This window comes from Aquarana catesbeiana, linkage group LG03 (assembly GCF_042186555.1).
Source record: "Aquarana catesbeiana isolate 2022-GZ linkage group LG03, ASM4218655v1, whole genome shotgun sequence".
NCBI classification, from domain to species: Eukaryota; Metazoa; Chordata; class Amphibia; order Anura; family Ranidae; genus Aquarana; species Aquarana catesbeiana.
In genome coordinates this window covers 604,674,364-604,818,542 of record NC_133326.1, presented here as the reverse complement: position 1 = coordinate 604,818,542, position 144,179 = coordinate 604,674,364, and the positions used below count along the sequence as shown (strand labels likewise).

The window sequence follows — 144,179 nt, the reverse complement described above, 5'->3', positions numbered from 1 at the left end:
AGATTGTGATCACCAAAGGTAGAAGAGTTGGAGCAGGAGAGTAGTTGCCATGGGTAATCAAAGACTGGTAGGAATGTATAGCTGCCAGTGTCAGGCTGTCCATAGAGGGGGCACAGGCACCGCCCCCCCATCCATGCATCCGGCCCCCTGATCTAAATATCAGGGGGCCGGGTGCATGGATTCCAATGGGAGGTGGATATTTGCAGCACGTGATTAGAGCCAGAGGCTCTAATAGGCTTCGAAAAATGGTGGGCTCGGGGCGCAGAGCACTGCATCCCGATCCCACCCTGTTATGTGAATATAGCGAATTCATTTTCACTATTTCCACACTAAAGTTCCTCTCCGCCAATCAGGAGCTAGGTCGTGAGAACTGTTTCCCGATTGGCCTAAGTGGCAGGCGATCCTGTTGGATGCCTGGCGCTTAGGTGGAAGAGGAACAGTATGCTGTAGGAGATGGAGGACCGGACAACGGAGCTGCCGCTCCCCATACCTTCGGGAGAAGGAGGAGAGGAGATCACAGCCCGGACCTACAGTACGCTGTGAGGAAGAGCAGACACCGGAGCCGCCGCTCTCTTTACCTCTGGGCCATTGCTCGCACCTATGGCCGCCGCTCCCTGCACCTCTGGGCTGCCGCTCCCTGCACCTCCGGGCTGCCGCTCCCCGCACCTCCGGGAGAAGGAGGAGAGGAGATCACAGACATGATCAGGTAAGGGACAGGGCCGCCGGGGGGTGCTGTCATTGCTGCTCTGCCGGCTGCCCCGGGTGGGGGGGTGCTGGCAGTTCTGCCCCCCAAATTAAACACCCACCAGCAGATAGTTAATAAAGCAGGGTACCTGGCGTTGGTGATCAGTCCTCCCATAGCAAGGAGGTCGGTGTTCTGGCTCCCTCCCTAGCAGTCAGTTCCCCAAAAACAATTGGGACCGAACCCACGATACAGAGACCCTCTTTACCTGGTCATATAGTATAGGAGAGTCTGCACTAGGAGCACAATGGGACCCCATTCTGTCACTAAGGCTCACCTCTCACGTGAATGCGGCCCTGCCTAATCTCGGCAGGGCCGGATTAACATAGGGCTATTGGAGCTGCAGCTCCAGGCCCCTTACATTAAGATAGGCCCATTTGCTCCCCAAAAATTAAATAAATAAATAAATAAAAATCACAAAAAAAAAAAAACATTGTCTTCGAGGGTCGTAGCTTGGTGACCAGGGGCTACAAAGACCCCAAATTTGGGGGGGTAGATAGCTGAAGACCTACCCCAACCACTGGTCAAAATGTGGCTCCTATCATCTATGGTCCCGGAGATATGGGGCTCCTTGTGCAGCCTGTCAGAAGCTACATACAGAGCGACCAGTTTAAATACAAGCTGACACACTCTGTTTGCAGCAGACTGAGAGTTTGAGCTCACTGTGCCTCTCCTCACTTCTTGTCAGAGGCACTGAGCTCAATGGACAGCTTGGAGCCTTAGACCACTGGTAAAGTACCATTGGCCCCAGCTGTCCAATAAAAATGCTGCAGTGGAGGCTGTCCTCTCACTGCAGTGTCATAGAAGGATCGTGTCTAAAAGACAAATGCTCCTTTCCAGCCCAGCCCTCTTAATTAGAAGGAAAAAAACATGTGTTTATGGGTATAAGATTTACCCACAATCTCATGTTTTTCTCACACAGTTAAGAGGGAGAAACAGAATCTTCTGCTGCTGAAAAAGGTACAAGCTAAATCAAATATTATTATGCTATATGTTATAACATAATGATTTATTATTTATCTATTTACTGTGAAATTACTGGTTTGAAGTTATAATATGTCCGCTAAGCTACCTGCTTGAGTACAGTTTTTGAAAATATAGCAAATTACCTTAAAAAAAATATATAATAATTATTTGTATATTACTTATTTATGGTAGTTAACCCCTGGCCACCCAGGCCAATTCTGACACTTCTCTCCTACATTGTAAAAATCAAAATTTTTTTGCTAGAAAATTACTCGGAACCCCATTGGTGGTCATTGCAACTTTTTATGTTACACGGCATTTGTGCAGCAATTTTTAAAACATGTTTTTTTTGGAAAGAAACTGTTTCATGAATAAAAAAAAAACAAAAAAAAAACAAAACACTAAAGTTAGCCCGATTTTTTTTTTGTATACTATGAAAGATGATGTTACGCCGAGTAAATAGATACCTAACATGTCACACTTTACAATTGTGCACACTTGTGGAATGGCGCCAAACTTGGGAACTTAAAAATCCCCATAGGCGACTTTTTACATTTTTTTACAGGTTACATAATACATAATTACGTATGTAACCTGTGTGTATCTGGCTTTGATACTAGCCAGTTCCTCACCAGCCACTGACCTCACCGCACGTCCCTGACCCAAATCTTAAAAATACATTTGGACAGGGTTGTATGAATGCCGTAGCTGTGATGCTTTACTTCACAGCTGCAACTTTTTTTTTTGTATTTTCTTTAGCTGCAGCATCTTTAACTCAGCCTGCAGAGTTTGACAGGCAACACCAACTGTAAAACTCGCCTATTGATTTCAATGGGGCCACTCTGCAACTGCAAGCCAAACTCGCTCACAGTAGCAGCATAGTCCAACAATGTAAAAATATAATTCAGCAATGTTAAAAAAAAACAAGGAAGCGACAATAGAACCTCATGAACACCTGTCAGCTGCTGCTATACCCCTCGTTGAAAAGGAATCCACCACAGATCACTTTTATTAGGGCAGTAAGCATTACCACAATTGTGAAGGAAACTTGAAACACATCATCCATTTCACACTCCCCACCAAACAGGTCACTCCCCAGCCACTTCCCATGTTAACCACGTCCCTTCAACTTATATCACAGGTGACCACTTCCCAACCTGCAGATGACAGACCCTACTCCAAAAGATATCGCTCCCAGTTACTCCCCCCACCCGCTGATTGATATTCCTCCATGACCACCTCACACCCCCCGCTGACAGACCTCTCTCCCCAGCCTGTCCCCACACACCCTCTCACTTGCTGACCTGGGGATGGGGAATCACTCCCGCAGTATTATTGTGTTCTGTCAGTGGGGGGCCTTCCCTACCCACAGAATACATTGATCAGTGTTGCTAACTATAGCTGGCAGCACTGATTGTTTTGGGAAAAACTTGACAGGCTGGTTGTACTCAACTCAATTAATAGATTGACTTGTGTACAACCAGCTAGCCCATACATAGATCAACTATGGCTTGGCTCTGCTTAATTGGCTTAATTTCAATCCATGTATGGCCTGCTTAACCACTACGCAGTACCTAAACATCCTTCCACAGACCTTTACATTTTTCCTTCCCAGATTCCTTCTTCCTCCTCACCTGTACCAACTGCCCTCGGTCATACCCTCCAAACTCCTCTCCTGTACATAGTGCCCGCTGTAATACCCTCCACACTCCTCTCCTGTACATACTGATTACTGTCATACCCTCCACACTCCTCTCCTCTACATAATGCCTACTGTCATACACTCCACACTTCTCTCCTATACATAGTGCCCACTGTCATACCCTCCACACTCCTCTCCTGTACATAGTCCCCACTGTCATACCCTCCACACTTCTCTCCTATACATAGATACATAGTGCCCCCTGTCATATCCCCCACAATCCTCTCCTGTACATGCTGCCAACTGTAATACCCCCCCACACTCCTCTCCTCTACATAGCGCCCACTGCCATACCCTCCACACTCCTCCCCTGTAGATAGTGCCCACTGTTATACCCTCCACATTCCTCTCCCTCACCTGCACATACTTCCCACTTTTATACCATCCATACTACTCCCCTATGCCTCTTACCCACAAAAACAGTTCTTTAAAATGATATTGAATATTCTCAATGTTACCAGCTCTAGAATGGGCACACCTTTGTTAGTTCAACTAAAGGAAATCTTCTCAGTCCTCACATTTGTTCTGCCCATTATTAGTACTCATTTAATTTTGTGATTACTATTTTTATTATACAGGTTTTATATAGCGCCAACAGTTTGCGCAGCACTTTACAACATGAGGGCAGACATTACAGTAACATTACAATTTGGCACAAGAGGAATCAGAGGGCCCTGCTCGTTAGAGCTTACAATCTAAAAAGGAAGGGTCAATTGATACAAAAGTTACTATTATGATGTATAGAGGAACATAGGGGATGTCAGCTACTCTAAATATACCACTGGTAAAAAAAAGTGTCTGAAAATATTTTTGAAATGTTGACAACTACGCACTTGGGCACCGCCCAAGGGCCACCAGGTCAGTAGGGGGCCCCAAGAGAGCATCCTGTGATATTAAAGCGATAGTAAACTTCACTAACATTACTACTTTTTAGAGGCCCTGAGGTAGGTTATGCCATAATGTACAAGTATGCACAGCATATTAGCACATTAGGGTACACTTACCTGTCAGACTGAGCCCTCCAGCACTGTGCTGTGATCAACCCGGCGGGTCTCGGGTACTTCCATCTTCACCTGGTCTTCCTTCCGGGTTCTGTGCCTTCGGTCACTTGCCTTGGCCGGGCTGTGTTGCTGTCACTCCCACGCATGCTCATGCGCATCTTCTCTCTCTCACCCCCCCTTTCTCTCATCCTCCCTCCCTTACCTCTCACCCCTCTCTCATCCCCTTTCTCTCATTCTCATCCTCCCTCTCGCTATTTAATTTAATTTGTTATAACAAAAAATTGTTTGCATTTTTATTTGTTTTGGAATTTTTTTTTTTTATAAAAAGCCCTACCAAAATCCTCAGCACCAGGCCCATGATGTTCTTAACCACTTAAGGACCGCCTAACGCCGATTTACGTCGGCAAAGCGGCACGGGCAGGCAAAATCACGTACATGTACGTGATTTGCCTTCCGCGGGTGGGGGGTCCGATCGGACCCCCCCCCGCCGCCCGAGGCGGTCCCGTTCTGTTCCCCGGCGATCCGAGATGAGGGGGAGGCCATCCGTTCGTGGCCCCCCCCTCGCGATCGCCGCCGGCCAATGGGAACATTCCTTTGCTGCTGTATGCTAAACAGCAGCAAAGGAAATGATGTCATCTCCCCTCAGCTCGGTATTCCGTTCCAGCGCCGAGGGGAGAAGACATCAATGTAAGTGCACAACACACTACACACACATTAGAACATGCCAGGCATACAAAACACCCCGATCCCCCCCCCCGATCGCCCCCCGATCCCCCCCCAATCACCCCCCCCCCCCCCCTGTCACAAACTGACACCAGCAGGTTTTTTTTTTTTTTTTTCTGATTACTGCATAGTGTCAGTTTGTGACAGTTACAGTGTTGGGACAGTTAGTATTACCCCCCTTTAGGTCTAGGATACCCCCCTAACCCCCCCTAATAAAGTTTTAACCCCTTGATCACCCCCTGTCACCAGTGTTGCTAAGCGATCATTTTTCTGATCGCTGTATTAGTGTCACTGGTGACGCTAGTTAGGGACGTAAATATTTAGGTTCGCCGTCAGCGTTTTATAGTGTCAGGGACCCCCATATACTATCTAATAAATGTTTTAACCCCTTGATTGCCCCCTAGTTAACCCTTTCACCACTGATCACCGTATAAACGTTACGGTTGACGCTGGTTAGTTCGTTTATTTTTTATAGTGTCAGGGCCCCCGCCGTTTATTACCGAATAAAGGTTTAGCCCCCTGATCGCCCGGCGGTGATATGCGTCGCCCCAGGCAGCGTCAGATTAGCGCCAGTACCGCTAACACCCACGCACGCAGCATACGCCTCCCTTAGTGGTATAGTATCTGATCGGATCAATATCTGATCCGATCAGATCTATACTAGCGTCCCCAGCAGTTTAGGGTTCCCAAAAACGCAGTGTTAGCGGGATCAGCCCAGATACCCGCTAGCACCTGCGTTTTGCCCCTCCGCCCGGCCCACCCAAGTGCAGTATCGATCGATCGCTGTCACTTACAAAACACTAAACGCATAACTGCAGCGTTCGCAGAGTCAGGCCTGATCCCTGTGATCGCTAACAGTTTTTTTGGTAGCATTTTGGTGAACTGGCAAGCAAGCACCAGGCAGCGTCAGGTTAGCGCCAGTAGCGCTAACACCCACGCACGCACCGTACACCTCCCTTAGTGGTATAGTATCTGATCGGATCAATATCTGATCCGATCAGATCTATACTAGCGTCCCCAGCAGTTTAGGGTTCCCAAAAACGCAGTGTTAGCGGGATCAGCCCAGATACCTGCTAGCACCTGCGTTTTGCCCCTCCGCCCGGCCCGGCCCGGCCCGGCCCACCCAAGTGCAGTATCGATCGATCACTGTCCCTTACAAAACACTAAACGCATAACTGCAGCGTTCGCAGAGTCAGGCCTTGATCCCTGCGATCGCTAACAGTTTTTTTGGTAGCGTTTTGGTGAACTGGCAAGCACCAGCCCCAGGCAGCGTCAGGTTAGCGCCAGTACCGCTAACACCCACGCACGCACCGTACACCTCCCTTAGTGGTATAGTATCTGAACGGATCAATATCTGATCCGATCAGATCTATACTAGCGTCCCCAGCAGTTTAGGGTTCCCAAAAACGCAGTGTTAGCGGGATCAGCCCAGATACCTGCTAGCACCTGTGTTTTGCCCCTCCGCCCGGCCCAGCCCAGCCCACCCAAGTGCAGTATCGATCGATCACTGACACTTACAAAACACTAAACACATAACTGCAGCGTTCGCAGAGTCAGGCCTTGATCCCTGCGATCGCTAACAGTTTTTTTGGTAGCGTTTTGGTGAACTGGCAAGCACCAGCGGCCTAGTACACCCCGGTCGTAGTCAAACCAGCACTGCAGTAACACTTGGTGACGTGGCGAGTCCCATAAATGCAGTTCAAGCTGGTGAGGTGGCAAGCACAAGTAGTGTCCCGCTGCCACCAAGAAGACAAACACAGGCCCGTCGTGCCCATAGTGCCCTTCCTGCTGCATTCGCCAATCCTAATTGGGAACCCACCACTTCTGCAGCGCCCGTACTTCCCCCATTCACATCCCCAACCAAATGCAGTCGGCTGCATGAGAGGCATTTTCTTTATGTCCTCCCGAGTACCCCTACCCAGCGAACCCCCCCAAAAAAGATGTCGTGTCTGCAGCAAGCGCGGATATAGGCGTGACACCCGCTATTATTGTCCCTCCTGTCCTGACAATCCTGGTCTTTGCATTGGTGAATGTTTTGAACGCTACCATTTACTAGTTGAGTATTAGCGTAGGGTACAGCATTGCACAGACTAGGACACACTTTCACAGGGTCTCCCAAGATGCCATCGCATTTTGAGAGACCCGAACCTGGAACCGGTTACAGTTACAAAAGTTAGTTACAAAAAAAGTGTCAAAAAAAAAAAATATATATAAAATAAAAAAAAATAGTTGTCGTTTTATTGTTCTCTCTCTCTCTATTCTCTCTCTATTGTTCTGCTCTTTTTTACTGTATTCTATTCTGCAATGTTTTATTGTTATTATGTTTTATCATGTTTGCTTTTTCAGGTATGCAATTTTTTATACTTTACCGTTTACTGTGCTTTATTGTTAACCATTTTTTTGTCTTCAGGTACGCCATTCACGACTTTGAGTGGTTATACCAGAATGATGCCTGCAGGTTTAGGTATCATCTTGGTATCATTCTTTTCAGCCAGCGGTCGGCTTTCATGTAAAAGCAATCCTAGCGGCTAATTAGCCTCTAGACTGCTTTTACAAGCCGTGGGAGGGAATGCCCCCCCCCCCCCCACCGTCTTCCGTGTTTTTCTCTGGCTCTCCTGTCTCAACAGGGAACCTGAGAATGCAGCCGGTGATTCAGCCAGCTGACCATAGAGCTGATCAGAGACCAGAGTGGCTCCAAACATCTCTATGGCCTAAGAAACCGGAAGCTACGAGCATTTTATGACTTAGATTTCGCCGGATGTAAATAGCGCCATTGGGAAATTGGGGAAGCATTTTATCACACTGATCTTGGTGTGGTCAGATGCTTTGAGGGCAGAGGAGAGATCTAGGGTCTAATAGACCCCAATTTTTTCAAAAAAGAGTACCTGTCACTACCTATTGCTATCATAGGGGATATTTACATTCCCCGAGATAACAATAAAAATGATTAAAAAAAAAAAATATGAAAGGAACAGTTTAAAAATAAGATAAAAAAAGCAGAAAAATAATAAAGAAAAAAAAAAAAAAAAAAAAGCACCCCTGTCGCCCCCTGCTCTCGCGCTAAGGCGAACGCAATCGGCGGTCTGTCGTCAAACGTAAACAGCAATTGCACCATGCATGTGAGGTATCACCGCGAAGGTCAGATCGAGGGCAGTAATTTTTGCAGTAGACCTCCTCTGTAGATCTAAAGTGGTAACCTGTAAAGGCTTTTAAAGGCTTTTAAAAATGTATTTATTTTGTTGCCACTGCACGTTTGTGCGCAATTTTAAAGCATGTCATGTTTGGTATCCATGTACTCGGCCTAAGATCATCTTTTTTATTTCATCAAACATTTGGGCAATATAGTGTGTTTTAGTGCATTAAAATTTAAAAAAGTGTGTTTTTTCCCCAAAAAATGCGTTTGAAAAATCGCTGCGCAAATACTGTGTGAAAAAAAAAAATGAAACACCCACCATTTTAATCTGTAGGGCATTTGCTTTAAAAAAATATATAATGTTTGGGGGGTTCAAAGTAATTTTTTTGCAAAAAAAAAATAACTTTTTCATGTAAACAATAAGTGTCAGAAAGGGCTTTGTCTTCAAGTGGTTAGAAGAGTGGGTGATGTGTGACATAAGCTTCTAAATGTTGTGCATAAAATGCCAGGACAGTTCAAAACCCCCCCAAATGACCCCATTTTGGAAAGTAGACACCCCAAGCTATTTGCTGAGAGGCATGTCGAGTCCATGGAATATTTTATATTGCGACACAAGTTGCGGGAAAGAGACACATTTTTTTTTTTTTTTTTTTTTTTTGCACAAAGTTGTCACTAAATGTTATATTGCTCAAACATGCCATGGGAATATGTGAAATTACACCCCAAAATACATTCTGCTGCTTCTCCTGAGTACGGGGATACCACATGTGTGAGACTTTTTGGGAGCCTAGCCACGTACGGGACCCCGAAAACCAAGCACCGCCTTCAGGCTTTCTAAGGGCGTGAATTTTTGATTTCACTCTTCACTGCCTATCACAGTTTCGGAGGCCATGGAAAGCCCAGGTGGCACAAACCCCCCCCCAAATGACCCCATTTTGGAAAGTAGACACCCCAAGCTATTTGCTGAGAGGTATAGTGAGTATTTTGCAGACCTCACTTTTTGTCACAAAGTTTTGAAAATTGAAAAAAGAAAAAAAAAAATGTTTTTTCTTGTCTTTCTTCATTTTCAAAAACAAATGAGAGCTGCAAAATACTCACCATGCCTCTCAGCAAATAGCTTGGGGTGTCTACTTTCCAAAATGGGGTCATTTGGGGGGGTTTTGTGCCACCTGGGCTTTCCATGGCCTCCGAAACTGTGATAGGCAGTGAAGAGTGAAATCAAAAATTTTCACCCTTAGAAATCCTGAAGGCGGTGATTGGTTTTCGGGGTCCCGTACGCGGCTAGGCTCCCAAAAAGTCCCACACATGTGGTATCCCCATACTCAGGAGAAGCAGCTAAATGTATTTTGGGGTGCAATTCCACATATGCCCATGGCCTGTGTGAGCAATATATCATTTAGTGACAACTTTATGCAAAAAAAAAAAAAAAAAAAAAAAAAAATTGTCACTTTCCCACAACTTGTGTCAAAATATAAAATATTCCATGGACTCAATATGCCTCTCAGCAAATAGCTTGGGGTGTCTACTTTCCAAAATGGGGTCATTTTGGGGGGTTTTGTGCCACCTGGGCATTCCATGGCCTCCGAAACTGTGATAGGTAGTGAGGAGTAAAATCAAAAATTTACACCCTTAGAAATCCTGAAGGTGGTGATTGGTTTTCGGGGCCCCGTACGCGGCTAGGCTCCCAAAAAGTCCCACACATGTGGTATCCCCATACTCAGGAGAAGCAGCTGAATGTATTTTGGGGTGCAATTCCACATAGGCCCATGGCCTGTGTGAGCAATATATCATTTAGTGACAACTTTTTGTAAATATTTTTTTTTTTTTTTGTCATTATTCAATCACTTGGGACAAAAAAAATAAATATTCAATGGGTTCAACATGCCTCTCAGCAATTTCCTTGGGGTGTCTACTTTCCAAAATGGGGTCACTTGGGGGGGTTTTGTACTGCCCTGCCATTTTAGCACCTCAAGAAATGACATAGGCAGTCATAAACTAAAAGCTGTGTAAATTACAGAAAATGTACCCTAGTTTGTAGACGCTATAACTTTTGCGTAAACCAATAAATATACGCTTATTGACATTTTTTTTACCAAAGACATGTGGCCGAATACATTTTGGCCTAAATGTATGACTAAAATTTAGTTTATTGGATTTTTTTTATAACAAAAAGTAGAAAATATCATTTTTTTTCAAAATTTTCGGTCTTTTTCCGTTTATAGCGCAAAAAATAAAAACCGCAGAGGTGATCAAATACCATCAAAAGAAAGCTCTATTTGTGGGAAGAAAAGGACGCAAATTTCGTTTGGGTACAGCATTGCATGACCGCGCAATTAGCAGTTAAAGCGACGCAGTGCCAAATTGGAAAAAGACCTCTGGTCCTTAGGCAGCATAATGGTCCGGGGCTCAAGTGGTTAATCTGGCCTTGGGTCTCAGGCATTGATGAGCACGTACACAAGAGGGGAGGTACCTCCACATGTGCACTGGCGATTGGGCCCCGTCTACAACTATCTACCAGAAGAGAGGAACAATAACGGTTTTGGAATAGCCTTTATCATATATTACTGAAAATCTGTGAGCCAACAAGCTGGTGCTGGGCAATCTAAAAATGTTTCTAAATTAGAAGTGTTTGTCAAGGAACAGTGGGAAGAAAATACCTAAAGAAAGAGCAGATAGACAGCTGGCTAAAAGAAAATTTGGAAGCTACAAAAGGATATGTTACTAAGTAAAGGGTAATGAAGTGACCAAACTTTCACACATGCCAGAGATACTTCTCCCTAGTTGTTAGTTTCAAGGACCATGAACCACATTCTGCTAATATCATCTGAAAGCAATGCCACTGGCAGTCACTGCTATTGTCACGGGTAGAAAGAAAGTGTTTCTGTCCTATGGAGTGGGCTTTTATTTGGGGGCTGTCATACCCATTCAAGAAATATCTTTAAAGCAAATTAGGGAGGGGGCTCTCTTTAGGCAGAAAGGGGAAAAACAAACCAGGTTGTAGCATTGCAATATGCTATTTAGAGAACAGTTATCTTATACTCAACCTATTAGGGTAAATACTAATTATTGGAAAGGCCAGTGGGGAAGCTGAAATAAAGCATGAGTGGAATGTTTCAGACACAGCAGGATGAACATTAGTGTCAATGCAGGGACAGAGTGCACAGCGCAGTCAGGGGGAAGCTGGATCTATTCAGACCTAGCAGGAACAGAGTTAAAGGTCTTTCAAGGTCAGATAAGCAAGCTCACATGGACAGGACTAGGGAAACCCACGTGAAAAACACAAAAATGCTGTCGGTAGATAATGAGTAAGCATAGAATGAGATTACAGATCAAGTTTATCAATGTTTGAAACAAGAACTGTCTCTGCTGGCTGAGAGCAACAAATCAGATTCATACCAATATAATGGGAATAAATAGTTGAAATATGAATGTTTGATAAATGTTTAGCACACAGTCCTGCATTTATGTATTTAAAAGACTAACAGCACAGGTAAAGTAGAGTAACAGATAAGCACTGAGTACATAAAACAGAAAACTAGAGACATAGCAGCTAATCACATGTTTTCTCCTTAGAAAATGGCAATTGTTATCTGATTAGCATGAGCACCACAAATCCTTTCTTTCCTCCAAATACATATTTAGCACCCTGTAGTTTAGGCAGGGTTGCTCCTCACAAATGTACTTGCCAGGAGTAGTTATCCTGGTTGATTGCTAGAGATCTATTGATTTCTCCCTAAGTTTGGCCTTGTTGCACTTTTCTCTTCTACCACTAGGTGGCCAGGTACTTGGTAGTACTAGATACGAGAAGGGCAACGCAAGGTCAGGTTATGGGTATATGGGGTATCTCAGCCAATGGGCAGGGGTTTTCTTGAATTGCCTTGGCCTGCTGGGAGAGCCTATATATTCGGGTGAGGTCAGGTGATCTGTGTTCTGTGCCAGCTGGATGGCTGTCTGGGTGGATGTGTGTTGTATTGCCCAGGTTGCTAGGCCAGAGATGGGGCCTATCCCGGGCACATCTGTCTGCTAGGCTGTTTGAGGGCCTATCCAGAAGCATGAGAGCAGCGCAGGGTTGGGAATGCGGCTTGCAGTCCAACCAAAAGTGATGGTTCGGTCGTCCGGAGGGCCTGTTGTGGCCGGAGGTACAGGGGAAGCTGTCGCCAGTAGGTGACTATCTGCCTTGTTGCCAGGGACCACAGTGAGTAACTGAAGCAAGTACCGGAGCAGTATTCTCACCAACCGGGGACGATGAAGAATCAGGAAACTTCAATGGGAATCAAGCCAGGGACCCAGCCAGTGGAGGTGACGCTTGCAGGGCAGCCTTGTGTGTCAAGCCAGGGACCGAGCAGGCCAGCGGGGGTGAAGCTTGAGGGGTATCTTGAGTGCCAAGCTAGGGACCCAGCAGAGAGACGGGGTGACGCTTAAGGAAGATACCACCGTGAAGATTGGAGGAGCTCAAGGGATTCAGTGGCGGTGAATCAGTGGGTCTAGTGAGAGACCGGGAGCTCAGTGGGCTGAAGAACTACAAAGAGTGATTGTAGTGAAAGTGAGGGAACTGTTAAGCCTTGTGTTTGGAACTGTTAAAGACTGTTGCCTTAGGAGACAGCATTCCTGCACATGCTGATGTCTTGCTGGATGCCTTTCCCTGTATGGATGTCCTCCTATTGAAGTCTTGGAGTCTGCCAATTAATCTAACTACCTAAGGGTGTCCTGGTCCTAACCCACTCTCCACCCCAAAAAAAGGTTTGTTAAGAGAAATAAACTTTCTTTTGCATCCAAGAAGTGTCTGGCACCCAATAAGTTTAACAACTATACACCCACCATGCCTCATACAAATGTATTTATTTATTTCAGGTACTTATATAGCTCAGTCAATTTAAGCAGCACTTTACACATATATATTGTACGTTTACATCAGTCCCTGCCCTTAAGAAGCTTACAATCCAAGGTCCCTAACTCACATTATACATACACATACTAGGGACAATTTAGACAGGAGCCAATTAACCTACCAGCGTGTCTTTGGATGAAATAAAATTGTTTTTAACTATATTAAATTAGGAAATGGTCAGGCTTCATAGCTGGGACCTTAGTGAGCATAGGTAGAATTTAAGCTGGGCTGCCTAGAAGGGCAGCAGCTGTTCAGGCTGGGACCTTTTTCTGCTGGACCTCTTGGGGGCTCCTGTCTATTTATGCACTCTCTCTCAGGGATTGGCTGAGACAACATAAATATCCAGGTGGTTGATTTGCCTCTTTTAGCCCACTGCATTGCAGAATCCTCCAGAAAGCCGCGGGAAACAGTCAAACCTGCAGCCAGTGAAACCCAGAACAGCCCAAAGCAATCACAACCTGCTCCACTTATTCCAGGGGGACCAAAAAGATTTACCTAGCTTATCCAGTAACCTACCTAGGAGAGTGCTACGCCCATTATAGGGATGGGTCAGTAGTACAGCACAGGAGGCAGTAGGAGGAAGGCCGGAGTTGGCTGCTATTTAATATTTGACAAGACATTTAAGACAATCCAGAGCCAGCCAGTGAGCACAGTAGCTGGTCTTTATTTGCATTTTAGGGCGCACTATAAATTATTGCGAATCAGAAATAAGGTATAGGCACATCTAGGTATCTACTGGGGAAAACAAGTGGCCATTTCATATGGTTCTGATATCCACAGGTACAATTTAAGGTTGCCAAATTTTCTTAATGAAATCCGGGGGGAATCCCCATGCTTTACCCACCAGCGCTTTACCCACCGTTATAATGCGTCCTAGCGCATTATAACGGACAAGGTGAGACATGCATTGCACAGTGCAAATTTCTATCAAGCGTGGAGTGATAAACCTTTTTTACTGAGACATTGTAAATACATTATAGAAATAGGATTTTAAAAGCCTTTTCATCTTTGCAAAGGTGATGGTTGGTGACCAAAGAATTATTTTATGATGCCATACATATCACATAGCTCAAAACTGCAAGACTTAACGGTGACCTGTGCGCAGACTGGCAAAAATCAATGCTACAATTACAGGTCAATGACCGTCACATAAAACTCTCTATCTATAATAACATTTACACATGCTCAATAAAAGGCGTCATAGTTCAACAATGCAATGTTACAGCTTAACACCGAGGTATTAAATGCAGGGAAAACTCTCCAATCTAGGCACAAACAGCTATAAAAACACCCTTACTTAGATGAATGGAGAAGGGTTAGAACCTTGACAAAGATCCTCTCCCTGTATGTTTTCCAATTGGGGATATTTACTTTCACTTCCTTTTTCACTGATACTCTATGTCAGGGGATGATAGGGTATCACTGGGAAATTCTAACCAGAGATGACATACTGTATATGCTGTAAGAGTCTGAAAGGTGTTCCAACCCTTTCCCTCTCTACTAGAAATTTTAAAAAATGGTTAGAGGGCTTTAACGAGATCACTGAAATCACTAAAATCACTGAAAAACGAATAACTACTTACTTGCAGTGTGTCCCGTTCCATAAATGTTTTTATTTATTTGCAATCTGCTTTGAATACACTATATTACCAAAAGTATTGGGACACCTGCCTTTATACGCACATGAACTTTAATGGCATCCCAGTCTTATGCAGGCCATACGGTAGACGAAAAATCGTGCCAAAAAAACGAACGGCAAGTTTGAAAAACTTCTGCCGAACGAACGATAAACTGCAAGGTTAATGCGTTATTCGTCTGTGAAAAAACAAATGGTTGCTACTGCGCATGGGTGAAAAACATTTACCCCGGAAGGTAAATATTCATGCCAAAGAACGTTCATGTCAAAATGTCATGACAAATCGTCCACACCAACAACTATATAACGTTCCGGCACACAGAACGTTGTCACGTATGTACACAGAACGTTGTCTCGTTCGATGCCACTGACCAGACGAACGATTACACTGACCAATACACAGAAGTTTCATAACAACTGAAGGTAAGCAGACCAGTACAATAGTTCTAGGGTATTAATTGTTAGGTGTAGTTTGGCAGCTGAACAATGATGCATTTTTTCTTATTACAGGAGCAACGGTGGACAAATTTACCTCACCACATTTCCTGCCACAATTCCTTGAAATGTACCGAGACCTTCCATGTCTATGGAAAGTACACTCCAAAGACTACTCAGACCGTCAAAAATGTAATGAAGCGTATACTAAATTAGCAGGACTATGCACTGTTGTGTATGCCAAAGCAGATATATCCTATGTGACCAAAAAAAATGCAAATCTGCATACTATCTTCAAAAAAGAATTGAATAAAATTAATGAATCCAAAAGATCTGGTGCAGGCGCAGACCAAGTATATGTGCCACGCCTGTGGTATTTTGAGAGTCTACGTTTTCTCACTGACCAGGAGGAAGCACTACCCTCTGTGTCAAGTTTAGACAGTATCAGTGGAAATATTTCAGGAGATGAAGAAGATTTGAGGAAATGGCAGACAGTCAGGTAAAGTCATCATATTATTTTTTATTATACACTTTTATATGTACAGATAAGAAAATCAAAATTGAAGATAATACATACAAAATTCCAACACACATCAAAACTTAAAGCACATGTACCTTTGTACATCTTTTTTTAAAGAAAATATAACATGACACCTGTGTTTAGTATTGAAATAAGAGATAAATGCAGCCACTCAAATTTACATATATCATTTAGAGATTGTTTTGCCAATCTCCCAGAAAATATTGCATATAATCCAGGTGATTCTAACAAGCGAGTTGACTTGAGAGACGTAGTGGGGCACGGCCTAGGTTTAATAACCTTCTGTATCATTACACCACTCACCAGGCATGACATCCCCAGACAGAGTATCTTCCCGGTCCACCAGGGATTGTGGCATGTAGGTGGAGCTAGTACGCCTTAAGAAATTATGCAACACACAGCAACAATGAACTATAGTGTCAATTTTTGGGGGGGGCTACATGTACTGCTGTATGGAAGATACGAAAGCGGTTGGCCATAATACCAAAAGCATTTTGTACAACTCGTCTAGCACGAGATAACCTGTAGTTAAAAATTTTTTGATCAGGTGTAAGGTTTTTAAAGGCAAATGGTTTCAACACATGGTCAGATAATGCAAACGCGTCATCTGCAGCAAATATGAAGTTTAGTCCTTCCACTGTGTTCTCTTGGGATGGTAGATTTAGAAGTCCATTTTTTAAACTATGAAAAAAGTGTTTTTCTCAATTATTCCGCCCATCTGAATTTTGTCCACAAAGATAAACTCATACTTTGCATTCACAATTGCCATTAGGGCTAAAGTAGCCTTTGTAATTATAATAGAAGGAGCCAGATTTTGCTGGGGGTGTTATGCGAACATGCTTCCCGTCTATGGCACCACCACAGTTGGGGAAATTCCAATAGTCGTTAAATTGTTTAGCTGTTGCTTTCCATTCCTCCACAGATTCTGGTAGTTGTGCAAAGGTAAAAATATATGTTAAAAAAATATTTAAGGCTTAATTCTCGATAATTGTTTTTATTTTGCTTTATTATACAGGATCTGTTTGGCAATGAAACACAAACATCACCACCAGTAAGCAGGAACAAAAAGAGAAAGACAAGGCAAGATTCTACAAGCAACTTTCCACTACAAGCATCTGCAGCGTTAAATCAGAAGAGAGATGAATGTGATGGCCTGGGTGCATTTGCTGCCAAGAAAATACGCAGGATGTCAGAAGACCAAAAACAATTACTGGAACCATTACTCATTCAGCTTCTTAATAAAGGGTTAAGGGGGGAGCTGACCACAAATACGCACTTAGCTGAGCACAAAACCACACACCCAATCATCGCAACTACTTCAAAAAATGCACTAGTGGCACGTACCATTCACACAGCAGGATCGTCCACAAAGCAACGGGGGACATGATTATTAGTACACATCTTTGTGAATCACATACATTTGGTTTAAAAGATGTTATCTTTGTCAGTTTGACATGTTATGAACTAGTTTGAGTTTACTGATATGTTTAGAGCTTCTAAATTCAAAGTTTAACAAAGCAAGCTGTACAGTGTTTGAGAGTTAATAATAAAAGCACTGTGTCATTACCTTTAAATATTTGTCTTGCATGATTCTTATGATGGCTTGGCAGGTCTCAGGTATGATGCGGCCAAGCGACTGGGCAGAGATTCCAGTGGTGAATTTGAGGTCTTCAAAACTTCGTCCAGTTGCCAGAAAACGAAGTGTTGCTACCAGTCGCTGCTCTGCTGTGATGCTAGGTCTTAAGACTGTGTCCTTTTTTATTATGAGGGGTGACACTTGACTCAGTATCAGCTGAAAGGACTCATCAGGCATCCTCAGGTAGTTACGATAATCATCAGGATTGTTTTCCTTCAGCTCTCGAACCAATCTCATATGAGAGAAGTCATCACGGTTCTTCAGCCACTCTTTACTCCATAACCTTCGCCTTTTGCTTCTGGGCTCCTCTGCTTGCTGTATAGCCATCATTCCAAGCATGACTATGGCAATGGTCCTCTCATCCACATCCATATTGAAGGTGGTGCAGTAGATCTCTACTACGCACAGGGTTCGTTCTGAGGAACGTACGTTGCTCCTCTGGGCGTATACATGAACCACAGGAAGCCACAGTGCAGAGGTCAAACACATTTTGACACTTCCTTTTTATATGCAAAAAACGCACGAAAAAACGATACATTGATGTTCATAAACGATTTATCATTTTAAAATCTTTACTTACCTGATGGCGTGATTTGTGCTCACGGCCGAACGTTTGTTTTTTCGTATAGTGTATGACCAGCATTAGCCGTAGGGTTCAATATTGAGTTGGCCCACCCTTTTCAGCTATAACAGCTTCAACTCATCTGGGAAGGCCATCCACAAGGTTTAGGAGTGATGGGAATGTTTGACCGTTCTTCCACAAGTGCATTTGTGCGGTCAGGCACTGATGTGGATGAGAAGGCCTGGCTTGCAGTCTCCACTCTAATTCATTCCAAAGATGTTCCAAATCACTTGGTGGAAGGGGGATTATGGTGTGGGTTTTTTTTTTTCAGGGGTTTGGCTTGGCCCCTTAGTTCCAGTGAATTCCAAGACATTTTGGACAATTTCATACATTAGAACATTTCCCCCTATTGTTTTTCCTATTACATTTTTGGGGACAACCCAGAAATTTGGGATTTTCTTTTACTTTCACTTTCAATGATAATGGTAAACAGGACAAATTGAGAATCTCCCTAACAGAAACACAGACAGCAATAAAAACCTAATAGGTGTTCTCATTGACCTCCAATCTATCCTAACCTGAAAAAAAAAGTTTTGCCTATAGTTAGTGGAACTTTACTCTCCCAACCAACATTGATTATTTTTAACCCTCATGCTGTTAGCATTAATAAATGTTTACTTGTTTTAAACGTATTTTTATTTTTTTACATTTCTTTGGTTACTTCTTGGTTTCATGGCTAGGCAAATGATGTCATACATCCCAGGAGTCTTCAGGAGAGGAGGAAGGGTTTTCTCAGCTAAGCACACTCTCCTGCACTCATGCTTGAGCTAAGGGCAGATGGATTCTAGGAAGTAATTGCTACATGAATCATTTGCCCTGACTCAAGATGACCATGGCCAGAAATACTAGGGGGAGTTTTTCAAAGTGATTTCTCAATAGAATAAAGCATAAAGACATAGACGGATGGGGGAGTTTGCTTTGAATAATAAAAATTAATAAAAATTGTGTTTTTGGTTTGTGGTGATCAGATGCAATGAAGATCTGCTTTAAGTACTGTTATTTACAGTATGATATTCTAAATATATGTTTGTGGTTTACTTGCTCACTCTTTTTCTGTATTGCTTGCTAGATTAGTGTGTTATGCAAGAACTGTACTCATTCTTTATTTTGAAATTGTGGTGGGGGAATTGTTTTACTAGTCCTCTGCTCTGTACACATGTACTTCTTATGTAATATAACCAATCATCATAAGTATAGCACTTGGTATTTCTGAGCTACAACTATATCTCAAAGGCACTATTATCCAGATAGGGGCTAATTGAATGCTGGCTGTTGTAAAAAGCAAAATAAGGGAAATTTATTACAGTTAAAGTGGTATTAAACCCAGTGGCTACATTAGTTTTTTTCTTTTAGGCTTTTTTCCCTCTATTTCACCTTGTGATCTCCCCAGTAACACACCTCCTGTATTACAATGCCCCCACTCTGGATACAGGCGCAACAAAAACACCTTTTCAGCAGTGCAAGGCCCCTTCTATGCTCCCTTGAAGTCCACCTGCCCAGCAGGGAATCTGTCTGCTGAGCAGCTGGTCCATGTCTGCTCCGCCTATGCAGAGTGGACACAGACAGTCTGCTCTCCTCTATGGGCAGTCAGGTGTAAACGGCCCACCTGTCAACTGCATATGCCTACACTCCCCCCTTTTTAATAGGAGCTGTCCTCGGCATCACAATACAGTAAAAGCAACAACAGCAATCAAAGTGCAACAAGGACAAGTTTAATGCAGAACAATAAAAGCAATCTTAAACAACATAGTACGAATATCTTGCAGGAAGTTGCCCACGGTTATGGCTTTCTTTCGTGCTCACTTGACTAAGGTCCATCTTCAGGTAGTGACTCAGGAGCTTCAGGTGGTGTCTACTCTTTTTTTTCACGTGGTATTCTACTCTTTCTCCACCTGAACCCATGGGGGAATCCTCGGACAAATCAGTACAGTCAGGGGTCCTGCAAGCTCCAATCTTTGCACACAGAAATTGTATTCCATGACAGTGGCCTCTGACCCAGTGTCAATCAAACACTGGACCTCTTTCCCTTGACTAGGGTGATTATCACTGGGCTCAGAGCAACCATGCCTTCAGACTTGTTAAGAGTCTGGGTTATTTGTCCCAGGGGTTGTTCCTCGGCCCCAGGAGTTAGTGGTTTAACGATGACCTGTATGGGTTCCTGGAATTAGGACCGCCGCACAGTTCTTGGATATGTGTCCATAGCGACCATACCACCAGCATTTTCTGTCTTTTTTCAGGGTCCCTACTCAATGGGTTCTCGCCCCTAGGGGGTTGAGGTGAGTACTTTTTAAAGGAGGCTACTTCCTGTTTCAAGGTGGCCACATCTTGAGCCAGCTTTGTCAGTACTGTTTGCATGGCTGACAGAGGTGAAGGTGCTAGGGCCTCCTCCTTGAGGTATGCAGGCTCAAACTTCTTGGTGACTGCCACGGTTGCATCTGCCTCTTTTTGATTTTGTGCAACGACATCCACCTCCGCATTGTCGAAGGAAGCGGTGGGTTGCGCCTTAACTTTCTCCTGCAGGGCTCTCCAAACTGAGCTTGCCTTCAAAACAGTAATGAATTGGTCTCTCAGTATATGTTCTGAATCAGTGATGTCGGCACAGCCGACATCCCTCTTTTCCAGGTACCTCCAGAGATTCTGTATGGCCACCTCATAGTGGGTAAGGCTCTTGTCCTCCTGTTGCTTACTTAGAAAGAATCTGTGCACAGCTCAGGCAGTGGTAGCTTCTCTTCAAACAGACCTTCCAAGCCTAATAGCCAGCTCTGCCACTAGGCAGGCCAAAACCTGGTACAGATGCGCAGCACTCTACCTTGCAATCTAACCAGGAAGCAAGGCCCTAAAATAGGCTCTGACTCAAGATGGCTGCCAGAATCGCACGGGGCGGCAGCATCCAATAGGATAGCTTCCCCAGTGACCCAGGATGCCATAGGGCAGTGATGGCGAACCTTGGCACCCCAGATGTTTTGGAACTACATTTCCCATGATGCTCAGCTACACTGCAGAGTGCATGAGCATCATGGGAAATGTAGTTCCAAAACATCTAGGGGGCCAAGCTTCGCCATCACTGCCATAGGGGAACCCAGTTCCTCTTGACTTCCTCTCCAACCACAGTTTCCATGCAGAAGAGTGCCACCTGCAGTGGAGAAAGTAGACTGCACCTGTCTGCAAGCTTGTGGTTTTGAAAAACAACAGGCTTGCTGGCTGGATCACCAGATGAAAATAGAAGAAAGAAAGCCTAAAAAAGGAAACAAATACAGCCATCACATCTAAAAATTGATACGCTGCAATATAATAAATGTTTGCTTTTGGGTTTATTACTGATTTAAGTTAATTATAGAAGCAAAGGAATGCGCATTCTAGGAAATCTTGACTATACACTGAAAACTTTTGCAAATGATTGCTAGAGAAAGAAGTTTGATTTTCTAAAGACATTAAGCTTCCATATGGTTTGTATAGTATTTACCATTATTATGTCATATTCAATGAAACTGGCTTTATACTTTGACTCCATGTGCTTTTATTGAAATTGAAACATGTATCTGCAATGTAGGAAACATGACCCTACCTGGCTGTGCGTTGTTTCATTTACCCCTCTGTGAGTTCTAATCAAAAGTTATAAACTCACCTGTACAATTAATTTTGAATTGCATTGCTTCTTCACAACCTGGAGGTGTCACTCTTGAAGCTTATGTATGTGGAGATTTCACAGTGCTGACCAATTACTACCTATTCTCATTTTAGTGATGTCATTTCATGAGTAACCAAAGGCACTCAAATAACAAAAAACTTTCAGGAATATAATGGATTGTGTGGATGGTTTACTTAAAGTGGAACTAAAGTAAAAAAAATAGGTAGCAGGTAAAATTTTTTTGGCAGAAAAAAATTAGCATACCTCCTCTGCCAAAGAAAATCCTTTCTCCTAGCATTTATTTTGTGTGTGTACACTGCCTGCGGTGCATGACCAATGCCGTATACAGTCCTGGCCCACTCCTGGCATGTATAAGATGCCAAAAAGGGAGCTCCATGCCAGGACAATGGAACTGCATCTTGCATGTGCAGGAGTTGCATCATCAGTGGCTGCCAAATGAATGGAGAAGAGAGATGCCGCACTCGAGGAAGCAAAGGAGAAGGTGGTGACGGGCAGTGTGGTAAACAAATCCGTAAGAACTGGAGGCAGGGTAAATTTGGGGGTAAGTATGCCATCTGACAGATGGAAAAAATAAAACAAAAATATACAGGTTGCCACTTGCTAGCCTTACCTTCTTAAAATACTTATTTCTTAGAGTAAGTACAAAGATAAGGATTTCATTTGTTGAAAGTTTGTTCCAAGTCTGTCATGTGTGGTTTGTTTTGTTCTGAATCGAGATACAATAGTAGCGAATTTAAACAAATTCAAAATAACTAAACTAAATTTGGTCAGAATTCAAATTCATTGAATTTGAATCAAATTTTAAAACCAACTAAAAAAAGAATTTGAAAATAAAATAACATTCAAAATCGAATTTGAAAACAAGACTAGAATAAAATAGAAAATAAAATAAAGGAAACTAATATAAAAACAATAGAATGGAATAGAGTAAAACAGAACAGAATAGAATATAAAATAATAGAATCAACTATAATAGAAAATAAAGGAATAGAATATAAAATAAAAGAATAGAATAGAGTAAAACAGAACAGAATAGAAAAGAAAAGAATAGAATGGAAAAGAAAATAATAGAATAGAAATGAATAGAGTAAAACAGAACAAAATAGAATATACATTAAAGGAATGGAAAAGAAAAAGATTAGAATAGAATAGAAAAAAAAAGAATAAAACAAAATAGAAAGAATATAACCATCTTCCAAAATTCAAATAGAATTTTATTTGAATTCAAATAGAACAGTTTAGAATAGAAAAGAACATAATAGCATAGAATAGAAAAAAAAACAATAACATAAAAAGAATATAACTGTCTCCTGAAATTCTATTTTCAAATAGAATAAATTTGAATTTAAATAGATTAGAATTGAATAGAAAAGAATAGAATTGAATCGAAAATAATTGAATAGAAAAAAGAATAGAATAAAACAAAATAGAAAAAATATAACTGAAATTCAAATAGAATTTTATTTGAATTCAAATAGAACAGTTTAGAATAGAAAAGAAAATAATAGAATAGAATAAAAAAAAAAAACAATAGAATAAAAAGAATATAACTGTCTCCTGAAATTCTAATTTCAAAAAGAATAAATTTGAATAGAATAGAATAGATTAGAATTGAATAGAAAAGAATAGAATCGAAAACAATTGAATGGAAAAGAGAATAGAATAAAATAGAAAGTATATAACTATTTTCCAAAATTTGAATTTCCAATCTGAATGCCAATTTGAATTAGAATAGAATAGAATAGAAAACAATAGAATAGAATAGAAAAAAGACAATAGAATTCAATAGAATAGAATAAAAAGAATATACCCATCTTCCCTAATTCAAATTAGAATAGAATAGATTTGAATATAATAGAAAAAGCATTGGACTAGAATAGAATAGAATAGAAAAAAACAGAATGGAAACAAATAGAATATAACCGCTTTTGAAAATCGAATCGAATAAATTTGAACAGAATAGTTTAGAATATAATAAAAAAATGCCCAATTGGTTGAAGAGACTTGTCTACATGGTGACGGTGGGGGTGAGAACTGCATATGTCAGATTAATGTTGCATTGTTTTTGGCTCCAAATGTTAGAGCTGGCTCCTAGATTTCAAGAATAATTTAAATATACCTTCTTCAGGGAATTGTTGATGCTGTAAGTGATTCCAAACACGTCTCTGCCTTTTCCAGCACCAGAAAAATTGCTTGGCTATGAGAAAATTATTTTTCACAGCCATTGTGAACACTGAATAAAAATCCCACGGTCAGCACCTTAATAGGGACTTCACCATATAGTCTATGACAGTGCTTGCATAAAAACAAAATGTTTCAGTAGAAGAAATTTCACAAATAACATAGAATATACAGACAAAAAATGATCTGCAAATGCATGTAAGACGCAACACAACATTTTGAAAATGCTTGTCAATTCCTGAAAGCACTCATGCATTAATGCCCATTATTATAATGCCCCAGGCATTTTAAGTGCTGTTAGTTGATAAAGCCCTAAGGGTTTTTTTTTCAATTATGAACATGGGGAAAAAGTGAAGGGGCCACATTGGGGCCCAACCCAGGGAGGTTTTCTTCCAGCATGTATTTAGTGGCAACATATTGCAAAGCCTTGTAATATTACAAAGTCTTGTAAGCTATGTAGGGTGAAAGACAACAAAAAAAGAAAAAAAGGGCGCACCGACCAGCGCATTACCTCCATAAAAAGCAACAATGGATTTATTCACAAATAGATTTACTCACAAACACATATTGTAGTGATTAACTACCCTGGCTCTGAGGAAGAGGGTTCGCCCTCGAAACGCGTCAGCCATCACAGACACCACCTGGTCTTTCCACAGTACCGACTACAGCAGACCTGAAGGCGACTGGTCCCACTTGCTATGACATGCGTTTAGACAATATGTGTTTGTGAGTATATCTATTTTTTTACTTTTTGAATACATTTTATGGAGGTAATGCGCTAGATGGGTGCACATTTTTTTTTTTTTTTTTGTTGTCTTTCAGTCTATAAGGATACCTATTGTCCCAAGGGGGCAACAAGACCTGTAGTGTAGAGAAAGAATCTTTCCACTGTGTACCTCTTGGTTAACCATTGTGAGCACAGGAGAATGGCTTTTGAATACAAGCCTTGTAGGGTGCGTGGATTCTTTCATGTCAGTCCCTGTCCTTCTTCACAGGAGCTCTGCAGACAGATATGGCCATTGACTTTGCATTCAGTTCTAGATTTTGGAATGCAGGATTTTCCTTGATATTCTTCCAACAATTGTTCAGTAAGAATACATAAGAACATAAAAATTTAGAAATTATGTCAATAAGTTTACATTTAGGCCTCATTCACAGGGGTATGGGATGCACAGCCTGCACAAATCCCAACGTGCATCTCGGATTGTATATCCGTGCGCATTTGTTACACAAATCAGGGCACAGTCTGTCCTTGGGGATGTGCTAGGAGTTCCATGCAGGTCTATGCAGCTGGTTGCCTGTCATTCATTTGAATAGGCTGCCTGCACGGGGCTGCATGGAACACCTGTGCTACTAACCACGTAGCTAAAGATGGCCCTTGGCGGGGTGTACAGATCAGATTGGTATGCCCTGTGTGAATGAGAACTGTACATGCCATAGAAAGAGATTCATGTTTCTGTCTTTATCCAGTCACTTTACAGTTGTCACTTTTTTTAATGCAGTTTTGAAAATGTAAGCATGCATTTGATTTGAGATGGATAGTTCTACAATTTTTGTAGTGTCTACATTTTCTCCCTGAAATGATAGACAGAGGTAGACTTGATAGTCTGGAACTTTAATTCAGGATATTTAACAAAACTCCCAGTGACTTACACTTCTTGGCTGGTGCATAGTTGCCAACATTCCCGTTTTTCCGGGGAAATTCATGGAATTCAGACCCATTTCTTGGTCTGATTGTGTTCCGGAAAGAATCAATGAAAATTGGCTTTGTCCCGGTACGGCCGCAGCTTCCACCTGTAAAAACATGGCTGCGGACCGACTGTCGAACTGCACATGCGCTGCTCGGGCTAGGGCAAGCTCGGCCTAGCTTGGCCTTTTGGCCAAGTTTCCTTGTACTGTGTATCCTCCTCCCCACTCCCCCTCCCTCCTCCAGTCCGGGCTCTCCCTGTCACCCCTCCGGATCACTCTGCTCAGTATTGGGGTGGCAGTGAAAGATCGGGGGATCTCGGTGCTAGATCAGGAGGTGGGAGCTCCGTGATCTGCTGATCAGTATGCAGTGTATCCGCAGACAGCTGTCCCAGAGAAAGTCCCAGGAGCAGATCCTGCTGGAGACCAGCCGCATAGTCAGCCACATCAACAGCAGCTGGCTGGGTAGGAAATGCACCGACCGGGGGACTTCTGAGAGTTCTTTATTATCGCTGTGTGTGTGTGATAATCGGGCGTGCTGTCTGTCTGAACTTCTCCTGAGTGTCAGATGTGCCCCCCCTCCTCATCCATGGGGTGTCTCTACACTTCTCCCTGACCCCCTCCCTCCATCCCTCTTTCTCCCTTTCTTTCTCTCTCTTTCTCTCTCTGTCTCCTTCCATTCCTCTCTTCCTACTCCCTCCATCGCCCTTTCATCTCAGACTCTATTTAAGCACACCCCCTTTAAGCCACGCCCAAAGTTTAGCATAGTTTAAACAACACCCATTTTTCACATGCAGCGCTCCGCATTTTACGCTTTAAATAGACCATATCCACAAATGAATGCTCCACCCCTATTTAAAATAATACTCTACCTACAGTCAAAGTATCTCTAAAAATTTTTTGAGAATGTTGGCAACTATGCTGGTGTGGGGGAGGCCTGGTATGGCATAAAGGAATCTGTTTGTTGGCAGGTTCCTTCGTGCCATACCAGAGCACTGTGACAACTAGCTATTCTAGCACTCCACTATGAACTCCAGACAGCTATAAAAGACACATATAAATGTATTAATTAAAACATCATTAAATGTATTTATTAAGTCACTAAAAATGGCCGTCAGGTCACCGTGTGAAACAAGTCGGATCTGCCCCATTTCCTCTCTCATCTTGATTACTTATGATGGACATCCCGGGTTGGCGCACACCCTCAGAGACTCCAACACCGGCTCGTCCAGCGACATGGCAGACAGCACGTCGCAGGTGCCGCAACAAGCCCGCCGTGGTTCCGCACCTTCTGCTGAATGAGGACCTTCTTCCTCAGCTGTACCCTGATGGACTGTCCCGGACCCTGCTGACTTCAATATTTTTCCTCCCTTCTTTTTCCTTTTTTCTTAGGATTACTGCTGCTGCTGCAGATCTTTGGTTCATACCTTTGCACTTTGTCACCTCAGCACTCAATGTTTTTTGGGTCGGTCTACCACAGGTCTCTCTCCGAAATCCTCTGATCCTTGGTGGTACACTGCCTATTGCACAGCTATGGCTTCCCTGAACATTGTCTCGTATAACATCCATGACTTAAGCTCTCTGTCTAAACACAGTAAGTTGTGGCTTGAAACAAAGAGACTGGGGGCACACATTTTACTCTTGCAGGAGATGCACTTTCCAACTGACTCGGTCCCCCGCCTTCCTACCCACCTATATGACCAGTGGTATCTCAGCAATTCACCCCGACCAAAATCTGGCAGAGTGGCAGTTGCGATCCATAAACATTGCCCTTTCGTCCCCCTTGACCATTACACAGACCTGGAGGGTAGATTTGTCTTCCTGAAAGGCACCCTGTTTAGACGTAAACTCACCCTCATGGCCGTATATGCACCAAACACACGGCAGTTGACGTTCTTAGATGGGGTCTTGGACTCTCTCTCCACGTTCCAGGAGGGACAATTGGTCATGGGGGGAGACTTTAATATTAGCCCTGACCTGCAGACTCTTTTGCGTTTCTCAAGCATTTTTGGAAATCCCTGCATGCACACCATCTGGTCGACTGCTGGAGAGTGCTTCACCCCACCACAAAGGATTTTAGTTACTATTCATAATGTGTTCACGCGAATAGACCTCCTGTTGGTGGATCAATACTATCTTGAGTCACTCTCAGGTGCGTCCATTGGATCACTCACCATTTCTGACCATGCGCCTATCTCCATCTCCCTCGTCCCCCATATCCCCAAAAGCACGGCAATGGACTTGGCAATTAAATAAAAACCTGATAGATGATGCTGGGGGTCTGAAGCAGGTCTCAGACACAATTTCCTTTTATTTCAAGAAAAACTTACCGGGAGAGACAGGGGTGGCGTCTATATGGGAGAGACACGAGGCCGTGATCCAATGGGGAGTTTATTACCCAGGGCTCTAGACTAAAAAAGGCATGCAACGGGGAACTACAGTCCCTATTAGTTAAGTTGCGGGCAGCAGAGCTTAAACACAAATGCCACATGACCCCGACACTACATGCAGAACTTTTGTCCCTAAGGGAGGAATTATCCACCTTATTGGAGACTCGCATGCGGGATAAATTGCGACACGTTTCACACAAGTTTTACAAGTTTGGTAATAAATGTGGGAGACTCTTAGCCAGGGCCCTTCGACACCAGCGCACCTCCAGTCATGTCCAAAAGATTCAAACGACATCGGGAGCCCAGACTGCGTTGCCCTCTAAGATTGCAGGAGCTTTTTGGGAATATTATGCCCAACTTTACCAACTTCCTGACACGCTCGCTGGACAAACACCTCAGCAAAAAACAGAATGCCTTTCCCACTATCTCTAGCTCCCAAACTGACGACACCAATTAGCGAACACCTTTATAAGCCTATCTCCACGTCGGAGATTGGATCTGTAATTAAAGACTTTCCCCAAGGTAAGAGCCCAGGCCCTTATGGGTTCACCAATGCCTACTATCAGAAATTTTCTCCCCTCCTCTCTACCCCTATGGTTACATACTTCAATGCTCTGGCCTTGGGCACCCTTCTCCTGAAGAAAGCATTGCTAGCCCATATCACAGCCCAAATAAGGAAAAGACCCTTCTACCCCGAGTAGTTACAGACCGATCTCATTGTTTAATACTGATATTAAGATTTTGGCGAAGATCTTAGCGAATCGGTTAAAACCCATCATGCCTAGAGTAATTCACTCAGACCAAACAGGCTTCATAGTGGGGAGGGAGGCAAGAGATAGTTACAATCGCGTCCTAGAACTAATCCATTGGGCAAATTTACAACAGACTGGTTCGCCCTGCCTTCTGCTGTCTACTGACGCTGAGAAGGCCTTTGACAGGGTGGATTGGACTTATCTCCAGGCAGTGTTGTCTAGATTAGGCCTTGGCAAGAACATGCTTAGCTGGATAGGCTCATTATACAGTTCGCCGGAAGCTCGGATGAGGGTAAATAGAACGCTCTCAGACCCCTTCCCTATACAGAATGGGATGAGACAGGGCTGCCCCCTGTCTCCGCTCATATTTGCCCTTACCCTGGAACTGCTGTTAAATATGATCCGCCTAAACCCTAACATCAACGGGTTTACGATGGGTACGACGGAACATAAACTATCAGCATACGCCGACGATGTACTCTTTTATGTCACTGACCCGCTGATTTCCCTTCCAAAATTATGGCTGAATTGCGGAGATTTCACTCCCTATCTAACGTTTAAAATTAACTATAACAAGTCGGTAATTCTTCCTCTCGATATTCCCCCTGCCATGTGCTCCCAACTGCAGGCATCTTTCTCATTTAAATGGTGTAGTTCTTCCTTGAAATACTTAGGTGTCTTACTCCTGGCCATATTTACACAATTATATACCTGCAACTATGCCCCTTTGCTCTCCACAATTAAAGTCTACTTGAGATGGGACCGTAATAACTTTTCTTGGATGGGCCGAGTCAGTATCCTAAAGATGAATATCCTGCCAAGAGTTGTCTTGTCTTCTATCTTCAGATAGTGTCTATTTCTCTACCCTCAACAGCCTGTTTTTAAAGTTCATCTGGAATGGTCGGAGCCCCTGTCTCACCTTACGCACTCTGCAGTGCCCCAAGCGATTGGGAGGCCCTGGGGTCCCTTCCATGCGGAGATAATATGAGGTGATTGCTTTGCCTGGTCTTTCTGTACTAGCTTCGCTCATACCATTCGGCCCCTGTCCTCTCTGACTCCATTTGGGAAATTATGCATGGCTGCGGAACCTGTTCCCTATTCTATCTCAGTAGTTTATGGGATGCTGCAATTGGCTGAGTCTCAGAGTAGGCCAGTTTATATAAGGGAGTGGGAGAGAGACCTGCGGCATACGTTCACGGTGCTTCAACTGGAACACCTGTATAGTCTTACCCACAAGAGCTCTGGACTCGAAGATGCAAGAAAATAGCTTTAAGTTGTTGACCAGGTAGTACAGAGTTCCGGCCGCGTTGGCTAGAATTTACCTGGCAGTTTCTGTTGCCTATTGGAGGGGCTGTGGGCTACCTACATATATGCTGGGAGTGCCCACGGCTTAGGCCCTTTTGGCAGGATATCAGAGCTCAGGTGAAGGTTATACTGGACAAAGATATGAATAACTCCCCATTGGAGTTTCTACTTCATGTGCCATCCATGCCTCTTAGCGTATACTGTAAATCAGTTTTGCCACATCTTCTACATGCTGCCAGGCACTTGACTACAGTACATTGGAAGTCGCCTCATGTTTCCGGGAAGATCTGACTGGATTTGACTGGTTAGCAATATCATGGTAGCGGAGGAATGGATGGCAAAGTGCAAGGATAGATATGCAAAATGTTATAGTATATGGGCCACTTGGATACATTACAATTCTAATATGTCTTCAGTGCCATAGCCAACTATCTCTAGATTCTTTATGCCCTGGTCAGTAGTACCGGAGCTCTAAACGGTAGCATTCTCATGTAATTCAGTTAGGGGTAGAGGCCTGCATGTTACGGACCCCCAAAATATTTGTTTTAGCACTATTCATAAATCTAGATAGAGTGCTAGAGGTTTCTTCCCCTGTTTTCAGTGTTTATAGGACCCTTGCCCTTTACTCCCTGTTTTTTCTCACCTCTATTCCCTTTTCTTGCCTTCTTCTTACATCTTCTATATCCCATCTCCCCCTTTACTTCTTTCCCCATGTCATAGCCGGCACACGAGATATAGAGTCCCTCATGGGTACGTAACCCTGATATGGTACTCTGGTTCTATTACACCCCCCCCCCCCCCCCATGTTATATGGCTTACAAAAATTGGGATCATCTGCTGCTTATGTCTGTATGTACCAAAGGCTTTTCTGAATCTAATATTACAGACCGGTGATTCATGGTTCACTACCCTTCATTATATGTCTCCCCCTTTTATCTATTGTATGTCAAACCTTTCTTTTTGAAAACTGAAATAAAATTATATTTAAAAAAAAATGTATTTATTAAATAAAAGCAGTGTAAGTACCAGAATCTGACCCGGTATCCGCCTTTTGCAGCCCCTGTACAGCAGGACTGGAGTCTGAGAGGAAGAAGCAGCACAGGAAGACATGATGGAAAGTCAGTGATGGAAAGATGAACTCATCACTGGACTACTTCTCCTTTTATTGTCCAGTCACAGGATGGGGCAGGCCCTGGACAACATGGGAGAAGAAGTGCATTGAATGATGCTGGCTATCAGACTGACTGCATCTAGCAGCAGAAAAAAGTACTGCAGGGGGAAAACTCTGAACTGAAGGTAAATATTGCAGCAAAGCTGTGTGCAATTGGGAAAATCTGGACAGCCGCACTCCAGGAGATTATAATCCAAACTTCTTTATTGTAAAATCAGGAACATGTCATACAGTACATCATAGACAGAGTGTACAGGCAATCAGCTTACGCGTTTCGCACTTATGCCAAGTGCTTACTCATAGCTCAAAGCTGGTTTTGGTATTTTTTAGTTTTGGAGTAGGGAAGGGTCCCAATTTTTTTATTGCTGTATGTGTCTATGCTGGGAGGATTCATGCCTCTGTTTGTCCTGTTACAGAATATGAGGAGGAATTCATCATTTTTGAGTTTTCAAATCAATAGGTAAAATCCTTCATTTGGAGCACCTGCTCCCACGGCAACTAGGACAAGAAATTAGGGGAATTCTCCCCAATTGGGTACAGGTGGCAAACCATAACTTTATATGGATTTTATCCATTCTCTACCATATCATTAAAAAAGGTATGGCTTTTATTAATACACTTTAAAGGGACATCTATCTGTAAGTTTGGACAGGCACTACTGCTAAGTACAAGAGGATTTCAGTAGTAGGGTAGGCAAAATTAAAGAGGTGGATATCTACCTGAACAACATGGGAGAAGTCAAAGATCCCCAGGCACAGTGTTGCCCAGTGTTGCCTCCTCACACCTGATTTAAACCTCTAATCACCATACTACCATGTCGCAATCACGTGCATTGCACAGCAATCATGGATTTAAATCAGGTGGTGAGGACGCAACAAATCACCTCAACACACATTCGTATCACTTTTCAGAGGAGCAGCAGTGCCTGCTGCACTTGTGAATGAGCCCTTAGTTGCATTTGGCAGTGGCATCCTTAGGGCTCGTTCACACTTAAAGTCGGGGGGTGGTAAAACAGCAGGATATAACAGAACTCTATGGCTAAGTGCAGCAAACCTGCAGGTACACACCACTGCACCCGCGGTGTGGGTAAACCGCAGCCCATCAGTGTGAAAGCAGCCCCATACTATTATGCCCAGTGTATTGCTTCACACTGACCTGAAGATCTCTTCTTTCCTGCTGCTGGCACCACTCTGGAGACCGCTAGTCGGGTTAAGAGGTGGAGTGCCGTTGGTATCACTCCGCATGGGACAGGAGCCAGCACTTCAGAGCTTCAGAGGAGGCATCAGCTTATGCGGCTCTTGCTTCCTACTACAGCTCCAACTTTACAAGTAGTCCCTCTGCATTGCACTCTGTCTGATGCTCTGGAATGGTGGGTCAGCAAGCCCAGACCGCGATCTACCAGTCACCTGTCTGCTTTCTACTGGTAGATCGCGTTCTACAGGTTGCTGACCCCCAGACTTCATGTACATACCCCTTTCAAACATGACCTACCTAAATAGATTAAATGCTACTACTACCATTTTATATCAGCTAGTCACAAGGAAGAAAAAGATCACCCTCATTCGCCTTACAATAAAGAATCTGTCAAGGGAACCACTACAATTATAGGAGATCATGCAATTGCTATTGATCCCAAGAGCATGGGGATTCAATCTATAGGGCTCCATAATCCATGTAGCATTCAGTAAATAATTTTGAATAGAATGAACAGATAAACGATTTGGGTAATTATTGTCTAATTGCTGTGAAAAGAACAAGTAGGCTTCAGTTATCTATTTGTTTTCAGAATAGCATAGTTATTTATAGTGGGATATTATTTGTAGAATATTATATATATTTTATATGTTTTATATTTTATATAATATTATTTCTTTTTTTTCATAGCTATTTATAGTACCTCTAAAACTGAACTCTAGTCAGTAGTAAAGTATTGGTAGTATGAACCCCCTCTCCCCCCAAGAGAAAGGTTTATGTACTAAGGCTCCATTCACACTAGCGCGTTTTTTGATGCATTTTGCATTTTGCAGAAATGCACGGGAATTTTTTAACATGGGTTCCTATGGAACATGTTCACATCAATGCCTTTTTGTTTCTCTGCATTTTTGGAAAGGGTCGGGGACTTTTTTTCATGCAAAAAGCAGCGTTTTGCATGTAATGGATTTCAATGGACAAGCATCAAAAACGCAAGTGCACCGTTTTTGCAGCGTTTTTGCAGCGTTTTTGATGCCTTTTTTTTTTTTATTTTTTTTTTTTATTTTTTTAAAATTTTTTTTTTTTTAGACTGTAAAAAAAAAACTGTAAAAAAAAACTGTAAAAAAAAAAAACGCAAAACGCAAATCGCGGCAAAAACGCGGCAAAAACGCCGCAAAAACGCTGCTCAAAAACGTGGCAAGCATGAAAAAAAAAACCTCCAAAAACGCTCAAAAGCAACATGCATAGGTGTGAATCCAGCCTAAGGCTGGATTCACACCTATGCATTTTTTGTGCTTTTTGCATTTTGCAGATTTGCACTACAGAATGTGTTCCATAGGAAGCCACGTTAAATGGACTGTAGTGCAAATCTGCAAAATGCAAAAAGCACTAAAACTGCATAGGTGTGAATCAGGCCTAAATTAGAGTATTAGGCTGGATTCACATCTATGCATTTTTAGTGCTTTTTTGCATTTTGCAGATTTGCACTACTGAACTAGCATAGGAAACCATGTTAAATGGACTGTAGTGCAAATCTGCATAGATGTGAATCCAGCCTTGGGTGAAACTTTGCCTCTGTGCACAAGCTTCCTGTAATAAAGACCAGTCACTGCTGCTTTCTTTACTTGTGCAGGGTGACTGGTCTTGTCTCTGCCCCCTCCTGTAGTTTTCTGCAGGTGGCCTGTAGTGGTTTGACTTTTTGGGATACTCCCACAGCTCTGTTCTCTGCACATTCTATGTACAGCACAGTGATAATGTCACCTATAATTTTACAATGTAATATCTAGTTTTGCAAACGTATTTGGTGCACACAAAGTCGATCTATACAGTATCTTTTGCGGCTATTACAGGATAAGTTTATTTGAATGTATTAGTGTTCAGATTTGAATTGCTTTTCAGAAGGTGGTACAGGAGTAGCTAACAGGTATTCAGGAGGATACTGACACTTCCTTAATGCCAGCTTTTTTCTTTTTGACAACCAACTGGGGTTTTTGAGTGGGAATGAACAACCATGCGCCTAGTGTTTAACTTGCAGTAGCAAAACAGTCCCATTCACTTGAATTGGTCATATTTGATGACAGTACTACCTGCCGAATGCAACAGGAGGTGTATACTTTGCTTTGGCTACAGCGCAAGGCATCATAGAACTCCGTTGGCCGGTGTGCTAGGTTAAGGGGGTAGTAAAACTGCTGCTCAGCCTTCCTTTTTTATTGGCCCCGACCACAAGCGTAAACGAGCACCTAATAGGAACATCTTTGGCGTCAATATTTTGCATTTTCTAGGAGGAAAGATAACTGCATGATAATTGTAAGTGGAAAACAGAGCAGGTGCTTGTATCTAAGAGGGAAATCAACAACCACCTACACTTCTTACGGTTGATTGAAGTAAATTGATTTCACTCGACATAAACATGTATACATACAATTTTAATGATCTAGATTGGAAACTTTTACATATATTTTCTGTGTGTGATATATAGTGTAATTTCCTTATTCATCAGCAGAAGAAAGTGAGCTGATTATTGCTACTCTAAAAAGGCAGAGAAGAGTGGAATGGTCTTACAGATATACAGTTAGTTATATTGTATACATTTCAAATTAGATAGGATGTAATCAAATTACCATCTTGTTTCTGAAGATGTATGAAAATGAATCGCTGACATCTGGTAAAAAAAAAAAAGTTCTCAAGATAAAACTTTAAATTGATAACCTCACACTACTATAGTTTATAGTGCTGCAAGCTGTTTTTATTGTGTACATACGATTGTGATTAATAGTCACATTTTATGCCCTGTCTTCGTGATTATATTGAAATGTCATTAATTTGCATATTGTAATTACTTCTTCTGACCTGAAGATGTCACTGTGACAATTCTAGCTAGGAAATGCTGCTTGTTCTGTAATGTCATTTACTGGGATAGTGACACCTATTGGTACACTCATTAAAGTGGACCTTCACTCCCCCCAGAGCATCTATGGCTCCCTAGACTCCTTAGTCCCTCCTCAGTACAAGTTGTTCTGTTTTATTTTTATCCTTGCTTGTTCCCTTTTTATACACTTTTTGACTGGCCACGCCCCCCCCCCCCACTTCTCCCCAAACAATGACATGTCTCTGCACTCTCAACCTCCCGAGACCACCATGTCAATATCCCAGGACACTGCTTCAGTAGGAAGGCATAGTGGACAGTGGGTGGAGCTGGCGCAAGTCATTGAAGGCTGGCTACCTGAACCCCCGAAGAGGCAGTTGACTTTAAAGCACTGTGAAGGGCCATTATGCAATATGCACTCTCTATTCTTCTCTGGCACAATCCCTCTGTTTTTGTTATGTAATAATAAAACCATCAATAAAGAATGCAAAAAAAATCACTGAGGAGGTCCAAGATGGTGGTGCAGGACACGGGCTGCTGCACCTGATCTATGGATCATAGTCCATCAAGTCCAACCTATGTGTGTGATTATGTGTCAGTATTACATTGTATATCCCTGTATGTTGCGGTCATTCAGGTGATTATCTAAAAGTTTCTTGAAGCTATCAATGCTCCCTGCTGAGACCACCACCTGTGGAAGGGAATTCCACATCCTTGCCGCTCTTACAGTAAAGAACCCTCTACGTAGTTTAGGTTAAACCTCTTTTCTTCTAATTGTAATGAGTGGCCACAAGTCTTATTAAACTCTCTTCTGCGAAAAAGTTTTATCCCTATTGTGGGGTCACCAGTACAGTATTTGTATATTGAAATCATATCCCCTCTCAAGCGTCTCTTCTTCAGAGAGAATAAGTTCAGTGCTTGCAACCTTTCCTCATAACTAAGACCCTCCAGACCCTTTATTAGCTTTGTTGCCCTTCTTTGTACTAGCTCCATTTCCAGTACATCCTTCCTGAGGACTGGTGCCCAGAACTGGACAGCATACTCCAGGTGCGGCCGGACCAGAGTCTTGTAGAGTGGGAGAATTATCTTTTTATCTCTGGAGTTGATCCCCCTTTTAATGCATGCCAATATTCTGTTTGCTTTATTAGCAGCAGCTTGGCATTGCATGCCATTGCTGAGCCTATCATCTACTAGGACCCCCAGGTCATTTTCCATCCTAGATTCCCCCAGAGGTTCTCCCCCCAGTGTATAGATTGCATTCAGATTTTTGCCACCCAAATGCATTATTTTACATTTTTCTACATTGAACCTCATTTGCCATGTAGTCGCCCACCCCATTAATTTGTTCAGGTCTTTTTGCAAGGTTTCCACATCCTGCGGATCACCGCAGGACAATGCTGTATCTGCTGGGCAGAGGAGTATCTAAATCAAGGACAAGGCTTTATAACAGGCAAGTGGGGATAAAAAAAAAAAAATCATAAGAACAAGTCAAGTTCCACTTTAAGAGCTCATGTCGATGTACGTTGTTTTCGACTGGGTTCATACTAGCTGTGGCAGGTCACAGCAGGGGGTCTGGTGCGTCTCTGTTCTCCATTTCAGGTGCAAATCAGGTCTGAATTTCTACCTGAATTCGGACCTGAAATGAACCAGAAGACGCACAGGACCCTTTCCCGATGCGTTTCGCAGCTGCCCCGAAGGTGTGTGAACCGGCTCCATTGAGCAAACGTCTCAGATTTAGATCAGTTGACCTGTAGGCCATAAAGCCAGTTTGATCAATATCTACAACAGATGGTAATAATGGCTGTAGTCTGGTAGTTTAGTCAAGAGTTTAAAATCTGTATTGAGTAAGGCAATTGGCCTGTAGGAGGCACACAAGGTGGGATCTTTTGGAAGGGCACCATCGGTCAAACATTGAGAATAAAGTTGTGCTAGCCTAGGGGCTAATAACTTCCCATGGGTCCTATAAAAGTCTATGGGGAGGCCATCTGTACCTGGAGACTTCCCCATCGGAAAGGATCTAATCACCTTCAGTACCTCCTCAGGTGTAATTGGCCCAACCAAAGATTCTCTTTATCTGAAAGCCAGCCAAAAGCCAATGGGTCCAGCCAGGATGCCAAATCCTTGGCCTGAAAATCAGAGGACAACACAGAAGTGTAGAGGGAACTATAATATTGACGGAAAACCTCTAATATATCTGGTAAGGCAGACACCACACTGGAAATCACTGTTGGAGGATGATCAGACTGTGCTAACATCGCCAGAAGACGGCCATTTCGGTCTCCCTGTTCAAAGAACTTTTGTTTATTCCGATGTAGATCTAGTCTAGTAATTTCTGTAAGATGAAGATGTCGGTGATCAGCGACTTATAGCAGGACTGCAATACTGCAGGGGACAGTCGGACACTAACTGACAGTTTTGACACTTTTTGGGGACCAGTGACACTAATATAGTGATCAGTGCTAAAAATATGCACTGTCACTGTACTAATGACACTGGCTGAGATGGGGTAAACATCAGGGGCGATCAAAGAGTTAACTGTGTTTCTAGGCAGTGTTTTAGTGCACTGTGGGAGGAACTAGGGAAAGATATGGATCCTAGTCCCAGTTTTGCAGAGACACAGGATCAATGCCTTCCCTCCCATCAGAACGGCAATGCCTTGTTTACATAGGCAGACTGCCATTCTGCCTCTATGCTGGATGGTCGGTGGGTGCCAGCTGACATTGCGGTAGCCGCAGATCAGCTCCCACTGTGTATAATCACAGCAGGAGCAGGCCGCCGCCGACACGCCATGTGCGCCCCATACCTGGAAGTGTCGGATCACGTACTAGGTACATGATCCAGCGCAGCAGTGCCACCTTGCTGCCATATATGGAAATTATACGGTCAGCAAGCGGTTAATTAATCATTTTTTAAAAATAACTCTTCTATAATAGGTGTTCCTTGTTCCTATCTCAAAAAGGTGGGAGGTATGCTGTCTGCAGCAACCAATCCGCATCCTGCTGTCATTTTTAAAAGTCTGTTATAGTGCCATCCAACCAAAGAAATAAATAACTGTGTGCCCATTTAGAACTAGTTACTTATCATGAATTATAAACTTGAAATCTGGTAACAGTCACAAACACCAGAAAAGATAGCATTTAGGCCTCATTCCCATGGACATACTGATCCATACACCCAAGTGAACGTGCCTTTTCACCCACATGGAATGCACAGATTTTCATGCGCAGCCCTGTGCAGACATCCTGTCCACATCAATGACAGGTGGCTAGGTGCATAGACCTGCACATATCTCCAAGCACATCCTGGGGTAAACATCAGTACGGGTCCAAAGCACTGATCAGAATGGAGACAGAGTGATTTGGACAGGCTGCCTAAACAGGACTGCATAGGACCCCTGTGCGGGTGAAATTGGCCCTCCACACGGGTGTACAGCTCAGTATACCTGTGTGAAAAAGCTCTAATAATAAATGTTCAAAATGGACATACAAATAAAATACTTCTGGACCCCAATGATATATTGAAAATGATAGAAATCACTAATCAATGGCCTTATTACAAGCCTCAACCTTCAAGCAGGGCTACATTGTTTTGTGCAACACCCATACTTTACTTATTACTTAATAATACTAGTACTATTATATGAACTACAGGACTTTGTTGCGCAATTATAGGAAGTTTGCAGACATTTGTGCATGTAATATGGTGAACTGATTTGTTATGTTAAAGAACCTACACCTTTTTAAGAATATGGCTTTGATTGATGGACTATTTTAGTACAACAAGATCTTATTGTTCTTGGTATAGTAGACTCTTTTTTATGCCTTATGTGGGATCCAATGACAGAAAAAAGTGCAAAGAGAGGAGTTTTTTATTTTTATATTGTTATTAGTGTTTTCTATCATTTCTAATATTTTGTCAATTTATTGCTGTTTCCCCAGAGTAGTTTCTTTATATTTTTAAATATTTTTAAAACATTTATTATTAAAGGCTATATTTTATTATATTTGTGACTGTGTTCCCAGATCTTTTGTTGATAGTATCTGATAAGTCCCTGGGCAGGGAAATTATGCGCGTTGTTGCACTGCCTGTGTTCCATGTGGCTGAATAAAGACATCTAGAGGAGCTGATGTCATTGGAGTGCAGCTTAGGTTCTGTTGCTTCCCAAGGATTGTGAACTTGGACGAGCTCTTTTGCTGGTACCAGGAGTCCGCGGTGGAGGAAAGGCTTTGGTCTGGAGCAGTGCTATTTAGTTTGGATGGCATCTCCTTTATTACTTTTATAGAAAGGGTCCCAACTCATTAAAATTACAATGCCCCCCCCCCCCCCCCCCGGTCAGTGTTTGGTGCCAGCTATACCTGCCAATCAGTATGAGAATGACCTGGAAACTGAAACATAATTTTCTCTTCAGCAGATGTTTACCATTCATATTATGGGATGTGTTTGTGTGTGAGGTAGACTGAGATGGCTGACCCTTCATCCTTCTCTAGCCCTTTGCTATTATGGCTCACCACAGAGGTCATACAAGTGAGAGAAGAACAGTTGAGAACAGTCCACATTAAGTGCCTTTGCACCTTTGCGTTATACCATCTCTGTAACTTGGTTAAAAAAGAATAAGCTTTATACTTACCTGTCCCTCTGCCAGTTCCTGAAATTTCTGTTCTCTAATTATTGCCGTTTGTCTAATCTTGCCAAGGAATCAACCCTGTAGTAAATGAATGTGCCTTTAATAAACAATATGCATAAATATACACATGCACATACTACCCATCCTTTCCCAGCAAATGGACCAGTTTGTATTTATTAGGGATACACGCTAAAATTTACTTAGCTTCTGTTATAGTTGGTCCACAATTTCCATAGCAAACAGGACTCCAGGCATTTTATGCAATTGCAGGAAAATGGGTTCTTGGTCTTGGCAGTCCCTGTCCCTCTAGCAGTGTGGCTTCTAGTGTTGTGCCCAGGCAGAGCCATCCTTTCAACTTGGGCTGCTGTCCTTTTATCTTGGGAAGCTTGGTAGCCATTTCCACATGGGCGTAGCCCTTTGAAATTGGGTAGCTACATCAGTTGCTATGAGGAACACATTTCTGTCTAAGGACTCTCAATGGCAGCGTATTGCCAAAATGCCATAGATCAAATATGTAAAAATGTCAGGCTATTGTTGGTTCTTATTCACAGAACTACAGCTAAGCTTGGGTCCAGTGTTTGACAAGAGCTCCTCTAAAACAAGGGGGAACAGCTAAAATGTGTACTTTCTCGGCCAGTTTTTAATGCTCACATATACCACAATAAGATATACTTTCCTATTGTATTAAAGGACAGCAAAATGAGTCTTGTACAAACATTCAAACATTGTTTGATCTACAATAACATGTGTTTGAAAGATGTTTGCACAAGAAAATGTATGTTTGTTAAGAAAACTGAAAATCACTCTCTCAATAAATCAGGGATATGCAATTAGCGGACCTCCAGCTGTTGCAAAACTACAGGTCCCATCATGCCTCTGCCTCTGGGTGTCATGCTTGTGGCTGTCAGAGTCTTGCTATGCATCATGGGACTTGTAGTTCTGCAACAGCTGGAGGTCCGCTAATTGCATATCCCTGCAATAAATAAATAAATATATATATATACACACAGTATGTATATACTGACGCAAAACAATCTGATGCCTGGTTTGTCACTGTACTCTGTGGTTCATTACACTGGACCCTACTTCACTACAGGACACAGTGAACACAGTAGTAAATAGAAATCAATGAAAAAAACCACAGGCAGCCATACCTTTTGAATGATGCGAAGATCGGAGGACCAAGATAGGTCAGCATAAAGCCTCTTCTTTTGCAGGTCCATCTTTGTTACATCCTTCTAACCAAGTGCATTTACTGTGTTATTAAGGGAAAACAATAAGTGTCCATTCACACGCACACACACACACACACACACACACACACACACACACACACGTGTGTGCATTACAACATGTCCTGCAACATGTGTGCATAGGAGTAAATAGGTCCTTAAAGCGTTTCTAAACCCAAGAACACAAATTGCCTTGCACATTACAAGTTCTGATGCCCTGTACACACGACCGGTTTTGCCATCGGAATAAACTCCTAAGGTTTCTCCGACGGAACTCCGACGGAATTCCATTCAAGCGGTCTTGGCTACACACAGTCAAACCAAAGTCCGACTGTCCAGAACGCGGTGACGTACAACACGTACGACGGGACTAGAAAAAGGAAGTTCAATAGCCAGTAGCCAATAGCTTCCGTCTCGTACTTGCTTCAGAGCATGCATCGTTTTTGGTCCGTCGGAACAGCATACAGACGATTGGTTTTCCCGATAGGAATTGGTTCTGTAATATTTAGAACATGTTCCATTTCTAGGTCCGTCAGAATTTTCGAAAAAGGCCTACACACGATCGGAATAGACGATGAAAAGCTTCCGTCTGACTTTTTCTGTCGGACATTCCGCTCGTGTGTACAGGGCTTTAGATGTAAGGCTGCTTAGCTTTCTTTTTTTCAGGCTTTAAGTCCCTTATTTTCACCTGGTGATCCTGCCAGTAACACACTTCCTTTCTTGTATCTTGTATCTACGGAGGACCAACATTCTAGGACATAACTAGAGAACACCTACTCTTAACCTCTTCTCCAAGGTATGGCATCTGGTGTTTTGTACTTCACTGAGATAACGAAACAATGTAAGGCCCCTTTCACATGGGCACCTCTGTCTTGCAGATTCGGCTTGCTCGGTAAGGGATCGTTCTGATGATTCCCGCTGAGCAGGCAGATGATAAGTCCTGTCTGCTCCACTATGCAGAGCAGACACAGTAACGCTCCCCTCTATAGGGAAATCGGGTGGAAACGGGCCGTCTCTCCGTTTTCATCTGATCCTATCCGGCAGATGGATGGAAAATAGGACCACGACCACCATACGTCTGGATTTTGTGAACAGGATCGGATCGGATGATGGCGGGTGTCAGCGGACATGTGTCCGCTGACATCCGCCACTTAATAGAGGAGACTGCAAGGTCCGATCGCATCCACCTGAAAAACTGACGGGTGGACCTGATCGGAAAGCCGGTGTGAAAGGACCATTTCTGATGAATGGAGTGCAGGCAGGGGGCATAGCTCACCGGATTTCTGGCAGGATCAACTTTTTTTTTTTTACTTAATGAACAGATATAGTAATACACATAATGCATTCAAATTTAACAGACCAAAATAGACAAAAAAAAACAGAAGTCCAATGTTAGGGTTTACATACACTTTAAAGATTTACTCCTGCAGTCTTTAGTATAGGTAATCTATGGATCAAGCAATAATATATAGATAAGAACATTGATTTTTGTATTTGATATATAAAATGTCTTAATTTGTCACTGAAATTCTTATCTGCTTACAAAGTTAATATTACACCACCATCATGGTCAAGTAGTTAAGTCAGGACATGACACTCCATCTGGACTACACCCTTTTCTGACATGCATGCCAAGTGGCCGAGTGTGTCAGGGAGATATATACTGTACATGGACAGGAGACACAGCAAGCACTATCTGAGGTCTGGGGCATTCTTTGACAATAATCCTTATTATTCAACAAAACAAATTCTTTGAATTTTCATTCTTAAACAATGCTAATCTTTTTCTCTACTGACAAATATTTTATAGCTAGCACCATTTTAAAGATTTTTTTATACAGCCATTTTCACGAATGTTTCAGGAATCATTATTCAGTACAGCAGCTGTGTAGACATGTGTTAGGCATTAATGTTTAATGAAAGTTCTGTTTCCAGGTCAGAGTGAGTGCGGGGAGTGCCTATTTCATGGAATGAAAGTCTTTTTATGTAACAATATTTTTCGTCATTTAAAGTGATTCAATACATCTTATTTACTTGCAAAGTTAGCAGAATTCAAAAAAAAAAAAAAATGACAACATATTTGGAACAAAGACACAATACTACCTAACATTGTTTTTCATTTCCAGGGACATACCTGACATTGCATGAAATCTGCACAGTTATCTGCAAATATACAAGTTGTGTGGTGAGAGAGAAAGGAGGAATCTTTTCACTGCCTCTCCGTAGCCTGTCAGAGTTCATTTGGACTGTTGCATTGTGTATTGCGTGTATAAATATGCATTACTGCAATAGACGGTTCAGCATGCAGTGCTTTGCGGTGCCATTCATTGTGAATGGCACTCTAATACACCGTACAGTTGCCAATACTATGCCAATACTATGCAGTTGCCAATGCACAACACACAGCAGTGAACCACAATGCACACACCGATAATTGTAGTCAGGGCTGGGACAAGGGGTGGGCAGGAGGGACAGCTGCCCTGGGTACTATGGTATCATGTGAGGTGGTTGTGCCACAAGGAGATTGGGGGCAGGAGATTTGTTTTGGCGGGCAGTATTGGGTAAGTATTGTTCTAGAAGGGAAAGTTTGGGCGGGTGCTAAGAGTGGTGATTTAGGGGGATATGTGTTGGGAGGGGGTTGGAGGGAACAAGATTTGTGCATGGAGTGGGGATTGGGCGTGGGGGGGTTTGAAGTGGAGGGGAAAAGACGTGCACTAGGAGAAGTGTATTTTTTGGGGGGGGGGGGGCATTTGAACTGGGGAGATTTGGGGGATGGGGGAGCAAATATTTGTGCTGGGAGGAGGGGGAATTTCTGCTTCGGGGGTAAGCATATAGAGTAATGCTCAGTGTTTTTGTGGGGGGGTTTTTGCTGACATATAATGCTCATACATTTTGGGGGGGGGGGGTGCAGTTTTGCATGTTCGCCCTGGGTTCTAGATGACCTTGTCCAAGCACTGATTGTAGTGCATTGGGAAAAAGTTGCATAAGTATTCATTGGTCCATTGAGATGTGTTGACAGCATAATAAATGGGCTGCCAAGTCTGTCCCCCTGCCCCCCCCCCCGGATTTCTACCCAGCCAACATTGACTATGGCCTAGGGTGGCAGGGCTGTCAGGAGCGGCTTACAGTCACCCATATGTTATGTTGTTGACTGGGAGGTGACAGTTAGCCTTATGCCATGTACACACGACTGGACTTTCGACAGACTGAAGTACGAAGGGCTTTTCGATGGACTTTCGATGGAGTTCCGCTGAAACGGACTTGCCTACACACGATCACACCAAAGTCCGACTGATTCGAACGTGATGATGTACGGCCGGACTAGAATAAGGAAGTTCATCGCCAGTAGCCAATAGCTGCACGTTGTTTGACCATCGGACTAGCATACCGACGAATGGATTTTTCGACCGGACTTGAGTCCATCGGAAAGATTTGAAACATGTTCTATTTCTAAAGTCCGTCTAATTTTTCAACAAAAGTCCGGTCGTGTGTACACGGCATTGTTTTCCTAGGGAAGGGTGGCAAAGACAGTTAGCCTCAGGGACAGGAAACATAAATCCAGCCTTGCCTGCCAGGGTCCAGAGTACAATGGCTGCAGGGCTAGGAGTCATCATGCTATTAGGCCTAATTTTCACTGGCAATGGCATAAATGCCTTTTATAGGACATTTGTAAATGTATAAAAATGCACGTTACAATTTTAAATGGTAAAAGGGTACATGCACACATGCGCAAGTGGATTGTAGAGCGTACATTTGGGCGTAATTCTCTGCCCAGAAGTCACAGGTGCAGTGTGCAGCCCACTGCCAGCAGCCCAAAAAATCAATGACAGTCTGAAATACCCAGAAGCTGTATGCTGATACAGGGTATATGCACATCCAAGTCGTTATGCACTGACCCAGATACAGTCTGTCTGTATTTGGGGCCGGGTATATGTTCCCATAGGCAAGTACCACTCAGATGTGTGTATATTTGTATACAGCTGCTCATTGATTTTGACAGGCTGCCAGCATATGGTTGTCAGCTGCACCAATGACTCCCAGGAAGGGAATTCTGGCCAAAAATATGCATAGCTCCCAACTGTTCCTGATTTTGAAGGACTGTCCCTATTTTGGAGCAATGTCCCTCTTTCCTCCTCATTTGTCCCTCATTTCGGTCTGCTCTATATACTGTAGTTGTATATAAAATGCAAGTTTTATCTTTCAAAAAGAGGCTCCCAGCGCTAAACCTTTCATCCAATTTCTAAATTGCTGTATTTGTAAATTTCAAAAGCCAATATAAAGGAATAGTAGTGGATAAAAAAAAAAGCACTTTTGGGTTTAACCACTTGAAGACCAGGTATTTTCTGGCAATTTTGCTTACATGTGAAAATATATATATATTTTTTTTTCTTGCTAGAAAATTACTTAGCAGAGGCCCTAGAGAATAAATTGGTGGATTTTGCAGGTTTTTTGTCACACGGTATTTCAGCAATGGTTTTTCAAACGCAATTTTTGGGAAAAAATACACTTTTTACCAAACATGTCACGCTTTAAAATTGCGCACGCCCGCGTTCAACTTTGTGCGCTAGTACAGGGGACGGGGGAAGTTTCTGTTTTTTTTCCCAATTATTAATTTATTTTATTTTTACACCGTTGCTTTAATTTTTATATTTTTCACTTTTATTGCTGTCACAAGGAATGTAATACATCCTTGTGACAGCAATAGGCATGTGACAGGTCTTTATTGAGGGATCGGGGTCTATAAGATCCCAAATCCCTCCTTTGCACTCTAAAGCATTCAAAACGCCAATTGCGTTTTTGAATGATTTTAATGTTTAAAAAATGGTGCTGTTGACATCCAGGTAAACCAGAAGTGATGTCATCGCTTCCAGGTTACCATAGCTGAGACTCAATCAAAGCTGATTCTTGCTTTGTATGGGTTTCCTTCTAGCCGGTGGATGTGCCGGCTAGTAGCTTGGAACTCCTGGTGGGACATGAGAGCCCGAGAGGGCTGCGGAAGGCGGCGGGAGGGGGGATCCTCTCCCGCTGCCTGTAATAGCTAGTTAACCGCTCTGATTGCAATTACAACAGAGTCGACCAGGGGCATCAACCCGTTACAACTACTTGAAGTCAAATGATGTACCAAGTACGTGATTTGGCAGCAAGGGGTTAACTAATAATTCTTTTTGTATAATTTTCCTTTAAGGGGGCGTGGCAGGGGGTGTGTCCTATGCCCTACAATACTTTTGCTAATAGGTGTCCCTCGTTCCCATCAAAAAGTTAGGAGGTATGCGTATGCTGTATGGCCCTCTTGAGGCAGTGTGCATGAAGCCCAATGCATGTGTACCTGCGTTCAGATGTGTTTAGTTTAGCTGCGTTTAGAAAAAATTAAATTCTGCGTGTCCAGGAGCAGATTAATACACTGAGCATGTCTAAATGCATGTAAACACACATAAACACGCATGTAAAAATATGTACATAAACATGTAAACGCAAGTACATTTAAACACAGCAGAATTTGATACAGGAAACAAAGTTTATACTTTCCACATCATTTCTCCTGCGTTTAAATAAACCAAATGCAGGAGGCTTGTGTGAATGTAGGAGGCCATAGGAGGCAGGATAGATATAAGGGACACTGCAAGCTAAGTGTAGCTGTACTTACCTCTTGCTGGGAAAAGTGACATCTGAATATTAATGCAGATACCTAGAGGTGGTGGCACATATCCATCTCAGTTATCTTCTAGGGCGCCCTGGGTACAAAAACAAGGTGTGGACCACTCCTTTGCCAGTTCACTGTGGGAAAGGGAGCTAATATGTTTTCAATTCAAATTATTATAAAATAGCCAAGGGGTCAGGCAGTGCTTGCACTGTGCAGCTGCATTTTACTTGGCATGCAACCAGTCCTATAGTTTACCTCTCAGAACTCACCACCTATTTATACATTCATAGTCCTTATACTTTAACCACTTCAGCCCCGGAAGGATTTACTCCCTTAATGACCAGGTTATTTTTTGCGATACGGCACTGCATCGCTTGAACTGACAATTGCGCGGTCATGCAATGCTGTTCCCAAACAAAATTGATGTCCTTTTTTCCCCACAAATGGAGCTTTCTTTTGGTGGTATTTGATCACCTCTGCGGTTTTTATTTTTTGCGCTATAAACAAAAAAAGACTGACAATTTTGAAAAAGAAAAAAAATATTTCTTACTTTCTGCTACAAAACATATCCAATAAAAAAATGAAAAAAGAAAAAAAAAATTCTTCTTCAATTTAGGCCAATATGTATTCTGCTACATATTTTTGGTAAAAAAATCCCAATAAGCGTATATTGATTGGTTTGCGCAAAAGTAATAGCGTTTACAAACTATGGGATAGATCTATGGACTTTTAATTTTTTTTTACCAGTAATGGCAGCGATCAGCGATTTTTAGCGGGACTGCAACATTGCGGCAGACAAATCTGACACTAAGTGACACTTTTTGGGGACCAGTGACAACAATACAGTGATCAGTGCTAAAGAAAAATGCACTCTACTAATGACACTGGCAGGAAAAGGGGTAACATCAGGTGCGATCAAAGGGTTAAATGTGCTCCTAGGGAGTGCTTTGACTGGGTGAAGTCAGGGTTCTGTGTTCCTGCTTAGCAAGAACATAAGATCTCCATCTTCCCCTTTGACAGAACAGCGATCTGCCTTGTTTACATAGACAGACCACCGTTCTGTCTGCCTCGGGAACGATCGGCGAGTTCAATCACAGTGGGAGACCCTAAGACAGAAATCACGTACAGGTGCATGATTTTGCTCTTATGGGCCGCCCCGGTCGCAGTATATGTACGTGGGGCGGTCCTTAAGTGGTTAACCCAATATTAAACCTGGAAACAAAAATGTATTATATTGCAGCTTACCAATTCTTAGACATGATGGCTGCATTCGTTTTCTTTTTCAGGCTTTTTACCTTTATTTTCACCTGGCTATTCGGCCAGTAACTCTGTTATGATTCAACTTCCTTTAACAGACCAAGCTGTCCAGCAAAAGTGGCAGATAGAGGGTTGAAACAATTTAACACTGACAGTGGTGCTTCGAATGGTCAGCTTTTATACATGTAGAATCTTTATCCCAAAAAAGAAGAAATAAACTGTCGCTGTAACTGCTTAAATCGTGTGAGCTGGAGTTTGGTTTTAATTTGTTAGTTAAAGCAACACAAAAGGCACTACACTTGTCTTTAATGATCTGAAATCTGGGAAGTGACCCTCACTGACACCAGCAGCTTCTCCCCGGGTGCCAGTCTTTGGGCATATTCATTGGCTGGCACAGGATGACATAATTCCTGTGCATGCACAGGAGTCAGTCATCCTGACACACTGTGCTGGCAATGTGATCAGTGCAGCTCAGTTTACCTGCTGTAGAAGACTGCGAGCAGGTAAGTAGTTGTATTTTATTGCACAAAAGACTTAGGGGTTGATTTGCTAAAGGCAAATCCACTTTGCACTACAAGTGCACTAGGAAATGCAGTCGCTGTAGATCTGAGGGGAAGATCTGAAATGAGGGGAAGCTCTGCTGGTCTTATCATCCAGTCATGTGCAAGCTAAAATGCTGTTTTTTATTTCCCTTGCATGTCCCCCTCGGATCTACAGCGACTGCACTTCCAAGCGCACTTGCACTGCAAAGTGGATTTGCCTTTAGTAAATAAACCCCAGTGAATGTCTCTTCTGCAATAAATAGTCTGCCTGCTTACAATTTGTTGTAAAATGCCTTCAGTTTTCTGTTAAGTCCATCTAAATCTATTTAGTGTAACACTACCCTCCGCCCAGGTTGACAATGCTGCTGTCCATGGGTAGCTCTGTTGCTCCGTCATCCAGAGTGGATACACATTAAGACCCCTTTCACACTGAGGCGGTTTTCAGGCTTTTTAGCACTAGAAATATCCTCTAAATAGTGTCTGAAAACCGTCTCCCATTCAGTTCAGTGTGTCTTTTCACACTGGAGCGGTGCACTTGCGGGACGTTAGGAAAAGTCCTGCAAGCATCTTTGGAGCGGTTTGGGAGCGCTGTATTTAGCGCTCCCTAAACACCCTGCCCATTGAAATGAATGGCCGGCGTTTCCTAAGCTCCTGAAAAGCGTTTCGGAAGCGCCGCAACACCGGCATTCTTAACCCCTTCTTTGGGGTTGAAAGCGCCCTTCTAGTGGCTTAAAAGTGCCGCATAAACAGCACTAATGCGCCCCCAGTGTGAAAGGGATCTAATACTGGAAGTGGTTGGAACACCAGCTGAAATAAAGAAAAAGGGCCTAAAAAAGAAAACACATGCAGCCACCACATGCATTACCAAGTGAGTGAGGAACTGCACTTCTGCCTCCATGTTGTATTGGGGCAGTGTCTATGAGTCGCAGTGTCTATTCTGATGTTGTGCCTCTACCCCTCTGCTTTGCCCTTCACAAAGAACAGTGATGATGTTTGTGATGTGCTTAGTAAATGGCCAAACAGGGTGAAGGGACAGAGGAACAAAACAGGGACCGGTGTTGAACATAGCTGTCGTTCCACTGCAATGGAGCTTACAGAGCTCCCAAAGTAGTGGAAAAAACCGAAGGATTCAAGTGTTGTCCTGTTTATGCTGAGCTCACATGTATATGCAATGTCACGGAAGTGGGCCTTCTTGTGAGGTGCTACATATATGTGTTCAGTGTTTGTTCTGGAAGCCTGCTCTATAGCATGCTCCGAGCATGGAGACTGAGGTGTCATCAACTCCACCAATTTTCCTACTAATGATTATGAGTCAGATGGAACGACTCTCAATCACATGACCACTGTGATAGCCTGAGATTTCAACCTGTCCTAAACAGGCTCTATTATTGAAATTTCGTTGGTTTTTTTTTTGGGTGGTATGCAGCCCAGCTGATTTATAGTCTATTTGTTCACTTGGTTTTCCCCTAAATTCAGTAGCACTATGTTTTTTCTCTACTGCCAGTAGGTGTCACTAATACCTCTAGCAAAAGCATGAGAAGCTGAGTTATGAAAATTTATGTTTCCCCTAGCCAACCAGTAGGAGGTGTTTGGCACTGGTGCATGTTGGGGGAGAGTATAAATATTTGGAGAAGGCCATGTGATCTCTCTCTTCTTCCCCCAGCTGCAGTCTGGGGAGGATGTGTGAGGAGCAGCTGAGCTGGGGCCTATACGTGTGGTTGGAGCAGGAGCCTGGGAGCAGAAGTCCAGAGCGAGGGTCTTCAAACTATGGCCCTCCAGTTGTTCAAGAACTACAATTCCCATCATGCCTACCCATGTCTGTGAATGTCAGAGTTTTACAATGCCTCATGGGATATGTAGTTTCGCAACAGCTGGAGGGCTGTAGTTTGAGGATCCCTGGTCCAGAGTGTCCTGTTTCTTGAGGCCCTGAGCTTTAGGAGACGCGGTGCAGAGGGCAGTTGAGGAAGAAAGAATGTCTGACATGACGTACCAGTGGTAACTCTGCCACTTGAGGTCCTATGGAGGAGGAGCTCAAGGAAAGGCTGGAAAAGCATCAAGATGGGATCATCTCGGTTGCTGCTACTAATGAAGATCTGGTTGCTACTGGGAACGGCTTGTACATCTAAGAAAGTACAGGTTGCTGGATTCAGCTTAAACACCCTTTCCTGTACTGGTGTCTATTGTTATTTTATTTAGTCTACAGGTCGGTAATGGGTATTCTGAATTCCCTAACCCTCTCTCCTTGGAATTTGCATGTAGGCTAATAAACTCCTTTATCTCTGCATCTAAATGAGACTGGTGCCCATTTGTTCACCTTTTCCACTTCTGCCTGAGAGCTAAACCCTATGGGTGAAGTGTCATCCCACCCTGTCTCTGGGTGGGATGCCTTTAAAGTACAAGTAAAGAACAATCAATTCAGTTTAAAATAGAAATGAAGGCAAAATGTTTGTGTATATGTAAAAAAGAAATCTAAATACTTTTTTTTTTCTTAAGAAGTGATCACATGATTTCTGTTCTCACCTTCATATGGAGCTTAGAGAATAGGGGTGGAGACTGCAGGGGGTGTTTCAGCATGTGGACGTGGCTTACTGAGTCGGTGGGTAGGAGCGGGACCGGCGTGAGCTCTCGCTACTGACCCCTGAGGCGGGCTGAGGCGGACTTTCACACTGATACAGAAATTAAAAGCAAGGCTTCCCTGTGAGAACACAGTTGACTCTTTATAATCCGTGGCTAACTTTAGTAACACGACACAGTGGCGGCAGGAAGGGGTTAAATATAGTAGGTGAGAAAGCCTTTTAAGCCTCGTACAGATTGTTGGCTAACAGAGCGTCAGACTTTTGTCAAAAGGGCGTGTGCCAGGATCTTGTCTTGCATACCATACCATAACAGCACACAATTGTCGGCCAACAAACATGAACGTAGTGACGTACTACGTGAAATTTCAGCTCTTGAGCACCACCCTTTGGGCACCTTCTGCTAATGTCGTGTTTGGTAAGCATTGATTCCAAGCATGCGTGTTTGTACTTTGGACTTTTGTGTGATGGACTTGTGTACAGGTGATACGAAAATCTGACAACAGACCGTCGTCCGCCGAAAATGTACTAGCCTGCCATCCAACATTTGTTGGCCGAAAGTTGGACAATAATTGTCTGAAGGAGCGTACTAACGGTCAGATTTTAGGTCTGTCTGTCATCACACAATTCCCTGCCAACAATCGGATCGTGTGTATGAGGCTTTAGTCCATTAGTCCATTTTCAGAAGCATAAGTCCATACCCTTGGAACCCCGACTTGGCTCCTACAAGGAGTGACTAAGCAGAAAAATGGCAATTACCTAGCTCAGCTTCAGTTTCCATCCAATCCAGAGAGCAACCAACGAAAACAAACAATGAACACTGGTTTTGTCCAGCAAAGGGGAGTACCTTCCAAAAACCCTGGAAAAAGCTGGCCAGGAGAGTTAGCCCGGGTTCACACTTGTGCGAACACAGATATTGCATGTGATCCGCACCCGCACTGCGGTGCTGATCCCATGCAATGTCTGTGCAATGTGAGTTCAGCCATACAGTTGTATGGCTGAACTCACATTGGATTCGCAGGAAAATAGTGCAGGGACTGCACTGCAATCTGTGAACTGATCTGGGGGTGTCATTAACATTAACATTGTATTGGCTCCCGCAGTGGTTTGCAGAGGGCAGTGTGAACTGCCTGTGGGAGAGATGCGATGCGGGAACTGGTGATGGAATCATGCTGGTTCCCGCATCGCTACAGTGTGAACCTAGGCTTAAAGCGGATGTAAACGCTCACATATACCCAGTGAAGTGAACAGCCTCAGATGATACACAGATATGAAACAAATCTCCCTACATAAGTTTTACATGTATATCTTCTGTCTTGTAGTGTTGGATTACACTGGCAGACAGCTGATTGGAGAAAAGGCACCCCCCCCCCCCCCCATTCCACATAGGCAGAGACTTTTAGAGCTGTCCTGTGAGTAGAGCAGCTTTCTGCTAATCACCCACCCTGACACAAAATTCAAGCTGGTTTTATCATATGTGTCGGAGAACTTGTCAGAAGTTACCATGCTGATAACAGAAGAACAAGCAGGAGAAAGCCATGGGAGTGATTTGAAGAGAGATAAGAGAACACTACAGATATATGTGCCCAGCTCAAATTTCATGAATCGGGTTTACGTTCACTTTAACCTTTACCTCTCAGGCAGCACCACTTCTGCTGAGCAACATTAATGAACCCCTTAGCGACCGCGCAATAGCCGAATGACGGCTACATCGCTGCTGCACTTTGCCAAGAGGCCGTCATATTACGACCTTCCATGCTCGTGACATGTATCGGCAGTGATCTGTGATCGATGCATCCTTCGGATCGCCTGTGTCCAATGACAGCTGATCACAGATATAAACAGGATTTGCCGGTTATCGGCAATGCTCCCCCCCACTCTGACAGCACGTGAGGAGAGGCGAGCCGAAAACCAGCAAATCCACACAGGGGATATCTACACTGACAATCAAGGCACTGATCATCAGTGTCCTGATGATCAGTGCAGCCCCAACAGTGCCCACCAGTGCTGCCAATCTGTGCCCACCAGTGCTGCCAATCAGTGCCACCTATCATTGCCACCTATCAGTGACGCCCATCAGTGCCGCCTCATCAGTGGCCATCAGTTCAGCCTATCAGTGTAGCATATCAGTGCAGCCTCATCCACATCTAGTGTGGTCAGTTTGAAATAGGAAAGTGGAAGGACTGGCAGGCTCACCGAGTATTTCACTCAACGGAAGCAATACAAAGAGAACAAGATATTTTTTGTACAAGTACATGGCAAGATGAACAAATATCAGGAATATGAAATTGTGGGGTAACATACACTTTGAGGTAGAGCTAAACCCAAACTTGTTTTGTTTTCATAAAAGGCTGTTTCACTTTTTTCATCCTGTTTTGAATCCCAGTGCTGCCAATATCCTGTAGCCACTTCCTGTCTAGATGCACTCGCTCATATTGTTGCTCACAGGGTGACTTCCTATAGTAACAACAGTGTTATCACTGCACAATGTGTGTTGGCATTAGGCAGGAGCTCAGAGGTGTTCACAACCTAGTCTGAACTCACCTGAACTGCCACGGTCGTATACGCACCTCTTGTATACATGTGGCTGTGGAACGGGGAATGTCGGAGGCCAATCATAATTGGCAGTCTGCAGTGACAGCTTCCTGGCCTGATAGCACTGGTGGGCACAATAGTCACAGTTGATCATCCCTAGTTGGCATGGCAATATATAGTCTCAACCAGGGGCATGTGTGACAAAGTAACAGTGCAGAAGGACAAGTGATAGACAGTTATACCCATATACAGTGCCTTGAAAAAGTATTCATACCCCTTGAAATTTTCCACCTTTTGTCATGTTACAACCAAAATGTAAATGTATTTTATTGGGATTTTGTGTGATAGACCAACACAAAGTGGCACATAATTGTGAAGTGGAAGGAAAATGATAAAGGGTTTTCAATTTTTTTTTTACAGATAAATATGTGAAAAGTGTGGCGTACATTTGTATTCAGCCCCCCTGAGTCAATACTTTATAGAACCACCTTTCACTGCAATTACAGGTGTAAGTCTTTTTGCTGATGTCTCTACCAGCTTTGCACATCTAGAGAGTGACATTTTTGCCTATTCAAAATAGCTCAAGCTCTGTCAGATTGGATGGAGAGCGTCTGGGAACAGCAATTTTCAAGTCTTGCCACAGATTCTCAGTTGGATTTAGGTCTGGACTTTGACTGGGGCCATTCTAACACATGAATATGCTTTGATCTAAACCATTTCATTGTAGTTCTGGCTGTATGTTTAGGGTCTTTGTCCTGCTGGAAGGTGAACCTCCGCCCCATTCTCAAGTCTTTTGCAGGCTCTAACAGGTTTTCTTCTTAGGCCGTGTACATACGAGCGGACTTTTCGGCAACAAAAGTCTGACGGCCATTAAGGAGAACTTTCGTCTGACTTTTGACGGACTTCCGACAGACTTTTGAATGAACGGACTTGCCTACATACGATCACACCAAAGTCCAACGGATTCGTAGGTGATGATGTACGACCGGACTAAAGGAAGTTGATAGCCAGTAGCCAATAGCTGCCCTAGCGTTGGTTTTCATCCGCTGGACTAGCATACAGATAAGCGGATTTTTTTCGACCGGACTCGAGTCCATCGAAAAGATTTGAAGCATGTTTCAAATCTAAAGTTCGTCAGATTTTCGACTGGAAAAGTCTGCTGAAGGTCCCATGAAGCCCACACACGATCGAATTGTCCGGTCCGTCGGACCAGTACGGTTGAAAAGTCCGCTCGTGTGTACGCTGCATAAGATTGCCCTGTATTTGATTCTTCCCATCAACTATGACCAACTTCCCTGTGCCTGCTGAAGAAAAGCATCCCCACAACATGATGTTTCCACCACCATGTTTCACGATGGGGATGGTGTGTCAGGATGATTTGCAGTGTTTGTTTTCCACCACACATAGTGTTTTTTTCTTTTAGGCCAAAAAGTTCAATGAAAAACACTAAGGGGGTTATTGACTAAAGGAAAATCCACTTTGCACTGCAAGTGCACTTGGAATTAAAGTCGCTGTAGATCCGAGGGGGGCATGCGAGGAAAATAAAAAACAGCATTTTAGCTTGCATGTGATTGGATGATAAAATCAGCAGAGCTTTCACTCCTTTCAGATCTACCCCAAATGCTGCGTACACACGACCGTTTTTTCCGTCAGAATAAACTCTGACGGTTTTTCCGACGGAGTTCGGCTGAAAACGACTTGCCTACACACGATCACACCAAAGTCCGATCATTTAGAACGCGATGATGTATGATGGGACTAGAAAAGGGAAGTTCAATAGCCAGTAGCCAATAGCTGCCCTTGCGTCATTTTTGGTCCGTCGGAATAGCATACAGACGAACGGTTTTCCCGATAGGAATTGATTTCGTTTGAAAGATTTAAAACATGTTCTATTTCTAGGTCCATCAGAATTTTCGAAAGAAAAAGTCAGATGAAGCCCAAACAGGATCGGAATATCCGATGGAATGATTCCGTCGGACCAATTCTGCCGGAAAGTCCGGTCGTGTGTATGCGGCATTAGATTTAGAGCAACTGTACTTTCAAGTGCACTTGCAGTGCAAAGTGGATTTGCCTTTCGTAAATAACCCCCTAAGTGTCATTGTTGTCTGCTGCTTCATTCCTCTGCTATCAGCTTGAATCACTTCTGACAAGTTTTCCTGACACCAAGAGAAAAAGGGTGACAGGGGAGGGATCTCCAGCTGATTGACAGCCTCAGCTCTATTTATGTGTGCTGTGTGAATGGGGATGTGTGCCTTCCCTCCAATCAACTCTCAGGGCTCTCCTCACTGAACTCTGCCGAGTGTAACTTCAGCTCTCCACCCCCTTTTTCTGAACTTCCAGACAAGCTTTGAACGGATGTAGAGATGAGAAGACTGCAGAAAAACAGGTTTACCAATTATACCCCTCCCTTTATAGTAGGTCACGTGAATATGACGCAATTCTTGAGCCTTTGACGGCTGCCGTGCTAAGCTAGCTGCTATTTTGAGAGTTTTCAAATTTATGGTGTGTGACGGATTTTAAACTGCAGTGTTGCCCCCTGGAGGATCTTAGAAGGACATTATTGATACCTGCATCTTCATCCACACAAGCTCTGTTGCTGCACAATCAACTGGCAACGTATATGGCAGTGAGAGCGCATTACGTGGGTGACACAGTGGTGTAGAGGGTAGCACTCTCGCCTAGCAGTAAAAAAAAGGGTCGCTGGTTCAAATCTCAACCACGGTACTACCTGCCTGAAGTTTGCATGTTCTCCCTGTAGCTGTGTGGGTTTCCTCCAGGTACTCCGGTTTCCTCCCACACGCCAAAGACATGCTGGTAGGTTAATTGGCTTCTGTCTAAATCGGCCCTAGTATATGAATGTGAGTTAGGGACCTTAGATTGTAAGCTCCTTGAGCGTAGGGACTGATGTGAATGTACAATGTATATGTAAAGCGCTGTGTAAATTGATGGCGCTATATAAGTACCTCAAATAATAATAATTACATGTGGGTGGAGGCTGGTGGTCACGTTTTTTTTAAGCTTTTCACTTAGGAGTGGCATTGTACACACCAGTGTGGTATTCATTGCAGATTTGTAGCAAAAACACACTATATGGTCTTCCTTCTTTCCTGCTACATCTGGAGTTCCAGTTATCCAGAGAAGATCTGAATCAATTAAAGGAGTTGCGTTTTACATGCGTTGTTGCTGCACTTAATTGAGCAGCCCAGACTTCCGGTGAGTGGGTCATCCAGCTATTGGAAAAGGTTGAAGATTTGGCACAGTTTATGAATTATGAACTCTAATTTGTGAACTTTACACATTGATATCTTATATACTTTTTATAGTGCTGCAATTTTAAATTTATTTTGTTCACAAAAGTTTTCAGTATATTACCTTTATTGCCAGCAGCTATTGCATGGGTGCATAGCGCTGACTTTTTCTGTTTTTTTCACAGAAAAACAGGTACAACTTATGTAGATAGTCCCTTCAATAGGTATATGTAATGCCCTGTACACACGACCGGTTTTCCCGTCTGAATAAACTCTGAAGGTTTTTCTGACGGAGTTCCGACGGAATTCCGCTCAAGCTGTCTTGCCTACACACGGTCACACCAAATTCTGATCGTCCAGAACGCGGTGACGTACAACACGTACGACGGGACTAGAAAACGGAAGTTCAATAGCCAGTAGCCAATAGCTTCCGTCTCGTACTTGCTTCAGAGCATGCGTCATTTTTGGTACGTCAGAACAGCATACAGACGAGCGGTTTTCCCAATAGGAATTGGTTCGGCTGGAAAAATTTAGAACATGTTCTCTTTCTAGGTCTGTCAGAATTTTCGACATAAAAAGTCCGATGGGGCATACACAGGATCGGAATATACGATGAAAAGCTCCCGTCTGAGTTTTTCTGTCAGACATTCCGCTCGTGTGTACGCGGCATAAGGGTTTACAACCACTTTGTCCACACAAGGATACACAGGTGCTCTGTATGTAGCCCCATTGTTCTAGACAGAGGCTACTATGTCAATTTAGTTTTTGGCTGGCCTGTAGTCAGTTTAGAAATTGAATAGTTTTTCACCTGGTTTTTCCCTAAACTTAATGTGGAGCAGGGGCGGACTGACCATTGAGCCACTCGGGCACTGCCCGAGGGCCCTGGGCCTCTAGGGGGCCCCATCAGGGTTGCCAGCCTCAGTAAAACCAGGGACAGTATGTATAAATCTGTGTTTTTTTTACATCTGTCTGTGTATACTGTGTGTACATGTATGTGTATACTGTGTGATTGTATACTGTGTGTGTGTATACTGTGTGATTGTATACTGTGTGTGTGTATACTGTGTGGCCCCATAATCTCTGATTGCCTGGGGGCCCCATAATCTCCTATTGCCCGGGGGCCCCATGAGTTATCAGTCCGCCCCTGATGTGGAGTTCCACTTGTTTTTCAGTTTATTAAAAGTCAACAGCTACAAAAAGTGTAGCTGCTGACTTTTAATAAACACACACTCACCTGTCCCATGGTCCAGCGATGCAGCCGCCTGAAGCCCCGGATCTCTCCCTCTCCTCTCTTCTGTGCAGGCATCACTATTGTGGGCACCCAGCTGTGACAGCTTGCAGCTTCACAGCTGGGTACGCACTGCGCATGCGCTGTCCTGAATGGCCGAGCAATCTTCTTGGGCCTGTGACGTGCAACCAGAAGATTGCAGGGAGAAGAGGTGTCCCCTAGCGGTGTGGGCGGAAGTGGTAGCTGTCAAAACTAGGTACCCACTCTCCCCCCAAAAAATGGCATCCCAAATGTGGCATGTCAGGGGATTAAGACTCCTTAAAGCGGAAGTTCCACTTTTGGGTGGAACTCCGCTTTAAGTTGGCTTGTGATTTCTCACTATCAACAGTAGATGTCACTTGTATGAGATTTCACAGATTTCTTCAGCCAATCCAATAGGAGGTCTAGACCCCTTTGCTTTTGCTTTGAGGTCACTTCCTTCTTCTTTGTGCTTTTATGTTCTGTGCAATGTGTCACAATCATAAGTGTACACCCAAAAGCTCAAACACACATGCGTTTCTATGCAGTCTGAGCTGCATGGTACAGTGAATGAATGGGAAGTGATCTGTACTGAGCGGCTTTCTGTTCATTCACAAACTGAAGTATTTTGTTATTATACAGGATTTATATAGCGCCGACAGTTTACGCAGCTTTACAACTTGAGGGTAGACAGTACAAATACAATACACTTTAATACAGTAGGAATCAAAGGGCCCTGCTCATTAGAGCATACAATCTAAGAGGAAGGGTCAAGAGATACAAGAGGTTATAACTATGGAGGATGTGCTGATAGAGAAGATAAATGTACAGTTGTTAGGTGGGGGGCCAGATAGGCTTCTCTGAAGAGATAAGTTTTCAGGGATCGTCTGAAAGTGGACAAAGTATAGGAGAAAGTCGGACAGATTGGGGTAGAGCATTCCATAGGATGGGAAAAGCTCGAAAGAAGTCCTGGAGGCGAGCATGGGATGAGGTGACGAGGGAGTTGGAGAGCAGGAGGTCTTGGGAGGAGCGAAGAGTACAATTTGATTGGTATTTTGGGACCAGGTTGTGGATGGCTTTGTAAGTTACTGTTAGTATCTTAAATTTGTTTCGTTGGGCGAGTGGCAGCCAATGGAGGGATTGGCAGAGAGGGGTAGCAGACGCTGAGCGGTTTGTGTGGTGGATGAGTCTGGCAGCAACATTCATGATGGACTGAAGGGGGGATAGTCTATTTAGAGGTAAGCCAATGAGGAGGGAGTTGCAGTAGTCGAGGCGGGAGATGACCAGGGAGTGGATTAGAAGCTTTGTGGTGACATTGGTTAGGAAGGGGCATATCTTGGAGATGTTGCGAAGGTTGAGGCGGCAAGCTTTGGACAGCAATTGGATGTGGGGCCGAAAGGAGAGTTCAGGGTGCAGGATTACACCTAGGACCTTGGCATGGGGGGACGGATTGATAGTTGAGCTGTTGATTTTGACAGAGAAATCAGTGGAAGTGGTACGTGGGGGAGAAAATATCAGGAGCTCAGTTTTGGATAGGTTGAGTTTGTGGAAGTCATATGACATCCACACACCTCCTAACTTTCTGAAATGGGAATGAGGGACACCTATTACCAAAAGTATGTAGGCATAGGACACATCCCCTTCCACGCGCTCTTAAAGGAGAATTATACAAAAAAAATGATTGGTTAAACGCACAAGTGCTTTTTTTACCACTAGTATTCCTTTATATTGGCTTTTGGCATTTGCACATGCAGCAATTTAGAAATTGGATGAAAGGTTTAGCACTGGGAAACACTTTTTGAAAGATAAAAAGTGCATTTTATATAGAACTATATGGATAAGACCAAAATGAGGGACAAATGAGGGGAACAAGGGACAGAGGGACATTGCTCCAAATCAGGGACAGTCCCTCGAAATCAGGGACAGTTGGGAAGTATGCATCCAAGCTGATATATCTGTTAGTAAGTTGGTGATGTGTGAGGAGACAGATGGGTTGAGTTGGGGGATAGTAAACAGTTTACTATGCTTCAGTTATGAATGAACACAATGAGTGAGTGTGTTCATTTAGAAAAAGAAGGGGCCGGTAAATGACATATTGACTAGCCCCTTCCTCCGCTCTCCATCCTGAAACATCCCTTGCAGCAGCTGGGAAGCCATCAGCACTGCGGGCCGGTGAGGGGGCAACACAGGGGGAAGCCTGGGCAGTAGGGGGAATCTGCCCTGCACATAGTTATTAGGGTGTGCCTAGGCACACCCCCTGCGCATGCCTGTGGTCATAATTATGTGTGTTTACTCACATTTCCACATGTTTTTGTTGCGAAAAAAACGCAGCTTACTTTTTTTTTTTACGCTGCACTGGTGTGAACTATGCCCATTAAATAACATGGATTTCTAAACTGTATATGCAGCGGGATTGTGTTCAAAAACACGTCCCACTACGCTTGGTGTGATAGGCTGACCTCCCCATTAGAAATGTGGGGAAAGAAGTCCTGCCTGGCCATTTGGCAAAATTGCGCCACACCCAAAACATGCTCGGTTTCTGATGTGTGTGGGGGGTTACCATTAAAAACCTGGGGGTGCACACGTCGTGGGGAGAGCTGCCCTATCTGTGTGAAACACGGAGAACAAATCCTCGACCCCTTTTTGTAAATTGCACCGCCTGGTGCTGCAGTATGATGCAGTTTTGCATGTGTGAAAACGCGGCACGGACGCCGTTTTGTGGGGGGAGGGGTGACATAAGAATTAAAGTGCAGCGCGTTTCTCTGCAGGCTGGGGACACATACTTTAAAATTTTGTGCGCATTTCCCAACCATGGCGATAGGAAGCGAGTCTAATGGCAGCCCGGTGCGTCTGCTGAAGTGCGGCGTGTTTCTCTGCGTGCGTGATTTTGCGTGCGTTTTTTGCGATGTGAACCTAGCCTACCTTGTATTCATGCTGCGTTTAGAGACGCATTTGTCCGCATCTAATGTAAACGAACCCTCAATGTCCTCGCCGACCACCAGAGAGCCTGCAAACAAGCAACTATTCTCCAGGGTTTCCTAAACAATAATATTTTCTATTAATAAGAATATTTCCTATATTAATAATGACAATAATATTTGACATATTTAACAGGAAACATGACAAGGTCAGCCCCTGGCTCCACTCCTGCAGCAGGCTGCTCTCCCTTTCTTCTGCTTATATAAATGTCTGGCAGTGAAGGGGTTAGCAGCCCTGCGTCTACTGATACATTGTCTTACCCATCCCCCCCTCCTCCTCACATTTCCAGCTCGGCGCTCCTCTGCTTCTGCCTAGCCATGTCTTGGGGCGGGGTCAGAAGGGAGGAGGCGTGGCCAGAAAGCCTAGGAGAAGAAGGAAGCTTCTGAATATTAATGAGCGGGCATTGTGCAATTGGCGATCAGGCTTCGGGTTCGGAGAGAGAAGATAGGAGGTGGACTCTGCGCCGCCGTGCCCCGGCCTGGATCTGACGGTGACTGGATTGCTGGATGTGTGTAGCCCCTCCCTCCGCCCCTCCCCCCGCCTCCTCTTCCCAGCGCTGCACCCTCTCACTGCATGCACTGCACCGTCCCCTGAGCCAGAGCCTGCGCTGTATGTCCGCCTTCCCTCTCCGGGCACCATGATCGGACAGCCATAGCCGAATCCCGCTTCCTGGGCCAGGTAAGAACGAGCAGCCCGTCCTCCATGGGGCGGCTACACGGCTCATTGTTATATATATAGATATATATATATATCTATATATAGAGGGCAGGTGGGCAGTGTGCTCGGCAGACACGGCTCTGTGTGTGATCGGAGGACCGGGGGGAGGATCGGGGGGGGGGGGGGTACATGTGTGCGGTGGGATCTGGTCGGATCCAGTCACTCCTTGGGTCTGTAGGGTAGAGTAGGACCCAGCTGTCCCTGAAGATTGGCATCATATCATCGGATCTGGGGTAGGAAGGTCTGGCAACCACATCCTAGGATCTGATCACCCCCCCCCCCCCCCCGGGGTCTGGTATTGTGGGATCTGATCACCAGCCCCCCCCCCCCCCCCCCCCCGGGTCTGGTATTGTGGGATCTGATCACCCCCCCCCCCCCCCCCGGGTCTGGTATTGTGGGATCTGATCACCCCCCCCCCCGGGTCTGTGATTCGGTTTGTTGGGATCTGATCACCCCCCCCCCCCCCCGGGGTCTGGTATTGTGGGATCTGATCACCCCCCCCCCCCCGGGGTCTGGTATTGTGGGATCTGATCACCCCCCCCCCCCGGGGTCTGGTATTGTGGGATCTGATCACCCCCCCCCCCCCCCCCGGGTCTGGTATTGTGGGATCTGATCACCCCCCCCCGGGTCTGGTATTGTGGGATCTGATCACCCCCCCCCCGGGGTCTGGTATTGTGGGATCTGATCACCCCCCCCCCCCCCCGGGGTCTGGTATTGTGGGATCTGATCACCCCCCCCCGGGGTCTGGTATTGTGGGATCTGATCACCCCCCCCCCCCCCCCGGGGTCTGGTATTGTGGGATCTGATCACCCCCCCCCCCCCGGGGTCTGGTATTGTGGATCTGATCACCCCCCCCCCCCCGGGGTCTGGTATTGTGGGATCTGATCACCCCCCCCCCCCCCCCGGGGTCTGGTATTGTGGGATCTGATCACCCCCCCCCCCCCCCCCCCGGGGTCTGGTATTGTGGGATCTGATCACCCCCCCCCCCCCCCGGGGTCTGGTATTGTGGGATCTGATCACCCCCCCCCCCCCGGGGTCTGGTATTGTGGGATCTGATCACCCCCCCCCCCCCCGGGGTCTGGTATTGTGGGATCTGATCACCCCCCCCCCCCCCCGGGGTCTGGTATTGTGGGATCTGATCACCCCCCCCCCCCCCCGGGGTCTGGTATTGTCGGGATCTGATCACCCCCCCCCCCCCCGGGGTCTGGTATTGTGGGATCTGATCACCCCCCCCCCCTCCGGGGTCTGGTATTGTGGGATCTGATCACCCCCCCCCCCCGGGGTCTGGTATTGTGGGATCTGATCACCCCCCCCCCCGGGTCTGGTATTGTGGGATCTGATCACCCCCCCCCCCCCGGGGGTCTGGTATTGTGGGATCTGATCACCCCCCCCCCCCGGGGTCTGGTATTGTGGGATCTGATCACCCCCCCCCCCCGGGGTCTGGTATTGTGGGATCTGATCACCCCCCCCCCCCCGGGGTCTGGTATTGTGATCTGATCACCCCCCCCCCCCCCCCCGGGGTCTGGTATTGTGGGATCTGATCACCCCCCCCCCCCGGGGTCTGGTATTGTGGGATCTGATCACCCCCAGCCCCCCCCGGGGTCTGGTATTGTGGGATCTGATCACCCCCCCCCCGGGGTCTGGTATTGTGGGATCTGATCACCCTCCGGGCTGGCAGGACATGGTGGGATTCGGGCTACTCCTGGGTTCTGGCAGTATGGGGATGTATCTGGTCCCCCCCCCCCCGGGGTTTTACCAGCGTTTTGGACAGAATAAGGCCAACCCTTAGATCTGTGGAGTAGGTTACTTTGGCCCCTGGGGTCTGGCAGTGTATGGTGGGGTTTGACTACTCCTGGGCTCTGGTAGCCGGGGGGGGGGGGTGGTTGTTAGGATCCGGTCCCTCCCCCTCGGGCTCTGGCAGCGGGGGGGGGGGGGGGTAGGATCCGGTCCCCTCCCCTCGGGCTCTGGCAGCGGGGGGGTAGGATCCGGTCCCCTCCCCCTCGGGCTCTGGCAGCGGGGGGGGGGGTAGGATCCGGTCCCCTCCCCCTCGGGCTCTGGCAGCGGGGGGGCGGGGGGGTAGGATCCGGTCCCCTCCCCCTCGGGCTCTGGCAGCGGGGGGTAGGATCCGGTCCCCTCCCCCTCGGGCTCTGGCAGCGGGGGGGTAGGATCCGGTCCCCTCCCCCTCGGGCTCTGGCAGCGGGGGGGTAGGATCCGGTCCCCTCCCCCTCGGGCTCTGGCAGCGGGGGGGTAGGATCCGGTCCCCTCCCCCTCGGGCTCTGCAGCGGGTGGGTGGGGGGGTGGTAGGATCCGGTCCCCTCCCCCTCGGGCTCTGGCAGGGTATGGTAGGATCTGGTTCTCCCTGGAACCATGTTGCATTGCTGCATTTTTTTTTATTCTATTTTTTTGGGGCCTGTTACCAGACTTTGACTATTGACCAGTAAATAAGTTTCCTGTACGATGAACTTGATTTGTAGAACACCTCAGTAGACCTGACAGCCCGTGGTGGGTGACATAGAAAGCTGTTTAGTTATAACTTGGACTTTTGCTTGGTGTCTGAAGCTGTAGTGAATGGAGAAGTGAGACAATGTGTCCTGGAGTTTCCAATCTTCTGTAGATGTTCCTGTATAGAATACCCAGAGTGACCAGTTAGTTTTGGTTGTGTTTTTGTCTCCAGTGTTCTGGAATTCAAACCATGGATCCCACTCACTCCACCTGCCATACGTTGAGATATACCGCTTTCCGTTTGATCAGGTGGGTTTAGCTGAACTTGTATCTTGTGTTTTCATCCCATGATCAGCTCAAGTCATCTCATTGTGTTTGGTGGATGGAAACGTCCTCAGTATACTTTGGTTACCTATGTGTGGTCAAATGGAATCTAGTTTTTTTTTTTTTTTTTTTTTTTTTCCCACTTCTGTATGTTGAGCTTAGTATTATATGGTTGGTGCCAAGGCCGATTTTATATCCCTTTTTTTAAAGTGTGTGTGTGTGTGGTTTTTTTTTTTTTTTTTTTTTTTGTAGTACATGAGGATTTTCTAAACGTGGTGTTTCGCTAATGTTTTATGATACTAGTTTGTTTTTTTTGAAGCTGTAGTATTTGTCTATTACATCTCTACAGAGGCAGGGCTGGCTTGTGTGGATAAGTGTATGCCAGGGCAAAATAACAATAAAAAAAAAAGAGCTATGTGTATTGTTCTGCCATAAATCCAGTGTGCTCCTAACGTCCTGTCTGGGCTGCTCTAATAACTGTTTTCTCCTCTCCAGCTGTCTTGACTTCCAAGATCCCGATCACACATTGTGTGCAGGAAAGGGCTCTTGGGAGATGCAGTTCTGGGGGCTTGCCTACATAAGTAGGATCTAAGCTTCCAGCTGAGGTCCCTGCCAGGTTTTTACAAACCTGGCGATTTTTATATCACAAGGAGCCATAAATGCTGTTGTTCATTTCAGGAACAAGGAAACAAAACCAATAATAGTTCAGTAACATACACTTTTACAGCTAGAAACACACCATGCCCAAACATTAATCAATTGAAAAATCAAAGGAGCCAGGTGGAAAAATGTTGGCTGAATAACGGCTGCATCCAGTCATATTTTGACAATTGGCAGCCCCCCCCCCCCCCATCACCAGTCAGTGTTGATGGGTAAATCCCTCTTGTGGTGCTATTGTCTTCTCCTAGCGGGGGGGGGGGGGGGGGGGGAAGCCATCCTAGCCAGGAGAACACAGCGATTCCTGCTAGCAGCTGCAGCCACTGGCGATAATCACATGAAAATTCCAGCAGGCTGCTTGTACAATCAATCGGCCTGCCCATACATGGTTTCAGTCTTGGCCAGTCCTTGCTAAACTGACCAAGATTTGAACCTTCTATGGCAAGCTTAATAAGGCTGGCCATCGATGACTTGCATTTTGGACGATTCCTGCTAAATCGGCTGAAGTTCGAGCCGTGCGTGGCCTGCAAGCACCATCTGACGTGAGGAAAGTCGGTATAAAAATTGAACACTGTGGCTGCTGACTACAATAGTCGTCGGTGGAGATTCCTCTGTCTATGGTGTTTAGTGTGGAAATTTTATTAAAAAAAAAAATTGGGGGGGGGGATGGGGGTTTCTTGCTCAGCCTGTGGACTAAATGGGGTACAAATTTGAATTATTATTATTATGCAGTTGCAAGAGTACCACACTGCTCAATAATTCCCATCCACTTTGGGTGAACCAGAGTGCCGACCACAAGGGTCTATCCCTGCGCTATTTTCGATCCATGCAACAGAAAAAGGCACACGCTGATGTCACTCAGTCCAGAGATGCATCTCTATCAGGGTGGATTTGATTTAAACTCAGTCGACTTTTTTTTTTTTTTTTTAATATAGTATAATGTGAAAGATGTTAGCCTGAGTAAATGGATACCTACCATGTCACGCTGTAAAATTGCACACGCTCGTGGAATGATGCCAAACTTTGTTACTTAAAAATCTCCATAGGCGACCCTTTAAAAAATTTTTGCAGATTACCTGTTTAGAGTTAGAGGGGGATATATAAATTTTTTTTTTTTTTTAATCACTTTTTTTTATTCCTATTACAAGGCATGTAAATATACCTTGTAAGGGGATTAGTGCGTGGCAGGTCCTCTTTATGGAGATCAAAATAAACTGTCTCAGGCTTTCCAGCCGAGTCCCTGGCATTGTTTACATCCGCCGGCCCAGACGTGACGTCATAATGTTGCGCCCAGGCCTCCGAGGGTCATAGAGATGACTGGGGACCATCCGGTCAATGGCATTCTATATGGCTAACTTCTGTCGGCAAGTGATTCATTCTCTGTCTTGTCAATCGCATGGGCGAGACTGGAGAGGGGGCGGGGGGCCGTCCCCCTCTTGACACCTGTAAGAACAATCAAGCAGCTTAACTGCCTCTATGATTGGTCTTGCGGTGCACAGAATCGCGGGCGGATAAAAATATCAGGGTGATGCCTGTAGCTGCAGGCATCATTCAGTTATCCCCACTGAAAGTCCATGACATCATATGACGTACTGCTGGCGTGAAGTGGTTAATATTCTACTGATCTGTATATGTGGAAGTAAAGTTAAAAATTACTTTTCATCCAAACAATATAGCAATAGCTTGTTATATGTATTACTATAAATACATCTACAATGACTTCCTTTTTGGTTATGGTACATGTTTAGCAGAGGAATGGGACTTTTCAGTCTCTTGGAAGCTGGTTGTGGAGAGGAGCGGGGGGGGGCCCCTGGCGCAGGAGGGAAGCGGCAGAGGAGCGGGGGGGGGCCCCTGGCGCAGGAGGGAAGCGGCAGAGGAGCGGGGGGGGGGCCCTGGCGCAGGAGGGAAGCGGCAGAGGAGCGGGGGGGGCCCCTGGCGCAGGAGGGAAGCGGCAGAGGAGCGGGGGGGGGCCCCTGGCGCAGGAGGGAAGCGGCAGAGGAGCGGGGGGGGGGGCCCCTGGCGCAGGAGGGAAGCGGCAGAGGAGCGGGGGGGGGGTCCCTGGCGCAGGAGGGAAGCGGCAGAGGAGCGGGGGAGGGGTCCCTGGCGCAGGAGGGAAGCGGCAGAGGAGCGGGGGGGGCCCTGGCGCAGGAGGGAAGAGGCAGAGGAGCGGGGGGGGCCCCTGGCGCAGGAGGGAAGTGGCAGAGGAGCGGGGGGGGGGTCCCTGGCGCAGGAGGGAAGCGGCAGAGGAGCGGGGGGGGTCCCTGGCGCAGGAGGGAAGCGGCAGAGGAGCGGGGGGGGGTCCCTGGCGCAGGAGGGAAGCGGCAGAGGAGGGTAGGCCCTGGCGCAGGAGGGAAGCGGCAGAGGAGCGGTATTATGGCTTCATTTAGGGGTGGGGTTTAGTAAGGGTTATGCTTTAGAAGTTGCTTACATCTGAACTCATTACTGTTGAAATACATTTTATAGGAATGGTTTATCTAAAGGGAATGTATCGTTCTGTGCTGCCAGTATTCTGTTCAGGCACTCTGCCAGACTACATAGCCAGGTTCTACATAGCACAGCTTCTCAAGAACTAAAAAAAGGAAAAGTTAGGGTGATATTAAGAGCTGTTTAACACTACATGTAGTCATTTTTTAAATCATACGAAAGTACACAAATGTAGTGTTTGTCTGGATTTGAGCTCTTATGGGCTTATTTTATGAGTTTGCACTATCTGTATTGATGGGGGAACCGAGGTGAATTTCTTTCCTGCAACTCAACAGATACAGATGTGCTCTGGAAAATGCCAGCTGAAGAAAATTTTTTTTTTTTTAGGGTGTGTGTGTGTGTGTGTGTGTGTGGGGTTTTTTTTTTTTGCCCAACTACAGACTGCATTTACATTTTACAAGCCCCCGAAACACACCCCCCCCCCCCCCCCCCCCCCCGCATTGGTTAAATGCTGATTTTGGGGGAGGGGAAGGAATAAGTACAAATACTCTTCATGCAGCCGGAGTCCTGAAGCAGCCTCACTTCTCTGCCTGCCAGGTCTCATCTATCCAATCACATCACATACAATGCAGTCCTGCATTGTACATAAGAACAGCGAGGGCCGGTCTGCAGCAGAGGAAAGCTGTGGGTACTGGAACGTTTAAATTTTAGGTTTTGAAACCAAAGTTGATAATGTAATTACTTTTTGTGTAAATTTGTATCAAAAGAAATTCCATAATTGACCTATTTTTTTTTTTTTTTTTTCCCAGAGTGTAGTTCCCGTTCAAGGCTTGGTTCACAGCTATGTGTTTTTTTTTTTTTTTGTTTTTTTTTTAGTGCGTTTTCAGTTTTGCAGTCCATATAACATGGTTTCCTCTGGATCACATTCACATCTGTGCATTTAATGGAAAGGGCCAGGGACCAGCGGGTTGTGTTTTTTGGTTCCATAGACTTCAATGGATCAAAAAACGTGTACTGCAAAATGCACCTGGAATATGCATCAACTGCAACCTCCATAGGTGTGAACCAGGCGGAACTGAACGTTTGGAACGTGCCCATAGTATCAGCCTAGTTTTGATATTTCTACAAAAACAAACGGGCAGTTTTTTTAAAGTGTAACCTCCTCCCAGACTTGTAGTCGCCTGTCATTGATCCAGTGAGATATCGCATTGGTCGCATAGCACAGCTTCTTGCTGAAATCCTCTGTTCGGGGTCTATGCTTGTGGTCTTTATCTACTCAGACTGAAGAAGCCTCCAGTTTTTGGGAGTTGGAGGTGAGAGGTCACTTAAAATGTGACACTTACACTACCAACTGCCTGACCTCTTCTCAAGTGTGCATAACGGCTTCCTATACCAGAGCCCTGTGGTTAAAGTGCATCTAAAACCCAACAACAAAAACGGGATCTATTGCCGCTTACCAGTTCCTAGATGTGGTAACTGCATTGTGTGTTGTTTTTTTTTTTTTTTTTTTTTTTTTTTTTTTCTCCTGGTGATCCTGCTGGTAAACATGCTTTCTACTCCTGGGGTGACATTGTTTACATACTTTACCAATAGAGGTCTAGTTGTTGCCCTAGAACAGGGATGCAATTAGCGGACCTCCAGCTGTTGCAGAACTACAAGTCCCATGATGCATAGCGCCTGGACTCCTGACTTCACTTCCCTTGGCGCAGGAAGGAAGATTGCCTCTTCCCCCTCCCTCTTGTCAATAATCCGGGACACGTAACCAGTCCCAGATGATTGTGCGGCCAGTGACTGCTCGCGCATGCACAGTGAAGCCACAGCCGGGCGCCCACAGTTAAAATGCTTCCCCTGGCATCGCTGGACCCTGGGACAGGTAAATGTTCGATTTATTAAGTCAGCACCTGCAGTATTTGTAGCTGCTGACTTTTTTAATATATTTTTTTTTTTTTTTAAGTGGGAACCCCGCTTTAAGGAAGGTGAGCAACTACAAGACTCGGGTTGATGCCTTACATAGGAGCTGGGCGAGGGCTTGTGTTGTCAGCGTGAGTTGAGGAATTTTTTTAAAAACTCAAACTCCCAACAGAACTCGGGGGGGCTTTTCACCATTCACACTGCTCCAAAAGTTATCCTTCCACTGGGCAGCAAAGGGGCATTAATTCAGGAGGCCGATCCCACTACCCACCTACAAAATAACATGGCAGCTGCTCAGGTCTGCACACATTTTCTAAATGCTTTTTGGTGTGGCAAATGTAACTTGTCATGTTAACCACTTCCCATCCGTGCAAATCTGGCACTTCGCTCCTACATGTAAAAATCATCACTTTTTTTTTTTTTTTTTTTTTTTTTTTTTTTCCTAGAAAATTCCTCGAAACAAAAATTTCATGAATTAAAAAAACAAAACTGTAAAGTTAGCCTTATTTTGTTTTGTTTTATTTTTTTGTATGATGTGAAAGATTGTTACGCCGAGTAAATAGATACCTAACATGTCACACTTTTTAAAATTGCGCACACTTGTGGAATGGCGCCAAACTTTGGTACTTAATCTCCATAGGCGATGATTTAATTTTTTTTTTTTTTTTTTGCAGGTTAATGGTTTAGAGTTAGAGGAGGTCTTGAGCTAGAATTATTGCACTCGCTCTAACGCACATGGCGATACCTCACATGTGTGATTCGACCATTGTTTATGTATGTGTTCGCTTCTGTGCGCGAGCATGCTGGACAGGGGGCGCCTTAAAATTACATTTTTATTTATTTATTTTTTTTTTATACACTTTCTCTTTAAAAAAAAAAATACATTTTTGATCATCCCTTGTAATAAGAATAGTGCGTGACAGGTCCTCTTTATGGAGAGATGTGGGGTCTTATAGACCCCACATCTGTCCTTCAGGCTGGAAAATAAACAAAAAACAAAAAAAAACCTCTCTGCCTTTCCAGCCATGTCCCCAGCATTGTTTACTTCTGCTAGCCGGGACGTGATGTCAGAGGGTCATAGAGATGACTGGGGACCTTCTGGTCACTGGAAACCTCTATGCTCAACTTCCAGTGGCGACCGATTCGTTCTCCGACTCAGCACCAGAGGGACGCCCCCTCCCAACGCCTGTAAGAATGATCAAGCGGCTGAACTGCCGCTATGATTGTTAGTGCACAGAATCGCTGGCTGAAAAAAGATGATTTCTGGATGATGCCCATAGGCATCATTCAGATATCCCCACTCAAAGTCCAGGACGTTATATGACGGCCTACGGGTGGGAAGTGGTTAAAGTCAGTTGGACTGTACTATATTTGCATGACAGCCACTTAGCACATGGTTGCAAAATATCGCCAGAAACAACTCATTTAGGAGGAAGCAGTATTGCCCCTGAAAATCACAGATCAACTGCCTCTAACAATCAATTGACCATAGATAAACTTGCTACCAGCGTGAATGAGGCCTTAGAGGAAATAACGTAAGTTAGAGTGAAATACACTTTTTTTTTTTTTTTTTTTTTTTACAGTCTTGTAATATTTTTATGCAAAGGCCCAATCAGTTGATTTTAAAACTGCATCTTATTACCGGCTTTCCGAAAATTGTGTAATTTGGTCAATGTGATCACTGTACTGAGGGAAATAACATGGCTACCATTTTTTTTTTTTGCCCCCTTTTTATAAATTCTGTTTGTCATGCTGATCCAATACTTCTTGAATAATTGGCCTGCTATAATGTATTCCTATGTCCATCCTCACACTTTAATAGGGAACATTGGGGGTCATATGTCACATAATACACATATCTGAGAATGGTGTACAGGGCTCTGTTTTGCCATGGAAGGGTTGTCCTTGTATGTTATGAGGATAATAATACTTCCCGTTATTTACTGGTAAGCTGAGCTCTTGCATTTGTATCTTTTTATATGATCTTTGTGATTTTGGCATTGTTGTTCTCTGCTTTTATTTAGTACCTGTTAGGCCCAATATGGATCATTATCAAATCTCAAATTGATCATTCATGGATCAATTTCTCAAATGTGTGGATGGAGTAATTGGATCATCCCCCTCCCTTTTTTTTTTTTTTTTTTTCCCCCCAATATGGCAGTTACCATCCAAGAACAAGTCCATTTTATATCCTTGTATGATTTGCTGTTAGGTCTGTACTCTGCAATGCATTTTGTTATCTCTTTGAACTCAAAGGAAAAAAAAAAGCAAGCTGTTTTTTGAATTTGCACATTCTGGGTGTGTCATCTTTATCTTTGCGCCCTGCCGGAAGCGTCCGGACTTCTGATATGCCACTGACTTGTTGGGTAGTGAAGGAAGATAATGGCTCTGTAATGCGTACTATGAAACACATGCTAGAAATGGGCTCTTCCTTATATCTGATTTTTTTTTTTTTTTTTTTTTTTTTTTTTTTTTGGTCAGGGAATTGATGCGGCTGTCGATGACCATGTGTCAAAATGTTGGTTTACTGGCTGTCATGGTATTTGTTTCGATCACTTTGCGTTGCTGATCTAGAGCAAGTATTCATATCTGAGGGTTCTGATTTTTGCTTGTTGCATAATTGTTCCAGGTAGTGATTAAGAAAAAGTACAGGTTTAGTTCTAGGTCAATGCCATGCCTGCTGGCTTCTGTAGGAACAACAGTGGTGTGTCTGTACTTCATTTTTCACCTGCTTCCTTTTTATTTCAGGTATTTATATATCCAAGGGTTTATGCAGCGCTTTACATATACTTTTTATTGTACATTCACATCAGTCCCTGTCCTCGGTGGTCCTACAGTCGAAGGGCTAGCGTACATGGGCCTAATATTGGCCAGTTCAACATATTGTCTGTCATTCAGCCAGTGAATACAACAGCCTATCTGACAGAAGCTGGCCTAACATCTGGAAGACCAGCAGCCATTTGCCATCTGCTCAATGCTTGCAGCCAATGGCTGTGATCACTGACCGGTGTGTTCTGGTGGGGGGGGTTCCTTCTGTCAGAACACAATAGCTCAGCGGGGAGATCCCTGTACTAACATTGCATAGTTAGTACAGTGAGTTCCTAGTGAGCATAAGGTTCCCAACTTGCATGCATGCATTCATTCACATACCATAGGGCCAATTTTAGAGGAGCCATTTGTCTCTGGAGTGTGGGAGGAAACCGTAGTACCCCAAGGAAACCCACACAGGGAGACCATGCAAACTCCAGGTAGGAAGGGCCGTGGTTGGGATGCAATGCAGTGAGCCTTGGACCCCATTCACACTTGCATCTCCAAGACTGTCACCATCCTAAATCCAATCTATTTCAGTTGTAGCTGTTCACATATGAGAACACAGACGCTTGTCTCTTGACACCTAACTGGAGGAAAATTTGGTTGTTTTTGGCCCCACAGACTTCAGTAAAAATGCTGTGTTATTATTATTTTTGTGTATACAGGCATACCCCAATTTTAAGTACACAATGGACTTTTTTACTAAAGCTGGAAAGTGCAATATCAGGCTCACTTCTGCATAGAAACCAATGAGTTTCCAGGTTTTATTACCGAAGCTTAATTGAACAAGCTGGGGTTAGAAGCTCATTGGTTTCTCTGCAAAAGTGAGCCTGATTTTTGCACTTTCCAGCTTTAGTAATCAAACCCATTGTGTACTTAAAAGTGGGGTATGCCTGTACTTACAAATTCTATGGGCACTCATGTGATCTCCCCAAAGGCTTGCTTCAGGGGAGAGGAGAGAGCAGCAACAATGGTTCTACTTTAATATAAATTTTTTTTTTTTTGTTTGTTTTGTTCCGGCCATGCAGGATCGCAGAGCTGTTTGTAAGTTTACTTTCCACTGGGGGCTGTCATGCTAGTGGCAGGGGCCTCTCAGGTACATCCTGCCCTTAGGCTCCATTCACACTTGTACGACTCCAAAGTTGTGCCAACTTTGGATGGTTGCAACTTTGATATGGCTTTGACCAGTGATCGTGGACAACTGTTGCACACAAGTTGCATTGTATAACATTCAGGTACCACTTTCATGCAACTTCTGATGGTTAACATTGAAGTCTATGGCCCTTAAGTTGCATGGAATTCGGACCAAAATGGTGCATGAACTACTTTTGAAGTTGCTGCAACTTTAAGTCCTGCATATATGAATAGGTATCATTGGAAAACATGGAACGACTTGTCATGCAACTTTGATGTCCAGAGTTGCATGACAAGTCGCACAAGTGGGAATGGAGCCTAAAAGCAGTAGTAAACCAAAAAAAAAAAACTTTTTTTTTTTTTTTTTTTTTTTTTTTTTTTTCTCTGCTTATTGCCATAATGTGCTGGTGATGAAGGTGCCTTGCTGATGTCTTTGGGGTGCAACAGAATGACAATCTTTCCAGCATTGACAGACTTTTTGATCCATAAAACAGGTAGACATGTAAAAGGCTTGTAATCGGCTTCTAAAATGCTCATGCACTTGCACAAAACCTTCAATTTAAAAAATGTCTGAATCGCTCTGCTCAGGTGTGAATGCATTCTGCACACAGGCATAGGATTTTATGCTTCACATATGCTGGATTTATTTCAGGCCAGAATTTTGCAGACAAAATGCCTCTAATGTCGTGTACAGTGGGGAGGGGGGGAGGGAATCCCCTGCTGATTTTGTACGTTTGCCCACTGGCAAAGAAATGATCGGTCTATAATTTTAATGGTAGGTTTATTTTAACAGTGAGAGACAGAATGACAACAAAAAAATCCAGAAAAACGCATACGCATTTCGAAAAAGTTATAAATTGGTTTGCATTTTAATGAGTAAAAAAAGTATTTGACCCCTTCGCAAAACATGACTTAGTACTTAGTGACAAAACCCTTGTTGGCAATCAGAGGTCAGACGTTTCTTGTAGTTGGCCACCAGGTTTGCACACATCTCAGGAGGGATTTTGTCCCTCTCCTCTTTTGCAGATCCTCTTCAAGTCATTAAGGTTTTGAGGCGAACCTTCCGCTCCCTCCACATATTTCTATGGGATTAAGGTCTGGAGACTGGCTAGGCCACTCTAGGACATTAAAGGATAACTAAACCTTTGTTTACCTTCGTGTCATACTTGCCTCCTCTGTGCAGTTGGGTTTTGCACAGAATGGCCCCCTGATCCCCTCTTCTGGGGTCCCTCAGTGGCGCTCTTGGCTCCTCCCTTTTCTCAAGTGCCCCGTTGGAGAAGTGCTCTCCCTCAGGGCACTCATGCGGACGTGCTCCCGTGTCCTGCTGCTGCGTCTGTTGACTCCAGCGTCATTGGATTTGCTTAACAGCAGTGGGAGCCAATGTCTGTGCTTCTATCAGTCTATCCAATCAGGACCCGAGACACTGGCTGGAGCTGGTGTGCTCATTCTCGGTGATGGAAAGACCGTGCTCAGGTGAGTAATTATGGGGGGGGGGGTCTGGGGGGGTGCTGCACTACAGATGGTTTTTCACCTTCATGCATAGAATGCATGAAGGTGAAAAACCACGAGGGTTTACAACCCCTTTTAATGTGCTTCTTCTTGAGACACTCCTTTGTTGCTTTGTGTGTTTTTGACATGCTAGAATACCCATCCACGACCCATTTTCAATGCCCTGGCCGAGGGAAGGAGGTTCTCTTCCCAAGATTTGACAGTACATGGCCCCGTCCATTGTCCTTTTGATGCGGTGAAGTTGTCCTGTCCCCTTAGCAGAAAAACGCCCCCAAAGCATGACGTTTCCACCTTAATGTTTGACAGTGGGGATGGTGTCCTTGTGGTCTTTATTATATAGTATTCATATGGTGCCAACAGTTTGCGCAGCGCTTAACAAAATTAAGGCAAACATTCCAGTTAAATTTGGTACAAGAGGAGTCATAGGCAGCATTCCTCTTCCTCCTCCAAACACGGTGAGTTGAGTTGATGCCAAAGAGCTCGATTTTGATCTCATCTGACCACAACACTTTCACCCAGTTCTCCTCTGAATCATTCAGACAGGCCTGTACATGTGCTTTCTTGAGCAGGGGGACCTTGCGGGCACTGCAGGATTTCAGTCCTTCACTGCGTAGTGTGTTACCTTGGAGACTCTGGTCCCAGCTCCCTTGAGATCATTGACAGGATTCTCCTATGTAGTTCTGGGCCAATTCCTCATCTTGCATTGAGCCCCCAGACCGAGGGAGATTGACAGTTATTTTGTGTTTCTTACATTTGCAAATAATCGCTTCAACTGTTGTCATTCACTCGCCAAGCTGCTTGGCGATGGTCTTGTAGGCCATTCCAGCCTTGTGTAAGTCTACAATCTTGTCCCTGACATCCTTGGACAGCTCTTTGGTCTTGGCCATGGTGGAGAAATTGGAATCTTATTGCTTCTGTGAACAGGTGTCTTTTTATACAGGTAACAAACTGAGATTAGGAGTACTCCCTTTAAAAGTGCTCATAATCTCAGCTTGTTACTTGTAGACAGTTGGGAACCAGAAATCTTGCTGATAGGTGATCATATACTTATTTCACTCATTAACCACTTTAGCCCCAGAAGGATTTATTGCGCAGTTGTCCAATGTTATGCTCAAACAAAATTTTATGTCATTTATTTATTTATTTATTTTTTTTGTGGTATTTGATCACCTCCTGCGCTTTATTTTTTGCGCTATAAACAAAAAAGTGACTGTTTTGAAAAAAAAACTATTTTTTGCTATAATATCCCAAAAAAAGTAAAAAAAATTCTTCATCAGTTTAGGCCAATATGTATTCTTCTACATATTGTTGGTAGAAAAAAAAAATCACAATAAACGTATGTTGATTGGTTTGCGCGAAAGTTATAGCGTCTACAAAATAGGGGATATTATTTATTTTGTGGGACTGCGACGGACAGATCTGGCACTTTTGACAGCCGATGTACACCTACGGCGGTTTGCGCAACCATGCCAACCTGCTGCCGTATAACGATGGCGGCTGGTTGGCAAGAGGTTAAAATGCAAATCAATTTATAACTTTTTTTATTTTTCTGGATATTTTTTTGTTCTTTCTCTCACTGTTAAAATAAACCCACCATCAAAATGTAGACTGATGATTTCTTTGTCAGTGAGCAAAAGTACAAAATCAGGAGGGGGTCAAATACTTTTTACCTCACTGTAATGTATGCACATTTATGCATGTGTATATGTGCTTGCTTATACACCTATTGCGTTGAGTGTGCACATGTTCTACTGGCCACAATGTTACTTTATTCTGGCCATTGGAATAAATGTATGCTCATATGTGTGTGTGTATGGCCGTAAATTGTGTTGATCTGTGCTCTGAACGCAACCTTGGGGCCTATTTTTTTTGTACTCCTGTGTACACTGCTCTAAAATATGCCTGTAAACAACACAATGTGCATATGCGGGTTAGATAACCTAGCGCTACTTTCAGTCATAAAAAAAAAAAAAAGATGCCTCCAACAGTGGAGGTATGTGTGATGAGTGTGAGCTGGAATCCATTAGGTTACTGTAGGTAACGTTTATTGCATAAGCCTGCAAATGCATGTTTGTTGCAACCCTGTAGTGGAGGATGGTCAATACTGGAGTAATACGTTGTCAGTTAGTATGTTTGTTCTATAACTGTTAAGGAATGCTACGCCATTGGTAAATTCCTGAGGAACACTGGTTCTGCTATATGTGAGGTGTGTGTATACTGGTTGTCTGGTAACGGCAATCCATGACATGCATCAGCCTCTGTTGTTGTACAGATGCCTGTTCTGGTTGTGTTTAATCAAAGGCCTGATTCTGTCAGTTGAAAAAGCCCCACCCATACATCATAGTCTGCTGTAATGCCTTCAAGAGACCCTGTCACTAAATCTGAATACTCACTCAAATGGTTTTGAATTGTGCAGCCTTATTATAAAGGTTTTCTCTTGGATGTAGCTTTTAATTACCTTGCTCATGACGCCTAAGCTGGAGTGTTGGGGGGGCTGCTGCCTGACCTCACACAATGTGTGTGTGTGTATATGTATATATGTATATATATATATATATATATATATATATATATATATATATATATATATATATATATATATATATATATATATTTATTTATTCCCCGCCTTCACCTGGTGATCCGGTGAACACTAGGGTAACAATGCTCTCTCCATGTACAGTATCTATAAAGAAGCAGTGTTTGGCCAAGACTTAAAGTGTAAGTAAACTATTGTTTTTAGCCAAGGAAGCTGCCATCTTTGCCTCTGTTTAATCTACAACTGCCATGATGCTGCACATGGGATCAGTTAGGGACACCAGCCATTGGATGGTTTGATTGAGAGCACAACCAATGGGAGTGTTACATTTCCAGCACGTGCCGGAAATTAAACTGTTTTATGGATGCGTTTTACTTCCGCTTAAGACCCCTTTCACGCTAAAAAAAGCGCCTGAAAATCTCACAAAAACCTATTTTCATTAAAATCAATGAATGCTCTCACACTGGGTCAGTGCAGTGCGCTGGCAGGGTGGTGAAAAAACGCCCCTCTCCATTGAAATGAATAGAAAGTGCCTAAAAAGCTCTTCAAAAGTCAGTGTTTTACTAGCAGTTTACAAGCGCCTCAAAGGGGCCTTAAAGTAGAACTAAAGGACAGGGCCCTTTGATTCCTCCTGCATTGTGTTGTAACTGTACTGTCTGCCCTAGTGTGTTGTAAAGCGCTGCACAAACCATTGGTGATATATAAATCCTGTATAATAATGTTAATAAAAACATTGATGTGCTTTCCAATCCCCTTATACTGGGAATGCATAGGAATTTGCAAGCACCGCCGGCAGGCAAGGTTAAAAGGGAGCCGTTCAAAGTAACCGGGCCGGAAGGCCGGGCTGTACAGCTGTGACAGCGATGTCCCCTGCTCTCTGATGATCTGGCCGCCAATCCTCTTCCTCCCCTCTCTTCGCCTGCACGGGTGATGCTGCATTGTTGGGCACGGGTGAGGCAGCTGCATTGTTGGGCACAGATAAAGTTGTTTAATATTTTTATCACTTGGTTCTGCATAAAACCTTTTTAAGTGTCATTTCATGAGATAATTTATGAGGGCATAATTAGGGGCAGGGTAGGGGTTGGGTGGGGCAACTGGTTGCGAGTAACCCTTAAGGTCTGGCTAGTAGCTCAGGACGTGAAATTTTGAGCCCTGATATATGGAGCGTGATGAATGAAGGCACAAATGGATGGAGACATAGATATATCGATATCACACTCACCGGCCACTTTTATTAGGTACACCTTGCTAGCACTGGGTTGGACCCCCTTTTGCCTCCAGAACTGCCTTAATTTTCTTTATGGCATAGATTCAACAAGGGAAGGGTTGGAAGTTCTGAAAACATTTTAGTGATGTCTGTGTCCCCAGTAGGGAGATTCCCCTGACTTTCTGCCTTGGTGAACAGGGAGAGAAAGAAAAATTTCCAGTGGGAACAAATCTGACAGAAAAGTCTGCTCTCCTTGACCTTGCCAAAGGTTCCAACTTTTACCAAGAGTTACAAACATTTTTGGTAGTTGGTCCGAGTGTACCACCCGCCAATAAACTCTCCCAGAGTGCAGTTGTAACACAGCTTATTAGCACTTGCTAATACTATGGCCCGTCTTGGCTAGATGTCTTTCTGGGGTGCGCTAATTTCCACAATTCACTGGATCGTACCATGGCTCGGCCTATTACTTGTTTGTGGCATCTCTGGCCTTGAGCCTGGCATAGCTGTGAGTGAGGCCTACTTCTTCAGGTGGAAATGTGGACGAGTATAAATAATGTAACCGATATCCCAAGTCTCCCACATTTGGCTTCGGGCTCCCGGACACGCACAAGTGCAGGGCGATCTCCTGATTGGGCCTGTCACACTGCCACAGAGCAGCCCTACCGGCTGGACCTTTGGCCCTAGAAGCCAGACCCCAGGCTCCAGCAGCTGTGTGATCAGGCTGCATTTAATTGGCACTGGTAAGGCTGCATTTTATTGGGAGGGGGGCGGTGCGAAGCGTCACCTCCCTGAAATTAGTTTTTGCAGGTTGGGATGTATGATGTAAGCCCCAGACATGAAATAGAGGGCCAATTGCTTTTAATAGATAGGGGAATCGCCCAACTGTGGGATGATTGGTTTTTATAGATAGGTCTTATCACTGGAATGTGTGTGTTTATGCACTGTGCAGACCTTCCCAGCACTAGTCTTATCTTGGGAGAACACTAGTGATTGGCTGTGGAAATCTGACGGCTCACTGACTGTTCTCTGATCGGTGGGCTCTGTTTAAAAGTACTTGCAGACCACAGGGAAAGCTATGTATTGTGTATTTTGGAGATCTTTATAATATTTACCTGAAAGTACTTTATGTGATTTATACGCTTTTACAGTTTGGTATTCCATATACAGGCTTTGTAGTTTTTCCCTTCTAGGACATTACAGTAGAACTACTGAAGGATATCCGTTGGTGACCTAGGGATTGTGTTTGCAATTGGTCCAAGCAGGCTTCTTGAATTTCACCGAATAGAATGATTCGGCACATCAGTTATGACTTGTGCAGTGCTAAACAATCGTAATTTAAAGTGCACAAATAGAACTAACCACTGTGTGGTGTTTATTATTATTATATAATATGTTTTTTTTGTTAGAGTATGGGAGGGCTATAACCTCTGTCACTTTTTAGCCTTCTGAGTCTTATTGGGGGGGATTCCCTTCACTTCCTGTCCCATAGCCAAAACAGGTAGTGATGGGAAATCCCTCTATAATGAGAAGTTGTTACCAAGGTCACCAGAACTCTTGTCCCAATGGGAGGATTTCCCCTGTAAGTCTGTTCTGGCGACTATGCAAAATTTAGGATGTGCTTTCATTATTTATCACCAAGAGTGACAAGTGGAGAGTGTGGATCTCTTTTTAATCCAATTTTCCAATTTTTGTATCCAATTATTTTTTTTTTTTTTTTTTTTAACAAATAAAGTGAGTTTTCGGAGACCACCCCCAGGTATTGCAAACACCTCCACTTGCAGTGCCCCCCCACCCCCTATCCCATGGAAAGAGGCTCAAGTCCTTTTTCAAGCTACGGGTTGCAAGCAACACCAGGTGTGAATGGGCTCCCTGGAAAAAAAGGGGATTCTATATCTTGAACATTGTAGCGTTTTGGGAACTGAAAGACAAGCCTGATGTGAATGGGGGGGGGGGGAAAGAGGAGGAATCTGGTCTGACCAGGGGGAAGGGCACTTCCAATAAAACACCAGGTCATACTGACATTTGCGGAAGACACTTTCCCTAGGAAGCTGGTATCAGAGATCTGAGCAGGAATGATGTCTTCTTGAGTGAACACTGCAGGAACCACGGGGTGGCCATGTACAGAATGTTCCCCAGTATGACAGGAAAGGATAAGGCTTGTACCCTGGCCAGCTAAAATACGTCCACTGATATCCCCCAAGTATAGTAGGATAGGACAGAACTTTAACCCTGGGTAGCTAAAGTACCTCCACCAATGTCCGCAGGTATGGCAGAAGAAGACTGGCTTTGTACCCTGGGTAGGTAGAGTACCTCCGCTATTTTTCTTCAAGTATGGCAGGAGGAGACCAGGCTGGTACCTTGCCTAGGTAGAGCACCTCCACTACCATGTTTCGGGGCCCCAGAAGTTAGTGGAGGTACTCTATCTATCCAGGGTACAAGTCCAGTCCTTTCCTGTCTTCCCTTGGGAGTCATTTTTGTACATGATCACCCTTTTGTTTACTGAATTGTTCACTTCAGAAGATACCATTCCTGCTCACATCTCTCCTGATGCCAGCTCCCTAGACATGGTTTCTTCAACATCTGTTGTTATGACCTGTTTTATTAAAGTGTGTTTTTTTTTTTTTTTTTTTTTTTTTGTTGTTTTTTTTTCCCCCTGGTGATCTGCTGTGATCAAGGCACTTGATCAGGTGTAACTGCATATTTACCCTTCTGATTCTTTAAACCTGCTTTTAAGATTAGACTCTGTTTTTTGTGTTGGTTCTGGATATATACAGAGCTTGCAAGGACCAGCAGATTGCTCTTGGTACCGGGGAAGCACAGTGCATTTGAAGATTTTCCTGTATACTTGGAGGTTATAAATGGCTCTATGATTAGAAGCTTTACAAATCTTTTGTTTAGAAAATAGTTCTTGTAAATGTGCTTTGTGTCCTACCCTCAGTTCTTTTTAAGAGTGCATTGTGTCTACCCCCTGCAGAGCTGGAACAGCTTGGCATTCGAATTGGATTTCTCCGCCCTCCCATACCTTCATGGGGGAAGGGCTCAGAGTGGAGGATTCAAGAATGGCTCGTTCTTCCCATACAACTACCTACCTACCTGAGAAGGTAATGCCTGTTCTGCTACTGATGACTTCCAGGGAACTGAGCTAATGCTGGGGCAGACGTGTCACCATTTTGCTCTGTTCCAGAATCAGTACAGTTCCTGAGTGTAATGCAGCATGGGATTGGATCCTCAGGTCTCTCCTTTTAGGGCCCTTTCACACTGATTCACCCCCCCCCCCCCCCTTTTTTTTTTTCTTCTGAAAAACTTGTTAAAAACTGGGAAGCGAAATGCATCTCTTTTAAATCCTATGGGACTCTCCACACCATAAATGCACCTCTCCATTCAAATGACTAGAAACCATGGCAAAAACGCATTAAAAATGTAACGCAACTGTGGGAAGTTCCTAGTCCAGTCACATGTCCAGGGGAAAAAAACGCAAATGCAGCAAAAATGCTATGCACTTTTGCCAGCGAAGCAGTGTGAAAGCAGCCTTGGGGTGGCCATACACGGTTCGAATCTCAGCCGGTTCAGCAAGAACTGGCTGAGATTCAAAACATTATTGGGCAGGCTGAATGTACCAAGTTGATCGATTGATCAACTTGGGTACAACCAGCCTGCCAAATATGTTTGATTATCGCAAGTGTCTGCTATAGCTGCTAGCGATGGTCGCTGTCTTCTCCTAGCGGGGATGACTTTCCCTGCGGGGGGGAAGATCATTGCTGTTTCTCCTGTCAGCACTGCCTATGTTGATAGGGGATTGTGCAGATTTCTTTGCAGAGTATGGTTTCCCCTTTTTAAAAGCATTGTCTAGACGCTTGTCTGACATTGCCCTTAAAGGCAACCAAAAAACGATTTCAGACAGTAATGTACAACTTTCCCCACAGCCATTCACTGATCATGGGTTACTGCACATAACTGCCCTTTGCAGCATTACAGTAAACAAGTGCATGACATTGTACTTTATGTAGCTTTTTGTTCTCGTGGTTTTACACTTTCCACTATGCATGTTGTCGATGTGGTTGCAGCACAGAATTGCCCCCAGACAGACATTTCAGAACTTGCACTGACTGAGAAGATCAGGAGCGATGTGTATTTGCTCATGCAGCTGGTATTGCCACATCTCTGCTTCAATAGGGACACAAATAAAAGCACATTCTTCGGGCCTTAAAAGGGAAACAAGTAGGAATAAAAATAACCTAGAGTCTCGTCCATATCGCAGACAGCGCTCAGTGCTGGGATTCTTGTTGTCTTCAGGGACGGGACGTGACGTGGGTGGGGGGTCGGGGACTATACTGCGATTGGAATCTAGGGTGAAATTTGTCATTCCGTACATTTTGGGCCACGTTAACTCCTTGGGTCAGCCATACATGGGTCTAGATTTCCTTAAACACCAGGAAAACTGTGAAAATATGCCTGCCTTGTTACAGGGCTACATGAGAGAACTTACTTCGTGATGGACTTTTTTTCCTGAAGTCCCTGACAGAGATAATTTTGTTGCTCATGAATCCTTATTTATCGTGTGTACCTGTTGTTATTAAAGGGGTTGTAAAGTCAGGTGGTTTTTCTTTATCTTAAGGCATTCTGTGCATTAAGATTCAAAGCCTTCTCTGTGCAGCAGCCCCCCTGATTCTTACCTGTGCCCCCTTTTTGGCCAGCAATGTCCACAAATGTCTCGGCCGTCTGAGACTCTCCTTCCTGATTGGCTGAGACGCAGCAGCGCCATTGGCTCCTGCTGCTGTCAAAAGTCGGCTAGCCAATCGGAGAGGGAGCCGGTCCAGGGCTCCGTGTCTGAATGGACACGGGGAGCTGTGACCTGGCTCGGGTGCCCCCATAGCAAGCTGCTTGCTGTTGGGGCACTGAACAGGAGGGAGGAGCCAGGAGCACAGAAGAGGGACCCGAGAAGAGAAGGATCTGTGCAAAGCCACTGCAAAAGAGCAGGCAAGTATAACATGTTTGTAAAGTCTTTTCTTTCCTACAAAATTAACAATCGCTTTAAAGTTTGGACAGATGCAAGGTAGCCAGTGTGTCTGAAATGCAGCTAATTGCAGTTACTGCTCTGTTCACTAAAGTGTTCTTGCTGTTCATGTTACAAGGGCCTGTGTTGGCGGGCTTTTGTTCATGTCAGACGGATATTGCATTGCTATACAAGTTTTATGGGAATGCAAACCCATTTGTAGCAAGTCCCATTGCAGGTCATATGCACCTGTCAATGGATTCCGAATGATCTCAGATTCAAAAACTGATGTCAAACTGATGCCATGGACACAAGCATCTATTTAATTCACTGGTTTTGAAAATGCAGATATTAAAGGCAAGCTCCACTTGTCTGAAACACCCCCCCCCCCCCCCCCCCCCCCATATATGTTATATTGGTGTCCGAAGAACATGAATCGGCTACCTCCGGTCCATCATATTTGGGTCCGGAAAAACATTGTCGTCGTCCCCCCCCCCCCCCCCCCCCCCAAAACCTGCATGAGCTGGAGGTAGACAGATGCAATTAAATTGTCCTGCCCATAAACTTGCATGAAGCTTTTAATTGGGTACACCCAAAAAGCCTGATCGGAAAACCCATTTGAAAGGACCTTAATGCATTTTAGGTCTTTTTATATGTATTGAATGACTGTTAGGTTGGGCATAGATGGGCGTTTCAGCAGGAACTTCAGCCATTTATGGAGTTTTTTTAGTGATTAGGCCTACAGTGGGTGTAGAGACCCACTGCAGATAACTCCTAATGCCAGGTTATCAGGGGGAAAACCAATAGCGAAGGAGCAAATTTTTGCAACCCTCCTTCACACAGATGAGCCTCAACCAGTATCTGCAGGTGCCCCATTGCCATTTATTTATTTTTGGCCGCAAGGGAGACTCATGTATTTTGTTGGTCTGCCATCACGTGAGTCAGATCACCAGATCTCCCAGAAGTGTCGGTTTCTGAAAGCTCAGCCAGGGATTTCACACCACAAACGTTCCAGGTGCGTTTTTTGTTTTATGAAATGCCTTCCGGTGCATTTTTTTATGTGGTTTGCTGCATTCCAGTGCAGTTCCTTGCAGAAAAAAAAATGTAGCATGTTCTACTTCTGTTGACTGTACTGGAATGCACTGTAATGAGGTGAACTTTGCCATTGAAATTCATGTAACCTGCTGTCTATTGTGTTTTTTGATGCAGGAAAAAAAAATGCACTGGACTGCGTGTAGTATAAACCAGCCCTTATGTTTTACTTTTGGTGGCAGGAGAACATTTTGCCCTCTTTACATGAACATTTTCTATTTGGACTTTCAGTTTAAAGCGGAACCACACTGCATCTGAGCACCACAAACCAAAAACGCTATTTACTGTATATACTCGAGTATAAGTCGAATTTTTCAGCCCTTTTTTTTTTTTTTTTTTTTTTTTTTTTTTTTTTTTGGGCTGAAAGTATCCCCTTCGACTTATACTCAAGTCACCGCCATCTGTCTGCATGATCAGCGTGTCATGCAGGCAGACGGCAGCCGACATGTGATGATAGTGTTTGGCGGCTATTCCAGCATTCAAAAGCCGCGCCTCCTGCTCGTCTGTGATAGGCTGAACAGCTGTCAGTGTACAGCCTATCACGGACATTCTCTCATCCTCGTCCGTGGTATGAGAATGAGAGAATGTCCGTGATAGGCTGACTGCCTATCACAGACGAGGAGGAGGCGTGGCTTTTGAACTGTGGAATGGCCGCCGAACACTATCATCACACGCCGGCCGCCGTTTGAGGCTGGAGATCTGCACAGGGACACACATGCACACAGGGAGGCATGCAGCTGCAGATGGGCATTGTTGACCCTCTGCATTTCTCACCCTCGTCCTATACTCGGGTCAATAAATTTTTCCCTTTTTTTTTTTTTTTTTTGTGGTAAATTAGGGGCCTCGACTTCTACTCGGAACGACTTATACTCGAGTATATACGGTAATTCATTTTTTATATTCAAAGCAATCTTCCCCCATCCATCCACGTCTCCCTGCTTTATTTGGCTGAGAAATCAGTTTGAAAAAACACTTCTGGCATTTCTGGCCTTGGCCCTCTTGAGTAATGGCAGATGATTCATCTAGCATTTACTTCCTGGAATCCATCTGCCCTTAGCTCACCATGCAGGCAGGATGGTTTGCTTAGCTGAGAATACCCCTCCTAAAGACTCCTGGGATGTATTACATCATTTGCCTAGGCATGGGAACCAGGAAGTAACTGAAGAAATTTTAAAATAAAGGCTTAAAACAAGTAAATATGATATAGATTCCTATCTATTTACTAATGCTAGCAGCATAAGGAGTAAAAAATATTCAATGTTGATTGAGAAAGTGAAGTTTCACTTTAAGGAAAGAGCAACATTACCAACTATTGAGATCAGTTATCGGCCACTAAGGATGAGCTCCGTGTGTTCGCACACTCCACGCGCAGAGCCCGCAAGGAAGTTGGCACGGCGCTGTGCTAATCACAAGCAGTGAGACATTTACCCGATGTGTGGCTGCAGAGATCGAGAAATGTTTGCTGCCTGTTATTAGTGCAGCGACGTGCTGACTTCCTGGCGGGCTCTGCTCGTGGAGTGTGTGAACACGCCGGAGCTCCTCCTTATCGGCACACACAAAATTTTCGTTGACTTGCCTTGTGAGAAGGATGGAAACCATTGGCGCTTATTTACTAAAACTGGAGAGTACAAAATCTAGTGCAAAGCAACCAATCAGCTTCCAGGTTTTACTGTCGAAGTTTAATTGAACAAACTGAAATTGGAAGTTGATTGGCTGCCATGCACAGCTGTACCAGATTCTGAGTATTCCAGTTTTAGTAAATCTCCCCCATTGTGTAGTACTCTACAGCGTAAAGCATCGCCTGAATATGTAATGAGCAAATATGGCTTCCTTATCTACAGCATTACATTCCTACAGACTTTCTTTTTTAAACATTGACACACATTGATGTAATGTAAGATAGAAAAGACACATTCCCTTTAAGGCGACACTCCTCTTCATGCTTGTGTCTGCATGTGGAAGGAGTTCATGTTGTGTCGTTGGTTCCTATAGGGGGGTTGTCACATGACTCACAAGAGGAAAAGGAAACCGCATTCTCTTCAGAGAACAAGTGTAGGAGGCACAGCTGTAGTTCTGTACTCTCCTTCACAAACGGCTCAGATAGTTTCTAATTAAAGAGAATCTGAGGAAACCAATTAAAGGTACATTTGAAAACATTCACAGGCCGAAGACCTGCAACACTGCTAGTTCATACACTAGGAAGTGGCGTGTAATTGTGTGCTACAAATTTAGACATACAGTGCGGTATTGAGTATGTGTGTAAAAATGTTCATTCAAAAATCATTAACTGGGTCTTTTTTTAAAACCGAAGTAAACCGCCAAACAAAAACTACGGCTCAACCGTATAGGTTTTTAATGTTCACCCAACTCCAAAGTCTAAATGAGCCCTAAAATGTGATTTAATAGATGGAGCAACTCCTTTTCATTTTCACACATGCTATAGAAATGGTCAGAAAATGGTGACATTACAGGCAGATACTTTGTTTACAAATGGCAGTTGCACACACAAAAAAACACACTTTCCCCTTTTTTCTCTTGGTCTGCAATTGCTGCATATTTTTTTAAATGATTATAGTTTTGTGACCAGTACATTTTAAGATTTGTTCTTGAGGTATGTTTTCATTAGTTGTCGTCAAAGGGTAATGCATAATCTTTCTACAGCAGTTCTAAGCAGGAAACGGAGGCTGCATGAATAACCATATGTACCATGTGCCATTTTATTTACAAACCTTTTATATAGAGGTGTGTGGGGACCCCCCACCCCATTTATTATTTGCACACATTGACACAGATTTGCATTAACTGGATCACATTCACATGTACATTAAAAAAATAAAAAACAACAAAGTGCTCTTCAAACTGTTACAAATGCACTTTCAGACTGCTGTCATAATTGCTCCTGTTGCCCACTTCTCAGGTTGCAGCGACGTGAGGCACAACGTCTGTGTCACTGACTTTTTTTTTTTTATTGTGCACTGACTTGACAGGATACGTTCTTATGACTGTCCTCTTAACAACGGGCGGTGAGAGATCCACCCATCCTCTCTAAACTTGTGCTGAATTTATCTGTTACTACAGTACATCCGAAATGTTCATAGGTCTCCTTGTTGTACAATGGGTTGTAACGATATGGAGGTCTGATAAACCCCGACATGTTTGGCAATAAGGGAGTGCTGCTGAACACCATACCACCCCTCATTTAAATTTGGTAACAAAACAGCCAGATTGAAATTTTGCTTTCTTGTGTTAAGCAGCCAAGGAAAAGGGCAGAAAAAAACAAACCAAAGCAGTCCATTTAGGCAAAATGCAGGGCATCATAAACTATAACAGGCCCAAGGTCTTCAAAGGACTTCTGGTGAGGCCCTGTCGTAAAGTGGTTCTTTAAATGGTCACATCTTAAAGCGGGGTTCCACTAAAATTTTTAACTTTTTATCTTACCCCCTTCAGTTGCATAGATGTTCAAATGCCGCACGAAAAAAAAATTTTTATCGCTGTAATTACCTTTTTATATTGTACTTTATTGTGGCACTTCCTGTCTCTCCTCCCATGGGAGTAGGCGTGTTTGTCTTTCCTCGGCGCCGCACTGTCTCCTGGGAGCTTAGTGTCAGGCTTCCCAAGATTCAGTGCGGAAACAATGATCATGCGTGTGAACAAGCTGTGAATGAACAGCATTCACCGCATCCCGGAAATTAAAGCTTGTGGGCTTCACATGCTCACAAGCAAGATGGAAACAGCCAGCATCACATTTTTTAAGTTATTCTTCAGTACAAAAACAGACAGAGGTAGAAATATTACACCAAAACTGTGAGTATTATTTTGGGATTAGCAAAGTGTCTCAATGACCTAAAAAAAAAAAAAAGATTGGTCGCCGGACTCCCGCTTTAAATGGTCTGGTGTGAAGTTTTAAGAATATACATCTGTGAGGCTAAGGGTAGCAATACATATTCCCCAATTCTTACGGTAATGGAAATGCTATACTCAAAAGTGATTACATTAGTGCAGGGATTGGCAAATTTAATATGGAATTCAGGAGCCAGCAAATTTATTTATTTTCCATTGGGAACCAAGTTAGGCACCTGTTGTAATTTTTAGGGTGCGTTCAAGATGCTTTTCTGCATGCGCGTTTTTGATGCGTTTCAGTGGATTTTTGATGCAGTCCAGTTCTTCCCCTTTTTTACTGGAACTGCAAGCACTGGTGTGAACTATGCCATTGAAAACCTTATACTACTTTCCATGTGTTTTTTGATGCAGAAAAAACACACTTGACTGCATGTGATGTTGTGAACTGGCCCTTAAGGAGCCTTGGTCACCTGGCTCCAGCAATTTGGCCAGCCCAGCATTAATGTAGAAGAAAATTCAATATAGAGAGTGGGGAATGGGGGGAAAGGACACAGTGCAAGTTCAGTGTTAATTATTGATCAGTACAATGACTGATAGTGGTCTGACCAACCACCAAATGTGGTGTTATCGCTTTAACTAAAGAAATCGGTACTACAGCTCAAAAGGCAAGGGGAAAAGGAACAGGGATACTCGGTATGGGGAATATCGAGGGGGGAAAGTAGTTACTACAGCAATTATTGGTCAGAAGATGTTAGTATCAAAAATAACAATTTATTAAGTATATATTAAAATCAGTAAAACATACTGAGGCTATCAATAAAGGGCATACACAATATGAAGAGTACAACAACCATAGTTTTCAAGAGGTGAAACCAAAGACAGGACAACATTAAGACATAAGACACACAAAGCAGCACCGACACAGTCCGGACTTGTGCAGAGAGAGCCGAATGGCTGCGTGGCATAATTGAATGCTGGGACACACACTGACATGGCTACAAGCCTGCCTAAAAAGCGGGATTCACGGAAGGCACCTTCAACACTGATGTGAGCTCGTCCAGAAGACTCAATGCACGGAAGGTATCTTCACATTAGATGAGGATCGCCAATCCTGTGTGACGGCTATCGCCAGCTGAAGGAATCCTACTGACATTTCAGTCATCTAGATTTTGCCACGACTACCTGGACATCGACCCTGGACCAGCGCCTCCTATAACCCAAGGGTGGTAATGTATGAATACCCCTATCAGGCATGAAATGATGTGACTACTACCTGCACACTGAAGTACGGGGCTCCCACCATTGTCATAAACAGATTGAATCACTGTACGCCACACTTCATTGCACCCAATGAACAGCATAAGAGACTGTCACTGTATACAGGGAACTGTGACCTCATCCACTCAGTGCTATGAAGTGAACTTGACCAGTCAACGATACTTGCATTTTATGACTCATTCACAATTTAGGAATGCACTCCTAACTTCTTTGCTGCAGACTCTTTAAGGTCCATAATCAATGCCCATGGTCAGCCCTCACCAAACAGCTTTGCCAGGTGCCTATCCCTGGCCATTTCCCCTTCCCCGCCTGTGCCCCTCTGCCCCCCCATGTTCCTCTAGCTATATGATGCTCAGCAGCATACCAGATTTAATTACAATATATATTTTTTAAATGTACACTCGTTTGCAACACCGTTGCGTCATTGCTGCGATCTGATTGGATTACATTGCTGCTGACCACCATATCAAGTCCGGACCGTGTCGGTGCTGGTTTATGTGTCTTTTGTCTTAATGTTGTCTTGTCTTTGGTTTCACCTCTTGAAAACTATGGTTTTTGTACTCTTCATATCGTGTATCCCCTTTTTATTGATAGCCTCAGTATGTTTTACTGATTTTAATATATACTTAAATTGTTATTTTTGATACTAACATCTTCTGACCAATAATTGCAGTAGTAACTACTTTCCCCCTCGATATTCTCCATACCGAGTATCCCTGTTCCTTTTCCCCTTTCCCCTTGCCTTTTGAGCTGTAGAAGAAAATTCAGCTCTGACACCAAATATGCATCCTTAGCCTGGCATATTTGGTATCTAACAAATTATTATTTTATCTTGTTAGGTGATTTACCAGTTTACGGATTTTATGAAACCTTGTCATCTGTTATTCAACGTCCTTTAACAGAAGTTACATTTTAGTAGAATTTAGAGATTTGAGACCAACCAGTTAACAAGGACAGGCGTGTTTTACAAAGGGTAGCTTTTTATTAATTTATGTAAAACCCTTATGCCAAAAGGGGGAAAAAAACTGTTGCTTTAAAAAGTGTTAGTTTGAGTTTGGCTTCAATTTGTTAGTCAAGCCCATCTAAATCTGCTAGTTTGAGGCTGGCCATAGATGATCCGATCACTTGATTCCCCCATTCAGAGTCAGTGGGAATGGTGGAATGCCTCCCACAGAGCTATTGTGTTCTCACAGTGGGGAAGGTGGGGTGTGGGGCACCAACCCTGCCAGAAGAAAACACTGATTTTTGCTGGAGTCTATAGCCACATGAAAAATCCAACATGCTGGTTGGATCGACTTTGGTACAGTCAGTCTACCCATAGATGGTTTGAATCTAAGACGGTCCCTGCAGGAACCAAACTCCACAATGCTGCTTGCTCCTCCATGCATAGTGGAGGCACCTTAAGACATGAAGTGTTTTACTGGTGTGATCATTAGGTCAAATATGGGGGGGGGGGGGAGGAGAGTCTAAAAGAAAAAAGATTGTAGTCACCACAATGGAAAGTCACAGCAGGCTTCCGAATCCAAGATGGTGGCGTCATAGGGCCAAAGCCTGGCACAGAATTTAGCTGTGGGGATGACCACGTTGGACTGTGGGCTGGTTTATGTCGGTTTCCTAAAAGTCAGCAGCTACAGTATTTGTAGCTACTGACTTTTTGTTCATTTACATACCAGCTGAAGTTTAGAGATCAGGCTCCCTAAATTACCCGACTTTTGGTAGAAGGTGCCCAAAGTAATACTTTGGTTTGCCCATGCAGGGTAAATTGGCAGTAGCTGTTGCAGATGGTAACCAGGATCCCTGTTTCCTCCTTGTACTGCACTGGGAGAAGGAAATGGAGGTTCTGGTTTTGTTCCGGGCAACACTCTTAAGACCAAGTTATATATTATAAAAAAAATTTTATACACTGTTTGTATTTCCTCCACCTTGGCAAGAATGCTTTCTTCTCTGTGTGACACGGGGGTGGTGTGACAGTCATGTAACCTCAGGCACAAGCATCACACAGCAGGTTATACAGGGAGGGGGCTGGGAGGTGACTGCTAAATGTCTTGTTGATTTAAATAATTGGGAGAAATCCAAGTATCAGAAGAGTACAAAAAGTCATAGGACAGAGGGATAAAAGGGGGAGAATGTGTGGCTGAATAGACAGGTTTCTATGCCTGGAATGTGTAAATTCCAGAGGGAAATCCAGTGGTGGAAGTTAGATTGGCATTGGAGATGGTCACGTTTGAAGACAGCCATACAATGTTTCCAGCTTGTACTTTTTTTTTTTTTTTTTTTTTTTTCCCCTGGTTTTGATGGCCAGTGATTGTTGGTGGTTTGGTAGGAACCTGTAATGTTGACCTCTTTCTGGAAATGCTAGTATCCTGGGGGTCTCTGGCTTTGAGTGACCGATATGGAATGAGAATTATGGGTTCCACAAGTAAAGAAATAATACAATTATTTTTAGTGTTCCCATTGCCCACAACACTCAACTCATGATGCGGAGGGAGTTTCCGTGAGCAGTCAAGTCAGCATGATGTTTAAGGGAAAGTATTGGGAACTTCACTGCATATTTGCCTCTCTCCTTTTGCAAGTCATGTTGATCTTTGCATTTTTTCATTCGGCTGATGATCTTGACATTTTTGCTAGCTCTCCATGTAAAGGCTGCCTAAATGCACACAGCAGTGAGAGCTACAGTATGTGAGGCTGTGCACATTTGTGGTGACCAACTGTCCACATGACCATGAATGTGTATGTATATTCCTTGATGTGGAATGGAGTGTATTTCTACATGTTACAGAAGTCAGTCTGACACCCACACGGAGTTCATGACATGGCAGCGGTCATATGTCCATGAGTCACATGAACTTTACGGCTTTTCCTGAGTAAGTGATTGTGACTCTTTTACCCAGGCTGCCACATTGTATAGGATGCAATAGATGTGTTGCAGCTTCAATGACCTGATATACTGGTAGACCATTAATAAGTAAAGTGTCTTTTGTCCTGAGATAGCCAGCTCTATTTTTCTATTCATTTTCTGTTGCTGTACAAAGCTTACAGTATAACTAAAGGCAAAACTTTTTTTTCTTTAGTTTTTGGACAGAATGGAGAGGGATTAAAACCCCTGTCAGTTTTTATTGCTGTCTGTACCCCCATTAGGTATTTTCATCTAGAGGTGCAACAAATGGAAATTTGGGTGCCGAAACTGAAAATGCAGGATGCACAAAACGAAAATGACAGTGTGTAAAAAAAAAAAAACACCCCTCATATTTTATGTGACAACACTGAAGAAATGACACTTTGCTACAATCTAAAGTAGTGAGTGCACAGCTTGTATAAGGCCCCCTTCACACTGTTGGACCGTTCAGGTCCAACTCTCAGTTTTGTTGGCGGACCTGAACGGGCGCTCCATGCTAGTCTACGGAGCGACGGATGTCAGCGGTGACTTGTCCACTGACATCTGACCCGGTCCGATTCGCTAAAATCAGATGGTTGGCCCTACGTTTGCATCCGTCCCTATCGGATCGGGTGAGATCTGATGAAAACGGACATGCTGTCCGTTTTTTATCCGATCTCTCCATAGCAACCAGTGGCGCTCGACAAGCCCCTCCCCTCTCAGTGAGCAGAGCGGGTCCTGTCATCCGCCGGCTCATCTGAGAGATCTCCCACTGAGCTGGCAGACTCCGTGGCAGCGGATCCGCCTCATGAGAATGAAACCTTAAAGTGTAAATTTGCTGTCCCCTCAAAATAACTCAACACACAGCCATTAATTTCTAAACTGCTGGCAACAAAAGTGAGTACACCCCTAGGTGAAAATGTCCAAATTGGGTCCAAAGTGTCAATATTTGTGTGGCTACCATTATTTTCCAGCACTGCCTTAATCCTCTTGGGCATGGAGTTCACCAGAGCTTCACAGGTTGCCACTGGAGTCCTCTTCCACTCCTCCATGACGACATCACGGAGCTGGTGGATGTTATAGACCTTGCCCTCCTCCACCTTCCGCTTGAGGATGCCCCACAGATGCTCAATGGGGTTTAGGTCTGGTGACATGCTTGGCCAGTCCATCACCTTTACCCTCAGCTTCTTTAGCAAGGCAGTGGTTGTCTTGGAGGATTATGATGTTTGAATACTGCCCTTCGGCCCAGTCTCTGAAGGGAGGGGCCCACGCTCTGCTTCAGTATGTCACAGTACATGTTGGCATTCATGGTTCCCTCAATGAAGTGTAGCTCCCCAGTGCTGGCAGCACTCGTGCAGCCCCAGACCATGACACTCCCACCACCATGCAAGACACACTTGTCTTTATACTTCTCACCTGGTTGCCGCCACACACACTTGACACCATCTGAACCAAATAAGTTTATCTTGGTCTCATCAGACCACAGGACATGGTTCCAGTAATCCATGCCCTTTAGTCTGCTTGTCTTCAGCAAACTGTCTGCAGGCTTTCTTGTGCATCATCTTTAGAAGAGGCTTCTTTCTGGGACGACGGCCATGCAGACCAATTTGATGCAGCGTGTGGAGTATGGTCTGAGCATTGATAGGCTGACCCCCACCCCTTCAACCTGCAGCAATGCTTTCAGCACTCATACGTCTATTTCCCAAAGACACCCTCTGCACTTGACGCTGAGCACGTGCCCTCAACTTCTTTGATCAACCATGGCGAGGCCTGTTCTGATTGGATCCGGTCCTGTTAAACCGCTGTATGGTCTTGGCAACTGTGCTGCAACTCAGTTTCAGAGTCTTGGAAATCTTCTTATAGCCTAGGCCATCTTTTTATGTAGAGCAACAATTCTTTTTTTCAGATCCTCAGAGTTCTTTGCCATGAGATGCCACGTTGAACTTGAAGTGACCAGTATGAGAGAGTGAGAGCGATAACACCACCTGCTCCCCATTCACACCAGGGACATTGTAACACTGAGTCACATGACATCGGGGAGGGAAAATGGCTAATTGGGCCCAATTTGGACATTTTCACTTAGGGGTGTACTCACTTTTGTTGGCAGCGGTTTAGACATTAATGGCTGTGAGCTATTTTGAGGGGACAGCAAATTTACACTGTTATACAAGCTGTACACTCACTACTTCACATTGTAGCAAAGTGTCATTTCTTCAGTGTTTTCACATGAAAGGATATAATATATTTACAAAAATGAGGGGTGTACTCACTCTTGTGAGATACTGTATGTATACATTTTATTCTGCGTTATAGAGATGTACTGTAGGATAGCAAAAGGGAAAAGATTAGCCGGGGTTCTTCTGAAAGGCTCCACTGGCTACAATTGTGTTTTTTGACAATCATAAATGTAGATAAAGGGGGATTTTTAAGAAATGCACTTGAGTAAGAACACAGGCAATAAATGTAGGCAGGCCCTGGTGTTCCTGAGGTATGGGGAGCTTGATGATTTGGATGACATTGTTGAGGAAACTCCTATTTTAGTGTATCCCACCTGTGTCCTCCAGTTTATTTATTTTTTTAATTAATTTTGTAGGGTAGCTGGAATTGAAATAGTTTGGAAAAGGTTGTAGGGAAGAGATGCTGGACATGACGGGTTATGTGTTAGGTAATATGAGTAGAATTTTTGTTCTATCCTAGTGTGTGTGTGTGTGTGTGTGTGTGTGTGTGTGTGTGTGTGTGTGTGTGTGTGTGTGTGTACGTAGCATAGAAATGATGGTTGAACATTTGGATCCAGAGCTGCAGAAGATGATATGGTGATTGCAACAATTCTCTTTAGGAAGCTTTGGGTTTGTTTTGTGTGAAGTGCAGGGAGGGGTTGCGAACGATGGAAGGGAACTGAGCATTCAAGGAGGGGGGGGTTATTTTTTTTTTTTTTTTTTTTTTTTTTTTTTGTGTTTGGGTTGGACAGAAAGATCCTGGTGAGAGAGAACAAGACAGAACCCGATGTTCCAGGGACATGACGGGAGAGGAGGAGGGGGGAGCATCATAAGGAGGATTTGTGTAGAAATGCCAGCCGAACCTACTGCAACTCGATTGTTTAACCCTCTCTGCTGTCTTATTCTTGCTGTGTTTCTCCCTTGTTTGTAAAACCAGTTTACAAATGGTAATTAGTTCAATTATTACGTCCTTCTTCTTCCTTTTTTTTTTTTTTTTTTTTTTTTTCCATCACTGCTTGGGGTTGACTTGGTTTGGTAATTCCACAGATTTAAAAAAAAAAAAAAAAAAAAAAAAAAAATTGGCGTGCAGACCTTTTATTTTTATTTTTTTCCTGTTTGAGCTCTCAGTTCCTCATTTTTATGTTGACTAACTAGGTTTGTTAGTTATTTGTGCTGCCATTCTTTTAGCAGCATGACCGCTAGAATCCAGGTATGGACAGCGCCTCCACGTTTTCCAACGCTGTTTTTATAGAGCTTATAAAGGACTTCTAGCTACCGTAAATGTCTGTGTGAAGTGGCCACATCTACAACCAATTCTATATGTGGTAGGAGGAGGGAGATGGACAAGAGAATGACATCGGCATTAAGGTGAACCTGTGACCGGGCTGTAGATATTCAAGTATGTGCATATTCTTAACTAGCAATAAGCCTTACAAGTTCTCATTGACTTGTATGGCTGAAGCCACTGTGGTGTAATTCAACTTCGAAGTTCATAACAGAAGCATTAAATGCATTCAAGCCATTCTCATTGCAGTTCTGCTTTCTCCCCTCTTCCAGAGCTTCTGCTCTGTTTATATTAGAGATTGAAAGTAGTTCTAAAGTCCAAAATTGTTACCTTCGTGCATTCCTAGCATTAAAGTGGAGTTCCTAAACTGCAACTATGTCTTGAATAGACTACCCCCCCCCCCCCCTTTTTTTTTTTATTTATTTTTTTTGGATATTGTGTGTGGGTGTTTTGTTTTTATTTTTTTTTATACTTGTGTTTTTCCTGCTTGATTTCCATCCTACCCAGTGGTACGTCATTTCCGTGCATGCATTTCAGGATCCCTGGACAGATAAATTAAAAGTCAACAACTACATTTGTAGCTGCTGACTTTTGTATATAATATATAGAATTTTTTTTTATTATTTTTTTGAGGCTGGAACTCCTCTTTAAGGTAAAAATTATCCCAGTAGTTGTTTCATCAGAAACCATTGGCTCCTGCTGCTGTCCATCAAATCCTGAGGAGGGAGCGGCGAACCTGGCTGATCCCCACTGTGTCCTGCTTGCTGCAGTCAATCCTGTGGCACAGGGCCAAGCTGCTCTGTCTGTGTCTATGAATGCAGGCAGTGTGGCTCAGGATTGAGCCCGCATAAGTGCCCCCATAGGAAGCAGCTTCCTGTGGGAGCACTCACTGAAGAGGAGGAGCCAGGAGCGCCGGCGGGGAACCCAAGAAGAGGAGGCATGGGGCTGCTCTATGAAAGAATATTGCAAAAGGGGGGGGGGGGGGGGGTTAGCCTAGGTTCACACTGACTGCGGGAATGAAATCGGGAATGAGTTCAGCTAAACTCGCACAATTTCATTCCCACATGTCAGTCCCGACTTCGGGGGCAATTTCGGAGACAACTGTGCGGGTTTCTGCACAGATGTCAATGGAAATCTCCAAAAGTAGTACAAAAACTACTTCTGGGAATCGGTGCGGCGTGTCAAATCACATCAATGTGAACCAGGACTCACAATCACTTTATTGCTAGCACTTTAGTGCTGACAGAAGCTGCAGCATGGTGTGTGTGTGTGTGTGTGTGTGTGTGTGTGTGTGTGTGTCATATATTTAGGGCATTTCTGTCCAAATATCATAGAACTCTCTTGGCGGTCATTAAGGTACAACTAAAGGCAAAACCGTTTGTTTTAGGTTTTGCATTGAGTTTTGTTTTTTTTTAACCATCTGAGTCTCATTGAGGAGGTTTACCTCCTCTTCCTGTAGTAATAAAAGGAAGTGAAAGGTAATTCCTGCAAATTAAAGGTATTCCCGGGGGGGGGAGGTCACAGGTCACCAGAATAGTGTCACAATTGGAAAGTTTCCCCTCCTATTTTTCTGTTGACAAACCAAATTTTGGGATTACCTTTGGTCTGGTATGGATCTTAAGGGGATCAGGGGGGATGGGGACAAGGGCCTCTTCCTGACAACCCTTGCCCGGGGGTTGTCGGGTCTGCAGGCAGGGACTTATAGGAATCTGGAAGCCCCTTTAACAAGGGGGGGCAGATCCCAGCCCCCCACTTTAGGTGAATGAGTATGGGGTACATTGTACCCCTACCCATTCACATGATGATGTGTCAAAAAGACACTACACAGATTTTTAAAATATGTTTTATTAAGGCAGCTCTGGCTCTTCTCCCTCTTTTGGTGACATCTTCTCCCCCTGCCGGTCCTTCTCCGCTGTCTTCTCGCTCTTTTGCCGGGTTTTTTCCCACTGCTCTTCTTCTGGGTCTAATGGGTCCACCATGTGCAATGACTTATATTGGCACGGGGTGGGGCCACCCGATGACGCAATTTGGAGACAACACCCCTTGTGACGTCACCGCCCAGGGCATGATGGGGTGGTGATGTCACACGGGGCGAGGCAATACCTGTCAGCATTTTATCACTGTCTGTGTTTCTAAAAGGTAAATTACCAAATGTATCCAATTTATATACAAAAAATAGTTTTGGATGGAGCTCGATGAGTGTTTGGTTTTTATTATTATTTATTTATTTATTTTTAGGGTTGTATCGGTGCACTGCAAAGAATCGCATTTTATATGAACAGAAATCTAGTACGATTCCTGTCCGAATCGCATGCGGTTTCACCCACCCCACCGATTCTTTGCAGTGCGATTTGAGCCCATTCACTTTGTATGGGCTCATATCGCACCGCAAAGGTCTCGGTTCCTTGGTATCTGCGAGTACTTGACCGAAAAACAGCATAGTTGAAACCCTATTTTTTATTTTATTTTTTCCCCCAGTTCACTGTTTACCCACCAGTTCACCTTTTTGTATCTTGGCTATATTTATATTTTCATATCTTAACTTTTTTTTTTTTTTACCAACTTCAGGAATTGCAGAAAATTTTACCCTTGCAATATTACCCTACCACACTGCAAAGTTAAATGCACGTTTAGTCTAGCGGATGAGAACTAACCTGTAATACTTTTCTTCAAGATGCTGCAGCTGGTGGTCGCACAATGGCATCCTAAAATACAATGCAGGGGCCAGTGGCCCTGCATTGTAGGTGAAGATGACAGGGGACTGTCCACTACCTGGAACAGAGGAGAGTCCCGGAGCCTGCTGGCATAAGAAGTAGTATACCTTATTCCTCTACTCCTAGCGCTAGAGTATTTAAGGCCTCATACACATTGTCAAACGCCCATTTCTCTCCCCCCCCCCCCCCCCCCCTTTTTTTTTTTTTTTTTTTTTTTTTCCTGCCCCTAAATGCCCCTAAATGCCCCTCTGCTAGTCCATGTGTCCGTGAACAGGCTTTTAGAGTTTAGAAGCAGGGGCTTAAAGTGGCAGAAATCTGAATGCACCAAATAAACGCCCAAACACTTGGTGCATCTGGATGCATCTACACAAGTTTGAAAACGCCAGTCAGGAGGAAAGCATTCCAAAGAGCCTGATGTGCATGAGGTCTAAACCTTAAAGTGGAAGTCCACCCTAACACTTAAATTCTCACCCTGCAATCATTAATGTGAGCCAAGTTCAGCCTTATGCCTCAAAATGAAAAAAATCCCAGCTTTTCTACCTTTTTTGATTTTGCAGTATCCAGTGCCGTCACTTGACTTCGATTCTACTTCCTTCTGAGTGTAAAATCAGCCAATGGGCGTGGTTCCTGAAAGCTAGTGACATCACTTCCTGGGAGGGACATTGTTCCTGTGTAGCCAGTGGGTGTATACAGGATGGGAGGGGCTGATCGTAGGTTCCCGCCCAGTGTTCTCTCATCAGTAAGGATGCATTGTACATCCTAATTCATGAGAAAATGAAGTTATCCAAAAAGCTCCATCCACACAAGACACGGGGGAGGTGCAGTGCACATATACAGTATAGCTGTGTGCCGGGGGGCGGGCTGTCAGTGTAGATAGAAGTGCTCTGAGGTCTCAGCTCACAGTCTACAATGATCATAGTACAGGCAACCACACCAAGGCTCTGTTTCCACTAGTGCGACATGTCATGTGGCTTTGGACACCTAAAGTCGCTAGACAAGTCAAAGCCCATTAATTTCAATGGCACCCGTTTCCTTCTATGCGACTTTGAAAAGGTACCTGCAACGCTTTGATGCGACTTTGATCCAGAAAGTGTGACGTTGCATCAAAGTCACACTCTAGCCTTAAGCTATGTTTCCACTAGTGTGACTCCATAGCTGGGCGATTTGAGTGCAGCTTTGTTCCGACTTTACACTCTGGATCAGTCACATCAAAAGCTGCATCAAAGTAGTGCAGGCACCTTTTCAAAGTCTCATAGATGGGTATGTTTGCCATTGAAATCAATGGGCTGTGACTTGACAGGCAACTTTGTGTCAAGTCGCACTATTGGAAGTGGAGCCTTAAACTCAATACTTACATGAAGCTCCCTCAGCTGGGCGTGTGCCCATCGCACCATGCACGCTGTGCCCATCGCACCATGCACACTGTGCCCATCGCACCATGCACACTGTGCCCATCGCACCATGCACGCTGTGCCCATCGCACCATGCACTAACAAACAGAACATATTTCCAAAGCCTACCCTCCCTCTCAGGAGAAACTGCTGGCCAAATCAAGGCTGTGAAGACAGGAGGAGATCTGAGAAGGAGGGTTGGGGGTGGGGCTGGGCAGGTCTAGGCATGTCTGTCTTAAAAGGAAGGGTGGGGGCGGGGCGTGTAGAAGAGAAGGACAACGTTTTCAGGAAGTGAGAGGCCCCATGCAGAATTCAGAAATAAGGAAGTAAGGTTGTCCCTGAAGATCAGGAAGAATCTGATTTTCTAAGTGACACAAACCACTATACAGAAAATGAATAATGTCAAAGATATAAATATATTTTACATATAATATAAAAATTTTCATTTTTGACTGGACTTCCACTTTAAGTGTAGGAACCATCATGCAAGGGTAGTTTTTGGGGGTTTGTAATTTCTTTTATATACACACAAAACCTTTTTTATTTTCCTATTTACCATGCATTTTATCAGCAACAATTTGAGGTCACAATAAATAGGGCAAGTGACCTTTTAAAAATAAAGTATCAATAAGCAGAGATGAAAATAGATTTCTTAAAAGAAAAATCTATACTAGCCAGGTAATAGCAGGAATAGAAGGTAAAATCTGGTTATTTACTGTACTAAATAGGTATATTAAGCTTCAAGCGAATTATTATTATTATTTTTTTTTTTTTTAAGTAGGGACTAGTCATGTAGTTAATGTATTTATGACCAAATTGTAAAACCATTTTTATTTCCACATTATATTAGGTATTTCTAGCCTACTAGCATTTGCGGCAGCGCACCAATTCCCAAAAGTAGTTTCTGTACTACTTTTGGCGACTTTAGGGTGCGATTTTTCCATAGACATTTGTGCAGCAACCCACACAGATGTCTCTGAAAATGCCCCCGAAGTCGGGACTTCAGCTGAACGCACACAACTTCATTCCTGCTGTCAGTGTGAACCTGGGCTCAATCTCATAAAATGTAGATTTGATTTTTGTTGCATTTCCATTGAAATGTAGTCTATGGACCACAAAATTGCACTGCAATGCACCAAAGTAGCACAGGGCCCTTCCCGAAAGTCGCATCGTAGATGCATTGCGTTGATGTGAACGGGCACCATTGGAAGCAATGTTCTTTCCATTCTTATGTGATTCAAAACCGCATTAGCGTGAACCAGGCCTTAAGCAACACATGGGGTCACCTACCTACCCTCCAGTCTGACTGAACACTGAAGCACCAACATCAGACTGACCATTGTCATGTCTATGCTTTCTCCTTCTGCCAGCATGTTCCTTGTTGCATGAATGCAGCAAAGATCAATGACCTAAAGTACTGGCTCTCCCTCTTCTAGGCTGAGTGCTGCTGTAGGGATCACAAAAAGCTGATGGTGAGTCATATTCGGTTGTTTACAACAGTTTATGCATTTTAGTAATTTTTGGTATAATGATTTTTTTTAATTTTAAATATGTGATTTTTATTTTTTTATTTATTTTTATTAAAACTTTATTAAACTTGGAGTTTAGCTTTTAAATGTGGTTTAAAATAGATCATCTCTATAACAATTGGGTATAGCCAGGGAAGAACCAGACCACCTTAAAGCAGACCTTCAGTTTGTTGTTAAAAATCAGTTACTTAACAGTACTTGGGATCCAGTGCTGTCTTCCCCCTGCCAGGTCTTCTTACCACTGTGGGTCCTCGGTGCTGCCATCTCTGTGCATGCACCTGCTCGCACAGTGCTTTGTAAATGGTCCTGCAGGCTCCTGAGACATGTGATTGGTATCCCAGGAGTCTACCCGAGGGGATTGGCCAGGGCAAGGACATCATTCTTGCCTAGGCAAGGATTTGCGGAGGTGGGAGTGGGCACCAACAGGAATTTGGTACTTGTTCCTCCCCCCCAAAAAACCTATAACTCAAACACCTGTAAGGTGCATGCTGGGGGGAGGGAGCAAACCATCGGGACTTCAGCGCATGTTATTTGCCTGTATGACTATGAGAATTCATGCAATAGCCACTGCTAGACTCGGGAGATACCTGTTCACTCAAGGGAGACTAGTGGATCTCTGCTTGTGTATGGCCAGTCTTTCTAATTGAACCTTGTTGGTGGAAACCAATGTTCTCTGTCTCGTTTTATTAAGGGTTAAGCTGGCCATACATAGATCAAAATTCAGCTGGTTCAGTAGGAGCCAGCCAAATTTCGATTCATATGTTGGCAAAGTGGTTAAACAGAAGTTGATCTAATGATTTGACTTCTGTTCAATCATCCTGCTGGTGTGTGTTTTTTGCTTGAGCAGCACTGCAGGCTATATACTGCAGCACTAAACTGTATTTTGACGGTGGGGGAGTCTCCTCGCTGTCACAAAATGATTACTCGGCAAGGAGGATTTCACATCTATATTGAGTGGGTGGATGGGGCAAGAGTGTGTGTGTGTGTGTGTGTGTGTGTGTTTAAAAAATTTTATATATATATATATATATATATATATATATATATATATATATATATATATATATATATATATTTTTTTTTTTTTTTCCCCAACCCACTGGTTGAATGAAAAAACAGGTATCTATTGTTGGCATCTCTCCTGCATGTTGGTGGGTGGGCAGTTCAAGCAGAGCAGCCTCATCAGTTATTTAAGAGAAACTAACCACAGATCTTATGAAAACAAGGTCTTGGAAGCTGCACTTTGTATACAATCTTTAAATCTGACCACAGATTTTCTATTGGATTGGTGTCTGGGCTTTGACTAGGCCATTCCAACACATTTACATGTTTCCTCTTAAACCACTCAAGTATTGCTTTAGCAGTGTGTTTGGGGTCATTGTCCTGCTGGAAGGTGAACCTCCGTCCTAGCCTCAAATCACACACAGAGTGGTACAGGTTTTGCTCAAGAATATCCCTGAATTTGGCAACATCCATCTTTCCCTCAACTCTGACCAGTTTCCCAGTCCTGACTGCTGAAAAACATCCCCACATGATGCTGCCACCACCATGTTTCACTGTGGGGATGGTGTTCTTTGGGTGATGTGATGTGTTGGGTTTGCGCCAGACATATCGTTTTCTTTGATCGCCAAAAAGTAATATTTTAGTCTCCTCATGAGACCAGAGCACCTTCCTCCATACATTTTGGGAGTCTCCCACATGCCTTTTTACAAACTCAAAACGTGCCATTTTGTTGTTTTCTGAAAATAATGGCTTTCTTCTGAGAACTTTGCCGTAAAGCACAACTCTGTGGAGCGTACGGCTTATTGTCGTCCTATGTACAGATACTCCAGTCTCTACTGTGGAACTCTGCAGCTCCTCCAGGGTTAGCTTATGTCTCTGTGCTGCCTCTCTGATTAATGCCCTCCTTGCCCGTGAGTTTTGGTGTGCGGCCGTCTCTTAGCAGGTTTGCTGTTGTGTCATGTTCTTTCAATTTGGTTATGATAGATTTGATGGTGCGCCTAGGGGTCATCAAAGATTTGAATAAAAATATATATATCTATATAATCTAACCCTCACTTGTACTTTTATTTCAAGTGCTTATATAGGGACGTCAATTTACGCAGCACTTTTACATATAATATTATTATTTTTATTAAACAGGATTTATATAGCGCTAACAGTTTGTGCAGCGCTTTACAACATGAGGGCAGACAGTACACTTACAATACAAATCAATACAGGAGGAATCAGAGGGCCCTGCTCGTTAGAGCTTACAATCTAGAGGGGAGGGTCAAGTGGAAACAAAAGGTAATAAGTGTGATAGATGAGCTGATGGAGAAAATAAAAAAAAAAACAGTTGTTAGGTGTGGGTAGGGTAGGCTTCTCTGAGAAGGGTTTTCAGGGATCGTCTAAAACAGGGGTCTTCAAACTGCGGCCCTCCAGTTGTTCAGGAACTTCAATTCCCATCATGCCTAGTCATGTCTGTGAATGTCAGTTTTACAATACCTCATGGGAAGTGTAGTTCTGCAACAGCTGGAGGGCCGTAGTTTGAGGATCCCTGGTCTAAAAGCTAATAGAGTAGGAGATAAGCAAACAGATTGGGGTAAGGCAAACCATAGGATTGGAGAGGCTTTGGAAAAGTCCTGGAGACGCGCATAGGAGGAAGTGATGAGGGAGATAGAGAGCAGAAGTTCTTGAGAGGAACTAAGAGAACCAGTAGGTTGGTATTTAAAGCCTAGGCTAGGGATTTAGCTGGATGTACACTTGATGTGACTGTACATATACATTGTACATTCACATCAGTCCCTACCCTCAAGGAGCTTACAACCTAAGGTCCCTAACACACATTCATACATATACTAGGGCCAATTTAGACAAGATCTGATAAACCTACTAGCATATCTTTAGAGTGTGGGAGGAAACCGGAGTACCCAGAGGAAACCCACGCAAGCACAGGGATTACATGCAAACTCCAGGCAGATGGTATCATGGTCGGGATTTGAACCAGTGACCCTTTTTGCTGCTAGGTGAAAGTGCTACCCACTACACCACTGTGCTGCTTCTCAACAACATTGTCCCTTACTTATTTGGAGAGTTCCTTGGTCTTCATGGCAGTGTTTGGTTAGTCATCATAAATAGTGACATAACAAAATCAACAAAATGATCATTGTAACACACTAAAAACAGCGCTAGTGTTGAACTAAACGGATAATGTGGCCAACTACACATGCAAAAAAAGTCCTTGGAGAGAGAAGAGCAGTAAGCACAATGGTTCAGATAGTGTTCATAAGTGATCAAAGTAGAGAAGTTCAGCGTGCACCTTCCACCGATCCATCCACTTCCACCCTGTGAGAACACACTCCCCTTGGGGGTTAAACTCACCAAAGCCTAATAATTATAAGCATCCAAGAAAGGAGAAATCCAAGCCACCAGCCACTGTCAGCAACCCTCCAGAGGAATCCAAGATGGTCAGGTCTCATAAATCACCAGACTTTGACACATGTACCGCCAAGGATCATACCACAACCAAACATCAATACACAGTGAGCTCACTGTGTATTGATGTTTGGTTGTGGTATGGATTCCTCTGGAGGGTTGCTGACAGTGGCTGGTGGCTTGGATTTCTCCTTTCTTGGATGCTTATAATTATTAGGCTTTGGTGAGTTTAACCCCCTGAGGGGAGTGTGTTCTCACAGGGTGGAAGTGGATGGATCGGTGGAAGGTGCACGCTGAACTTCTCTACTTTGATCACTTATGAACACTATCTGAACCATTGTGCTTACTGCTCTTCTCTCTCTAAGGACTTTTTTTGCATGTGTAGTTGGCCACATTATCCGTTTAGTTCAACACTAGCGCCGTTTTTAGTGTGTTACAATGATCATTTTGTTTTTTGTTATGTCACTATTTATGATGATTTCCCTGTAATTTTAAACGGCTGCTTCTCTGTTTAGTCATATATGAGACTTTTTGTCACTTTTTAACAAATTAGTGTCATTTTTATATATTTATTTTGTTCCCTCTTTTTTTTATTTATTCATTACTGCTTTGGAACTGCCAGGACCCTTGGCGCTGAGTGGTGTATTTTTGGGCCTGTAAATACACCTTTTCATACAGTGTTTGGTTAGTGGTGCCTCTTGCTTAGGTGTTGCAGCCTCTGGGGCCTTTCAAAAAGGTGTGTGTGTATATGTAAAGACAGATCATGTGACACTTAGATTGCACACAGGTGGACATCATTTCACTAACTATGTGACTTCTGAAGGTAATTGGTTGCACCAAAGCTTTCTATGGGCTTCATAACAAAGGGGGTGAATACATAAGCACATGCCAATTATCAGTTTTTTTATTTCTGAAAATTAGTTTTATGTATATATTTTTCTAATTTTACTTCACCAACTTAGACTATTGTGTTCTGATCCATCACATATAATTCAGATCAATGTTTTTTTTAAACTAAAGGCTATAATGTAACAAAATAGGTAAAAAGCCAAAGGGGGGCGAATACTTTTGCAAGGCACTGTATGTATGTACGTACATGCAGACCTACATACATTTCCTATTTTTTTCCTTTTTAAAAAAAACAAAAAAAAAACTTTGTATAGACTTGAAGTAGTAGAGGTGCACCAAAATGAAAATTTTAAAACTGAAAATGACAGTTTAATTTAAAAAAATTTATATAATTTTTTTGCCATTTTAATAAATATGAATTTGTCCTCCCATTAGCGCAAGAAAAATGCAACCCTATAAATCTTATGTATGGTCTTCACACTGGTCCATTGTGGTCTTGCTTGCTGCATCTTTGGTCAGTTAAAAAAAAAAAAACCCCACCTCCCTGTTGAAATGCATTTAAAATGCAGCAAGAACTCATCAAGAACGCACCCCTGTTACGACCTATGAAAAACATGCGATGAGTGTTTTCGGCATCTTTTCCTCTGTTGGCAAAATGCCAATAACGTATTTTCGGCAGCCAAAATTACTCTACAGAGTAGTAGTTCTGCCATTTTATATATTTTTTGAAAAACCTTTCTCTTAGGAGCTAATAAATGGGAATCCCTTTTTAATTGTCCGTTCTCATTATTCCCTGATCTCTTTAAGAATAATCAGCATATTACGTGGGTGTCTCCGACATGACCAGGGGCCGAGCTGTAGCTCTGGTTTGTCACCGAATTTGGCAATTTTTTTTTTTATCCCGACAACCCCCCCCCCCCCCCCTTTAAAGTTGATGAGATTTTGTGGTGGTGCTGTTGGGAGGTTCCAACGCCCTCCTAGCTTACTCAGAAATTTGCCTTTTCTCTGCTGCCTCTAGTTTATCTGAGGACAGTGTGACACCTGTCACCTCCCTCTTCTCATTGCTCATGTTTTACCCTCTGCTCTCAGCTGTATGCTTTTCTCCCACCCACTGCGCAGCTTTTTCCGTTCCCACCTCTGCTCATTTCCTTCCTGTCCCCTGTCTGCATTCCTCGTCCTGGGCCCCCCTCTTCCTGAGCACGCCCTGTACTGACACCCACAACTCTTTAGAGGGGGTGTGCTGTGTACCCCACAAATGCCAATCATCTCCTACATACAGTTCAGTGTGCTTCCCTCCATGGTCACCTCTTTTATTAATATATATGTGTGTATATATAGAATTTTTAATATGTTTGTATATTAATCCATATATGTGTTCGTCTCTTAGTGACCAGTTTGCTAGGTACCAGATCTCGGAGGGGAGTATGTGTGTGTGTGTTTGTGTGTGTGTGTGTGTGTGTGTGTATGTATATATGTATATATATATATATATATTATAGCTCTCTCTCCCAAATAACGAGGTCATATTTATTTATTCCCCCCCTTAAATCTGATACTACTGTTGTATGTTGCTGGCAGCGGGAAGGTTAATCAAGGGGTGTCTGTGTAACTAGTGCCAGATGCAGGCATTGTGCCAGCTTCCACGTCCTGTGTACAGAATGCATGGTCATGTGACCAGAGGGAAGGCCGGGGGCAGATGAGCGGAACATTAACCTTTGCAGGAGGAAAGTGCACTGCAGCGTGTATTCTGCATGCTGCATAATTATAAAGGGAAAGCTATGAGTCATGCAGGGTGATTTAAAGGTGCCGTGACAAGCCTCTGGGGAAGTAAGCATCACGGAGAGATGTTACAAGTAATCTATCTCTATCTCTGCAGCCAGTGACGAGAGCCACCTGCAAATGAATTCCATGAACCCCATGAAACCATCACACCCTGGCACAGGACACAGGTGAGATGCCCGTGTTTTATAGTCTGTCATTTAGTCATTGTGCTCTTGCATGCCCCATGTTCTTCTATATATTCAGGTCATGTATTTGTGCATGCAATGGCTATTCTTTGTGTTCATGTCAAATCAAATGATTTTTTTTTCCTGCCAGTAGATTGCATTTTATAATGTATATGTTCCTACAAAGCTAGTTAGAAAAGCTTTCCTAATCTCTGTAGAGATCTGCAAGCTATTATCATGCAAAGTAAATCTGGCAGGAATGAAGGCTTGCAGCAGGGAAAGAAAAGCTGCTCCCATATCAGACAGTTGTATTGATTTGATATTTGCAGTTTCAGTGTGTCTTGTAGCTAAACATTCTCCGTGTGAATTGTGCGCACACCAATAACTCCCGCCTCTGCCCTAAACAGTGATGGTTCATTTGCATACGAGTCTGTTCCCTGGCAACAAAACACCAATCAAGCTCCTGGATCGCTCTCCGTGGTAACCACTGTCTGGGGTTTGAGCAACACGTCGCAGAGCCAGGTAACATGATGTCACTAAAGGTGGAGCCCGCTGGGCTGCTCAGCCTTAACCCCTCCCCTGTTCAAGACTTCTCCTTTGCTTAACCCTTTCTCTGTCAGATGAAATTCTGTCTTCAGTGCTTCTTTTACTGTGAGCTGTGCTTGAACTGTGGATGTCATTTGTGTGCCCCTTTTTATGATTTGCTGATCTGTCTTTCTTTTGTCAGCAGGTTCTTGGAAATCCTATGGTGCCCAGTGGAGGCCCCACAGGGGGCGGAGTCATGCCAGGCCTGCCTGGCAGTGGAGGAGGAATGGGGAGCCCCCAATTTATTGGCCAGCAAGCATTTTCTGAAGGGGCTGCTGGAAAGGGTTATCTTCAACAGAGCATGTACGGACGTGGAGGCTATCCAGGGGGATCAGCCTACCCAAACAGGTAATTTTAACCACTTGCTTACTGGGCACTTAAATCCCCCTCCTGTCCAGACCAATTTTTAGCTTTTAGTGCTGTCGCACTTTGAATGACAATTGTGCGGTCATACAACACTGTACCCAAATGAAATTTTTATCATTTTTTTTTTTTTTTTTTTTCACCACAAATAGAGCTTTCTTTTGGTGGTATTTGATCACCCCTGCAGTTTTTTCTTTTTGTTAAAAAAAAAAAATGTAAAAAACTGAATTTAAAAAAAAAAAAAAAAAATTTTATATATATATTTTGTTATAGGGTATATTTTGCCTACAGGTGGGCACTGTTAGGTGGCACTTGTGGGCACTGTTAGGTGGCACTGATGGGGCAGATGTGCCTCTTCCACTTCGGGACCGATGTCCCTCACATCTGAGCCGGTGATCGGCTTTTTTTTTCTACTCACGCTATCAGCGTGAGTGGAAAAAACGATTACCGATCTTTTGTTTACATCATGTGATCAGCTGTCATTGGCTGACAGATGATCACATGGTAAGGGGCCTGGACCGGCCCCTTACTTGGATCGGTGATCACCCGAGTCTCAGTGACTCGGTGATCACGGCGTGCACCCTGCAGGGCGTGTGCACAGCGGAGGCCGTCATGTGAAGGCCTCCCAGGAATTCAGGCCCGCGCTTTTGCCGTCATTCGGCCATAGCGCGGATGTGAAGTGGTTAAAGTGTGAATATAATTTAAAACTCATGGTTTGTAAAGGGATAGTAAGCACAGAAATAACCACTTGGGTGCTTTGCAATTGCTGTGCACATTACATAGCAATAGGACATCACTAGTGTGTGTTACATTTTATATAGGGCAATGTAAAAACACATAGGGGCCATAATGTTCAGTAACATCTGGTTACACTGGAGGCAGCCATTTTTCAGCTGGGCCAGCATACTTACAAATTCAGTCTATGGACGTTCTTGGCATACAGAGTGGAATGCACATTAGCTGGGTGTATGGCTGTGTACCTGGGCACCAGCGTTGCTTTGTGCATACTGGCTCAACTTTTGATAGGTTATGTTAAATACAATATCACACCACTGAAAATCTCTAAATGAACATCCTGTTTGTCATGTAAGTACATACAAAAAGTGCACTGGGCGTTGCACTGCAGAGGAATGGTGTAGATCAGTAGTTCTCAATCCTGTCCTCAAGTACCCCCAACAGGCCATGTTTTGGGAATTTCTCTTAGATAAAATAGCTGTCCAAAATACCAAGCCATAGACTCTGATGTAAAGCACCTGTGCCAGATAAAGGAAAACTAGCAAACATGTCCTGTCGTGGGTACATGAGGACAGGGTTGAGAACAACTGGTGTAGAGAACAATCAGTCAGAATCTTATAAAAAATATATATACTCAAAGCTTAGGCCGGCCATACACGGTTCAAATCTTGGCAGAGTACAACCAGCCGGATTCTCTTGCGATTATCGCTGTCTTCTCCCGGTGGGGACGGCTTCCCCTGCCAGGAGAAGACAATGGCTCATCAGGAGGGATTCCTGCATCAGCATGGTCTGTGTTGAAGGGGGAATAAAGCAAATTTCTCCCCTGCAACTCGTGGTTGCAGGAAAAAAATTAGTTCCGTGTATGGCCGGCCTTAGTTGAACAAGCTGAAGTTAGAAGCCGATTGGCTACCAAGCACAGCTGCACCAGCTTTTCCATGCTCCAGTTTTAGGAAATCAATTCCTATGTGTCTAATCTTGAATTAGAATTGGGGCCCAGTCAACTTTTTGAATTGCAATAACGTGTAGTGAAACCTGCCTTTTTACCTCAACGTGTTGTGTGCATTTTTTTAGGGTGTTATGATTCACTGCCAGCCCTTTCAAAATAAATGATTTGTTGCTTTGATGCGTGTGAATTAACATAATGCATAGCCAATAACGATTACAATCATTGGAGTCTGCAGAGTATGCTGAGTCAAAGCCTATGGCCTATGTAGATGGTTTGCAAAGAGATAAGCTCACCAGGGCATTACTAAGCAGGTCTGCATATTAATTAAACATGGCTTGTTCTAAACCGTGGGCTCCAAACTTTCTAAACCAAGGGCCAGTTTATTGTCCTTCAGACTTTAGGGGGCAGAACTGTGACCAGTGAGGGTAGAAATATCTTGGGTTTGATGGTCAGTGAGATTAAAAAAATGACATGGTGCCTGTGCCAAGTAGGTGAAATAGTGCCCCCATCATTGGTGTCAACGGGAGGAATTGTACCCTGTCGTTGGTGAAAGCGAGAGGGCTAGTACCCCTTCCTTGGTGTCATTATTAGAAGTTATTATGCCCTCATCAGTGGTATCAGTGGAAGGAAAAGTGAACCGAGGGCCAGTTAAGGGCAAACCGAGCCACATTCAACCCGTGGGCCGCGGTTTGGAGACCACTGTTCTAAACAGTTGGTTCTTTTCAGAACATCTTTTTCGAGAAAAGTAATTTTCAATTCCTGCAGCAAAAGTCATTAATGTTGCAGCTCCACTCTTTTGCCTGAAATCTGAGTTAATACTGAATTGCCAAATGGTAGTGTTTTGAATCATCATTTTATTATGGGAAGGTGAATTGAGTGTCTTGTAAGGATATTTGGCAGTGTTTACTATTACTCCCAAGAGCAGGCAGGATACAGATTGGAGGGATGGAGACTGTGCAATGAAAGACTGTCACCTTCATGGAGCACAGCAAGGGCAGGTGGGTAACAAGAGTCTACAAACATTTGTGCTCATAAGTTTACATACCCTGTGCAGATATTGATTTCTTGGCCATTTTTCTGAGAATATGAATGGGCACACAAAAACATTTATTTCACCTGTGGTTAGTGTTTGGCTATAGCCATTTTATTATCAATCAACTGTGTTTACTCTTTTTAAATCATAATGGGAACAGAAACTACCCAAATGACCCTGATCAAAAGTTTACATAACCCAGTTCTCAGTACCGTGTATTGCCCCCTTTAACATCGATGACAGCTTGAAGTCTTTTGTGGTATTTGTGGCTGAGGCTCTTTATCTTCTCAGATGGTAAAGCTGCCTGTTTCTCTTGGCAAAAAGCCTCCAGTTCCTGTAAATTCTTGGGCTGTCTTGCATGAACTGCATGTTTGAGATCTCCCCAGAGTGGCTCAATGATATTGAGGTCAGGAGACTGAGATGGCCACTCCAGAACCTTCACTTTATTCTGCTATAGCCAAAGACCTGTCGACTTGGCCTTGTGTTTTGGATCATTGTCATGTTGGAATGTCCAAGTACATCCCCATTCGCAGCTTCCTGGCTGATGAATGCAAATGTTCCTCCAGTATTTTTTGGTAACATACTGCATTCATCTTGCCATCAATTTTGACCAAGTTTCCTGTGTCTTTGTAGCTCACACATCTCCAAAACATCAGCGATCCACCTTCATGTTTCACAGTAAGAACGGTGTACCTTTCATCATAGGCCTTGTTGACTCCTCCCCAAATGTAGCATTTATGGTTGTGGCCAAAAAGCTCCATTTTGGTCTCATCACTTCAAATGACTTTGTGCTGGAAGGTTTGAGGCTTGTCTCTGTGCTGTTTGGCGTATTATAAGCGGAATACTTTGTGGCATTTCATAGTAATTGCTTTCTTCTGGCGACTCCACCATGCAGCCCATCTTTCTTCAAGTGTCTCCTTATTGAGCATCTTGAAACAGCCACACCACATGTTTTCAGAGAGTCCTGTATTTCACCTGAAGTTATGTGTGGGTTTTTCTTTACATCCAAATTTTCTAGCAGTTGTGGCTGAAATATTAGTTGGTCTACCTGACCGTGGTTTGGTTTCAACAGAAACCCTCATTTTCCACTTCTTGATTAGAGTTTGAACACTGCTGATTGGCATTCTCAATTCCTTGGATATCTTTTTATATCCCTTTTTCTGTTTTTATACAGTTCAACTACCTTTTCCTGCAGATCCTTTGACAATTCTTTGTGTCAACTTGTGTGCATGTTATCGGGCCAAAATCCCCTGGGTAAGTAATCTTTTGATCAGGGCCATTTGGTTGGTTTCTGTTGCCATTATGATTTAAAAAGTAAACAAGTTTGATAATGAATGGCTTCAGCCAAACACTAAGCACGAGTGAAAAATGTTTTGGTGTCATTCATATTCTCTGAAAAATGGTCAAGAAATCATAAATGCTGTCAGAGTATGTAAACTTATGAGCACAACTGTATAATTGACCTATAAAACAGTTCCTGCATATGGGTTTCAACTGTGTATGATTTCTGACTGGAGTTGTGCTTTTAATTGATGTGGGGGTGTTCTGGTGCAGTAACCTTAACTTTTTTTGTCTGTCTTTATTACCAGTTATCCTGGAGGACCTACATCTGCTGGTGGGCTAGGCATGCCTCAGCACACAGGTCGTGGTCCTACCGACTTTACACAAGCGGCTGCTGCAGCAGCAGTGGCAGCAGCTACTGCAACGGCAACTGCAACAGCAACTGTAGCTGCACTGCAGGAAAAGCAGAGCCAAGAACTAAACCAATACGGAGGGGTGAGTGGTGTATGGCCCCTGAGAATTTTCCCACCTGTTCTTGTATAGTCAATCCTTGCATTCTTTTGCCTTTTCTGTTCATGTTTTCAGAAATGTAATTTTGGTGTTTTTATGTGCAGGTGGGGCCTTCTCATAATTATGGTGGGCAGTTCATGTCTCATTCTGGACCCCGTGGACCCTCCATGCAGGGTGGAATGAATTCTGCAGGCATGGGATCAGTTATGAGTGCTGCCGGCATGGCTCAAATGGGCATGAATGCTTCAAGAGCTCCAGGCATGAACCCTATGTACACCGGGCAAAGGATACCACCTAATGGTTACACTGGGCAGCTACAAGGCCAACCAATGCCTAGGCAGACAGTGAAGAGAACATATTCCAGTGAGGTGAGTCCAGAGACTGAACTTTATGCCATTGTTTTGACTTCAGAACGTTTTATAATTAAAAAACCCACTTCACCTGTCTCTCTATTAAGCATAGACTTGCTTTGTTGCATTACGATGTTTGATGTGATAGTATTATCACTATGGTGGTAAATGACGCTGTTTTCAAGAGTCAAAGTGTTGCATGAAGTTGAGGGTTATAAGCAGCAGGAATGGGGGACAAAAAATAATCCCACTGCAGGTCTGTATTGCAGCAATACAATCATGAGATGGGGGGGAAAAAATAAATCTGACCTACCATGACCACATCTTGTCATCTGTTGGGACTACACTGAATTTTAAATCTATTTACTATTGAAAGACTTTACTGCCTGTTGACAGTTTATCTCATTAGAATCACATTCTTGCTCATTCTGCGATATGTTGCAAATGCAGTTATTGCCAACAAATGGTTAGATCTCTGATTAGTAGTGAAGAGATTTAATAGCTTGTGTGGTCATCTTAGATCATTTCTTTTGTTGCCCAAATGATTCATTATTAGCAACTGCGGTTAATGTGTTAAAGAGAAATCGTATTAAGTAGTAAAAGCAAGAAGGTAAAAGTGTGTAAGCCCAACTATGTTTTCTCTTTTTCTTGGTCTGCTAGTTATGTTATTGGTTCGATATGTGAAAAAAAAAAATATTGATCCTGCGACGAATTCAGTGTTGTCCTCAGTCTTCTCTCAAACAGTGTTTATCAGGAGGTTTAGGGCAACAAAACACATGTTATGAGGTGAGAATTGAGTTTGATATGTTCTCCTCCAGTCCTAACCCACTTCCTGTACTAGGACAATGCTGTCCAGTTGTCATCCTTGTCCAGTTCTTTTCTGCAGGGCAAGAAAACATTCACCCCCTTCCTCCTATAATTGTAAGGGGGAGGTGTTGTGTAGTCCAGCAGAGAGGAGCTCAGGAAGGGCTGATAACATTGCTTGGGATTTTAGTACAGCAACAACACTACTTTTTCAGCTCACTACAGGAGCTTACTAGATTTCTTGCAGGATGAACATAGTTTATGTACTTGAAGACTTTTTTTTGTAGTTATGTGGCTAACAGCCAGAGTAAAAGGTATGGTTGTAAGCAAACAAAATCCACTTAGGATTTAATAAATGATTCTGTTTGTTACGTTTTGCTCCATTTCACTTCTATGTTAGATTACTGTTGTGTTTTTGTTTTGCTCTTTATACAGGGTTATGCACCTCAGCAGTACATACAAGGGGGCCAGTATCCACAGCATGCAGCCCAGTATGCCCCTTCTGCCCCTCAACAGTCTGCCCCATCACCTTCCTACCCTGGGCACCGTGTACAGCAGAACATGACGCAGTACATGTCCCAGGCGGGTCCTGGGGGACATTTTTACAAGGTAGGTTACTTCTATGTAGCTTTATCTGTTTATGTTCCTATGTTATACATCTGTCCTTGTGGCCCACTACTGTCTTGTTTTCAACTCTCATTTATTGGGCTCAGACTTGCAGGGTATATGTCATGCCTTTATGAAGCTGGGCACATTAAACGTTTTAGGCCTCCTAAAGTTTATACCTCTTCACAAAGATAATATGCATTCAGTTTTTAGGAAGTTACATTGCAGACCGATCTCCTATCTTAAATTATTTGATTTAATTGTAGGTTTTATTTATACCTAAAAGTACAATAAAGCAGCGGTACTACAGCCAAAATATATAACCTGGAACATATATGGCCGACTGTAGATAAGTGTAGTATTTAAGCCCAAAACCGTAACATATTGCAGCTTACCAAGTATTAGATGCGATGTCTGCATTTGTTTTTCTTTTTTAGTTTTTCCCCGCTTCACCTGGTGATCAACCTCCAGCTCACACTTTTTAGGAAGTCAGTTTGAGCAACAGTTTTGTTTTTGTGTTTTTTTTTTTTTTTTTGTTTTGTTTTGGCATAAAAGGTTTTGCATAAAAGCTGACCATTGTAAGCACCCCCTGTCCATGGTAAATGGTTTGTCTCAACCCTCTAACTGCTACATCTGCAAGTGAGCTTGTTCTGCTGAAAAACAAAAAATGATTGGCCAGATCACCAGGTGAAAATAAAGGAGAAAGCCTAAAAAAACTAATGCAGCCACTTCATCTAAGAATTGATGAGCTGCAATAGAATATATGTTTACTTTTGAGTTTAATACCACTTTAAACATTGATTGCTTTGTACACACAAGGATCCAGCACACTATACTGGAACCAGCTGAATGGTTAAAAGGATGCTGCAACACCCCTGATCGGTCAAGGTGTATACCATGGATATGTAATCCACAAACCGCTCAGCTTGTTTCTAAATGCAAAGCTTTTTCTTTATTGCATGATCACAAGGAAAAGAACGACAGTGTTTAAGAACTCACAGGAATACTTTGAACATGCCCGATGAAGGGTTCTAATTAATTTGGTGGGATCGTGACCGCACACCCTTCCTTTGCATACCTTTTTCCCATGTGGTGGTGGGCACACCTACCTAGCAAGTGGATAGGTATAGTACAATGGACTCCAATGAGGGGAAAAAAAGGGGCGTCACATGCTTCCTAGTTGACTTTTGTACTTCGTTGAAATTCTTAATAAAAAGTAATGGAAACAAAAAAAAAGGGGGGGGGGCATCCAAGAGACGCAGGGACTTTGATATAGGTTTAAACAAGGTAGTGAAAGGGCAAGAAACATTTTAAGAGCCCACTGGCCAGGAATCCTAATCTAGCAATCTGCTTCCCTGCACAGATTCAAACTGGAAAGCCTTCTTTTGAGTCCACTCAAGGTTCTCATTTTTAACTGAAGCCCTGATGAAGGGGGAGTTCCTTTGACCCCCAAGACACATTGGCTGTCTTTTAATACAACATCAATAAATTAATTTGGACTCTTCATAGCAGGGCTGGAAAGGGGGAGTGTCCTCAAGTCTAACTGTAATAAAATACAACTACGTTGTCCTGTATCTTCTAGCAACTATCCCAGGGATGCCATCTGGCCACCCAGCATAGATATGCTTTCCTGCTTTGCGTGGTCAGTCTGAAACGTTAACCAAGGGGAACTAACAGGATTGCCAGCAATCTAGAAAATAAACTTTGTGTTACGTTTACTATGAGCTATACAAATAACTCAACAACACAAAAGGAATCTTTTTTGGGGGGGTAAAATATACTTTGTAAACTGCTGGATACTTTGTCAGAAACTATTAGTCATTTTGATTGGTCTATGGTTCTTGGACTGGCTAGTGTATTCTACACAAATATGGCCACCCTACCTTATTTAAAGCAACCCTGTAAGTATAGAAATATGGTTGCTGACTTGTATTCAAAGGTGTAGGCTCCCAGGCTTTCTTTCTGTTACTGGGTTTAGTCCAGAACACCATAGGTCAGTGATGGTGAACCTTGGCACCCCAGATGTTTTGGAACTACATTTCCCATGATGCTCATGCACTCTGCAGTATAGTTGAACATCATGGAAAATGTAGTTCCAAAACATCTGGGGTGCCAAGGTTTGCCATCACTGCCCTAGGTAATGTACCAGGTTCAGAATCGGAATCTTTAAACTGAAAATGGCACCCAGTTTGGGTCAATTGAGGCATGCAACGATCTCATGTCTTTTTCAGCATCTGGCAGCTGCTGGTCACTTAATCCAGCCATAGACGGATGGAAATATTGGTCGGTTCAGCAGGGACCAGCAAATTTCCATCCATCTTTGGCTGTTCCCACTCAACAGAAGTCGATCTGGTGATCAGCTTCTATGAAACTGGAATGTTGAAAAACTTTTGGTGATCAGCGGCTGCAGTGCTGATCTGTGTATTCTGATAGTGCAGAGTTCCTGCTGTCGGAATACAATGACATAGTGGGGAGGATTTCTCAAACCACCTCACTTTTGTGTGAATGGAGAATCCGTTTATTTGGCTCAACAAAAGGTTAATCTATGGGCAACCAGTAGCTGTAGATAAATGATTGATAAATATGTGTGTGTGTGTGTGTGTGTGTGTGGTGTGTATTTTTATCATGTTATAGTTTTTTCATTACATCTGTGTGCTAGCAAAAGCAACTGTGTCTGGAATTTAACCTGGTCTACTGTTGATAGGCTGTACATTTGTCAGTGTGGTTCTCCTCAAGGACACACCTAGGTGTGTATAAAGGGAAAGTCTTCTATGGAAGAAAATGTACTGTAGAAGTGTGTGAGAAATTATCTCTATCTGTAACTTTTATTTTCTTCTGTGGAATGTGTAGCTGTAACTTTTTTTTTTTTTTTTTTTTTTTTTTTTTTTTTTTTTTGAACTCTGGAACATATTCTGGTATCTGCATGGCAGCCAGAGACCTGAGATAATCATTATCCAATATCTCCAATTTTGCCTTTAGGTCTGTGGCCACCATTGGCTGGGAAATCTCAGGGAAATATTGTCCATTTTGGAAAATTAAAAATCCTCTACTGTCCTCCCCCCAGGAAAAACTGCATGGGTTCCTTTCCTTTCATAATATGTAAAAAAAAAAAAAAACACACTTGGTAATTCAAGTGTTTGTTTATGCATCTAATTTTGACAAAACTGTTTCACCACATTGAGAGATTTCAACAAACTGGAGCAGGCAGAACCTGGAGCAGCTGTTCATGAGAACCCATCCGCTTCTATTTTCTGTGTGTTCAGTTTAAAGTGTAGTTAAACCCCAAAACAAAAATCTCTTAAATTGAAGCTGACCAATCCTTAACAGTTGGGGCTGCTCTTCTTGTTCTTGTTCTCTTCTTTTTTTTTTTTTTTTTTTTTTTTTTTATTTTAGGCGCTTTTCCCTTTTATTTTCACTTGTTCCAGCTAGTATGTCTATTTTTCAACTTACTTTAACAGACCAAGTTTTCCAGACAAGATAGTGGTTTACAATGGTCAGCGTTCATCTCTTTGTGTGAAACCATAAGACACCGGCGGTAAAGCAGCGCTATTTTTAGCGCTGTTTTACCGCGGTATTCGGCCGCTAGCGGTTTCGGTTTTAACCCCCCGCTGGCGGCCGAAAAAGGGTTAAAACCACTCGTATAGCCGCGCTGTCCCATTGATTTCAATGGGCAGGAGCGGTGAATACACCGCTCCTAAGATGCGGCTGACGGGAGATTTTTTTCTTCTCCTGCCAGCGCACCGCTTCAGTGTGAAAGCCCTCGGGCTTTTACACTGAACAAACAGCGGAGGCTGTTTGCAGGCGGTATTTTTAGCGCAATAATGCCTGCAAACCGCCCCAGTGTGAAAGGGGAAATCTAAATCGACTTGTCTAAAATAAGGTTTCTGAAGGGTCTTTCTCCATAAAAACTAATAAATTAAGTTCTGTTTGTCCTGTTGTATGGATCCATCTCACTTACTCAATCCCCTCTTATGTTTTCTCTACAGCTGACTGACCAATACAATGGACAAAGCAATAACTTCAGTGGAGGAAACTTCACCTACAGTCAAACTATGAGTGGGGTGAGGAAGGAGGCTTTAGCTGTCTTTAAGCTGCTAAAATGATTGTGGTTTGTTTTAATTTTACCCCCCAGATCATTCTTCTAGGGGTGCTCTTGATCAGTTCTGAGCTCCTGATGTATTTTAATAAAATACATTTATATATACACATATATACACACACATTGGAGAAGAGCTGTGGTGTGATGCTGCTGTTCATTCACCTGTGAGGCTTTTGTGTGTTTTTTATTTATTGGTGGTTTCTCTGGAGTTTGCTTAGTGTTCTTGAGAAAAGATCAAAGGCAGATTAATCTCTTGCCTACACCGACCATTGATGTAAGGGGTCACATCTATGCTGCCCACCAGTATTGGGGGGGGGGGCATGCAGCCACTGTAAAGTGCAGTAGATTACTTTTTTTGATCCTGGATTTAGATGCACTTTAATATTCCATTTAAGAAACCTAAATGAATACAATTGGAGAAGGAAATTTACAAAGATCAGTAGCAGTCCATAATGTATTCAAGGCAGTGTTTTTACTATATAGGTAGAGTTGAAGGGCTTTGCAAGTCTCTCAGGTACACAGGCCTGGTCCGCCTATGGATTTTGGCTCCCATTACAACAACCAATTACAGTATAAGCGATTGTTGAAGTCCCTGACTCTTTCCAAAAATGTGGCAGCGGATAAAAGCATAGATGTGAACGTGTCGCATGTTAAATGGATTGTAGTGCGTTTTCTGCAAAAAAGCATTAAAAAATGGCGTCAACCGAGCCTTAAAGAAACGAAAACAAACAAAAAACTGACGTTTACAGTTAAAGCAGAATTTAATAACCAGTTACAAATAGTTGAAGACCGTCAAGATGTGAGAATCAGATTTGCTGATTAACTGTTATGCATTCTGAAAGTGGTTAAGTAAACCAGAGTATCATTTAACTCATTTAACTTTCAATTATGTCTTTCCTTTTTTTTTCAGCCGCAACGCTCAATGCCTGGATATCCCAGTTCTCCGTTGCCTGGTAACCCCACACCGCCTATGACACCTGGTAGCACAGCTCCACAATATATGTCACCAGGGCAGGATGTCAAGTCCCCATTCCTTCAAGATGTGAAACCTCCACACAACACCCTGCACCAGTCGCCAACAGGTGAGATTGAACTGTTTTGAGGAAGTTTGGAGGCTGCCATTACTGACCACTTCTTCTGCATAGGCTGTCTGCCTTGCTGTCCTGAATCAATAGCTGTATTGCTTTGAATTGCTGACCTAGAACAAGTCTGTAGACCAGTATTTATATCCTTCCTAATCTAGTTTCTTGTCTACTATTGAAACCTGGCAACTAGCACCTTCAGAAGGAAGAGGTCACCGGTACCCTTGTTTCATTTTATCCTGCCTTGAAGATTCCGGTCTTAACAGAATGTGTCATCATGCTTTTTTGAGTGTGTATTCAGACTTCTAAATTTGTGCTGTTAGGTGCTTCCAATGATGAGCTACGTCTGACGTTCCCAGTGCGAGATGGGATTGTGCTAGAGCCTTTTCGATTGCAGCATAACCTGGCCGTCAGTAACCACGTGTTCCATTTGAGGGAATCTGTATACAAGACCCTTATGATGCGGTATGTGTTTCATCATTTTACTAAAAACTTAAGTAAGCATGAAGCTGTTGCCAACAGCAGCTAATCAGTTTTTATGCTTTCGAAGAGACCAGGAATCCTGGTACTGTAGGCAGAATCCCTGCATCTGCTGTAGTGTGTTTCAAAATAGATATTGTGGATCTAGCTTGAATCTTCTGCTGTTTTTCCAGTTGAATGATGTTAATGTTGCATCGTCCTTAGGCCTGATTTAGAGCTGCAGTTCAAATGTTACCATCATGAAGATCGGCAGATGAACACAAACTGGCCGTGTTCTGTCCAGGTCAGCGTCAATTCCACACCACTGAGCATTGAGCGCGGAGACAACAAGACCTCCCATAAACCCCTCTATCTGAAACAAGTGTGTCAGCCTGGAAGAAACAGCATCCAGATTACCGTCAGTGCCTGCTGCTGTGTGAGTACTAGATGCTGTATGGTGGGAGGGGGGGGGGGGTGCTGCTGACTACAGCAGGATACTGACTTGGAACTATAGGTTATGGCAAGTGCCTGAGACAAGAAATGTCTAGGATGGCTATGGCAAGCACTTGTGTTCCATCTTTATTTTCACTCTTTAATCAGACACTTCCTTTTTGGGTGTAAATAAAAGAACATACTGCCTGCCATTTGTGTCTGCAGCCTGTGAATAATTTCTGTTCAGGCATTACATGCCACCCACTCCAAATTCTCATATGTGGTGGTTCAGACAGTAATTTACTGGGCTTTGTATTTTCTAAAGTTTGGAAATGGACAATACAGTATGTTTATCGTGCCTAATTGAACATCTCTGGTGACTACTTGCTTACCTATGTACTTTTGTACCTTTTGTACATACGGTTTGATTCATTTTGGTGCCTTCTGGTCTCCTACATGAGAATCCCATGGTGACAATCAGTCTCTGTATTGCATTCCTAGGCCTCTTCCACAACTCTGCTAGGAGTGCCCCTGTTTAGCAGGCAATCCGTCCGCTGCTCCCCACGGAGCAGGCGAATGACTAGTCCATGTCTGCTCTGTATATACAAATCAGACACAGACACAGCCTGCTCTCCTCTATGGGCAGTCAGATGTAAACAGACCGCCTGTCTGTTTACACCCGACTGCCATCCAATCTGCTAGATGGGGAAGGGATCCCTAGCCATCTGTTTTGATCAGATTGGATGTGGTGGGTGTATACGGACACATGTCCATTTGCTCTCGCCGTTCCACAGAGGATAATGGAGGGTCCTATCGAGTCTGCCTGAAAAACTGATAGGTGGACTTGATCGGTCCGCCCATGTGAAAGGGGCCTAACTGAAAGCAAGTAGGTAGATGTACCCTGATGGTTTTTTAGCTTGTACTTCTCTTATTCAGGGACTATTTTTTTTAAAACATTTTGATCCTGAAGGACCCTCTGTCTTCCTCCTTTTACCTCTATTACTAGCAATCACCTTTATTACTGTCAAATTTGTTACCATATGTGCCAGCATTTCTCCATTCCATATATATATATTATATTATGACTCAACAGAGATCAGAATTTATACCCTACTCAATTTTATTTTTGGGTACAGCATATTTTATAATGTACAATCAAGATATAGCTGAGCCCGGTCACCCATGGGCCAATCCAGGCCAGGCTAAACACCTCCATGTATATACATATTCATGATATATCTCACCTGACAATATACAGGCACTTCTTTTATCACATCACACTGTCCCAAGCTCTAGCTTGCGGTGGGCACAAGACTTCCTCTTTCTCTATAGACTTGTTTCCTACTTGACTACATCAGCAATAATATAATTTAAAGAAGTATTCTAGCCTTAGGTTTGAATAATAGCACAAAACGCAGAATAAATATTAAGGGGGCTTTGACCAGATTCAGGTCCCAAAACTTTTCACAGCCTGCCTATAGCTGTTGTTTATCTCAAGATTTGGGGAAACCAGCAACTAAGCAGGTGGTGTAGTACTACATAGTTTGGAATGGGTGGATATTGCTGATGTTTGTTCTTCTCAACCAAGCATTCAGCTGTCTTCATTTTCTTTGCAGTCTCACCTGTTTGTGCTGCAATTGGTGCATCGTCCATCTGTAAGATCTGTCCTACAAGGTTTGATAAAGAAGAGGCTGCTCCCTGCAGAGCACTGCATCACCAAAAGTAAGATAATGTCCTGAACACTCACTAATCCCTTACTGAACATTATTTGTTTACTTTTATGATTTGTACAGATTATTGAAAGTATTAACTTTTCTTCCTCAGTTAAGAGAAATTTCAGCAGTGGCAGCATCCCAGGAACCCCTGGGCCTAATGGGGAGGATGGGGTGGAACAGACAGCTATTAAGGTATCTCTGAAATGTCCAATTACCTTCCGCCGAATACAGCTTCCTGCCAGGGGCCACGACTGTCGGCACATTCAGGTAATTTGATGTCTCTTTATTCTGCTCTCTCATTCACTGTAGTTTCCCCTCTGTTTAAAGTGTGTGTTTTTTTTGTTTGTTTGTGTTTATATTTTTGTCTTTTCTCACTTTTCAAATCTGTGTTATTGGTTAAAGATGGTGACTGTGGTAATTTTTTTTTCTTTTTTTTTTTTTTTTTTGTTGTCTGTTTTTACTTGCTTTTATTACTTTTTTTACATTTTTTCTTTTTAACCTCTCAGTGCTTTGACCTGGAGTCGTACCTGCAGCTGAACTGTGAGCGAGGGACATGGAGATGTCCTGTGTGCAAGTAAGCTTCAGTCTTGTTGTCCCAATTTGCCTTACTGGGGAAAAAAAGTAGATGAACATTGCATACTGCTGTTGCATCCATTCGTTTTGCTTTATCCACCTACTGGTAAAGCATCTGACATCTAAACCAATCAACAAACAAGAAGCCAATGTACAAGTTGTTCTTACCAGCACTTGTGCATATGAGGTCTTATTTTATGGGTCAGTGTTTTGTCATGCTAAATAATTCTATGACAAACTGAGTTAACTACCGTACCATAATAATTTTGGGGTCTGTGCCACCCTTCTTTAGAATCACCCCACCTCCATGTTTGACAGCTATGACTTGAAGGCACTTTTTGTAATGCCTGTAAGCCTCAACATTAAAAAAAAAAAAAAAAAAATCCCTCGAGTCCCTACTATCCTAGGCCCCTGTTTGTACAATGGTGCCTTGGAATCTGGTAGCTGAATTGCAGCTATGTGACTTGAATATCAAATTTTCATTGGGCAGTAAATGCTGCTCTGGGTCCATTTGACAGTTGAAAATATTAGATGCAGGCAGTAATGCCCAGCAGAAGGAACTTTAAACTTGACTTTGAATTGGCAGCCATTTGTACAGCCTGATCCTAGAATGAAAATGGCTGAACAAGGACACGGAGATTGATTTGAGGGCTAATACTAGGCTTGTACAAGACACCGCAAGGTACTTGCAGTTCAGCATTGTTATCTTAGAAACCATTTTGGACAGGTCAAGTTCACTTTAATTGCTTTTCAGCTTTACACTTCTACTTGTTCCATTGATTAAAATGAAGGCCAGATAATGTCAGGTCTTTTTGATATGCTATTATTGATCATATTTTTATGTTACCTGGAATCTCCTGGGGGGATATAGATCAAGAACAGCTTCACACTGGGGCAGTTTTTAGGTACTTAAGCGCTGAAAATAGCCTCTGCTAAGCGCCTGAAATCCGCTTCCCATTCATTTCCGTTTCTTTTCACATTGGGGGCGGTCCGCTTGCAGAACGTTTCTGAAAAGTCCTGTAATCAGCATCTTTGCGGCGGGTTGGGAGCGATGTTTATTTGGTGCTCCCAAAACACCCTGCCCATTGGAATGAACAGCCATAAAGGGGTGCAAAAGTGCTGCTAAAACGAGCGGCACTTTAGTGCTAACGGCCGGTGCTTTCAGTGTAAAAGCAGCCTAAAAGTAAATGAGTACAAAACTGCTTCCCTCATTTTGCCAAGCACTTTCAGCCCTTCACAATTCTAAACGCTGAGAGAAGTAAGCTTCTTTTTTTTTTTTTTTTTTTTTTTTTTTTTTATTTATTTATTTTTTTCATTTAAAAAAATCCCCACTAGGCTGCAGTTGTGTGCATCATGTTATTGTAGAAGTCAGTAGTGGGATTATAGTGGACACTTTCATGGGGCATGATTACAGCCATGAAGTAAAAGCCCTTGTGATGCCACACACGTGTTGATAATCCCACTCTAGTTCTACATAGTTGTATAGGAAATTTACAGCAGAGTCTGAAACTTGCATCAAATCCTTGTTTGACACTAAATTTATGACCCCATTTATGAATCCTTCTTTTAACTTTATTTATTTTTTTGAGATGTAAGGTGTTTTTCACTTGCTAAATTTAGCTATATAATTGCTTTTGATACCTCTGCTGCTCAATTGTGTATATCTGATATTCCAATGCTAAATGTTTGTGGTCTCTTTACAGTAAAACTGCCCTTTTGGAGGGCCTGGAAGTTGATCAGTACATGCTGGGGACTCTTCTCTATATTCAAAAGTAAGTATAGAATGTTGGAAGAATTTATTAGTAAAGTGCAATTTCAGACAGATGGCTAAATGCACAGTTCAAATACTGTGTTTTTTTTTTTTTTCTTTTTTTTTGTTAAAGGATGTGTAATTCTTTGTAGCACGTGTTCATGGTTCAGCTATCTCTGCCAAATGGCATATCCAGATCTAAGATGACTTTGCTGTTAAACAGTACAGCTCAGTTAAGGAATTGCTTTTGTCTTGGAATAGGACAATAATGGGGCAGCACCCTGCGGAGCTCCTCTTTTTTTGCTCCCCCTTTTTAACCCGATCACTGCTGCTACCATAACTAGTTCAATACTGTAGTAATGAGATATAAAGAAATGGCTCTACAAATGAGTGCTTTCATATAATGTGTTTTAAAGCAGCAATTGGTACTTGTGATTAATTTTATATGATTGTGTTGTTATTACCAACGTGTGTGGTGTGTGTTGTTTTTGTTTTTGTTTTGTTTTTTTTTTTTTATTATTATTTATTTTGTAAATTACAAGCAAATCCACTTTTAACGTTGCCTCCCTAGCTATGACTATGAAGAGATTACGATTGATCCTTCATGTTGCTGGAAGCCAGTCCCAGTGAAGCCAGATACCCATATAAAGGAGGAGGCAGATGGACCGGTTCTGAAGCGCTGTAGAAGTCTCAGCCCGGCACACATGGTAATGCCGAATGTCATGGAGATGATTGCTGCACTGGGACCAAGTTCTTCTCCATTCAACAGCATGCAGTCAGGGGGAGGCACTGGAGCTGACTACAGCAACCAGCAGGGTGAGTCATAAAGGCTAGTAATTCTTAAAGCAGTTCACTTCACTGCTTCTGAGCACCAAAAACACTATTTAATTCATTTTTATTAATCAAAGCAAACTACCCCATCCATCCATGTCTCTGTGCTTTATTTTGTTAAGTACTCACTTTGAAAAACACTCCCCTAGCATTTCTGGCTGTGGCCATTTTTAGTAAGGGCAAATGATTCATGTAGCAATCTACTTCCTGGAACCCATCTGCCCTTAGCGCAAGCATGCATGCAGGAGAGTGTGATTTAATGTAGAACTAACTATAGGCAAAACTTCTTTTTTTTTCCCTCATTTTGGATAGAGCAAGGGAGGGTTATAACTCCTGGCCATATATATATATTTTTTGCAATCTGTTTCCTATTGCAGAGATTTACCTTTACTTCCTGTCCCATAGACAAGCGGGAAGTGAGAGGAAATCTATTTCCCTTTTCCCTGTTTGGACAATTCTGTCTCTAAAGGAAATGTATCCTGTTTTGTACATGTATTTCTGTCTTTTTATATTCAGGATTAAAAAAAAAAATTAATGATAAAGTCAGGGAAATTTTGCATAATACTAAGTATTCTCTCTTGCAGCCAGGGGGTGTTAAATATATTTTCATGTTTTCTATATAGATTAGATGGGAGTTCAACATTCAGTAAAAATTGGATTGTTTGTTTCTGCTAGTCCTATGCAATGGATATGTTAATCTGTCCATTCACATTGCTATTTCTGTCTGTAGGCCCCACTTTCCAGAATCCAGGGGGATTCCCTGAAGGCAGTTTCCCTTCATCAAATCCTGGCACCCCAACAATGAATGACTTTAACACCGGTGGCCCTCCACCCATCTCTTACCAGTCTGACATTCCAAGCTCCATGATGAACCAGGAGAAGCCTGGAGGACCCTCGCTAACCGGACAGGTGAGCTATTATTAATGATGGGGAATAATATCAAAGATAGTGTCTGTGAAAGTCAATTTGCAGAATGGGGAAAATGTACTCCTAGAAATTTACAAAGATGCAAGGCACTAGTAAGAGCAAAAGTCAGCCTCTATAAGGAGGAGTAGTAACAGCACTGCTTGTGAGCCATTTTTTTTTTTTTTTTTTTTTTGTAGTGGCACATAAATTCTGAAATTCTAGATGTTGAATAAGTGGGTTATCCCATATACTGTGTGCTATTTGCCCTCATCCCTGAATTCAGCATATACCAGCAACAATAATGGTAGCCAAGGACTTTTCCAGGGTTTAAAGTCCTTGGCTACCATTATTGTTGCTTGTAAATTCTAGATTGTCAGAACTTCTGATTTACACGAGCTGAGGTTGAACTGGTTAGAGTATACACAGCTATGTACACTTATTAAGTGTAGTTTGTAATCTTTACAATTTTGTTCCAAAATGTAGAAGGCAAAAAGTGTACCAGACGCCAATATTATTAGAATGCCACTTTAACTATACAGGAACCCATCCTCAAGCTTAGGTTCTCCCTGTCCCGATCACAGCTGTTACTGGAGCCTAGAGGGGTAGCTACATCTAGGCTTCTGGTTAACTTGGCATGCTACATTTTGTGTTTTTCCTCTGGTAGCTACCACTAAGTTAAGCTTATTGTTCCACAAAGCCGTAATGTACATAAATCCTGAGTGTTGGGACCCTTTCACACTGATCAGTTTTTTTTTTTTTTTTCTTCCATTTTTGCCTTACTAAATTAGGAAGAAAAATGGATGACCACTAAATTCTATAGAACGCTTCACACCAGCCAGTTGCAGGTCAGTTGCATTTTTTTTAAAGTTCTGCCTGCTGCATTTTTGTTGCATGTTTGATGCATTAAAAAAAAAAAAAAAAAAAAAAAAACATCTCCCCATTGAAATGAGTGGAAACAGTGTTCAAAACGTGGCAAAAACGTACCCACCGTTGCGTTCTTGGTGAGTTTTTTGAGTCGCATGTCCCTTTTTTTTCACAGGTGCAAAAAGCACCAAAAAATGCTTATACGTTTTTTTTTTTTGTTTTTGTTTTGTTTTTTTGTTTACCGAGTCTTTTTGCAACTAGCGGTGTGAAAGCAGCCTTCAACACACAACTATATTATTGATAAATACTTTTGGTTGGAGGTCTTTTGAGAAACACTAGCACTATAAATGGGCACCTTTAAAGACTCATTACAACTGAAGAGAATCAGTTCTGTAGCCCAGTGGGAAAAAAAAGATTGCTGGTAACTGTTCTAAAAATTGAAAATGTACAGTTATTATGATTTTAGAGCAGCTTTTTCTCCATGCTGGGAGGACATTATGGGTAGATTATGCAACTTAAAATCTTTGTGGAACAAATTGCAACAAAATTTTGTGACAACCTAGACTAGAGTCTCTGTGCAAAAGGCCCTGCTGCTGCCTAACTTTGCTGTTTATGGATGACTCTTCCCAGATGGAAATATGCAGTAAATCTATGATTATGGGCTAATGTGGAGAATTCAGAAAAGCTAGAGCTTTCCTTTGCTAAATGTCATACCCAAGTTGTACGGTTCATCTCCATTATGCAGTGGAGGGATGGATACGGGCACAAAGTTTGACAGCAAGTTAGCTGGTTGTATCTAGTGAATTCAGGAACTTCCTTTTTTTTTTTTTTTTTTTTTTTTTTTTTCCATTCGGCCAGTGTTCTTTAACTTGGTATTCTTTATTTGGTCCCTGAAATCTTGGAGTATGCAAGTCAAAGGTTACAGGATTTGCTCTGCGTCAGCCTTTTCTATTTCAATAATATGCTCTTCCTGGTTAGGTGTGTCAGATCTAGGTGAAGGATTAAGTATTTTCTACAAAGCTGCCTACAATACACCCAACTTTACAGTAGCTCATTGTCAACAGTAATGAATCTTGGGGTAGATTGCAGTATATTTTGTATGGTGGTGTATTTCCATTTTGTTACCTTATTGTGTTGTTAACAAAACCTAATGCCGCGTACACGCGATCGGAAATTCCGCCATCAAAAGTCTGATTTCGAGCTTTTGGTCAGCAATTCCGACCGTGTGTATGCTCCATCGGACTTTTGCTGGCGGAATTTCCACCAGCGAAAGATTGAGAGCAGGTTCTCTATTTTTCGGAACAAGTCCCTATCGGAAATTCCAATCGTCTGTAGCAATTCCGACACGCAAAGTTCCTACGCATGCTCGGAAACAATTTGACCCATGCTCTGAAGCATTGAACTTCATTTTCTCAGCTCGTTGTAGTGTTGTACGTCACCGCGTTCTTGACGGTCGAAAGTTCAGAGCACTTTTGTGTGACCGTGTGTATGCAAGGCAAGCTTGAGCGGAATTCTTTTTCCGACGGAAATTCCGATCGTGTGTACGCGGCATTAGTCTTTTCCTTTTTAATTGGGCTGTAATATGCAGCCAAGGCCCTGAATATTTGTCTGCCTCTTCCAAAGCATCATATGCTGTCTCAAATTGGGTTATATAGTTAGAGAAGTTCCTATTGCATCATGGGAGCAAGTCTTTTCTTATTCAGACCTTCTCAACAATACACTAGTCCTGTTTGATACAGGCACAAAAGCCCCAGTAAATTTTTGCGTTATGTGGCCACTTTACTTTCAAATCGATCAGGGTTCATGTCCGTTTAGAAAGTGCTGTCATGAGAAATTGAAGGATAAAATACAGAAGTGCTGTCATGTTTATACATGTATGTGTTCAAGAATATTTTTTTTCAACTGTTTATAATCGGTTTTCATTTGTATACAGATGCCTGGCACAGGGCGGATAGATCCATCCCATAATCAAGTACAGTCTCTTCACACCTCAAACATGAACAGCCAGTCACCGCAGTTACACCACCGGAACCAAGCAAGGCCAAATATGCCTCAGCCTGGGGGTGATCTGGCATTTAACCCCACAGTTGCTATCCCGGGTACTGGAGATGTGAACGAACCCCCACTTGATGTAAGGCTCCTATATAAATGTTTTATTTTTTTTTTTTGCTTAAAGAAAAAAAAAGAATCTGCTTTCAGAGCAGCCAGGAAACTTCAAATAAAAGTCAATGTATTATGCCACTATCCTCCTCCCCCCCCCCCCCTTTTTTTTTTTTTAAATAAGCTTAGGGGAATTTAAAATGACGGAACAGTGCTACTCTACCCATTGCAGGATTTCTCTGCCTCAGATAGTTGCCAACATGAAAAAAAAAAAGCACATTATAACCCTCCCACTGCTACAGTAGCTATTAAGTCTGGCAGCGCTGGCATGTAAATAAACCCCAGCCTCTATGGCAGCTGGGATTTTTTTACTTTTTCTCTGCTGGCTGTCAGCCTTTATGTAGAAGTGACTCGGTGAGCTGTATAGTCACCAGATCACTGTACATCTGTTCGGGATTGATCAAGTGTGAGGTGAAATTGGTGGTCTGTTTGATCCCCTGATGTCTTCTTAAAAAGCACATGTGCCCTTGTATTAGCAATAAAGTTTAAGTTGAAAAGAAATTTGAAAATGTTTAAATAAAATAAACTTTAATGAAATTTTTTTTTTTTAAAAGTCACCCCCTTCCCTAAACATACAAAATCAAACTAGTACAAAAACGACACTTGTACCACATATGTATCATATACATGTATCGCCATGCACTCTGGAGTTAGAGCAGTGGTTATTTTGTCATCATTCACTGATGACTCTAAATTAATGCAGTAGTAAACCTCGCTTGGTCATTTTTACAAACAGGTAAGCCTATAACAAGGCTTACCTGTAGGTAAAATGAATATCTCCTAAATGTGTACCGTTTAGGACAGGGTGAGAACTGGCGGCCCTCCAGCTGTTGCGACACTACAAGTCCCATGAGGCATTACAAGGCTGAGAGTTACAAGCAGGACTCCCACAGGCAGAGGCATGATGGAACTTGTACTTTTGCAACAGCTGGAGGTCCGCCAGTTTGAGACTCTTAGTTTAGGAGATATTCACCCTGGATGCAGCCAGTTGCTTCACCGACGCATGCATTCTGAAGTTACCTTGCCAGAACTTCAGAACTTTGTGCTGGAACATAGGGCTCCCTCGCGCATGAGCGGGAGTGACATCATCACGGCTCAGGCCAATCACGTAGCTGGAGTGCGTGAACCCAGAAAAAAAAACAGGGGAAGATGTCGGCCCCTTTCAGAGGTGACAGCACAGTGCTGGAGGGCTTAGTTTCATGGTGAGTATTTATTTCATAGTGCGCTAGTAGCTCTGCATACTAGCACATTATGCCACTGCATTGTTTGTTTTTTTTTTTTTACAACAGCCGCAGTTTAGTTGTAAAGTGGTTGGACAATTTTGGGTACCGCAGTTTGGCTTGCACAATTTTAAGGCTTTACATTATCTATGTACTCAACATAACCTCATTTTTTTTTTTTATATTTTTGCCAAAACATTGGTTAATATTTGTGTGCAGTAAATTGAATTTCATTCCATTTCTGTCTGGTTTTTTTTTAGGTTTGATAAACAGAAATGTAAGATAAATATTTGCAGCTGCCACCAGGGTCTCTGCTTTCAGGAAATATAGGTTTTGGGGTTTTTGAGTGATTTTCAGACCTAACCTGTGCAAAGGAATGTCAAAACAAATAGTGTAACTGTATGTGGTTATTGCATGTAGTGGTGGTGGTAGTTTCCATTATGGATATTATTATTTTTTTCCCCATTTTTACATTCCTTTTATTTATATTTTTCCTCCTATCTTTACATGTGGGCCAAGCTCTCTAGTAAAAGTGATGGTGACCGAGGCTAGGAAAACACTACCAGGGGAGTTTGAGGAATTGCAGCAACAGTTTAAAAATCAAAAGGGAATAGTTGCTGACCATGGTATGCACCCCTTTCCAAATTCCCGTTTTTTGATGTCACTTTTGCTGGACATCGTGGTCTGCATGTAATTGTTTATAAAATGTAAATATTAAGAATAAGCCATTGGTGGTAAAAAAAAAAAAATGGATGTAAATAAGGCCTTTTCCATGTTGGAGTATGTTGTCTACTGGAATCTTTATAGACTCCCATGGCCTATAGTAAACTTTAAACTATATTCACAGGAATATATATGTATGCGTACTCAAAACATCTTCCTATGCTGTTTCATCAGCGTTTGGCAACTTGTATTCATATTAATGTATGTGTATTTTTTTTTTTTTCCTTCAGCTTCTCCCTGAACTGACCAATCCAGATGAGCTGCTCTCGTACCTGGGGCCACCGGACCTTCCAAACAGTGGCAACGATGACCTTCTGTCCCTATTTGAGAATAACTGAGCCCCTTTGTACAATATACCTATACATTTGTTATTTCCAAGCCCAACTTTGAATGAAATGGGTGATGGGAGCAAATCTGAGCACAAGACCTGATCTGAGTGAGCCCATTCCACACCACAAGTGGACATGGAATATCACTGGACATTTTTGATCATTGCACTATTTTAAGTCCTTCAGTGCTGCTCCATAAGCTTTGGAGGTCATCTCTACAGACATAACCCTGCTTTACATGTTCTATGAAAGTCTCATGCACATTATCTGCTAAAATGAAGATCTGCAGATGTGATAATTTTGAGATACCAGCAATGTTTCTTCAGTTATTACCTCCACGGCCGGGCAGAAGTTTCCCCAGTGATCTGCTAAGCACCCTTAGGGCCCTCTGTACACCCATTTTTACTCCTCCACTAAAACAACCTGCAAAGTCTAGCCAGTAGATTGCAGGATCCTGCCGCCCATTTTTATTATTTAGGGCTCCCAGTCAGAAAGAGGAGACGGCTAAGAGCACAAAGCAGGTGTGTGTGTATGAACTTACACACTTTTATATGTAAAGATACATACGATGTGTGTATAATTGTATATTATTGCTGGTCCATTAGTCATAACACATTCCTTTGTGGGGTGGGGGGAGGGTGGTTTGGTTTTAACGGACACCACAAGATTCTGGTGCCAACTTGATCTTTTAATTTACAGTCTTTGCCAGAATAGGTAAATTTGACACGACACAAATATTGATCTAATACAGGAAATTATTCCTGTAGTAATGTGTCTTTGTCACTGTATGTAATTATTTTCTCTGCCGTATAAGCGCTTCAGTAACCCCAGCAGCGCCACCTACTGTACATGCAATAAAAAAGGGCCTGCAGCCTTGCAACACCTGCATTATTTGCTCTGCAGCAGAGGGAATATATATATATATATATATATATATATATATATATATATATATATATATATATATATATATATATAAAATTTTTATATGTGTGTTTTGTGTGATATCACATGACAGAGGGAAAGAAGCCGCATGTACCTGAATTTCTTAAGTGTCTTTTGCCTCTATATTGTTGTCAAGACCATTATTGTGTGCTAAACCAATATTTGGGTCTACTGGTTTGTCTGAGACCAGTGACATTACTGTGGCATGAGCTACTATTCATACTTCGGTCATTTCTGCAGCTGCTAGTTAATCAATAGGCTGCATACTTACAGTAGCTCAGGCCACAGAATGTTGCCCTGTGCTTTTATGGAGGCAAAATGGCAGTGACTGTGTGTTAATATCTCCAGGTTATTTTATTTTTTAACCAGTTTAAAATATTTACAATGCTGCAGAGACCTACAACTATCAGCCATAGTTATTTGTTCTATTTATTTCTTAATTTTATTTCTGGACTTTGTAACTGGTTTTAAAATGTTCCTGCAGAAAGCAGTGTCTCTGAATAAGCCATGAAGGAAAGTGAGGGAGGTGTGGCAACCATGTTAAAAGGGACCATCGTTTTTTTTAAATGAAGAGCCCACGCTTGCTCCTCGAAGTGCAGATTTATTGCAAAGCCAAATATAATGTAACTCTTTCCAGACACAGGCAACCAGGCCAAGCATACAAAGCTGGTGAGGGTGGTTAAATGTTGGGTTTATATTTAAATATCTAGGGTTTGTGCTATGTGCTGGAAAAAAAAAAATGTGCGTTTTGCAGAAATAAAAAAAAAATATATATATTAAAATGGCATGCTTCATTTGCTCTTTATGAATAAGGGTCTTTACATTAATCAATGTTTGTGTCCATCCCATGTCTGGAGGAACATGGATAAACATTTCTCTGCTGTCTACCAAAAAAAAGGACTTGAAGCTGTACTGAACATTGCTGCTTTAACTCTATTTGCCTCTCTTTTTTTCACTTCCTAAGTGCTCTTCCTGTATGCCAGTCCTTTTGTACAAAAAATGCAATTCAGGTCAACTCAAACCCACAAAGCTCTTTCTAATCGGATCCTTGCATTCATTTCTGCACATCTTTTCAAGTGTTTCCCCAAGTTCAACCCCTGCTATACACATGATCATCTTCTACCTATAGAAAAGTGACAGCAGAAAAAAGAGCAAGTACTACAAGTCTGCCTGGGTTTTTTTTTTTTTTTTTTTTTTTTTTTGTATAATAGTATAGGTCTATGTTTGTCCCAGGCGCGTTTCAAGCCATTTAATGTTGACTGTCTTACTGCCTCTGATGCCTGGAATAGACTTCCAGTAACTACTTTCAGTAAAATACTTTCTAAGATGAGTTTTTAACTTTCCTCCAGCTAGTTTGAGGTCATGTTCTGTGTTGATTTCGGTTTCATATTGAGAAAACTGCCCTCCTGAGCCTTATTCGTCCCATTGATGTATTATTAAAGGTTTCAATCCTGTCTCCCCTTTTTCTTTCCTCCAGACTGTACATATTAAATTCCTGAAGTCGCTCTCGATATGTTTTATCCCCCAGACCTTTTACCATTTTTGTTACAGGTCTTTGGACTCTTTCTATCTTATCAATATCTTTTTGTAAGTGAGGTCTCCAGACCTTGACACAGTATTCTAAAGATGTATATAGAGGAATCGGAACCTCCTTCCTACTGCTGGTGATCCCTCTAGTCATGCATCCTAGAATACTATTCACTTTTCCTGCTGCCTGGTCACGCTGTTTGCTCATTTTGCAATCGTCTGAAAAAAGTACCCACAATTTTTTTTTTTCTTCTGTAGTGCAGTGCTAATACGGTACTCCCAATGTTGCATTCTCTCGAGGTGTGTTTTTTTTTTTTTTTTTTTTTTTTTCTTCATTTTTTTACCCTGCGCTATAATTGCTTCTTCACACACTCCCCTTCCATTTGTCATTTGGTGCTCTCCTATCATTGCAACTGTTGGATGAACCCTGCATACCCAGTACAATGAAATTAATCCAGGGGCTAATGTATCATTTTGTGTAGACTGTCCAGCAGCACAATGGACCCCTAAGACCCCCTTCACACGGATGGACCGTCTATCTGTTTTTCTTCCATCCGTCAACGAACAATGCATTCCTATGGGCAAACGGATAACCATCTGTTGCCATCCGTTAACCTCCGCTTCCGATTTTATCTTTTTTTTTTTTCTTTTTTTAACGTACAAGGCTACATCCAGATCTGTGAAAACTGATATTAACAGACAGTGTCCATCAACGTCCAATCAGTTAAGATCCGTTTTGAAGAAATTTTTTTGTTTGAATGGGAGGAGCAATGCTTTCTGGGTAATTTCCTTAAAGGCACAGAAACTACTGTAAACGGATGTAAACGTGTACATTAACGGATGAAAACTGATATGAACGGAAGACGGATGAAGCAATGGATAAGAACTGATAAGTTTTTAACGTGGCTAAAATGACGGTGCCCGTGCGAATGAGGCCTAAGACTTAGGGCTCTGTATGTTTTTATATGTGGGTTTGGTGGCTGCTAGGACCCTCTCCCATTGTCTATACAACTGCACACATTATACTTTAGGGGGAGGGCAGAAGTGGGAGGCATTCTTGATGTAATAATGCTTGTAATATCCAAAAGCTGTTGGTCAGTAAGAACCTCCTGCACTTCCTGCTTGACCAACTTTGGTACATGTAGCACACTTCACCCCCCCCTTATATTAAAAAATATATATATATATGCACAATCTGGAATGGAAGTCAAAGGGGGTGGTTGCTGTCTGACCCAAACTTCATATTCTGAAAAATAAAATATTGGCATACCATAAAAGATATCTAGCAGCTTTTGAACGGGAGCCCAAAAATTGTTCTCACAGCCAGTGCTTGAACCTGTTGATAGCAGGTAGTGGGGGAAAATGGTATCTTATGGTACTTTAATTACTGAATTAAATAAAAGTTGTTGTTTAAAAAAATAAAAAAAAAAAAAACAGAATATGAGGTTGATTTACTAAAGGCAAATGTACTGCAAGTGCACTTTCAGTGCATTTGCTCTAGATATGAGGGAATACTCTGCTAGTTTCTATCATCCAACCATGTACAAACAAAAATTCAGTTTATTTTCATTGCGTGTGATTAAGTATTCCTTGCAAAGTGAAGTTTTACCTAATTTAACAAGTGTACTTGCAGTACCCAGTATATTTGCTTTTAGTAAATTGACCCCTATATGTTCATACACTTCCCTTCTGAAACCATGCTATTGTCTCCAAACTGTCAGTAAGTGAAAATTAATGGGAACCTGTCACAAAAATAGTAACTGGCAGAACTAAAAATGAACATGAGTACACAGATCTAGCCAGTTATAGTGAAGGTCCGTTTCATATTACATTATTGGGTAGTGAGGGTTTCCTGAGATACATGCAACCACTGTGAATTAGATGTGCTTGCATGTACCTCTTGGGAAGGGAGCACCATGAAGTTTAGATTACATAGCTGAGGAAGTGCTTATGTCTGATTTACCTCTATATGAAGCAGAAGGAAAAGAGTGTAATGTAAATTTGTACCTGGCTGCACTGTATGCTGAATTATCTTTCACAGGATGTGGCCTGCTTCTGAATTTCCTCTTAGAGGTTTCTGAAAAGATCATTGACCCAAAGAGACAGTAGCAGCCAACAAAGACCTTCCTACGGAGGTTTGAGGTATAGAGATGAGTGAGATGAGTCTAATTGTAGTACTTATTTACAATAAACTTTTAAAACTTTTTAAAAAACTATTGATGGTTTTGATCAATTTAAAAAAAGAGAAATCTATAATCCTCCCCCCCCCCCCCCCCCCCCCATAAAAAAAAAAAAAGATAATCACATTTGACAAGTCACAGAGCACTATGGGTTTTCCAAAAAGAGTACAGTGGAAGAGGGCAGAGCTGTACAGAGTGAGAGGGAAGAATCAATTCAATGCTCCGACTTATTACAGTAAATGAATTTTCTACAAAAGTTAAGGGGTAACTGGAAAATATTAACTGCCTAAAAAAGCAGAATGCAAAATAATCATATGCACCATTTTATAGTCCTTCTGGCTTGTCCTGACTATAACCAATAAAATGTATACAAATGCATGGTACGGTACCATTACAGGAAAAATCAGTGTATTTTCAGTGAGCACATATTTTTATGTATTGAAGTGTTTACATTAAAGTGGGTGTAAACCCGATTCATGAAATTTGAGCTGGGCACATATATCTGCAGTGTTTTGCTATCTCTCTTCAAAGCACTCTGTCCCATAGCTGTCTCCTGTTATCAGCCTGATGACAAGTTATCTGTAACAGATAATAAAGCCAGCCAGAGTTTTGTGTTGGCGAGGATGCCATAAATGGATTAGTAGAGCCCTGAACTATTCAATGATCAGAGCTGAAAATCCCTACCTGTATGGAGAGGGGGTGTGTGCCTTTCCTCCAATCAGCTGTCTTGGCTGTATGCCCAGGCTTCACTGCAGTGTAGAAAAGGAAGAGAAAATGTCCTAACAGGAGGTGCCTTTCTAAACTGTATATAAAGATGAAGACAGCAGATATACATGTAAAACTTTTATGTAGGGAGAGTTGTTTCATCCCTCTGTATCATCTGAGGCTGTTCACTTCACTGGGTATATGTGAGGGTTTACATCCATTTTAACCACTTCGCATCCAGGCCAATTCTGACAATTATCTCCTACATGTAAAATTCATCATTTTATTGCTAGAAAATTACATAGAACCCACAAACATATTTATTTATATATATTTTTTTTTTTAGCAAAAACCCTAGAGAATACAATGGCGGACGTTGCAACTTTGTATCTCACACGGTATTTGTGCAGCAATTTTTCGAACACTTTTTTTTGGGGAAAAAAAAAGTTTCATGCTTTAAAACAAAACATTAAACTTTGCCCAATTTTTTTGCATAATGTGAAAGATGAAGTTTCGCCGAGTAAATAGATACCTAACATGTCACGCTTCAAAATTGCACACGCTCATGGAGTGGCGCCAAACTTCGATACGTAAAAATCCCCATAGGCGATGCTTTAATTTTTTTTTACTGGTTACATATTTTGAGTTACAGAGGAGGTCTAGAATTATTGCTCTCGCTCTAATGTTCACGGCGATACATTATGTGTGATTTGAACACTGTTTTCATATGTGGGTGGGACTTGCGTATGCGTTCGCTTCTGTGTGCGAGCACACGGGGACAGGGGTGCTTTAAATTTTTTTTTTTTGGAATCACTTTTATTCCTATTACAAGGCATGTAAACATGCCTTGTAATAGGAATATGGCATGATCGGTTCTCTTTACAGTGAGATATGGGGTCAAAAAAAAAAAAAGCCTGGCCTCCGAACGATCATAGAGACTCCGGCGATCATCTGGTCCGCCGGAAATCTCTATGATCACCATCCAGGGTCGGTGGATTCTGTCTCCGATGGTAGCAGTCGGTAGAAGCAGCGGGAGGGGTGGCTTCCCCTCCTGCCACCTGTAAGAATGATCAAGCGGTGGAACAGCTGCTTTAATCATTCTTATGGTGTAGGGAATTGCTGGCACTAAAAGAAGATATCTGAACAATGTCTGTAGATGCAGGCATCATTCAGATATACCCATGCAAAGTCAAGGACGTCCCTGGATGTACCTTGGGCGGGAAGTGGTTAAAGCCTAACTCCAGGTTAAGGTTATCTTTTTTAAATGTTTGGACCAGGCTGGTCCAAACAAACCATTTCCTTCACCAACACATGCACCCGCTGTTGGTGCTGTCTAAACTCTATGTAGTAGTATTTTCTGAATTTATATGTAGGGCAATTGGCCTATAGAGCGCTCTTATTCTCTCCCAAAATCCCACACCTTGATTTTCCTCTGACTGCACCTGTACTTCCTGAGGAGAAAGAAGGAGGAGGATGATGGTACATCAACTGATTTCAGAAGGTTCAAACATGTAGGGTGTTTTATCCCCTAAAAGCTCTCCCAAGCTATTATACCCTTATTGATGCAGTGCGCACATGTCTTGTCCTAGAGCTCCCCCCCGAAAAGGGTAAAAACTGCATCACTTCACGGACTTTGAGCTAAGATCAAGGGTGGTTTCTGTTCTTGGTTTTATATCCGATACAGCTCCTATTCGGGGACCATATATTAAATGGCCTTTAGAACAGGGAGCTGGAAAAAGAACTTGCTCTGTCAAACTCCATGCATTGCCTAGGTACTGCAGTACCTTCCAGATTAATGTACCAAGCCTTCAGCCCCTTCACCTTAAAGCCTCAAAGGACAGCTTTCTACTCTGGAAGGATTAAAGTTCCCATTCCAGAGCAGGAAAGGCTTTCAACGTCTACCCTCTCCAAGGCACATTGAGTCATTCATCCCATTCTAGCAGGTCTCTTTTGCATGCAAAATTTCAATATAGTTTCCCAGGTCAGTCATTGCTTCCCTTCAGCATGGGGAACTTCCAACCTCTGTGGACATTGAAGATGCCTACCTACCTGCCATTTATCATATACCAAACTACAGGGCTCCCTAAATATACAAGAATTTAATGATTTTAAAAAAATGCATAATTATTGGTAAATTCATACAAAATAATACATTAAAGCAGTAGTAAATAAAATGGGCCCATGCAGGATAATGTCATGTGCTAGTATGCACCGCACTGCACATTGATAGACTTCCCTTAAAACCAAGCCCTTCCATTTTCATGCGTTCTTTCTTCCAAGTTTGCGGGCTTCAGCTGTTTGAATGACTGTGTGGTGGTGTCACACCCACCCATGCGAACAGGAATCTTGGCTGTGGCACAGAGCTCTAAATGAATGGCAATATTCATTTAGAGCACAGTGTGCATGCGCCAGTGACATCACCAGCTGCCACTAAAGTAAGCATCTCCTAAATTGAGCACGTTTAGGGTATATTTACTTATTGTAGGCCTACCTTTTTAGGTATAAATCAAAAAGTGGACTTTACTAACACTTTAGCAAGATCTACTAATTTAAAGCCCATCCACCACAAAGTTTATTTTAAATTTCCCCCTTAGGGGTTGATTTACTAAAGGCAAATCGACTGCACTTTGCAAAGTGCAGTTGCTTCAGAGCTTTGTAACTTAGGTAAAGTTTAACTTTACTTAGAATACCCAATCAAATGCAAACAAAATTTAAAAAGCAGCATTTTTGCTTGCACATGATTGGGTGATGGAAGTCGGCAGAGCATCTACTTATTTACTAAGCCCTGAGTGTAACGGCACTTTGCAAAGTGCACAGTCTATTTGTCTTTAGTAAATCAACCCCTTAGTGTTAAAGGTGAACAAAATCCAATGGAGAAAAATGCTCTCGCTCACAACAGTAAAAACATGCGGTTGAGCTGTGTTTGACCCCCCCCGACCCCCCCCCCCCCAACCGCTCCCTTTTAAGCTGCAAAAGCAGCGTATAGGGATGTACTCCTACTGCAGCAAGAGTAAACCTGGTCATGCTTAGCTGGCAGTGTTGCTCACTGAGCGTGACCCATTCAAGTTAATGGGGCTTTCTCCATATACACTCCACAACCGCATGCAAATACTGCCCACCAAATGTGACCCAAGTGAATGGGGCCACTACACAACCGGCACAGTGGTGCAGGCTTTTAGGGGTTAAACCAGGAGGTGACATACAGCCTCTTCACTGTCTGTCAAAATGTTCTTTTGAAAAGTGAACCACAGTTGATCACTTCAGCAGGCAATGCTAGTCTAAACAAGCCCTATCATTGCTCTTGGACATCACAGGCCTTTAAGATTAAAATCCTGTAAGACTTAAACCTCTATCACATGGGGTGGACTTCGCTAGGAGTCATTTACAGCTTTGTTTACTAGTGTCCACCTCAAGGCAGCATTCCAGACCCAATCATCGAAGAATAAAACTCTGTGCCCTGTAATGTACTCTAAGAAAAGGATTTTACAGGGAAGTAAAAAAATAAATCCAAAATGTCCATGTTTTTAAATATTGACTTTAATCTTTTTTGTAAATAAAAAAAAAAAAAGCAAATGTGTACATCCATTGATCAGTCCTACCATTATGACCACTGCCAGGTAATGTGAATAACATTGGTTATCTTGTTGATGTATTGAAAGCAAATAAAAATGGGCAAGCATAAAGATTTTAGCAACTTTGACGAGTGCCAAATTATAATAGCTACAGCACTTGGTAAGAGCAACTCCAAAACTTCAGCTCTTGTGGGATGTTCCTAGTCTACACGGCCCAGGACCTACCAAAAGTGGTTCAAGGAGGAAAAACCAATGAACTGGTGACAGGGTAATGGACGGCCAAAGCTCATTAATGCACATGGGGAGTGAAGGCTGGCTCCTGTAGTCTGATCCAATAGAAAGGCTACTGTAGATTACATTGTTTAAAAAGTAAATGCTGGGTCCAATGGAAAGGTGTCACAAACCGTGATTTGCAGTTTGTTGTGTATGGGGCGGTGTAGCCTCATACCGGCCATGCTGACCTGTGTCCACAGCCATCAGAACTAAACCATGGAGCAATGAAAGAAGGTGTCCTTGAGGTGTTGACTTGGCCTTCAAATTCAACAAATCTTCAAATTTCAGGACTTAAAGCTGATTTCCATGTTTCCTATCTCTTTAAATAGTTCATTTGGTCAATATAGCCATTGGATCACTTTTACAGGCGGCAGAAAGGGGTCCCACCCGCTGCCTTTCCTGGGCTCTCCTGTCTATTTGGGGAGCCTGGGACAGCTCTGACCAGCAGTATCTGGTGCACTGCACAGGGAGAGGAACTGATGTGAGATCAGAAACTGGGAGCGACGAGGATTCTGTCACTTCTGGTCCAAGTTTGTTTCTTGACAAGCTGTTATTGACTTGTGAAGATGCAGATCAAAGTATCTTGGTTGGATTTACTGCTTTGGAGGCCAGAGGAGAGATTTTTATTTCTTTATTTCAGGTACTTGTATAGCGTCATCAATTTACGCAGCGCTTTTACATATACATTGTACATTCACAACAGTTCTTACCCTCAAGGAGCTTACAATCTAAGGTCCCTAACTCCCATTCATACATACTAGGGACAATTTAGAGAGGATCCAATTAACCTACCAGCATGTATTTGGAGTGTGGGAGGAAACCGGAGTACCCGGAGGAAACCCATGCAGGCACAGGGAGGACATGCAAACTCCAGGCAGGTAGTGTTGTGGTTGGGATTCGAACCAGCGACCCTTCTTACTGCTAGGTGAAAGCGCTATCTACTATACCACTGTGCCGCCAATATCTGGGGTCTTAGAGACCCCAGTATCTCCATAAAGAGGACCTGTCACCACCCATGCTATCACAAGGGCTGCTGTTCATCCCTTGTTATAGCAGTAAAGTTGATTTAAAAAAAATTAAAAGTGCAATGTAAAAATAAATGCATTTTAATAAAATAACCACATGTGTGGTATCACCACAAATGTCAGAGCAAGAGCAATAATTCTAGGGCCAGATGTCCTGTATAACTCTCTAAACTAAGTAACCTGTAAAGGCTTTTATAGCCACAGGTGACAATTGCACAATTTTAAAGCATGACATGTTTGATATGAATCGTTTTTTTATACTTTACAAACAAAAATGTGGGTATTGTGTTTGTGTGTGCTAGGATTCATTAAAGTGCATATTTTTTCATTTGTGTTTGAAAAACTGCTTCACAAATATCGAGTGACAAAAAAAAGTTGCAACACCCGCCATTTTATTCTCTAGGGTTTCTGCTTAAAAATATATATAATGTTTAAATGATCTAAGTAATTTTCTAACAAAAAAAAATTACTAATTTTTACATATATGACAGAAATGTCAGAATTGTCCTGGGGGTTAGGTAGTTAGTCTGGGGGCGCCTGCTTTAGAGAAATTTGCAAAAGGAAGCCAAGGAATCATTGAGTACAGTTTCCTACACCCTAAAAAGGCACCTGGAAACTGTCAACAGCTTATGTGTCATAGAACAGTTGCTTCAAACAAGGCTTAACAGCGGTGTTAATTTTGACATCAAATTTTGATTTCGTTATGGTCTTTTGACTAAAATGCCATTTTAGTCATCTGACTTGTTTTAGTTTTAGCCGTATTTAATTGACTAAAATTGAATGTGTTTAGTTGCTTAAATAATGCACTAGAATGTGTGTTTTTTTTTTTTTTTCAGAATTCCCAAACTCATTCTATATTCCTGGAGTAAAAATCTAACATGTTTGTTATTTATGGTAGAAAGATTTGAACATATAACATCTTTATAAATTAAGTTTCATAAACAAATATATTGCATTTTGACAAGCAGAAGTACAACTTGAAAAATATAAAAAACAAAAAAAAACTGTAAACACTATTGGCTGTAACGTCATTGCACATATTACCTGAATATATTACCAACATTAAATATTAGGAAAAATAATATAAGAAAAGCCTTTTTCTTAATTATTTTCTTTTAGCAGCTTAGTGGATGTCCCCTACATATTCTTATGTGGTAGTGCAGTGTTAATTTTGATGTCAAATTTCAATTTAGTTTTAGTCATAGGATAAAAACTAAAATGGCATTTTAGTCAAAAGACTATTTTAGTCATCTCAATTGTTTTAGTCATCGAAAAAAATTTAGTTTACGAAATTAACAGTGGGCAAAATCGCCATCTGTGAAGAGAAGAATTATGAAGTGCAGGTTTCCCAGGTTGAGTGGCTAAATGAAATCAAGTGGTTAAATAAGGAAAAGGTCTTACCC

General features: G+C 43.0%; 1 protein-coding gene and 1 non-coding gene across 7 annotated transcripts; both read left to right on the top strand.

Moving 5' to 3' along the window:
- The first annotated feature begins 61,566 nt into the window (after positions 1-61,566).
- On the top strand, positions 61,567-134,276 carry ZMIZ2 (zinc finger MIZ-type containing 2). 6 transcript variants are annotated; one of them, XM_073622172.1, is made up of 21 exons: positions 61,567-61,771; positions 81,743-81,869; positions 108,124-108,196; positions 108,601-108,715; positions 108,921-109,126; positions 113,445-113,631; positions 113,751-114,014; positions 115,236-115,409; positions 119,393-119,467; positions 120,416-120,587; positions 120,911-121,052; positions 121,272-121,482; positions 123,095-123,200; positions 123,303-123,460; positions 123,700-123,767; positions 125,470-125,538; positions 126,088-126,332; positions 127,078-127,256; positions 128,042-128,098; positions 130,051-130,248; positions 132,451-134,276. In XM_073622172.1, exons 3-21 carry the CDS (start codon positions 108,147-108,149, stop codon positions 132,556-132,558), a joined length of 2,784 nt encoding a protein of 927 aa, XP_073478273.1. In that variant the 5' UTR covers positions 61,567-61,771; positions 81,743-81,869; positions 108,124-108,146; the 3' UTR covers positions 132,559-134,276. The 6 variants fall into 6 exon arrangements, with proteins under 6 accessions (XP_073478273.1, XP_073478272.1, XP_073478271.1 ...); XM_073622171.1 differs by lacking the exon at positions 81,743-81,869 and adding an exon at positions 64,485-64,561; XM_073622170.1 differs by lacking the exon at positions 81,743-81,869 and having other exon boundaries at positions 61,569-61,771.
- Positions 134,277-139,524: 5,248 nt separating this feature from the next.
- LOC141135799 (U2 spliceosomal RNA) lies at positions 139,525-139,712 on the top strand. Its single transcript, XR_012243648.1, has one exon. It is a non-coding gene; the product is annotated as a U2 spliceosomal RNA (small nuclear RNA).
- Positions 139,713-144,179: the final 4,467 nt, after the last annotated feature.

What these genes read in the sequence shown, in the direction of transcription:
- ZMIZ2 (XM_073622172.1), top strand. Translation starts at nt 108,147, where the DNA reads ATGAATTCCATGAACCCCATGAAACCATCACACCCTGGCACAGGACAC. An exon ending in ACAGTCAAACTATGAGTGGG is followed by an intron (nt 119,468 to 120,415) that starts GTGAGGAAGGAG and finishes TTTTTTTTTCAG; the next exon opens with CCGCAACGCTCAATGCCTGG. An exon ending in ACTCTTCTCTATATTCAAAA is followed by an intron (nt 125,539 to 126,087) that starts GTAAGTATAGAA and finishes TTGCCTCCCTAG; the next exon opens with CTATGACTATGAAGAGATTA.